The sequence below is a fragment of the Phragmites australis genome, chromosome 2, assembly GCF_958298935.1.
Source record: "Phragmites australis chromosome 2, lpPhrAust1.1, whole genome shotgun sequence".
In the NCBI taxonomy this organism is placed as follows: domain Eukaryota; kingdom Viridiplantae; phylum Streptophyta; class Magnoliopsida; order Poales; family Poaceae; genus Phragmites; species Phragmites australis.
Genome location: NC_084922.1, coordinates 35,054,022 through 35,196,462, shown reverse-complemented (window position 1 = coordinate 35,196,462; position 142,441 = coordinate 35,054,022). Strand labels below are relative to the sequence as shown.

Sequence of the window (142,441 nt, the reverse complement as noted above, 5' to 3'; positions counted from 1 at the left end):
CGACCTTGAGAAGACCCTACGGTGACGCAAACCATGAAACCCTAACCCAGGAGAAGACTTGAAGATGGGAGTTCCTAGAAAAGGCCAAGCATACCAATCTGAGCTGAGCCCTCTCTGACAGGGAGAGGTCGCACAATGGAAAAGCATTTCATGGTGGGCCATCCTTCTTTGGGGCTGTCACCATGAGGAATTTGACTCGTGACTCGACAGTCTCGTCAATGATCTATATAAGAGGGATACTTAAGACACCGCACGAATAAACAAAGAGCGCTATGAAAACAGTTGCGACATTACCTAAAGAGCTCTCCCTGGTGATGTCATCACTTTCGGTGTACTTGTATGCTGGATGTGCTCTTTTCTACAAAGGGCACAATCGACGCTTGATGAAGTCACGGACAACATCTGATCCGACCAGTCCGGTGTTCTCTAGAGTGGTCGTGGGGGAGTTCCCCTGCTCTCAGAGACTTGAGCTAGTCTATTCGGCACGTAGATGTTGTCTAAGGGAACCTCCGTCTTGAGATAGAACCATTCTTTCACCCATCCCGACTACGATGACTAAGGCCCATCTCAAGGTAGGTGCATGTGATGCCATCGCGAAGGCGGAATCCATAGCTCCCCGTGGCTAGCCCAATCTGTAACCTGGCCATATAAAAGTACCTGAAGAGTTAGAGGCATGACTCGACCTAATGAAGTTCTCGCACATGTGAGAAAAGATGCTCAGTATAATGATGGAATTAGGATTGTGGTGGAGGTGGTAGATATTGTAAAAGCAGATGACAATGGTGAAGAATTCAGAAAAGGACAGCACAAGACCAGCCAAAAAGAAAGAGGCAAACAACACGATCTCCTCCTTGCGGGGAGCGGGCACGTCCTCCCCAGGCGGTACCCCAAAGAAAGGTGGTGAGGGGGTAGATGATTGTCATACATCTGCTTCAGTTTCGCCGCAGTGCACTTGGACTTGGGAATTTTTGGCTCTTTAATGGTGCGCGGTGCCATTGGGACCGATAGGGTGGCTATGGAAACGCGAGTGGAGACGAAGATGGTGAGCTCTGAGCGCAAAGGCTTGAAGGCTGTGAGCGATGGCGAAGGATTCATAGGAAAGATTTGGCTTTTCAATTTATAGGACCAGCGCGATATCCCAACCGTTGTGCGGGGCTCGACCGTCTCTAAACTTGAAAGGGCGTGTTTTGGGGGCCGAAATTTCCTCAGGTCCGATGGAAATCAATGTCTCTCTCCCATGATGTTTCTCTCTCTCCCTAGAAGTTTGAAGCCTCCCCTCGGGATGTGGTTTTGTGGATCCACCCACGAAAGTGGGCTGCATTGATGATCACTCTCAGGATGAACCTGTGTTGACTTGGGCCCCATGTGGCACTACTAGTTCCATCCACAACCACGAGATGAACCACTTAGATCACCACAACCGCGAAGGAGCTTGGGAGGTACTATCAATATATAGAATAGGGGTCCCCAATTCTGAGGGCTTACACCAACCAATATCTAGTTGGCAAACAATTTTTTCCAGACCAGGGTCTCATCGCGCAACTTAGTCTTCGCATATTCGCGATCAAGATTCTTACCACATAAGGGATTCTCGCGACCAGCCTTCGCTGGTCGCAGGATAGGTACTCAACAAACCAGTCTATTCTCATTAAATACATTCCACTCAAGTATTTTTCTTCCCTAGACACTCATTTACAACGGATATGTCGTGATCGGCGCAGTGGTGCCATACCTCATCTTGTAGCATTAAACGTTACAGAACGGGCTCACAGGCATGTCAGACTACTTCACAAGCGCGCGTGCGAGATCGGTGATGGGACGGGACGGGACGTATCAGCTGACCGAGGTGGCGTGTGCGTGAAGGTATCTAGCGGATGAGATGGACATGGCTACTCCATCAGAAAAAAAAGGCACGTGCACCACCCATTTTAAATAGTCAGGGGTGAGAGGTTAAGTTAAGATATGAGTGAGTAGAAAATGGTCTAATTATAAGTTCTCCTTCTCTCTAGTATATAAAGAGAGGATGATCCAGTTTGTAAGGTGTGGAAAACTCATAAATAACTAGTTCACAAACTCTGATAATAAAATACACAGGACGTAGTGTTGTTATCCTAAGGGAGACCTAAACCTGGACAATCCCTGTGTTGTTAAGTTCAGTATAAACATACGTACACCGTAATCATTATTCACGTGTACATTGACCGATACATCTAAAATCATTTTCAGGAACTAATCCCTCGCGTTCCCCAACAATCGCTTCTATCATTGGCGAATGCGAAATCGTCGCCCATGGCTGCGAAGTGGTGCAACTCATGCTAAGGGGCATCAACTTCATCTGGTGACGCCAGCGATGAAGGCTACTTGTACGTGTAAGCCTTCATCTCCTCCCCTGCTCCGTCTTCGATTTCAATCCCCATTCCCATCTTCTATAACTAGTTCAATCCAATCCCCAATTGAGTGATGACCAGCCGCCACTGCCCCACCTCACTGGCCACCCCACTAGAAGAGAGTAGGATCTCCTTGTTGAGATCCTCCTCCACTTCCCACTGCGGTCATCCTCTCTCCCGTGCACCATCGTTGTCTGCAAGCGCTGGTGCAGCCTCTTCACCGACCCCCAGTTCGCCCGCTGCTTCCGCAATCTTGGTTTCTTCCTCCGAGACGGGAACTTAGTCTCCCACACTGGAGGCTTCGGACTGTGGCCCCGCCACGTGCTTCTCTCTGGATCGGAGAAATGCAAGTGTCTGACAGCATGTCATGACCAAAATGCCCACCAAGTCCATCCTCAACCGCCGCCATGCCGAACAATACCATTGTCAAACCCATTTACCAACCAACTCGAACTGTTTGTGTCAAATATTGTTGTCATCACCGCCCACCAAGTATTCAGCAGATTGTCTTTGAGGATCAATGCATTCTCCAAGAACTAGTGTTGTGTTCGACAGCGGCTACTCCACCAACATCAACACCACCCCGTCGATGTCGTGGACAATGATGAGGACAGGTCTGGGAGCATGCTCCAAAATTCCGTCGTTAACGCGAGCAGGGTCTGTGACAGTGTGCCCTGTGTTCGCGACAACAAGCATGGGTGAGGAAGCATGTAACCAAAGCATCCATGCGCCCCGTGTAATTTCTTGGCCATCATTGGGGTAAATGCAAATGGCCATTTCTGGTTTGCATTGTTGATGCATCACCATTTTTCGTTCTTGACCTGTCTATTTGGTTTATTTCATTTTGCTCCATGAGCCGATTAGTAGGCATGATATTGGTTTCTTGTCTGGTTGATCAGCAGATGTTCATATCATGCTGTTCTAGGATGCGTCAACGGTTCAGATCAGCAGATGCACCAGTAACATTTACTCCACTCTGCTCCTGTTTTTCAGAGTAGATGGTTGCTTAGAATTTGGAAACCAATGCATATCGGTGAGAAAGATTTTATCAAAATGGTTGAACATCCTGAACTCTGTTCCTGTCCTCCCAACCAGAGTTACTGGGTGGTGCTGGGTACAGCTTGAAAACAAGCAGCATTAGACCATCTCAAGAGAGTTCTTTTGTAAAAGTATTTTCGTTTCTTTCAATATTCTAGCGTTTTCTCTTCATAGTCCTCGTCATAAAGGCATTCTCAAGATTATTTCTTTTAAGATAAAATTCTCTCTCATTTTCTTTTACGAATCCTTTCGAAAAGAAGCTGTTGGAGATGAGAAAATAAAAGGAACGAGAACGAAGAGAAGAATCAAGAAGGAACGAAATGAAGGGAATATGATTAGGGATAGTCTTAGTATTAATCTGCTCACTGCTAGCTACCTGCGTACTACTCCATCCATTTCAAAATAAATGATATTTTATCTTTTTTTACAATATTCAAAACATATAATATTCTACAATTTTGATATAACTTTAACCTAAGTTTTTCAGTTTTACTCCTATATTATTAGCTTCCTTTCTAATACAAGTCTCATTTCATATGTAATTAATGGTATTAAAAGATGGTACAATAGTCATTTTATTTTTCACATTTTTTACTTATGCTTAACTTCAAAAAATTATCTATTTTAAGAAGTAGGAAATAGTACTAATTGGGCAATAGTTGTCATTGAGTTTGCAGTGTATTAATTAGGGGCATAAGAGGTATTTTTTCTGCACGATTTTGTCTCAACGACGTGTATTTTTGTACTCCACCCAAAAAGGTAAAACCTAAAAACTACATATACATGCTTTAGTCTCCTAGTATGTATATCTATTTTGCTTCTAAAAATATACAAAATTACTTGCGAGTTTGAACCAAAATCCTTTTCTGAAATTTGCTTGCAGCAAAATTGTTCATAAATTGTTCTCTTTTTATTGGAAAATATGTAGTAGCTAGATCTAATATTGTCTTTAAATGATTATATTTTGTTCACTAAATTCTTTGAACACCCGATCTGAATTTTCTTAACATGTTTCTTAAATTGCTCACGGATTAATTCTAATTTGTTTATATTTTTTTTCACTAATTGTAAGTCCATATATAAAGAAGTCCAAAATGAAATAAAATGTTCATATTCAGATATATTTTTACTAAAAATAAATGTGTATAATATAAGTCTGAAGTATGTATATATAGTTTTTAGATGCGTCCTATCTTAAAACTGGCTTAGCCATATGCAGCGGAAGAACCGTCAAAAAGAAAGAAACGACAAGCCCGAGCGCCCGAGGCAGAGCAGTAAGTCTAACTGCCGGGGCACCTTCCTCTTCATGAAGTGAAGCATCTCGCCCTCTGATCCTTTGGGGAGCAGTAATGGCGCAGCAGATAGAGCACTCCCACCTCCCATCCGCGGGCTCAACCTCCACGTAGTTCAAGCACGCAAAGGTGAGAGTATTCCTTTTGCACAAACGTAAAGCTGCACGCTCTGAATCCGTGATCGATCCCGACGAGGCGAGCAGAGTCGGAGTCTATTGATCACGCGTGCGGTGTGTTCTTGGTTTGTTTGCCGCAGGTGAGCTGGGGACGGTGGTGTTCCTGCACGGCTTCCCCAGAGATATGGTACTCGTGGCGCCACCAGATGCTGGCCGTGGCCGCCGCCGGGTACCGCGCCATCGCGCCCGACAGCCGCGGGTACGGCCTCTCGGACCAGCCGCCGGTGGACGAGGAGGCCTCCTGGGACGACCTCGTCGCCGACGTGCTCGCGATCCTCGACGCCCTCTCCGTCCAAAAGGTAGCATTACAGCGAACCCAGGGAACATCCAACCCAAGAACCGGATGAGAGACTTTGCCACGACCTGTGTGTTACGTGCAGGCGTTCCTGGTGGGCAAGGACTTGGGCGTCATGCCGGCGTACGACTTCGCGCTCCGGCACCCGGAACGCACGTGCGGCGTGATGTGCCTGGGCATCCCCTTCACCCCGTGCCCATCTCCTTCGCGACCATGCCCGAAGGCTTCTACATCCTACGGCGGCGTGTACGTACTACGTGCCTGTCAAAATTTCACGCATCCAAAATTTCAGGCCTAAGGTCTGTTCAGCGACGAAAAACGCCGACGGGTTAGGGGAGAGATTGATATGGGGGCTCATTGATCCTAGGACTTAGAAGAGGTCCTCAGAGGGAGGCCGGCTCAGTGGAGGAGACGAGCGCGGGGCAAAACGGTGAGGCGACGGGTGCCACCGGTTGCAGGCAGTGGAGGACGGACAGTGGATTAGTGCTAGGATGGGAGAAGCAAGAACACCAGGTTAGCACGATGACATGCAATGCCGCTAGATCCCGTTGTCGGAGATAGGTGGAGGAGGATGGGAGACGAGAGTGAGCACATAAACTCAATTGAGGGGCAGGGAGCACGGGATGAGGAGAGGAACCATGGTTCGCCTAAAAAGAAGAGAAAAAAAACAAGCGGTTAATAAATAGCATTGACCTGTTTTTTTTCTCTTTTATCGAAGTAGCAGCTGGCTGCGCAGCGCAACTGATGTGGACGTGTGTTCTGCAGGAGCAGTGCAGGGCAGAGGCTGCCTTCGGCCGGTACGACGTGAAGCGAGTGGTGCGCACCATCTACCGGCAGCGAGATCCCGACGACGAAGGAGGGGCAGGAGATCTTGGACCTAGCCGACCTGTCCACGCCCCTGCCAATGTGGTTCACCGAGGACGACCTCAACATGTACGCTGCGCTCTACGAGAGGTCCGGCTTCCGGTTCCCACTCCCGATGCCGTACAGGTAAACACTAAACACACGGCAATGCTCTGTTCGCAACAGGCGCTTTTGTCTTCTCTGCCATGTCTGACACTCCGCCGTTCATTGCTTTCACGGGCAAGGTCTATGAAGAGGAGGCCGAACCTGATGGACGCCAGGTTCCAGGTCCCGGTGTTCATGGTGATGGGGGAGAAGGACTACGCCTTCAAGTTCCAGGGGTTCGAGACGGAGCGGGGCCATGGAGAAGTTCGCGCCGGGCCTGAGGATCGCCTACATCCCGGAGGGGAGCCACTTCGTGCAGGAGCAGCTCCCCGAGCAGGTGAACGAGCTCCTCCTCGGTTTCCTCAAGGACCACGCGGATACGGCCGCCGCATGAGATGTTCTTCCGATCCGGGGCATGAACACATTACACATTTCTCCTATGAAAACTACTCCTACTCAACTGTTGATTGCAGTTGCTTTGCTCGACCCTGTAACTCTGGATTCGCTCGGTAACAAAATGTGCATCCGCATGCTTGTTCGTGTTATCGTACTTGTATGCTTGCTGCTTGTGGTGCATGTGCATCTGGTAGTTGATCTGTTCGTGCAAGAAGATTTTTTTTGGACGATGCATTGCCGATGCTGTGTTCGAACAGGTTAAGAACGCGGTGAGAGTTTCAAATCTCAGAAGGGCAAATTGAACTTCACCAAAAAAAAAATTTGAGGGGATTGAACTTCACCTGTGTAATGGAAGTCCAGAGTCCAACTGCTGCAGGCCAGAGTCCAGGTATAGCTGGGCTCTTCTTTCTCGCCATGTCTCCGAGAACCGCACGCGAGCCGCGACTTGGTCGAGTCATGTCTGTTCGTTGGGCTGAAACCCTATTGCAATGTTGGTTTCAATTTCCGGCTGAGTATCTCCCTAATTTTTTTGGGGCCGCCTCCATCAGGATCTTTTTTTTGGGGCTGCCTCCATCAGGATCTTTTTTTTGGGGCTGCCTCCATCAGGATCTTTTTTTTTTTTTGGGACCGCTTCCATCAGGATCTCATCTAGCGGCAACGTGCTTTTTTTTTTTTGCACTTTCACATATTGGCACTTAATGTTGTTCCAGCATGTTCAGAAGTTATCAAGAAGAAACGAAGAGAGCATCAGGGCCGCGGATCTTTTTTTAATAAAAAAGCTTTATTTTAATATTAAAATAAGTTCTCGGCCTCTGCACTAAGCAGTATTGGATGAACCTGCCCAAAAAATATCTGAACTTGAAGCACCGCATGCACCACTAGCTAAGCTTTGACATTGACGGCAGCTTAAACCTCTGAACCCTCTACCCGGCAACAATGCCAAGCAAGTGGTCCACCAACGACTAGACGGAGGTACGCAAGTAATAGATCGCCGCAACTTCGCTTTCGCGCATGCTGTGACTGATGCCTCCATGCATGCATGCTTTCTCACCAGGAATCCCATCTGCTTTGCCACTAAGCAACGGACTGGACTGTATGTGTGGTGTATCGATACTGACAGTTCGTGGTGTTGGAACATGATTTTCTATAGGCAACGTTACTACAGTTCCTCGGAAAATCCCCTGACTTTTCTCCTAGTCCTTGCTTGCATTGCATTGACACCGCTAAGCAGGGTTCGCCAATTCATTTGACATTTGAATACCGGACTCTAGTGAATTTCGAAATTCATGAATATCACGAAAACTACTTAAAATTTGGTAAGAATTCGCTCAAAATTCACTCAGTCAAATTTGTAAATCGGAAATTTTTTTGACCGAATCAACATTTGGTAACTGTTCGATTTGGACCAAAAACCGACTGCATTACACTAAAAACCGAGAGTATTTTCTGCATTGAACGCATTTCGAATGAATTCATCAAAAACCATTCGGTTTTCCGATTTACCGAGTGAATTTCCTAAATTGTAGAGTTCAACAAAAAAAACCCTCTAAAATGGCTCAATCTTGTAAAATCAATAACTAATTCATCTGAGCTTCAAATCAAGTGAAACAAATTTTGTTGGTTTCCTTATAATATTATATACATGATAAAAGTAATTATACTCATAAAAAGTTGAATATTTTCTGTGAGAATATGTATTTTCTAAACCTAGTTAAATGCATAGTTAATTTTTTGCTAATCCAAAAATCATGAAACCAATTTTGTTAGTCTTCTTACATGATCATATGTCTTTTAAAAATACATGAACTCATGAAATAGCTATTGTAACATGCATGATTGTGTAAATATCTTGCAACTAGATTAATTCATAACTAACCCATAACACCTACAAAATTAGTGAAACCACTTTTATTTGTTTACTAATATTATTATTTATGTAGGGAAAATAATGGTAGACATGAAAAGGTTAATTACAATATTGTTTCTTAATATGTTCACTTTATGCTTGTGAACTTTGTAAAAATTATGGAGAAATTAATAAAACTCTAAATAAAGTGAAACTAATTTTAAAGATCCTATTAAGATACGCCTTACATAAAAAAATATTTGCATGTTAATATTTTTCTTAACGTGATGGGCCAAATCATCATGTTTGTACAATCATTTCAGCATTTTTCTTTTTTTTTTTACTTCCACTTCATGAAATATGATGCAAATGATATTATTTTTAATTTTTTTTACATAAGGTCTTAGAATTATCTCTAGTATTTTTTAGATTTTTTATGATTCTATATTTTTTGAATTTAAATTCAAAAATCGGTCAATTTCTAGATACTATGTGGACCGAATTAGACGATATTCGTGATATTTGAGTGGTTTTCGATGAATTTTTAATCCTGCTGCACTGCCCCTTGCCCGTCCATCAACTCCTAATTTCACGCAGCCCCTCCCAATCCCATGGCAGCGACAATTATAATATGCGTTGTGCTATGACTAGGGCGAAGCTAGGTGTAATCTGGGTGGTGCACTGGTACTAGGATCAAGAAAAAAATTATTAGTAATTTGCTCATATCAATTATATAAATTTATGTATCTTATCAGATATAATAAAGTAGCACTAGATCATTTCGGCTTAAGGTTCGCCCCTAGCTGTGCCTGTGCATGCGAGCCAAGTCAAATAGCCAATACGTTGCAGCTTTAAAAAATTTCTCCGCTGCCGCGCAAAGGCGGAGCTTCACTGGGGCCAAGGTGGGCTATGACCCCCTCCTAAATTTGAATTACATGGTAAACGTGATAGTATTTAGGTAATTTTACTGATTAAGTTTTAAAGTGGCTCCCTCTACCTTGCTTATTCATCCATAATTTAGTGTTGGCCCCTGCTAATTTTATGTCTAATCTCCTCCACTGCTGCTGCGCCACTTGCTTCTCCACTTATGGTTGCACCGGGGGGATCGATGGAACATGAAGGTGCCGCCGTCCACGGTGACCGCTGACTTGTTAAAATTGAGTGAGTCCTGCTGCTTCACGTGGTTACAGGCATGTTCATGCAAAGCCCGGTAAAATTACGCCATGTAGTGTGGTGTACAGTGACGAAACACAACTTGCATTCTCCTTGATCTATTTATTTTTATTAGTAAAATGGATTTGAAATTTGTAACCGATAATGAGATATGAAGGCTATAGGATAAAAATAAATAGTAAAAGTAAATAAATTATTTAAATTTTAGAGATTTTATTAGATGAAAGAAAAGTAAGAAAAATAATAATATGAAAAACGACTCGCGTTTTATATAATAAAGACTAGTCTCTAATATGTCCAGGGTGAGGACTTTGTTTCTTTTCCGTCGTCAATTTGGTCAGTGCTATTCTTTTCCACTGATCAATGAATGCAAAATGCCAAAATCGACCTATGGATCGGGGAGGGGCTCAGCCCCTATCGGTTCACAGCCAATACGAAGGAAAGAAGAAACGAGGGACAAAGAGGAGGAATGAAAAGAAGATAGGGTTGGATAAACCCCTCTAGCTCGCTCCTCTGCATGTGTCACTGTATGTGTTGCTTAATTCGGACTTGTCTGGCAAAATGCTGGCTGCAGGAGCCACAATAGTGGCTATCAGAGGAGTTCAGGACAACCAGTGATCAATCACGGAACCACACCCGAGTAGAGACGACACTACGACACAGTGTGCAGCTTGCTGGAAGTTGTAATAATCAAGCACAGTGCAACTTGCCAGGCATTCTACCGCTATTGCTTGTGCCATACAATCTCTACCTCTGTTTGCGTATCGTGCAGTTTGTAGCCATTAAAATGGCCCGACGGATTTAGAGCTCTTGTTGCCAAAATTAAGGTCTCGTTTGGTAGAGTTTTGGGAGCTGATTTCGCGTCGGAATCGCTCCCAGCGCTGTTAAACGGGCTGATCGGAGAGTGATTTCGCGCGGGAATCACTTCCCGTTTTGTATAACGAGGTAGAAGCTGAAAAAACTAGTTTTCACCTGATTCTCGACAGATTCTCCTCGATTTCAACATAATATTCTCTCAGAAATCACTTTTACCACTAGCATACTAAACGATTTTACAAACAGAATCACTCTCACTCTATTTCCACCATAGAATCACTCTCACCACAGAATCAGAGCTCTACCAAACAGACCCTAATAAATACAGTATACAACTCCTTGGCTGGCAGATGGACCACCCCAAGTAAGACACTGAGTCATAAGGAGTACAATTTTAAATTTTTACACGGCCATGGGAAAAATGTATATGTTGCTTAGGATGCTCTCGACTGGTGACATGGGCAATCGGCTTTTCGTCGTCGATCTTCTCCCACCGGCCGTCACATCACCGGCGAATAAAAACACTACACTTTAATCAGTTACACGTATGCCTAGCTTGCTAAAGCTAATATAACCACCGCTAGGTCAGTCGGACAAACCCCAGGATCTCTTAGCCAACGATCAAGCAGGATTGCATCTAGTGATGGAAATGGGTGTAGTTTATCCGCGTGTCTGCGGATAAAAATCACAATGGGCGCAAGTTTGCGAAGTATCATGCGCCTATGGATCTGAGTGTGAGTTTGATATTAAATGAGTAAATTTAAAAAATCTATAACTATTTTAACATATGTTGTAAAAATTAATATTTATTTTAAATACCTATAACTATTTTAACATAGGTTGTAAAAAAACTATAACTTTCTCACAGCGAGTCTACTTGTTATCCTCTATGACATGTAATAGGAGGATTAACCGTGAGTTTAACTGTTAGCAAAGATGATAGATGGGCACATGATGAGAAACTTATAGTTTTTTATAACATGTGTAAAAATAGTTATGGATTTTTGCAACATATGTCAAAATAGTTGTAAGTTTTTAAAATTTATTCGTATTAAATCTAACAGGCAGGGAAACACGGTCATGAAATAGTCTTACCCGTGCCCGTTTCACTATGTACCCGCTCTAAGCATCTAATATGGGAGCCTAAATCATTTGATAGTATATAATAATATAAACTAGCAATTCTTAAGATTTCTCTCCTCTCATTCATATCCCAACCCCCACTCACGAACCAGCCGCCACACACATCACCCCAAGTTGACAGGTGTGGTGCGACTCGCAAGAGACAGGGGAGGCCAGGGACACCAGCTCGTCGCCCTCCGTCGGACCTAGTTTGCCCTCGGGGCTCCACCCCATCTCGCTCTCAGCCCCAGCCCCATTTCGCCGGACGCTCAAGCCGCACCACCGTCCATTAGATATGCCACGCCCCCACGTCACACCACCACCTGAGCAAGCCATAGAATCTGCCACGCCACCGGAGCCTGTCACCGCCTGTTCCACTTTGCGCCATAGCCACCGCCAGATCTATGAGGTATGCCTTCTAGTTCTCTGTGCTTCACCTCCTAGTTAGGGTTTAGGGTTAGACATATTAGTTAGTTACTAGTTAATCAGCTCAGATGTGCAGCATGTAGTCTAATCCAGTTTAATTGGCTTGCATATGCAGTTAGTAGCTAGTTAATTACTCCTTGTGCAGCATGGAGTAGCTAGTACTCCTCTCTTTTTTTCAGTTGTGCTCCATGTATTCCTGAATGTTTTCAGTTGTGCTTTGTCTACTCCACCCTTCTGATTGTGAGCAGCTAATTGCTCGTGACATTTTGACTATTTTAATAACTACAGTAGCTTCTGAATTAGCTTTTAGCACTAGTGAGAGGGTTCTAAGTGAGCATCACAGTCGTCTTACTCCGAAAATATTGGAAGCTTTGCTGTGCAACCAAACTTGGCTTTATCACACTCTTAAAGGTAAAAAAAATGTGCATTTGCAATTTATGTTATTTCCATGTGATCTGTAGGTTACAGCTACTAATGTACATGATAATTTAATTGTAAGTCAAGATGATAGAAATGCCAATAGCTTCTGATCATTCCTTGAAGAGATTGAAGAAATGAGAAAGAATTTTGCATCACTTCTGTTGACTTCAATTAATAAACTACCTAATTATTTAGTGATGATTTATTGATATTTGTTTGCATGGTTAGACTTGTGTTGTCTTTTTTAATAATGTTCATTTATATTGCACTAAGTATTATTGAATTATAGAATAATATGTTATATGTGTGAACTATGTGATAATATACTAATGTGATATACATGCTATGTATGAGATACTTGTTCACTATCTGAGTTGAGATGCATGTTTGAATTGATGATATTATTGTTGCATATTTGTTGTTATATTCAATGCATGTTTATTATACCGGCAAGCATACAAGCGTGCCCGCGGGTATGTGCGCGGGTGGTATTTCTTACCCATGGTAAGTAATGGGTGCGGGTGTAGGTTTGGTAATAGATTTGCTTTTCTATACAGATTACTTGTATATATAAACTGCACTTTTGGGTGATAAAAAATATGGGCGCATTGTGCAACATATTTTTTTTATAAAGAAAGCTTTATTGATTCTTATCGTTACATCAAGATGATACAGACAAATAAGAGTTTATTTTCGGCTTTTACATAGCTGGATACACATAGCCTAAAAGGAAAAGAGAAAGAAGACTAAAACCAAAAAATAACGAACAAAACAGCCGGCTCACGATCTATAGATGCATCAATCCGAAATTTAGACTGCCATCTAGACGAGGTAAAAATCTTCTTGATAGCTTGCTCCAAAAGAGTACATACTGCCTCCGCTATATGTTGGTGCTCCTGCCGCTACAACATAGCCTATGTGCGAAACAACCAAGTACATATATAAATAACCTGTAAACGAGAATAAATTTTCTTCTTATTAAAAATTATTTTATTTCTGCATAGGCATAACAACTAACAAAAAGCAGCCATCATTACCATTATTTTGGCTTTCATTGACTACTAATCACACGTAGCTAGTTGCCAAATATATTTGAAACACTTCTTGGTAGGTAAAGATTAGAAACTACTTGAATTATGAACCATGCAAATCTTGTAAAATGATCGTCAAAGAAGATGTGCTTAATTATCTTGTTTTTTGACAAAAGCAATATTTCTGACTTCCTTTTTATTGTCTTTTGATTAGGTTATCCTTTGTTAGTTACCAACGGAAAAATATTTTTAATAGAATTTTTAGTTTTCAAAGTTTTTTGTTTATTCTTGGTTCGTCATTATTTATGAGTGCCATGTAAAAAAGAAATATTTGTAAACTTTCTAGTATTGTTTAAATTTCACTGAAATTCATCTTTCTTCTAGATGAGATTTATGTTGATAAGCCGAGAGAGCAATCTGTTCCATGCTATCAACTTTGGTCCGATCAATTCCCGTCGAATAGAAAGGGGTGTGTGGGATTGAAGAACATTGACAATTGTGTCATGTTTGTTTCGGGCTATGTTTTATAAGCAAAGATATTAATTACTCAAAAGCGAATTTTCGAACTATATATCTTTCTAAAATCTAATTTGTGAGCGATCTTCAATGTTAAAGATATCAAAGTGAAGAAAATATCACTTCACCTTCATCGATCCCATCCAAAAATGAGAATCACCAGCCTTCCAACTTACTTGTGATAAGAGGTTTGATCCTAAATATTTATTTCTAATAAGATTCTACGAACCTTCTTCTTCGGTTGGCATAGAGTTATTTTGCACATCGAGATCTTGTATCTCTAAACAACCCTGATCTTTAGGTTGACATAGAACACTTCATTTCGTTAGGTGATACTTTTTTTACTTTCATTTTGCTAGTAGACTCTGGAATAAAAATAGTCTAGTCTTTTAAGTACTTCTGATGGAATAAAAAAACACATCATGGGAATATACTACTAAAAACTGAATTGAGAAGAATAAGCCTACCTCCCAATAAATAATTGTTCATCCTGCAAACATTTCCTGTACACCTTTCCAACCCGAATTTCGAAGCTTCGCTGTGCAGCAGATGAGCTATAACATTTTGACTCCTGCATCTATCTGATTTGTGCTGTCTATCTACGCGTGATCGTCGCATTTGGAACTATCAGGCCAGGCCAGTTATTTCTAATAAGATTCTACCCAGGCCCGGCCCTGGGGGGGGGGGGGGGCGAGCGGGGCAGCTGCCCAGGGCCCCCAAATCCCAGGGGCCCACCGGCCACCGTGCGTCCGTGCGAGTTGGGACTTCAACACGTGCCCACGCGAAACGCCTAGAGCCCGAGTGACCGAGTCCCGAGTCCCGACGCGAGATGCCCACGCCGCCCACACCGCCACGCGACGCGCACGCGCACGCGCGCCCAGCCGCCCACGCCCCCACACCGTCACGCAGTGACGCAGTCGCCCACGCCCACGCCGCCACGCGCCGCGTCCAGCGTGATTACATCGCGTGGTGTGCTTCAGTTTGAGTTTCTTCCTCGTATAGAGATACAAGCGGAGGACGTTACCAAAAAGGACTAAGCTGAAAGTACAACTCTTCGGAGGCTGCTTCAGTTAACAATTGGCATGCGACGCGACGACCAATTAAGGCCCTGTTTGGGGGAGCTGGAGCTTATGGGCTTTTTCTGAAAAGCTGTTTTTCTGAAAAGCTGCTTATGGCTTCTGAGATAAGCGGTTTGGCTTATAGATTTAATTTTTAGCTTCTCAGCATACCAGCTTTTCAGAAAAGCCACCCTCAGCCAGCTTTTCAGCTTTTAGTTCATTTCACCAAAAACCAGTTTTTGCTTCTCAGAAAAACTCCTCAGCAATCAGCCTGTTTGGGGGAGCTTCTCAGCTTCTCAGCTTTTCTGAGAAGCAGAAGCTGCCAGAAGCTCCCCCAAACAGGGCCTAAGCTTGGAAGTAGCAATCAGAAAGCGAACAACATCTATCATCTCTCCCGGAAGAAATACGAGAGAGTAAAAAATAGCGATAGGTCAAACCTAGGGCATAAAACTTTTCTGGAAACAGAGTACTGGGAGCAGAATGATTTCTTTTGGACTAAACGAGAGAACAAACAGGAGATAAAACGTCGGTTACTACTATTTTATCAACATCGAGATGAGTCCATCCTGGTTCTTGAAACTCCACATACTACTTTGCTATAGTGGGGACAAGAGTTCCGTATAGGTTTAATACAGTAATTTATTTTTGATAAGAGCTTTAATATAATTTCTAGTTTGGACTGAAGAACTCACAGTACCGGCATTGCAGGACTTTTATATATATATATATATATATATATATATATATATATATATATATATATATATATATATATATATATATATATATATATATATATATATATATATTACTACTATTTTATCAACATCTATATGATTTGATTTTATCAAGATACTACTATTGTTTTGAGCCACTGTACTGTATAAATATTTCAAAATTTATATTTAATAGGGTCTCATTTTTTAACTCGCCTCGGACCACCGAAATATCAGGACCGGCCCTGATTCTACCAAGCTTCTTCTTCGGTTGGCATAGAGTTATTTTGCACATCGAGATCTTGTATCTCTAAACAACTCTAATTTTTAGTTGATATAGAACACTTCATTTTGTTTGGTGATATTTTTTTACTTTTATTTTGCTAGTAGAATCTAGAATGAAAATAATCTAATCTTTTAAGTACTTCTCATAGAATAAAAAAACACATCATGTAAATCGATATACTACTTAAAACTGAATCGAGAAGAATAAACCTACCTCCCAATAAATAATTGCTCATCCTTCAAACATTTCCTGTACACCTTTCCAAAGCTTCGCTGTGCAGCAGATGAGCTATAACATTTCGACTCCTGCATCTATCTAATCTGTTCTGTCTATCTACGCGTGATCGTCGCATTTGGAACTATCAGGCCAGGCCAGCGCGCGGTAGTATATAATATTGCGGCGTGTCCGGCGATCGAGCTGGAGGAATCACGCGATCGAGATGACGACAGAGAACAGAGCGAACCGTTTAAGCAGCAGGAGAATCGCATGGAGATATGAGATATGGCATGGGCACGAATGCATGCCGCCAGATAAGGGATAAATTAAGTGGAGGAACGTATTAATATGTAAGGGATGAGATATTGATAACAGTTGATATATTTTAAAATTAGTTAGCAGGTGATTGTGGATGCTGGTTCTTATTTATGTCTAACTTGAGTTGGTGGTGTTTGGAGTCGACGAATTCTTCTCTGTATATAAAAAAATTACACACACTGAAAGTTCTTGTGTGAACATCGAAAATTTCAGTGTTCATCGGAAATATCGGTATAGACAATATGTACTTGTCGGATTATTTCTTGCAGAGAGCAATTTTTCAAGCGAAATTGGAGATCAATGCACCGGAAGGTCCGGTGAGTGTGGTGGCTACATCGAAGGTTATCACCGGAGTATTTTCAGTACTAAAGCAGAAATAAAAGTAAACATCGGATGGTCCGGTGATGGACTTTAATAGCGCCGAAGTATTTTCTGCAAAGAGAAGATTTTTGTACCAAGTTTGATTATGTATGACAGATTGTCCGGTGCTGAGATTATGAATACTAGAGAATGCACCATATTTTTTGTTGCAGAGAGGTTGCAGAAGGGTGGTTTAGTGAATTGGCACACATCGGATTATTCGGTGATAGGCATGAGATCACCGGAATCTTTCACCGGACCTTTTCTTGTAGAGAACAAAGTTTTCCTGAAACACATAGTGTTACACTCACCGGATGGTCCGGTGTTCAGGACCAGAACACATCGGAACATCTGGTGTTCACATTTTCTGCATGATGCACCCTGAGTTGAAGTTTTTGATTTTGTGCTAACCTGGGGTTATTTTGGAATGTGGAGAAATTTGTTTATTTGTTTTAAGATGTGCAAGTGACGGATACAACTTGACGCTTGACGGCGGATAATCAGGGCTAAGTGGGTGCTTGGTGCAAGACGATCAAGGAGGACCAGGCAAAGTTAAGGATGATTCTAACTATACACATAAAGGTCAAGCAAAGTATGAAACGGATGATGAAGATGGCATGCTGATAAAATCAAGCAAAGAGGATGCTAGTGCAAGTGACAAGACGGTCTAAGGGATCGGGAGCAAGAGAGACTTGCGGACTGTCAAAATCATAAGACGGAGGACACATATCATCGGAGCGCTAGCTTCAGGAGAAAGCAAGTGACGGCTAGTCACACTTTGAGAAGGATGCTAGGGTTTCACGGTTTAGTCTCAAAACCATAGAAAGACTAGAGGAATACGTGACACTATCGCGAAGCTTGCGTCGAGGCAAAGCTAAGTTGTAAAGGCGTTGTGGCCGTCCGATCAATGAAGAAGAAAATAGACCAAAATGCTCTCGGTGGTAGGTAGAATTGTACTACAAGATAGTGGTATTTTGGAAAAAAATTAGGAAACTTTGGGATTAAATTTTCTATGCCTATAAATAGAGGGGTAGAGCTACAAGAGAGGGTGAACCAGCCATTGAACCTCTTATGCAACCCATATGAGAGCATTGTGCTAGGGTTTCAGTGGAGAGAAGGATGAGTGCTTAGTTTATGTAATAGGTGAGAGTTTTGAGAAGAAAATCTTTATAATCTATCTAAAATTGGGCTGTCCTATTTGAGTAATAAAGCTTATTTTATTTCATATGCTTGAATTCCTCTCCTTCTCGTTTCGCTCTTTTGGTTCACTTACCTCTGTGTAAGTTTTTCATTTCTGGTTTTGATTTTTGTTTTTGTTTTTGATTGAAATTTCAGCACCTTGTGAGGTTATTCTTCTTATTCCTAGAGATATAAAATTCACATACACACGTTGATGTGATGGAGTATTGAATTCACTTGCCTCTAGACAATCAACTTAGAGAGTTTTGTTGCTCGATGTTCATATTCTCGTTTTTATGCTAGTTGTGATCTTTCAAGTGCTAAGACACATAAATTGATCTTAAATGAAATATATGGTTCATATATCATCCGTGGAGTCATATTGCCTCGATTTTCTCTTGTTAAAACTTCTTTTGATTTTTTCACTTTAGTTTTAAGATGAGTTGAATGATAAATAGAAGAAAGTCATTAATTTTACAATATTAAGATATTTATTCACCTTCTCTGGTTATTAATCTCGTTGCTACTTAAGAATCGATGGGTGGTGTGGTGTACGTAACTACTCCGGTCTTTAATGGTTGATGATCCATTGGTCTAAGCTGAGGTAGGAGCAGAAACTGAAGGTGGCAAATGGTGGCTAGTGAGGCGGAGATAAGATGACATGCTACTTTACTGGTCTAGTCTGCAACTCTGCATTGCAACAAGCGCCAAGTTGGAACACTGGTCCGGGTGCAAGGCTATCCTTTTTATTTTATTTTTCTATCAGCTTTAACCTTTCGATCAAATATCTGTTCTCTCCGTCTGTACTTTGCTATTCTTTTCTCTTGCTTTTCCTTTTGGACTCAACCGTCTTTTCATGTCAAAGATATTTTTTTGCGATTATTCATGTCAAAGAATTTGGCTGGTGAAGTCAGGGAACTAACGGTGTGACCCAAATGGGATCCCAATCCAATCAGCTTCCTGTCTCGCGGACTACAACGGCGCAGGAGGCAAGGAAGAGATAGTGAATGGTTAGGTTGAGTAGCAAGCACTCGTACGAACCGCGTCAACCGTGACGCGGCAAATTCCACTCGATCCGTCTGATAAATCTGCTTTCAGTCTTCTGGAAAAGGGTGCAGACTCCTGCTGCACGCCCCAATTCAACGTCTTAACCTCGTTCCGGTAAGAAAATGTTGGGCAACAAGTGCTTTGTTTGGTTCAGATCAAAATTCGACAAAAAAAAAAAAGCATTGTGGTTCAAGATCACTGTGGTTTATGGTTAGCTTCTTTTCACCTGTAACCTGCGATATCGTCATGAATCTCCCATCACAGATAATGGCAACATTGCTGGAAAAAAATATCAATATGATGTTATCGATGATTTGTAAATCGTCAATCTTAAGACTTGTGAAGGAAGTAGAGAATACTTCCTATAATTCAATTATACGTCACGTACAAAGATTTATATAGATTTTGACCTCGTTTAGGATAATGACCTTAAAATTATAATTTTTTATTGACAATCAAAGTTAAAAAAAATTAACTTAAAATAAATCTTAAATATATTTATATTTGGGATGGGATGCGAGGCAGCAGACTACAGCCAATTGAAGGCCGTTTAGCACTTGTATTGTCGTAGCTTGGCACCGTCGCTTTCCACGAAAGGAATGAATCCGCCGGCGGCGGCATGGGGAAGAAACTGAGGCGCTGTGGCCAGATCCCTTTCGCTCCCGTCCAAATCTATCAACTGGACTGCCCCAAGTTTCATGCACCTCCGCCGTACTCCACCTCTCTCTCATAAGCTGCGTCCAATTACGATAGGCACAAATTCTCAACACAAATGTTTTCACGTGAACTTTTAGATAAGATTTTTACGATACACCTAGATAAGTGCATGTCGTCCATTTCTTTTATCCGTTGGTTTAGATTGATCCAATGATACTCTATCGCCCATCAGTATCATTGGTATCATTAAAAAGTATCATAGGTATTATAAGGGTAGGATTGGAAACAAAAAAACATGATAAACTTGTAAATTATATGTTTAATTAGGGAATGTTAAAATGTTAGTTTATTCCTCGGATAAGCTTTCACTTGTTCTGTTCATTTCATTTATTAGGGTTTCCACCCTCCGTCGGCTGGTATGGGTGATGAAGGTCTGAAGTCCGGTCAGTCAATGATGTAATTACCTCTAAGGGTACTAAGATAATTACAATAATACCTACTAAAATGAACGGTTGGATCACAACAATGATACCCTCCACCATTTAGTATCATAGTGTACTATAAAGGTTCTCTTTAGATAAGGGGCGAAAGAGATGCACACACTATCTTTTCTGTTCGGATAAGTCTACATGCTTTTCGCATAAAAAGCGAATTTTTTATAGTCAAATTAGTTATACTGCACATATATGATGTCATCAACACACAAAGTTTAAGCATGCAAGTGGAAGTACTACTTTAGTAGTGGTACTCCAAGCATGCGAACAAGAGAAACCAAAGAACAAGTAACCACCACTTGGGAAAGACGTCATCTCCTTAGATCATCTCAATCATTTTTTGTTAGGGTTTAGAATTTTTTTCATAAAAAGATTTTTATTTTTTTAGCAATTTAATAATTTTCATTTACAGTTCTCATCGTAAAATGATTTTTAAGATCATTCTCTTTAGGATATAATTTTTTCTCCTTTCTTTTCACGATTCTCTTAAAAATCTGTTGTAGATAAGAGAAAATAAAGAAAATAGGAATAGAGAGAAAAATCGAGAAGGAAATAAAATAAAAAGAATATAGTTAGTGGCCGTGGAACGAACTAGCGGCCGAGATAAGTAAATGGATGGATGGATAAATGTAGTGAGATTGAAACAGTAGTAAGAGAGAGAGAGATAGCGGCCAATAGCAACAATGGCAATGACAGCGGTCAGCACCCGTCCGACAGCTGCAAATTGTTTCGGGGGGAGCGCATTTGGGCACGGGTCCACACTTCATGTGACGATGTGAATGCCACGCTCCTCTCTCATCCACATCCAGCTGCCCACTCCGCTGGGCCCACCCTCAACCTCAAGCCCCGTACCGGAGGCTGGCCCCCAAGCTCCAATGCTCCATCCTCTGCCTGGGCCTTCTCCCCATCCTTCTCACTGTTCACAGTACCGTGGCGCTGATTGCTGACCAGGTGCGTGCAACGAGTAACCACATGGAAGTTGCCTGCAAATTCTCTCAAAAATAGCTCCCTTATTTCTCATCCATCAAATTAAAATGGCGGTAGGGTATTTCATGCGTGTGATGTGTTTCATTGTATTTTACTAGAAGTAGCTGGTAGCATTTCTGGAAAGTACTCTTTCCGATTGAAAATATAGGTGATTTAGTCTTCTCAATTATTTTATAAATATAAGTTATTATATAGTCTCTATACATTTTTCTCTTTTCTTTCTCTATCGTCTTAACTTATAAATACTATAGCGAGGCTAACCACGCTATTAGAGTGGACCATCTTGCTAGTATAGTATAGATGAAGGGCAACAAAATTATTTAAACTACTTTCTAAATCTTTATACACAAGTCTCCTAATAAAAATATCTTGAAGCAATATCTATCTCCTTCCACCTCATATAGACACTAGTGATGAAATTATCTCTCCAATTCAAAGTTTTTTCCTCATCTTAAAATATGTGCCTGCATCCAAATTTTAATTGGCCCACATTTATTTGCTTGGTTCATGCAACACATGAACATTCACATTGATCACTCTAATGTATTTTTTAGCTTGTTTCTTGTGTTGGATATTAAGCCTAGATTAGACCTACTTCTAGTGGAGATTGTACGGTACCGTATTGGGTGTAGCTACTTTTTTGGTTCATGTTTTGAGTTCATTATCATAGACACAATACGTGCAAAAATTAATTATCTCAGAAGCTCCTAAGAAACAATAATTGAATGCTCTTTCGGTGATGTTAGATCCGACCAAATTACACATGGCTTAATCAAACATTTAGTCGATTAAAATGAAAGTAATTTTGGCAGCCCCAATATATGCTCAATAAAATCCAAAATCACTACATATATCATTTACAATATAGTTTTATCACAAGATATATGAGTGCTCTGCCAAGTGAGAGAATGAGAAGAGAGCACGAGAGAGAGTTGATACAGAGAAAGACGTGCAGGAACATAGGACACAGTCGATCTCTCGTGAAGCAGCTCGTGGCCGGTGATATGGCGCTGGCCACGAAAGTCAAGAAAACCGGTGGCCGCCGAGGATGTGGCTTGGTAGAGACAGAGGCATAGAGGGAGGGGATGACCAGGGGTCCATGTGAACAGTACCATCATGTGAAAATATCTCCTCTCAACTCCACTGATCCAAAAATCGGTCTTTCTGTGGTCCAAAAATTGTGAGACAATTTTTATGTGAAACTATAATTCATGTGAAAACCATTTTAACTGGTTTAGCCTGAAAAGCCTAAGCCAAAATTAAATGAAAATTTATCAAATTTGCAACCTTTTCAAAATTGCTTCAATTTTTAAGGCCTCAAATTAAATCCCCAAGATTTGAAAAAAAAAGTCACTAATATTCTTTACATGCTATGGAATAATTTCTAAAATTATTTCAAACCCTATGTTGCATAGCATATTTGTGAGTTTCTTACAACGCATCACTTTCCATTAAATTTATCATTTTTTCAACTTTAACTTACTTAAAACTTCAATGATGATGCTAATGATGCTCATAAATATTTAATAATAAGATTAGGAATTTTGGGATGTCACTGGTGACATGCCAATCTTGTATATAACACTATAGTACTATATATTTAGAGTAGTCTTATATCTTATAAAAAAACATTAGCTCACTTTCTCATAATCATTTAATGTCTAAGAAATAAGACTAGCCAGAACCCTAAGAGTAAAACAATCTATCTTTGCAATATGGGGAAGTAATTTATTGTTGGCTACATGTGGAATGGAGTGGAGAGAAGACTTGTAGCAGATGTCATGGAAAGATCAGATGAATGGCTCGGAATCTACGACAGGAAGGAATAGGAGCACCTGGCTAAGCAACATGCAAGGACATGGGTCCTCTGTCAGTAACTTGACACTGTTTTGTATTTTTGTTACAACTATCTTATCGGTCTCTTCAAAAAGAAAAATGTGTAGTATTAGCGAAAGGAGTGCATATATGCTGTATAATGCCGCATTGCTATGTGGGTTTAGGGTGTCTCTAATAGAAACTCTAAAAATATATTTTCTAGAATATTATTACAGTATTCCTTAACATTATTATAGTATCCTCTATTTTTTATCTTCAACAGCTATCATATTTTCTGCCTTTCATTACTCTTCTCCTCCTCTTAGACCCACGTGCATACGCTAACTACAGTGATACGAGAGCCATATCCGATCACAAATTTGCCGGCTCCTATCCCCAACCCGCTTCATTGTAGCCTGAAAAAAGCAGCTATACGGTAGCTGTTGGAGAGAGAAGCGAGAGCTAGAATCGACAAATCACGCTCTACAGACATCCGATGTTTTTCGATACTGTATTATGTGGAAACATCTATACGTGTCCAGGTCATGAGATATCCGCGTGTCAATAAACCTAAGAAAATTCACTCAATCTTACTCCATCCTATTTTTCTTCGAGACAATGGCATTCAAGTTGAACTCAACCTGGCATCCAATCAGAAAAGCCGTTCTTTCAAGTTTCTGGTTTACCACTCGTAGTCAGTTGGACTTCTTCCATTCAATTTCCGGTTCCGGGAGGGCATCTCTCCCTCTCTCTCAGGTTGGCGCCACACCAAAGCAAGCAGTACAAAAAAGTATCCGGTTTAGACCGCCAAGCAAGTCTCCCCATCGATCGCACAGTCCTCACATTTTGTGGGAAAAAATTATCAGCACGTCGCAGTTTTCAAATTTGTCCAATTCCGCGAGCCGTGACTGCGTGAGGTGTCAAGTTGCAGCCAGGTCGCCGTTGTACTGTTTCGTTGCGGAAGCTACTTAACGTTTGATCGGATCATCTCCGGTAAATATTTTAAATATTTATTCTTTATAATATTATTATAATATTTTTTATTTTTTATTTTCAACAGATACTTTATTTTTCATTATTCTTTTCTTTTTAACTCTACCGAACAGTATTATGGATGCTACAGTAGCCTACAAATTTAGAATGTACTCCCTCCGGTCGTATCAGTGTAGCAGGGGATATCTAATAGGTTGGCTGACTATCCGTATCTAGTGCTACAGTAGACTTTGATGAAACTGCTGTAGTATCCGCATCTAATGCTACAGTACAGCTGCCCTCATAAGCTCTAGCAGCAAGTGGCAACAAATCTGACCATTTTTCTCGCGCTCTTTTTGTCGCCCGTGTACGTGTAGACCAGCGACGTCCAGCCAGAGCCACAGCACGGCGCGCACCCATGGAAATTCTAAACGCAAGTTGCCGGTTGGGATTGGCATGCATGCGCCGATTATCAACAACAACTACTACTACTCAGGGAAATATTATCCTTGGAACAGCTTTGTTTAGGCTGAAATCAACAAAGTGCAAAGGGTATCTGCAAATGTTTAGCCCTTTGCCATCGTTTCAAGTAGAGTAGGGCAAACGGCCAAGCTGAACTTGGCATGTGTTTTTTCTTCATGCATGTTGAGCTCATTCCAAACAAGTAAGTTGGATACTTCACTTGGATTATTCCAACACGGATGGAGGCAACAAAAAACAATCACAAAATGGGGAGCATATACCGTTACGAAATTGACATGGTGATTAATGTACAATGAGTAAAAGTTTTACATAATGCAATTTCTACACTTATAAGATGCATCTCTGCCCCCAGCCGCTGTGGCTTGCCTCCAGAGCTATTGCCCGGTTGCCCCTGGTTTCTATATTATAAAAGGGGTGAATTTTCATTCCTTGCACATTCTCCCCCGTATTGCATCCTCCTCCACTGATCGCACTGTTTTGTGTATGAATGGTTAGATTCACAACTACATGAGAAGGCATTTTCAAGTATATGTATCTTGAAAATTATGGCATACATGGCGGCTTTTATGGACCAATAGTTTGAACCTTACAAATATACTTCAAAATCCTTTGGGAGTGTCTCGGAAAGGGAAATGGTATAGGAATTTTGAGATTTAAAGAAGTTTTGAATTAGATTCCACGAATAGTCTTAACTGGGAAATGTTTAAGATAAGAAAACCATAAGCCTGAAGTGTCACCATCCAGGCTAAAATTCAATAGCAAGAAGACACAGTGATGTTCCTGTGCAGGAAGCCTCCTATAGCTATGTGTTGTTGGACTATTTCTGTTAGGCTGGTCATGTATCCACGTACCTGTCACTTGTGAACAATTACCAAGGTGTCTCTTGTTTCTAATTCTACACCATTCCTATCATCAAAGAAATTTCGTTTCGACGTTACATCCCTATTCCTGTCTTATCCCTCTCTCTACAAGCTTCTAGAGAAAATCCACCAGGCCATGACACCAGAAGCAACACACAATCCATCTGAAACACATAAACTAAATTAAAACCAAAACGTTAAGAAAGTACTACAAAGATGCCACATCTTGATCGCAAAAAGGCCAAGAGCCAAAATAGAAAAATGATCCAAGGGTGACGTGGCGATCTACACCTATGGGCTGCTGCCAGCCTTGCTCACATCATCCGCAGCAGCAAGAACAAGAACGATCTTCCCGTACAGGCTATATCTAGGCTGAGGCTCCCAAGAGTTTTTTTTAACCGAGGCTCCCATTAGATCCTCTTCAACTATATTACTTTCATTTCGTTTTTTTCTTCTATATTCTTATTTTCTTTATTTTCTTTCATCTTCAACAACTTACATTTAAAGAGAATTGTAAAGAGAAAATTTCGTCCTGAAGAAAATGATATGAGAATCTCTTTATGACAGAAACTGTAAAAAAAACCTTTTAAAATGCTGAAAGAAACGAAAATTCCTCCACGACGAAAATTTTGCCCGCGAGAGAATCCCTTTGGCGTGATCTGAGTTGACTGACCCACACCACACCAAGTCAAGTCACCACTCGCCGAAACTACTAGCCCAGTGGTGACGTCGTCGTACTCGTACTGTATAATACGTTAATACTTGTGCTCGCGTCCATGATCCCTCCAGCACAGAAGCGTCTCCAAGCACCGGAAATATCACAAAAGAACAACCCGAAACCAAACCATTTGCCTCTTTGCCCACGCGGACATGGTCTGGTATGGTATGGAATGGCATGGCGTCCCCAGAAACTACGGCGCGAGCCAGTAGCCACGCACCGCCCGCCGATCCTATATATCCCCCGTGCCTTCCTCTAAGCCCCGGCCTATCCTACACTACCAACATCTCCCGCAACAGAAGCATAACACGGGCACAGTTCCGCGCGAAGCTAGTGGCGGTGTAACTGAAATGGACAGCACGAGCTGCCTCGTGGACGACACCAGCAGCGGCGGCGCGTCCACGGACAAGCTCAGGGCGTTGGCCGCCGCGGGACCGCCGCTGGAGCGCATGGGCAGCGGCGCCACCAGCGCGGTCGTGGACGCGGCCGAGCCGGGCGCCGAGGCCGACTCGGGTTCCGGCGGCGCCGCGGTGGGCGTGGGCGTGGGCGTGGGCGGGAAGCTGCCATCGTCCAGGTACAAGGGCGTGGTGCCGCAGCCCAACGGGCGGTGGGGCGCGCAGATCTACGAGCGGCACCAGCGCGTGTGGCTCGGCACGTTCGCCGGGGAGGCCGACGCCGCGCGCGCCTACGACGTGGCCGCGCAGCGGTTCCGCGGGCGCGACGCGGTCACCAACTTCCGCCCGCTCGCGGATGCCGACCCGGACGCCGCCGCTGAGCTCCTGTTCCTCGCGTCCCGCTCCAAGGCTGAGATCGTCGACATGCTCCGCAAGCACACCTACTTCAACGAGCTCGCCCAGAACAAGCACGCCTTCGCCGCCGCCTCGTCCGTGCCCACGACTTCATCGCTCGCCAAGAACCACTCCCCCTCGCCTCCTTCCCCCGCCGCCCCCGCCGCCGCGCGGGAGCACCTCTTCGATAAGACGGTCACCCCCAGCGACGTGGGCAAGCTCAACCGGCTGGTGATACCGAAGCAGAACGCCGAGAAGCACTTCCCACTCCAGCTCCCGTCAGCCGGCGGAGAAAGCAAGGGCGTGCTCCTCAACTTCGAGGACGCCGCCGGCAAAGTGTGGCGGTTCCGGTACTCGTACTGGAACAGCAGCCAGAGCTACGTGCTCACCAAGGGCTGGAGCCGCTTCGTCAAGGAGAAGGGCCTCCACGCCGGCGACGTGGTCGGGTTCTACCGCTCCGCCGCGGACGCCGGCGCCGACAGCAAGCTCTTCATCGACTGCAAGCTGCGGCCAAACAGCGCCGCCGCTTTCACGAACCCCGTGGTGCCATCATCGGCCCCGGCGGCGAAGGCCGTGAGGCTCTTCGGCGTCGACCTGCTCATGGCGCCAGCGCCCGCGGCGGCGCCGGAGCAGAAGCTTGCCTGGTGCAAGAGAGCTAGGGACTTTGCGACGCCTCCGCAGGCGGCGTTCAAGAAGCAACTCGTAAAGCTGGCACTAGTGTAGTAGACTAATGCTACTGATAGTTCGATCGATCTTTCTCTAGCAAGTGGTTTTTGCTCGCCAAATTTCAGATGGCAGCACCTTCGGCATCTTAGTTTCTTTGTTCGTTAATTTCCATTCTGAAAGCTCTTTTCTCTTGCTCCGATGTAATCTTCTCCTCAAGGTGTATACTAAATGAAAGCCCTAGAAGGCTAGATTCTCAACTGACACACAAGCCGCAGGAACATTCCAAGCAGCCTAGCTAGTGTGTACTTAGTTTCTTGCCAAATTGAAGATACACTTCAATTAGTCCCTACAAATTTTAGCATTTTTGACACATGCTTTTTCCGAGATGTGATGAGTTGTGCAGCAGGGCAGCAGCTACAACTACACCCTAGATGTATGCATGTACCCTAGGTTGCAAAAGGCCCTGACCCTACAGGTGCCATCTGAATCTGATGACAGGGGAGGCGGCCATGGGAGCATGCATGCACGCTGACATCATCTTCTGCAGATGAGATATGCTAAACTTATCAGCAACAGGGAAGGAGGAGCAGTGCCTTTCGCAGGGATATGCTCGCCGATGGGGAAAGGATAAAACAGATCTGGAAACGAAACAATGTACTGCCGTCTGTTGGACGCAGCCGCGCAACATGTCTCTCTTCTATCTCAGCGCCGCATTAGCAGCACGAGTTACACAACACAGACTGGCTGGTTGCGAGCTACATACATGTATACATATATATACATATACATACATATATACACAGATGTCTGTCTTTGTTTAATCGTCGGCATGCGAGGCTGGGCGCTTCGACATGTGCAACCATCGTGGTGTCACGGGACTTCAAAATCCAACGGAAGGTTGCTCGCACGTTGGTCCCTTGGGTTTTGACCCGGCCGGCCGGCCAAAGAGAGACAAACGGCAACTCGCCGGTGGGATCTGCCAAGTCCGCCGGTTTCTGCAGGTTGACAAATCGTTAGGAGGCAATGATATCTGAACAAGGTAGTGATTCGCTGGTTTGTGGAGTAATCATCAGCCGGTTTAACAAGAGTTGTTTCGTTCCGGCGCCCCTCGTTTCCCCTATGCTACAGTAAACAAGGGCGAAACAGTGGCGATTTTGGTTCCGGCACCAATCTTATTGGCTCGCTCTTGCCTGTGGCGTCCACTCTGATGTCGGAGATTGGGAGTCGAGATTGGTGTCTGATGTATATATTCCTACTTTCTAGCGTAGGTTTAGATAGGTTAGGGTTAGGAATCTAGACGATGACGATATCGGTTGGGGTTGTTTGCTCCTCCTCTGCTTCTCCGACGATGGCAGCGGTGACGGCGTTTTCTTCGGTGATGAGTGACTGATGTTGATTCTACTCTATCTTGTTGTGGACGGGACAGGGCTTTTGTTTGTCTCTGTTTGTGGGTGGTGCTTCCAGACCGTTGGTTTCATCGGCGGCGACGGGATCGATTTCTGGACGTTGTGGCTGGAGTTACAACGAGCCGTCGCAGTTCCTTTTCTAGGCCACTTCTCCTGCTTGAAGGTGGTGGCACCGGTTTCCTTTCCCTGCGCCATCCGGTGAGGTGATGGTCGACGGTCTTTCAGGGGTTTAGATGTGCCCTCGAGCTTGGGCGTTGGATGATGTGGCAGCTTCCAAGATTCGGAACCCCTTGTCGAAGTGGCAGTGGAGCTATCTCCGACGCTGGCAATCGTCTATGGCGACAGCGATCAGAGATGCAGATATCATGGCTGCAAATGACTCGTCGATGTGGCGAGAGGAGCTATCTCCGACGCCGGTGGTCATCTACTGCGGTGGCAATCAGAGACGTAAATATCGTGGTTGCAAATGACTCTCATGGACTCCAATGTAATTTTTCTTGTTAGGGTCTTTGGTGCAAACTGGGATGTACTGTGATGCTTTGTTAATATAATTCCATCCCTTCGAACAAAAAATCATCAGCCGGTTTGCTACTCTTTTTGTATTCAGTAATACATGCAACTTTGTATGCCGCAGCTGCTTACGTCCAAATTGATGAGCACAGGCGGCACGACAAGGTCCAAAATAGATGAGCAATTCGGCATGCACGAAACAAGTGTGGCGGGTGATCACATCCGTGCCTCGATTCACGGGCCATGCCTCGTCACCAACAGATGGACTCCATGGATCGACACGTACGGATAGAGACGCTGAGGGGTCACGGCTCTTGAGGGGATCAGGGGGAGGCCTCAATAATCTGCACGCGGCAACGTGGGGACAAGTTGCACAGAGCGGCTATCTAGCCTCGTGTTTGGCTCTGGCTTGCCTGCCTAAAATATTGCTGGCGCTTGTAGCAGCAGAGTGATCCAATGGGAGCGAGGCTGGACGAATGAGCGAGACATCGACCGATGGACACTTGATAGTGTTAGTTAGTTGAAACAAGTTAGAATGGAAGAGATTGTTTTGGTTGGGATGAGATTGAACGGGATAGTTTTGAATGAGGTGGTACAAATATGTTGTTTAATTGACTATATAGTATAGTATGGTAATATATGTTAATTGGTATGTGGAATGAGACAACTAGTTATAAGATTTTGCTTGGTTGATTGAATAGTGTGATACTAGGTATGATGTATAAGATGATAAAGATGTATATAAATAAAACATGATAAAGAAATTTACTTTTTTACGCTATAACTTATGGCTGAAAATAATTTTAAAAATTAGATCACATAAGAAGAATATATTAGTAAAAAAAATTAGATTTTTGAAAATTTATTTAAGCACTAGCAATTATTAAAAGTTATAAAAGTAGATTTTTAAGAATTTTTAGTTTCAATTCTATACAAGTTCTTTGAGTGAATTCAGTTAAAACAGGTTGCATACGGTGAAATATTAAAAAAAAGTTGTAAAAATTTTAGAGCGACAAGGGACGGTGTGGTGGTGTAGATTTTGGCGAGTACAGGACGACGATTACTATTCATGCGGGACTAGTCTCTGGGCGGCGTGTGGTTCTGCGGAATTTGGAGTACTGATGGGTCAGTATTTAAAAATAATATATTGAGAATCTATATCAGATTTTATTCTGCACTATGCATGATTTAGACACTAAAGGATTATTTGTTAGAGATTCAGATCTTAGATTTTTTGAGAAATCTATATCTGTAACTATGAATGGATCGAAGATATTTAGTTAAGTAATTTGATTAAGAAATGAAAAAAAAATTTAAATTTTATTTTATTATACAAACTCGATCTAATATAGATCTCAAATCTAAAACTATACCAAACAAACCCTAAACACTCAAACTAGAGCAGTCGTAGACGGTCCGGCTCGGTCTCCTAAAGCAACCAAACAGGCGGTTGCAAAATGGTAGTGCATGCCATACACGGGTGGGGCCGTGTGGCTAGAGTAGCTCGCATTGCACTGCACCGCACTGCACCGAGCTTGTAAGGCGCCTACACCTTTGACCTGGGTGAAAATCTCACAGAATAGCTCTAGAACATCAAGGCACACAAGATGTGTGCGCTACCACGGTCATGTCCCTCATGAATGGTTTGTCTGGTCACCTTGCAACAACCGTGCGAGGCAGGTCACGTCCTAACATGTGCTGCAGATTATTTCTGTGCGGGAAATGAAATGGAGGACACAGTAGCAGTACGTTCCTACACCAGCACGTACGACGGCTATACAAAGGCAAGTACAGGTGTAATAGCTACAGTACACCATACCAATTAAGTTGTACTAATAGTAATTACTACTACATCCCCTCTTAAATTCTTGACGTTTTAATAAAGATTTAATTAAATTCTTAAAATTTTAACCGTCGATAGATTTTAAAATATTTAGTTTAGAAATATAAAAATTACATGTGTAGATTTATTTTTTTAACAAAATATTTTTATAACATTATATTTTTAGTAAACATTGTAACTATGTTCTAATAGAAATTATGATTAAAAAATAAAAATGACAAATATTTATGATAAAAGAAATTACTACTCAGAGCTAATGAGTACTCCCAGCAGAGCCCCAGAGGACAATAACGCAGGCCTATAGCTACTTGTGCAGCTCTTGTTGCATGCCACGCCATGGAAAACCTGAATCAGGCTGCCTTTTGAGAAGCCCAGCCCCAGCGGCTGTCTCGCACCGCAAAGTCAAGTCCCCCCACCCCACCACGCTCTTCCTGGAAGTTTCCCACTGCGGCGAAGCACGCATGGGAACCACGGGAGAGGAGGCCCCGCCGGTTTATTGCCATGGCAGTGTGGCACACACCCTGCACACCGGCAGAGGTCGGGGGGCTGGACCAGGTTGGGGAGGGGGGGGGGGGCACGCGACGCGGAACGGGACACGACACGCAGTAACAAAACAGCCAGAGTAGCAGCGCGACTTTTGGAGACCCGGGGATAGAGTCGGCGGCGGCAGAATCGCTGGCGCGGAGATAAGAGGGCCTGCCGTGCCGCCCTGCCTGTGGAGACGCCTTGCTTTTACTGTCCTCTTCAGCCAAGTTGCAAAGCTGCAGCCGTGTTTTTCTTTTGCCGCGGCAGCGATGCCGGTGTGGCCACATGCAGGGCTGCCGCGTCGTCAGTTTCCGCGTGTTGGTAGGGAAATGAGGACGCAAGAAACATGCACCAAGTGATCTCTGCTAATTCGGGGTTGATTATTCAGGTGCGAGAGTACCAAATTGGGGTTACATATACTAATCCCTGCTGCATGTGCAGTAGGCCTCGCATTGCATGGTGGGGCTTTTGTAGCAAGTCAACGCCGCGCTTTATGCGTATGTTTTTGTAGCAAGTAAACGAAGGAACGGCAGTTTGGATTTGGGACCGGTCAATCAACGCATGTTTGCCGAACTCTTTTGGATCGATGTTTAAAATTTGGCAGCGTACAGTTGTTCACGAAAAGACCTGATTTTCACTTTTTCAGCACACCTTGAACCACACTACCACAGCACTTGCCTGGAACCTGGTACATAAACCGAAAGGGGACTGTACACGCGATAACGTTGGATCTCCAGGGTTAAACCGCATGATTCGTGAGACCACCTCCAGCTGGATCGTTCGCTAGCTACCTTACCACCGAAGCAGCCCTATTGTTGTGAAATCGACAGGTTGGCCTGTTGTAATCTGGTGTAATAGCTTTCCGGATCAAGAAGCAACTCGGAGAAGATATTCAGCAGCCCGTCCCCCATCAGATTAGTTAATCCGCTGCTTGCGTGGATGGACTTCACCGCAAAGGCGCCACAGATCACAAACAGCCAGCATGCCACGCCACATGCGCCTAATGTAAGCCCACTTGAGCTGCGAGGTGTGGACGGATAAGCCTAAGCACGTACTAGTAGTACGCCCACATGGGCATCGGCGACGCCATTGGCGGCCGCTGGACACTGGTCAATCCTCTCACATGCAATCAAGCTGCCGACGCCTGATCAAGCATGCACTCAGGAGCATATCAAAAGCAAGCTAGCTCTTGGTCAAGTGGTTAGGCTCCATCACTTGCATAGACTATATTTTATCTGTTTAAAAATAATAGATGTATTTTTTGATTTGGTTTTTAAAGTTAGATTTTAATCGAGATTTTCTAATAATATATATTATTTATAGCTACAAAACCTATATAGTATAAAATTATTTTAAATTATAAATCTAGTAGTATAATTGTTATACCTAGATATTTTTACAATTTGATTAAATGTTTATCAAAGTATATAAAGTTTGATTTAAAAAAAATATCTATTATTTTTGAATGGATGGAGTAGTTTATGTATAGTTTACTATTAATCTGGGGTGGTTGCACTATCACTACTTCAGTACCGTTTGAAACATGCATGGTTTCTGAAAAACGCAGATGCATGCATGGATCTCCCTCTGCACGACCGATTTCTATGACTATCTATGGAAGAAGAAAAACGAACCAAATCGAACTTGGCCGGTAGTGTCTTTATTTCTTCACGTACGAGCTGTAGCGCGCTATTCCACTTTGTTCTTTTTTTTTAACGTTGGAGTACTAGTTGTGTTATTTATTACCGGCATACATGCACGCATAGTATAATAGCTGGACACGTACAGCGATGGCGACATTATTGCGGGCCACTCAGATCGCTGCAATGTTTAACTGCCCGTAATTAATACTATAATGCGTCAAAAGCATGCAGTCAGAACTCAGAATGGTGTGAAGGTTTGGTACGTGTAATGCATCAAAAGCAGTCAGAATACGGCAAAGGTAGGTACGTATGCATACATAGTTTCTACACAGGTTTTTGACAATTTTATTTAGAAACAAATATAACACGTAGACGTATGTACAGTCACATTATGATACACACATACTCAAACAACACCTATTAAAGATAAAAATTGACGAAGTATCGTAACCGTCTCATTGTCCATGGTATACCACCTACCACTAAAAAAAAATTCTACCTTACCACCTATCATTAAAAGAAAATTCTACCTTAACGAGAAAAACCAGGATTCTTGACAACTTAATTTAGTTTAATGTGTAATTCTGTGCGCCAGTTGACAAACCCATGCATTCGCATACATATCCTCATCATCGTATCTTATACATATGCTTTTGCTCCAATCCATCAATATATATGTACGGGCGCTTTCTTTGACCAATGACAATCATGGATCAGAGGAAACAACATTAGCAAACTATCACAGCACGTCGTCAACGATCCTCCTCAATTTGTCTTCCACAAAGCGACAGAAATGGCACCGAACCTACAGCCTCAACGTCAGCTAATCGTGCATGTGCTGCTGATGAAAAATTAAGCTCTCGGAAAGACGTCTCCTAGCTGGTTAGTTTGACACCAGCACTACTGCACCAATGAGTAAAGTAAACCGAATCATCCGCAAGCTAGCTTCAGAGTTTACGCACCGATAGATGCGTCCAATTTGCATCATATGCAAATGTAAGACTCGTCTACTTAATAACATAATCGGTGGCTTCATCTCGAGGTCTCCGCGCCACGATTCGGTCAGTCGTCGAATACAGCTACTTTGCCTTTCTCTGGACTCCGTGCCTTGACAAAACTTGCATCGATCTAACAGCTGCTGGACAAGAAATCAAAGGGTCGTAATCCATCATCAACTAACTGGCAGATTCCTTTGTTCGCTCTGCATCTTTCCTGAACCCATTTCGTTTCTCTCATGTGTTTTAGCTGTTGATCCTGCTGCCTGTCCATGGCTTCTTGCAAGTCGGCAGTGCTAGTTGTACAGCAGAGAGAATAAACCGAGGAATCCAATGCAAGCATATGGATGATGGATCTTGTTGCCCCCAATGATCCAGTGCACCAGCTAATCAGAATATTTATAAACTTCTTCCAGGTTTTCAGAAAAGGAGACGACCCAGGAAATCTGAGAGGTGTGACAGTCACAGAGCCTTTGTGTTTCTTGGATGGCGTTGTAAGGGGTGGTGTTCCTATCCGTATGGACTTTACTATTTTTTTTAATATAATAGATGGCTCTCTTGTCCGTTGGTTTAAAAAAAGAAAATCTCAGAATTAACAGTACATCTCAACGGCCCTGAATTATTTGTTCGTCAATAATATTGGGTCGTTGAGACATTAATCCAGGTCTGTCTAATTTGGTCAGACCTCACAGGGACACATCATAGAAACCTTTGTGCTTTCCGTGGCCAGATACAATTCAAATGTGCTGAAAAATCTGAGTGACAAATAAGTCGCCCATCATTTAATCTGAACAAATTGAAGCCCTTCACACTGGACCATCTTCTGCTCTGCCATCATGATTAATCCCTGCATCCTTCGCTGCAAAGTTTGGGCCGCTGCAGCAAGGTTTTATCAGTAGTCAAAGACAAATATGATGCTACCAGAAAGTAACGTTTATACGGCTATACAGTATAAGAAAAGCAATAACGGTATCATTTGGTCTAAGAAAACTGAAAGTCACATGTCGGTGCAGGTTGCAGGTTTTTGGCAGGACCAATTTGGTCATGTTGTGCAGGTGCCTGAATGGATCCATTCTGATCTGACTACTGTAGAGCAACGTGATACTGTGAGAACTAGGTTCAAGTTCCAACAAACATCATTGCCTTGAATTTCACGTTCAGTGTTCATCACCTGAATCACGTGGCAGATGCATCAAAACAATAGAGTAATCATACAGATAATATCAAGCACAAAGTAATCGTACAGAGAGACAGAAGCCAGCAGCATCCAACAACCACTTCTGGCTGATGCTAAATACTTTTTTTCTTTTGGGAGTAATGATGCTAAAGTTAATAGATCCTCATTTTAAGGTACAAGCAAGACATGTTAAGTTCATGCTTCTTTGCTACAGATGAAACATCGGCATCCAAGTACAAATGTGTTCCAAAAGGCAAGTGACGTGACTGTACTGATCGGAAAGAAAGCATATACCGTCTCGAATTCTCACATGAGACGTGCTTTATATATACTCTGTGGTATGGAACTTGCATGACGAATATAGAATAAAATCATGCTATACTAATTCTTTAATCAAGCACTACTATTATTATAAACAAAGGTTGCAGCTAATGTTAGCATTCCGTCATTTCCACTCCATCAGGACCTTGAAATGGCTGGCATGCCTTTTCACACTGAAAATAGGAAGCTTCCTGTGCACGGTGCGAGGCTGCTAGCTTAACATTCTGAGATCATTTTCTTTTTTTAATCACTTTCCTAACCTTTCTTCTCTGCTTGGCATGCACAAGCGAACTCATCAGTGTACCATGTGCAGTCGTGGAAAGGACTAGCGATGGCAGGGTTTACACCACGACAACTGTCAAAGACGAAGGTTGCAGCCCTCATCGAGAGAGGATAGATGGCGGCTACAGCAGGGCCACATCCGCACGACACTGAACAATGTCCTATTTCCTTGGCGTGAAACATGATGGCCACACATGGCACTGCACCATGTCCTATTTCCATGCAGGACGGCTGCCAATATATCTAGGCCTCTCTTTCGTAATACTGTACTTGGTATTTTTGACTAACTATAGAGATTTAGACCATCATTGATAAAATATTTTATGACCAAAATGCCTCTTGTATGATTAGTATTGAGTTATACAGATAGAGGTGATTGACAGGGGTAAAATAGGAAAGAGTGGTAAAAAATATATTAGGATACGTGAAGTGCCTAGTATTTTGAAAGACCCTTTTGATAAAAAATACCAAGTGTTATGAAATGGAGTGAGTATGTGTTGGTACTGGTCCTCTTCGTGCACAGCTTGCCGCACCCACCAGTCCTCTTAACTAACAGCAGTACTGCAGTAGCACCTTTGCCAGTCCTCTATACTCATGACACTGCCAAAGTAGGTCCTGACATGCTCTGTAGACTAATTATACGAAAGAAAAAAACTGCAAGTTTTTGGTTTGCAAATCGCAAATTTCCGAGCCAGAGCTTTTTGACACAGCTATCAGAATACCCTTCAACGTTGTTAGGTCATCTCCAACGGAGTCTCCAAATTTGAGGATTCTAGTGCTACAGTAATTTACGGTCTACTGTAGTACTGGAAATTCATCTCCAACAGATCCTCTATCCAGTGATACAGTACTGCTACAGTGTTAGTGATAGGGGATGCTGTAATAGTATTTTGAGGATGAAAATTTGAGGTAGCTATTGGAGATGGTCTTATTACCCTCGGAATATACCCAGCAACCCTAAGCATTAACAGACAAAATTCTCTAGGGATGTCAGGCCTGTTGTAATACGTTTATCTAAAAGGGGATTATATCATTTTGATAAAAATGAAACTCTTTCATAAACGCTGAGTGATGAACTCAGCAAAGAAGATAATTTCTACATGAAACCTCGGAAATCGCACATAAACCCTATGTTGGAATCCTAACCTCACACACGCGAACACCAATGGAACACAGATCGCACAAGAGCACGAACGCGAGAGTTTTGCGCTGCTCTGAACCTCAGCAGCTTTTCGGTTTCTTCCCCTTATTTATAGAACAAAAAACAGAACGTGACCGTTGAGGCCTCCAACGTGTGCGCCACGACCAGAGCTACAACTGTGTACAACCAGGGAATGTAACCGCATGAACTCACATGCATTAGAGCTACAACTGTGCACAGCCAGGGAACGTGCTGAGCAAACTGAAACTACTAAGCAAACAAGACTTATTCAACATTCACCCCCTAATTCTTGCTTTGCTCTACTGAAGATCAACGACACCAATCATCTTGCGTAGCTCCAGGAACCTGACGTGTCCGAGTGACTTCGTGAACATATCTGCAAGCTGATCACTCGAGCTTGCAAACTTGACTTGAATTTGGCCGACCTCCACACATTCCCGGATGTAGTGATAACGCGTGTCTATGTGCTTGCTCCGGTCATGGTGAACTGGATTCTTACTCAGAGAAATTGCAGGTTGGTTATCCAACTTGAGCTCTAGCGCACTGGGTGTCTTGCCAAGGATACCTCCCAGTAGCCGAGCTAACCATACACCCTGACATGCACCTACGGCTGCAGCAATGTATTCGGCCTCGCACATGGACAATGCGATTGCCTTCTGCTTTTGTGACTGCCAGGTTATGGGATTACCTTCGTAGAAGAAGATTACCCTTGTCGTGCCTTTTCGATCATCCACATCACCAACCATGTCACTGTCACTATATCCCACCAGGCTTGGCTCCACTCTGTTCCTCCTTGAGTATTGAATCCTGTAGTGGCTTATGCCGGTGATGTAGCGTAGAATATGCTTGACTGCAGTGAGATGTTCATCCCTGGGAGCCTCCAGGAATCGGCTGACATAGTCCACGACGAAAGTAATGTCTAGCTAAGCGTGGACGAGATACCGCAAACTCCTAACAATGTTGTGGTAATGAGTTGCATCCACCAGTGTGCCAGTACTGACCTTGCTCAGTCTGAGACGCGTCTCCATCGGAACATGGCATGAATTGCATCCTTTCATGCCATCCTTCTCCAATATCTTCTCAGCATAGGCCGTCTGGCTCAGCGTGATCCCGCCATTGTCCTGGCGAACCTCGATGCCGAGGTAGTAGCTAAGTAACCCGAGGTCACTCATGCAGAACAGATCCTTCATCTTGCATTTGAACTTGCTGAGCTCAGAGACGCTTGAGCCAGTGATGATGAGGTTGTCCACGTACACCCCAACGATCAGACATGCCTTGCCACCGTCGCAGGTGTATAGACCATGCTCGACGCTGCTCCTATGGAAACCAAGTGACATGAGGCTGTTGTCGAGCTTGGCATTCCACGCACGCGGTGCTTGACGAAGCCCGTAGAGCGCCTTCCGTAGGCGCAACACCAGGCTCGACGACGATGAATCCTGGAGACTGCTCGACGTACACCACCTCCTCAAGGTCGTTGTTGAGGACCTAGCCGTTCTGTGCCGCAACAGCGATGAGCAGCCGCACGAACACGAGACGCGCCACCGGCACAAACACCTCCTCAAAGTCAATGACCTGTCGCTGGACGTATCCCTTCGTCACGAGCCTTGCTTTGTATCTGACGACATTTCCATGTTCATCCTTCTTCACCTTGTATACCCACTTCAAGCCAATTGGACGATGGCCAGCGGGTAAGTCGACGAGGTCCCATGTCTTGTTCTCCTCGATCGACTTCATCTCCTCTAGCATCGCTTGGCGCCAGTACTGGTGCTACTCAGCCTCTGCAAGGGATGAGGGCTCCTCAACGCTCACTATGTGAAGCTCGACAACAGGGAGATCTTTCGTCGTGTAACCCGACGGTGGAACAGGCCCAATGATGTTGTCGTAGGAGCGGAAGAGCATTGGACAGTCGCCATGGTCGTCGTCGAGTTGCGCTGAGATGTTTGAAGGAGGCGACTTGAATTGGACGCCAACCGAGAACACCGCTGGCGATGACTGCACGCTCTCTAGTGTTGCAGCTGGGTTCCGTGGCGGCACAGGATACATGCCCACAAGCACCACATCTACTGGCATTGGGTGTCGGCTTGATGTCGACCCTGTTGTGCTCCCGCCCGACCGTGTGGTGAAGTAGAGACCGGAACAGAGAGACTAGCAGCTGATGTAGGCGTACCAGGCTTGGTGGTGTCGTGTCGCAGCGGTGCGTCCGCCAGTACAAGCAGTGTACTAACTTGGATGGTGAACAACTCTCCATTGTGATTCGTCGTCATGCCCTGCTTGCCCACGGCCACTGTGCCGCCTCGTCAAAGACCACATCCCTGGTCACATGCACACACTTGACTGCAAGGTCAGACACAGTACGCCTTGGTTCCCTCCTCATAACTGATGAACACTATCGGCTTGCTCCGGTCCTCCAATTTCTTCAAATGGGGCTTGACGATCTTCACATGTGCGACACACCCAAAAGTGTGCAAGAAGTGCACAGCTGGGCATCTTCCGTGCCAGCCTTCAAATGGCGTCTTCCTGTCAAGGCTCCTGGTGGGAGCACAATTGAGCACGAACATCGTCGTGGTCACCGCCTCACCCTAGAACATGTCCGACATCCCCTTTGCCTTCATCATACAGTGTGCCATCACCACCATCGACTGATTTCGCCGCTTGACCACTCCGTTTTGTTGCGGCAAAAAGGGGTCGATGAACTCCCGTGTCGGCGCAGTGCTCTGTGAAGTCTACCGACGTGAACTCACGTCCACGAACAGTCATGAGCACCCTGATCTTGCAGCCAGCTTCCACCTCCATCAAGCTCTGGAACCGCTTGATCGTCGCCGCTGCTTGATCCTTGGTGCCCAGCAGCACCACCTACATGTATCTGTTGGTATCGTCCACTAGAAGGAGGAAGTAATTCTTACCTCTTGGTGTCCTAGGCGTGATGGGGTTGCATATGTCGCTGTGAATGAGCTCCAGTGCCTCCTTTGTTCGATACTTAGTTTCATCAAGGAACGGTGACCGTTGCTGCTTTCCAACCAAACAGCTGTCACAAATCTGATCTACCTGATCAATCCGTGGCAGCTCGTGCACCATGTCCTCGCGAGCAAGCTTCCCCAGCTCCTGAAAACTCAAATGGTCGTACCTTGCGTGCCATCACCACGCATCCTCCGTGCTCCTCGCCGTCAAACACACCAGCTGAGTGATGTCGAACCTCCTATATTGCCCCCCTAAGGGCTACTATTGACTAAAGTTGTTGTTCCTAACAATGGCCACCACCCACTAAGTACTTGCTACTATAGTCTAAGATCAGCAAAGATGAAACTGCATGCAGCAAATGGAACCACAATTTACTCGGGACAAGCATACCATTTTCATAAGATGGCAGTGGAAAAAACTGCATGCAGCAAATGGAAGCAACTGCCAGTCCTGCACAGTTCTAACAGTAAGTTAATCTTTCAAGAATCATATGTACATAACATTTCCAATTTTTAGTGGTGGAGTGGAGATTGGGTGGGGGTACTAAAAACCTACCAAGCAATCCACCAGTACATACATCTTGCCAATGATGCCAGTAGTCATCAACATGAGAAACTGCCACTAAGGCAGCAAGAAGCAGAGGGGAAAGGACAATGCAGAGTTTGCAACATGCCCTCTTCGATCAAAAACTTTGACTTTACCAGCCAGATACTATGAAACGAAGCCAAGGCCAGCAAAAGACCCTAAGAGAAACATAAACCTGTGAGGACAACACCAACAATAACAGTTGGAATGAAAAAACTCATATATCCTAGAATGAGCAATAGTTTGTGCTCGGACATGCTAACTGAACCTCCACAAGATTGTGTAACAGTTAGCAGTTAATATGAACTGAGAAACAGACCAAGGCTGTATGGCTCGAGGGAACCAAATGGAATAGCATTACTGCAACCAATGGAAACTAACACGCCATATTATTTTCAGAAGGTGGAGCAGAATGTAGTTAAGTACATTATGATTAGACAGAACAGTCATGTAGTAACAAATAAACTGCGAATTGTTAAAGTATACAGAATATACTCATACAACAAATGGGCAGCACTATCCTCTTTACTTAATCAAGATAATTCACACTTCCATCAGCAGTAGCAATTTTTTGTGTCACGCAGCAGAAGCAATCATAAATGAATGCAACGTATAATTCACACTTCCATCAGCAGTAGCAATTTTTTGTGTCATGCAGCAAAGGCAATCATAAATGAATGCAACGTAGAATTCACAACCTCAATGACCAACAGTAGCAAAAGAAGCATGGAATATTTGGCCGAAAGAGCTAAAAGGATCATGTAGACAAATAAAAGTGGAAAGAATGGCAATACATTTGTATCTAGACAGCTTCACCAAAATAATAAAAGAACTTATGAAACGTCTTGTCCCATGCTAGTAGCTGATTAAGAAATATCCAACAGTAGCTAAAACAAAAACTGGATCTTAGAAAGAGGCAAGAAATGCATTTGTAATACTACCCAGAAGGGAGTTTGGTGCCATAAAATGGAGGATATGTTCCACGCCTTTACTTCTTAGAACATGGGATTGATCCCTCTGTATGTAAAGAATAATGTCACTTACATGAAGTATGACCACTTGGAAAGCTCTTATGACCTTCTTTGATAACACTAGCCTCGCCATGGCATATGGCGCCTGTAGTGATGTTGTCATACGCCTAAATGACAAGTAAAGCTGTAAGCTTTCATAGACAATTCAGATGCAAATATGCAATGTAATTGCACAAGGGCTGCAAGTGAGTTATTCTTAAGGTTTGCCTAAAAGTTAGAGCTTTACTGGCACTCCATCAGGGAAGCAGCGCCAGAAGAAATCTGGACATGGTCGGCCAACACCATCCTTAATCGCATCAGTTAAAACGGCAGTGATAAGTACCGAAAATAGGAGACCTGATAGGACACGCTAGATTTCAGAACAAATTATAAATGTATAAACTAGCACAAAAAATCAGGCAAGAAAACGGAAGTACCTAGTATGGCATGATGCAGATCATATACATTCCTCTCTTAAAATATATCCCAGTTATGATAATCATAGGTCCAATGATACCAATTATCTGCGTAAACATGATTTCAAGAAAAGGTACTTAAAAGGAAAGCTGAAATCAACAGGGCAGAGCTAAAAGAGAACAGTATATACCGGTACAGCCCAAAATGGCACTGTGTTGTCCTTCATGGGGTATCTGAGATCTGTCATCATATCTGATCTGACAAATCGATGGAATGGTTCTATTATATTTAGAACTCCATCTAATACAGCTAGAAGAAATAGCACAATCGAGTCATACATGTGTAGCCGTGCAACTTTGGATCCATGAGAAGTAATATAGGGAGTTGGAACTCCCAGATGAATGGGTGCGGGTGGCGCTGGCACCTCCTCCTGAGCCCTGAATTGTGAATAAGCCAAATAAATTTAAGAAATCCACTAAATAAATTAGAGGAAAAATATGCCTATTCGTCAAACCAACTATATAATTGATATTGTCAATTAAGAACCTTGATTTTCCACTACCTAAGAGGTAATAAGGACTACCATTGCACTTGTCTAATTGTCGCTTTGTCGTAGAACCTAGCAATTTGACTCCATAATTGTTAGCTGAGGTAAGTATCGATAATTATCATTGCTAATCTCGCAATTTTTAGGGGGAAGTACAGCAGGCACTAGGCTGACCTGGAATCAATTATTTCACCCAAAACTTCATAAGTTCATAACTGACATCAGAGCTTGTCAAATTCTGCCCGATGCATGTTCAGCAGCATCATAGCCAATTATGATGGTGGGGTGGAAAGGAGAACAATCTATCATAATCAGTACGCACTCCACGTTACTAATTGAAATGGGGACCTCGACCATTAAACTCAAGGGTACGCATGAGAGCTGTGTATCAATATATTAAGAAGAAAAAGAACTAAGTTCATACAACCCTCAGCGCTATGGTTTCCCAACCAAGGACGAGGACCACGATCTAACCGATGTAAATATCACGTATAACCAATATGAGAATTGATCGACCATGCAATTGCGGTAACGCAACATTCAATTAGTGACACATTACCACGAACAGTAATCCCCTTAACCTGTTGTCCACTCTAAAATTCGAGAGTGATGGAAAATGAAACCTTGGGCTAACTAAAGAAAAAAGTGAGCTAGGGGAGAAGGGGAATCATCATTGGCCAATTCCTCTGTTCACAATCATACACTCAAGTATGCTCACAAGCGACCGTTTAAGGAATCAAGGAGGAGCAACAAGCAACTGGTTCTAGCAACCCCTCCCACCACGGTCAGAACATGAGCCATTTATCTGTGGCACAGAGACGGACGCCAGGCGCTCGACGTTTTGCCGCCCCTAGTTCCGGACAATCCGCGCGGAAGTTAATCACGACAACTCCACAGGAGAAGCCGAAGAGGAGAGAAATAAATTCCAAACCTTCAACCAAGGTATTCGCAAAAGGAACCACCGCTTTGGCTCCACCCTGCTCCCCTCGTCTCCTTCCGCGGCACGGCTGCAGAGTGAGAACAACACAACCATGAGCAATCGCCTGCAAGCGCGTACAGAAACAGCCACATTACATACGAGTACAGAATGTACCAGCGTATGGCGTTCTTGTCCTCCTCCTACCCTCTTCCCTCACCTTCCTTTTTTCTTTTCTACTGTCCTCTGTCCTGTGATACCATGCGTCTCGCAGGGGTTCCCTTCGCCGTCTGCACGCCGGCTCCCGTTTTCTAATGAAAAATTCAACGGAGGGGAAGGCGGACAAGGCTAATGGCGGAGGACTGGAGAAGTCCCCGCCCGCCGCCGCCATTCAAGAAGACTGGCCAACACGGGGAGGCACGGCGGGTGAATTTGACCGATCTGATCGTCACAGGCGGGAATACTGCTCTGTCTGGCATGCATCATCTGACCTGGCTTGATTCGGGTTGGCAGGCAGGTTAAGGCTCAAAACACTGGTTGGGCCGATTCAGGTGGGCCGTGTGGATCTGATTACTTTTGCTGGATGGGCTATGGTCTAGACCAATTGCTAACGGCCCATAAGTCTGAGGATCAACGCGTTGTTGTCATCGTCTTCCGCCACCGTCGGCGGCGGTACGGGCGCCGGCGCTCCGCCTCCCTCCTTCCATCCTTTTATTTCCATACGCCTGGGCCTGGCTCCCGGCGCCAGACCTCACTTTCCACCGCCACCTCCCACTAACCGGGCTCTCCCGCTGCCGTGGTCGCTTGGTCCGAGAGTCGCCACTAGCTCCTTCATGCCTTTCTCTGCGGAGCCAGGGGCTGGAAGCAGGGCAAGGTGAGCCCCTACTGTTCACAATACTAGGGCACCTGAACAGCAGAGGCTGACACGCCGAGGACAAAGATAAATTAATCTTGTGATGCTTATGTTTCCTAATCCGGAAGTGTTAGACTAATCATGATCGATCTCGGTCTTCTCTTTGCCAGTGGCGGAGGCCGAGGAAGCTAAGTAGGGGTTGATCTTCTCTTCCTCCCCCATCATCTCATCTCTCTCTTCTTTCTCTCCTTCTCTTGAAGTAATAAGTTCAAATCCCGCTGCAATTCAACGCTCCAAACTTGGCCTGCCTAGAGAATGTCCTAGGAAAAAGCATTTTGGTGTTATTGCCTTACGTTGTACTAGTATTTAATATTATGCATGTTGTAGTAGTTTTTTTAATTATAAGGTTGGATGTACACACGCACTTGAACACGTTTTGATCACTAAATGCACTTATGTGTGCATGTATTATTCTGTCTACAAATTAATCTATCTATCACTGGTGTTGGGATTTTAAGTGTAGAGAATGAGAGAGATGCAATCTGAACTGTATTGATTGGTACATCGGGTATATATGCATGTACAGAGAGATTGTTAGGCCATAACAAACAATGACAGAGTCACTATGAGCTAGGAGACTATCCTAAAGACTAGGACGTATACAACAGAAAATATAATGGACAACGTCATGCTAACACCCCGTCGCAGTGTGATCGTCGTTGTGTTTGATGACTGGATCGAATTGTCTTGAATTGCTCTGTTGATAATCCTTTTTTCATAGGGAAAATTGGATGTATGCCATCATAAAGGTCACGATTTATATATGTCATTATAATTCAGGATTTTAGAGTCGTGCCATTACAAAAACGATGGAATTGGAAAAATGACATTTCATACGTTTCCTGATGTACCTGCCACATACGTACTTCCGTGTGGACAAAATTGCCCCTACTCGCCCCGTGTATGTTGGCTCTGGAGACTGGCTCTGGTCGCAGTCTCTAGACCGAGTCCCTATTCCCCACCCTCTTCTATAACTAAACCTAGCTCGTCTCCAACGGTGACTGCTCGGTGACTCTGGCAGTGAAGGTGACTTGCTCGTTACTGGCGATGGAGTAGACGGCGAGGACTCTGGCAACGTGTCACCAACTCTGTCTCCAGCTAAGGGCAAGGTGAGCCCTCACCGGCGATGGAGGTGAAGCTCATCTAAGTTCCGTGGAGGCGAGATCCTTGGTGGCCTCTAGCACAGTCTGGAGCGCAACCATGTCCCATTCTGGGGTTTGGGGGTAGTCCGATGAAGGCGACGTCAAGGCCTAGTGCAACCGGTAGCAACGGGAAGGAGCTTCCCCTTGTTGATTGCCCTGAGTGTGGGTTTCGTGTGATTAAGCTAAAGACTAAGCAAACTGTGAGTTATGGGTGAGTGTTCTACAAGTGTGAGAACAATGTGCAGGTTAGTTGTATCGATTCGATGCAATTTGCTGACTTTGGCATTATATTCGAATGGTGTTCATGTTTGATTTTATTTTGTTTCCCATGGCAGGATGATCCAGCGACTTGCGGTTTTTACAAGTGGGAGAACGAGTACAAGTCCTTTGTGCGCTACAAGGGGTTATTAGAAGAAGGTAGTGTGCCATGCTATGTTAACAACAGTCGCGCTGGTGAAATTGGAGATGGGAATCAGCAATTTGTGGAGTTGAAGCATCAGATTGGCTAACTGACGAATGAAATAATGAAAATGAAGCAGCATATATGTCGCTGAGCACAATGGTGTGCATGGGGGAAGAAAGGACTTGAAGCAGATAGTGCGTGCGTTGTTACTACTTGTTTGAGATGTATGCTGGGAGTGCCTATTGCAGTGTTGTACAAGTGATGTGTAGTGTATGTCATGTTGGCTTTTGAATTGTCATGTTAGTTGTATGATAGGAGTCATGTTGACAGTACTTTGCAAGTGACTTGTATGAGAAAAAATGGAAATTTTCATAACTGAGTCATGCATGCTTGTATGGCTGTATGGAAATATTGAGTACTTTGCAATATGTGTGCTTGTATGCTATTTGAACTCAATTGCTATTCTTCCTGGTTTCAACTCATATGTGCTTGTATGCCATTTCCTTTTTTATGATGTTGTCTTCTAAGTGAAACTATTGTAGCAAAGATTATCACAATGAGAGAAAATAACTCCTGCAAAAGCATGTTGTGCTTTGGTGAGGGTGGTGAATGTGTCAGCTGCACCTTTAGGTATAACAGAATATATTGAATAACTTTGTCAAACAGGCTAGCTTGCAACTCTCTTCATTGGTCTGTATTGACACACTTGGATAAGCATAGCTAAAATAAGCAAAGTTTGCAACATCTATGAGTTGATGCATCTATAAAGATGGCAGAAAATTGGGTTTAGTGGTGTGCAACCAAGATCTAGTCTCTAACTGATATTCTGGTTGAAGTAAGATGTACATGTTTTTCTTGCAACCAGGTAGAAGCACTAGCCAGTTGAACATTCATTCATACAACTTGAGATGTCTGTCAAACTCAAACATTCATTCATTCATACAACATACTTATTATATGACTGCATAATAGCACATGTAACAGATTGTTCAAAACTGATATAAACTGACTTGTCCACATATACGGTCTCGAGCCCAGATTACAAGTTCACATGACCACCAAATAAAACCAAGACATAACACTAGTTCTCATGCCCAGATTACAAGTTCACATGACCACAAAATAAAACCAGAACATAACACAAGTTCTCATGCCTAGATCCAAACAGCCATAACACAAATTCACATGCCTATATAATATGATAGACTCCTAACAACCCTAGCAGGTGGTGCACTAGTGGCAGCTTGTTCCTTCCTCTTCTTGGGTGTCTTCTTCTTCTTTGGAGTTTTCTTTTTCTTAGGTGTCTTTTTCTTCTTGGGGGTCTTATGCTTCTTCCTGGAGGAAGTTCCTTCTCCTGCTCTCTTCCTAAAAAAAGCAGTACATATGCACAAATGTTAGGTGTCAAGTACAAATGGAAGGTGTTGATTGATAGTAAACAAAGGAAGTGGCAGTACCTCTTATTAGGTGTTTCTTGAACACCATCTTCATCAGCTTCAGTTGCTGCTGCAAGGATATCTTCAGTTTCAGCTTCAGTTGCTTGTTCAGGTGCCTCTTCAGTAGCTTCTTCTGTTGATTCTACTTCAGCCAACTTGCATGTCTTCTCAAAATGCCCAAAAGCCTTTCATCTTCTGCACCTCACCCTTCTCCTCCCTGGTTCAAGTACACCTCTTGTCCTTTGCACTCTAGACCTTCTTTGCTTGGGTGGCTTCGTAGTGAAGCCAAGATCCACCTGAGCCCACTGAGATCTATCTGGCACTGGCTCAATTCTTGTTGCATATACTGCCCTGGACTTCGTGACAGAGTAGTATTCATGAACAAACTCAGGGATTTCAATACCTCTGTTAGAGCATATCCACCCCAAGGCATGGTTGCAAGATTTTCCTGTGACTTGTCATACTCTACATGAGCAACTGTGATTCTTCAAGTCAACTATATGTCTTTTGGTCACATTATCTGCATAAACAAGTTTGATTTTAGCAAAATCTTTATCGCTTCTTGCAACCTTGACAGCTCTCAAGTATTAGGTTGCTTTATTCAGCTCCTTAATTACACTTGGAAGTATCTCATCTTCCCACATATTTCCAGTCTTCCTCCTGAGCCACATTTTCTCCACAATCATCTCCCTTATGTTATCCACCAACTCATGCAGATAGAGGCCCCTGTAAGGCTTGATTTGGTTGTTGAAACTCTCAGCACAATTATTAGTCAAGTAGTCACACTTGCTGGTTTCTGAGAATCCACACATGTACCAGATCATGTTGTGATGTTTCTCTAGATATTGTACAACATCTAGAGTAGTAGCAAAAATTTGTTCCATATGCAACCTAAACTTATCTTCTGTGTAACTCCTTGCAGAAGGATACAAGTGTTGAGTGAAGATAGGTCCATGGTAATGTTTCATAAAGTTTACATACAAATGTCTCATGCATTCCCTATGCTTAGCTTGAGGGAACACAACACCCACAACCTTCTCTAGTCCTTTGCAGTCATTAATGGATATAACTAAACCTATAGGAGCCCCTATAGCTCTATGCAAATGCTTCATAAACCAAAGTCAGTTTTCATCTGTCTCTGAGTCAAACACAGCATATGCAACATAATAAAGCCAATTGTGACCATCTACAGATGTGGTTGATGCTAACTGTCGAGTGTATCTACCATGCAAGCTAGTTGAATCTACAACTAAGTAAGGTCTATAGCCAATCAAGTATCCATCTACACATGGCTTAAGAGCAACAAAAATTCTCTGGAAATACATCTTCTTACCAACCTTCTTCAAATCAATCTCTACAATTGAACCTGGGGACCTCTTCTCAATTCCAACTGAACATCAACTGGAAGCTTTCCTCGTAGGTACCATGAATCTGTTTGAGTGCCAGCTTCATACTTGACCAAGCCTTGGAGTACTTCAACTTAATCTTATACTCCTCTTCTAGCTTCTCTTTTGCATCTTCTGGACCCTTTTCAGGGTTCTTCTTTAGCCAATCCCCTAGTTTATCAGCTACCCACCCTTGAGTGGTCATCTTCCCTTCCCTCAACTTGGTAGTGGGACAATTGTGCTCAAATGGAAGAACTTTTATCTACAAGGAAGAGGTCAATTAGGAAAATTAGTACAAAAACATCAAACTAACATGCAAAATGCCATAATTTAACTTTAATCACCTTTATAGTGCGGCCATCTTGGATCCTGGAAGCATGGATGTGCCACAGACACCCTTCATGGGAACAACTAGCAATAAGCCTTGTGGTATCTGTCTTCAAATTATAAAACTCAAAACCTCTCTTAATTACATAGTGTCTAATTGCTTTTCTGAAGGTTATGATGCCAGGAAATAAAGCATTCTTTGCTGTTAGTATGTTCTCGGGATTATGTAGCACATTTAGCAGCTCATTTGACTCTGCATTAGTTACTCTGCCTCAAGAGGATCAACCCCTTTAGCAGCAGAGGCTTCTGTAGGCTCAGAAGGTTCTACAGTTGCCCCATTTGGTTCAGGATTCTCAGGTGGCTGTGAGGGTAGAACTGGAATATACATGTGCCCATCATTCACTCCAACATACTCCTCCTCATTGTCAAATAAATCAAGCTCTGAATCATATGCCTCTTTGGTTGCAGGTTCTCCATAATCTGCCACTTTAGATGCATATGGTTCCTTGCCCGTCTATGGGTGTGTTTGTGGCTGTGAGCTAACATTCTGAGTTAAAGGCTCAATATTTGGTACGACAGGACTATGCTGCCTAGGTGTAGGAGGGCCTGTTTGTTCTGGTTCTTCAGTTAGTAGTGGTACTCCAAGTGGTAATACACACATAGGTTGCACCAGGTTGCGCTCAAATTCAACACATTTGATACTATAAATACTCCCATAAGAAGCTACACACGCATCTCGGCCTTGTACATGTCAAATACTCTTACCATCTGTGTTTCATCTACCAGTTTGACATCCTCACTCATCACCTTAACAAAGAACCACACTATGGTAGCCTGGCTCATCCCACATTTCAACTCAATGAACAAACTTTCCATTAGTGCATCTAACGAAAATAATTCTATGTCGATAACCCATTTGATAGCCTTTCCCTTCATATAAGTTTTCCTACCATCTGCATCTCTCCTGACAAATCCTTCTACCTTAATGTCTAGAGTGAAAAAAATCCTACCCACTAAGATTATTAAACAAGTCAATCCTAACGGAATTCGGAAGATGCTACTAATTCATACTTAGATCGGCACACATCCGAAAGGGGACATGTGGGGAGGGCGGGTACCTCAAACCGGAGTCATCCACCTCCTCCATGCGTGCGTGCGTGCGCAACTAGTTGGAGACAGAACTGGTGACGCGTTGCTGGAGTCTTCGCCGTGTAATCCATCACCGGTGATGAGCGGGTCGCCTTCGCCGCCAGAGTCGTCGATCTGTCGCTGCCGGAGACGAGCTAGGCTTAGTTGTCGAACAAGGTTGGGAATGGGGACTCGATCTGGAGACTGTGACTAGAGCCAACATACACGACACGATCAGGGGTAATTTTTTCCATACAGAAGTATGTATGTGCTAGGTACGCTAGGAAACGTATGAAATATCATTTTTCCAATTCCATCGTTTTTGTAATGGCACGACTCTAAAATCACGAATTATATTGGCATATCTATGAAATGTGACATTTATAATAGCAGATATTCAATTTTCCCTTTGTCGTAATATCAACAAACTGACTGCCAGTTGGTACATGCAGAACCTTGAAATCTACTAAAGCAACATGTTCCTGGATGAAATGGATGCCCAGCTCTATATGCTTGGTACACTTATGATGAACCAAGTATTTTGTCATATAGGCCATAGATATATTGTCACAATAGATGAATGACGCTTTGTTCGTAGGACAACCCAGCTCAGTCAACAATTGTCGTAGCCAATAACACTCTGTTACAACGTTTGCGACAACTCGATATTCAGCTTCTGCACTTAAACAATATATCGTAGGTTGCCTTTTGGATGGCCAAGAGATTAGAGAATCACCTAGGTAGACACAGTACCCGCATGTCGATCTTCGAGTGTCTGGGCACCCAACCCAATCGGCGTCAAAGTAGGCACAAATCTCTGTTGATAGAAATTTTATCTTTACCCATCGTACACGAGACTTTGGTTGAATGTAACAATTTAACTGGATTCCACAATGTAATTTCACTATTTCCCTACATTTCCTTATGTGATTTCCTAAATTTTAAGGGACGCTCTTCATGTCATTCGAGAGTCAGTTTGCTAATGTTCCTTGGGTGCACATCTAATGCCTAATTTTGTTTCTTATCCAAGGGACTCCAAATAACGTCCAATTCTGATTCTATCTTACTTACTTCAATACCTGAGTGACCTCCCACGCCGTCGGATATGTTGACCCCTGCTAGCCAAACCTGTCCCCTAGCTCCCTCTAAAGGGCTTGTTTGGCAAATCGGAGAAGCTATCCACGTGGAACCCGACCCCCCCCCCCTTCCCGGATTGGGTTGATCCATACCCGACCACCCAATCCACGTTGGGTTTGAAAACCAACCAATCATTGACCTGAGGGCTCATATGTGATGTAGGAGTATTAGTGAAATGTTCTGTAAAATGGGAAAGGTTTTCTCAAAAAAATATTGAGAAACGGAAAAACTAAATAAGAGACAAAACACAAAATCCAAGAGAAATGAGTACAAACAGTGCAAAATTAAACAAAAGAAGCGATGCAAAAAAATCAAGAGAAAAATTGATGAAACAACTTCTGGCTGTAGAAGCCTTTCATGGATCAGGTGGCGTCCTTGCCATTCTTTCCTTGCAGACCACCATGACAAGCCTTGGGGGCTCCGCCTCGCAGTCGCCCTTGGCCGTACAACTAGAACGCTCATGAGGCCCGCCGCCTTCCGCTCATCTGCATCTCATTTCCTCGCTCCATGCTCGCTCCCACCATGTGACACCACGTGATCACCATGCTCCATGCCATGGCCATGTATCCCTTGCCGTCATGGCTAGAGTTCACGTCCGATCACACAAAACATGGTGCCACTAGTGAGTCTGTGACGATGGCAATGTGGTGAAGGGAGGGCTCCACTTTTAGCTGCGCCTACTTGAAATGGTGGATCCGCAAGAAACATGTCAAATCAATGGGATGCAAGGAAGAGGAAGGGGGAGGAAAGGGACAGAAGAGCCAACAACAGCCGCCGGCGGTGGAGTGAATCGCGAGAGAATGGCAATGTTGGACACCATCATCATCTATGGACAGGTAGCCAACACCATCATCATCTATGAGAGGGCAAGGCCTTAGCGACACGTGAACGCGTGAGATGCCCTTCCTACCTAGGTTGGGGATGTTGTTTTCCCTCATGGATCAAAGGCGATTGGAGCTGGTTTGTTCCGACCCCCGTCAAAAACAAATGCGATTTTTGCCCAAGCTAAGGTCGTATCCCACACGTGGATCTTGTTCCCTGGATGGCCAGGATTGGGGCATGATCCCGGCCAATCCTGTGGATGTCAAACGAGCCCTAAATTTGGGAGGCACCAATAATCTCATACCCTAACTTCCCTGACACTAAACTCAGTGGTGGTGACCAGGTTCTTCACACCACATCTTTTGTCGTCCAAAAAGTCTAAAACTTTGCACGATTTCAGATGAACAGATATATACTAGAGCTTTAAATAAACTATGGGGGTTATGAAATTCTATGAGACTAAATAAATATGTAACATCCAAGAGAAATAGAGGAATAGGGACATGCCGGTAGGTAATATTGGTGACATAAATATTCAGACACAGTACATGCTCACCACGAGAACATGAAATTAATCCTTAGGTAAAACCAACGAATAATAAACGACAATCATCTAAATTTAACGAAGCAACCACTATTTCCTGATTCGCAGTATCTATCTTTTTTTTTTTCAATCGAAACTACCGGATCAACAAAATAACAGACACCCACAAAATCAATCTGGCGTTCACTGATAGATCGATCTAGACCTGCAGGAAAACTGGTTACCGTTCCTGCACCGTTCCATCGAACGGCTCGAGCTGACTGCACAGAGCAATGTACGCGTAGTAGAGCACCCTGTTCTTGGCGCCGGTTCGGTGCCTGCCGGTGTTCATGCAGAAGTACTTGAGCTGCTCCAGCGTGCAGCAGCCGAGCATCTGGCCCAGGAGCAGGAACAGCCAGTTGATCTCACGTTTCTCGGCGGCGATCTCCGGCCACACGACGCCCTTGTGCCCGCACGCTTCGCAGTCCGGCAGGGCCGGGAACATCCACGCGTCCGGCGCGCGGTCGTCCATGGCGTGCCGGTTCGCCGAGATGAAGTCGCGCACCTCCCGGAACGTGGATGCCAGGTCGTACGCGATGGTTTTCCTGTCGCCGCAGCGCTTGCACCGCGCCTCGCCGTGCACGGACGTGACGCCCCGGCGCAGCAGGCTCTCCAGCGTGTCGTGCTGCGCCGGCCGCTCCGTCGCCCACGGGAACGGCGCGGGGCGTCCGTCGGTGTCGTCTTCGTCGTCGAGTTTCTTGCTGCAGGGGCGGACGGCGCGGCCGGGGGCCGAGGCGTCGAGGCGGCGGCGGCGGCGGCGAGTGGACCGTGGCGGAGGGGGAGGCGGCGGCGAGGTAGGAGCGGCGGAGGCGGCGTAGATGGATCCGAGGGTCAGGGCGAGGTGGTCGTGCTCCTCGGCATCGCGGCTCCTGGTTGCTTTCCCGTCCATTTCCCACACACCGGCGGCCGGACCAGGAGCGCTTGCTTACTCTGGCTGTCGTTGCTGCTGCTGCCGTCGAGGACGTCTGGCTTAAGGTTTTAAGGAGCGAATGTCAGAGCGGGTTGTTGCCGTGATGATCCTGAGATTATCCTGGGCGTTGGCTTTCGCTGGACTAATCAAGCTGGAGCGTTCGATCTGTTCTCTAACAACCAAGCAGGCGAGTCTCCGAGAAAGAAGACCAGGCGGAATCTTTTCTCTCGACATGATTTGTTTTTCCGACCATGCATGTCTATCTCTTGCCGTTAATGCCATCTCTCTGTTTTTTCTACTAAGTTTTTAAAGATAGAAATGCCATCTCTCTGTTTTTTATTACTAAGTATTAAAAGATAGAAATGCCATCTCTCTGTTATTTACTAAGTTTTTGAAAATAGAAATACCAACTCTGATACCATGGCGATCTGCGAGATATGGCCCCTCGCGTCAGTATGCCAAGGCGTGCGGATCAGAGATCATCGCCGTGTGCCCGTGTCGGCTATGGCTTCTTTTCCTGTGCCTTAATGTCTGATACTATGCTGAATTGATCGCCTGTATGCCTGTGATCGTGAACCGGTTGATCCGCCTTTTCTGCTGCGAGCTTTGCGGCTATGGATTCGAAATTTCAAGTTTCCTTCAAGAAAAGATTTCACGGGCATACCATACCATGCCCCATCTCTCCCCGCTCGCACGCACTGGCCGCTAATGGACTCGTTGCCTTGCGGCCCGCGCGCACGTTGGATCACACCATATATGTTGCATCAGTCAGCCTTGAAAATGCTCTCTAAACAGGCCCGGCCTTCGAAGCCGAACTCGCCGCTCGAATATTGGGCTGAATTCCATCTACGCTCGAATACCGGTGGGCCGGTGGCACGCCCTTAGCAAGGCTAGCGGTGGGGGAAGCATATATTATAAAAATATATTTAGAAAGGTCTTTACAAAATTTATCTATATTATTTATCTAATAATTTAATGATTAAATTAAAATATATATAAATATGTGTCGTTACAGAGAAGAGTATAAACACATGTCATTACATAGAAGAGAATTTTTTTAATCCTGAATCCTATAAAATTTGCTTGCAGCGAGTGCAGCAAAACTCGTCGGCCGGCCAGGCGGACGCGCGCAACCCAACCGCACGAAGACGAAGCGAGGGAGCAAGAGAGCGGCGGCACAGGGGCGGCAGCACGGGTCATCGAGCCGTGCGCCCGTTGTGGCTGCCTTCCGATTCACGGCTGGCGCGCACCGTTTGGCAGGACGTGGCCACGCGGATGCTGACAAGAGACCGCGCCGGCTTTTTCAGATCGCCAACAGTGGCAAGTTTTAGTGGAGTAGGTACTTTTGGTTCATCTTGGTGCCCGATTTCATGGATGCTCGGTCTCCATCTGACCAGATGGGTAAAAGAACAGACACGCTTACTGCCAGACCTGCTCGCTCGCTCCGGTCTAACTGCGGTTCCAGAGTTGATTTCATTCTTGTACAAATAGATGCTGAGTCTTATGGCAGATTAGGAGAGGAGACGATCAGCACAAGTTCGTGCCACCAGAAAACAGAGCTCATGTAGCCGTGTACTCTTGTGTCGTGCATGCAAAAGTGTATGCTACTTTTTTTTTTCTGAGGGCATCGAAATATTCCATCCCTGCCAATCCTTCAACCATGTGAGCATTTGGAGGCTCTCAAAATGTCTTGAGATAAAAGGAGCGGGGACATGCATGTAAACGCATAATTATGCAGCATCATTTTGTCAAGGGCACTATGCATGATGAACTTAAGTCATTGCTGCACAGGCCCCCTCAACCGTCTTTAATCATTCTGTATTTCGCCCCTGCTTTTCTTCCGTGTTTTTGTACGCTTTGCTTGCCTTGCCTCTTCTTTGGAAGTCATGTAGGCAAACACTGCACCTTTATGTTCAGCAGTAAGCATCGCCAGGTATCTGCGGACTGCCTAAGACCAACTCCAGCAAAGGTAGTATCCAGTGCTACAGTACTCCGCAAAAGTACTGTAGCACTGGAAAATTAACTCCAGTGGATACCGCATCCATTGCTACAGTGCCAAACAGTGATGCTGCAGTGTTGCGGAGAGAGAGCGGAGGTCTGTACTTTGCGGACTACTGTAGCACCGCGCATCACTGTAGCAGTACTGTAGCAACACTGCTCCCAGAGACTGCCAGTGGGCCCGGATGCAGGAAAACGCGTCGGGTACTGTAGCAAGTACTGTATCACACTGTATCAGCACTGTTTACAGAGGCTGACAGACGGGTTCAGAGAGAGAAAAAGAGGAGTAGAAGATAGGAAATGGGGGTAGCTGCTGGAGATGAAAAAATAAGGGACGCTGTAATAGTGATAGAGGATGCTGTAATAGTATTTTTGAGGATGAAAATTTGAAGTAGCTGCTGAAGATGGTCTAACATGTAGTGTTGGACAGGCATTTTCAGCTTTTGGCCTAGACCCTGACACCACTTCTCTGAACCATTATTATTCCAATAAAAAAGTTTTCTATATGAAAACACATAGGCCTGCAAAAGATCCGTCGACCATCTATGGCGTCGTGTTTTAATAATCTGCACGTATTTGAACGTGCGTGATCACAACATTTTTGTCGTCGAAGCAAAAGTTTCTCTGGTCCGCGTGATGATTTGAGTTCTCGAATTGTAGATAGCAATAGAGCTTCATGTTCATGCATGCCATACATAGGGTCCACGAAAGACAACATTGCTTTCCCCCGGTCACATGCACGAACGATGAGATTCCCATCGGCGACGGCAGCCGCTGATGATCGAGCCAGCCACCATTTCAATGGGGGTTCTTGGCCGACTTCTTGCCTTCTCGCAACGTCCAAGGTCTCGTGCTCTTCGGTTGGTCGCCCGTCGAAAACTGAGAGATGCGAGAACGGAAAGCTCAACAGCATCGCCCGGTCTCTCTTTCTAATCCTCATCCTCCTTATCTCGGAGAAAAAAGCTTCCGGATGCACCTGTGATCAGTGTCTTGTTGCATTCGTCCTTCAGTTTCACTATTTATGTATCTATGCACGATTTGCTTCAGACGCTGGGCTAGGAAGAGGCGATTATAACATCCTTCTATGGAATGATATGTGATGTATGACCTCCCAACCATCGGCGTCTACGAATGCAGTTCAGCAGTTGCACCTAATGATGTGAGTGCTGAAAAGAGCCCTGCCCTTAAATGGTAAGTAGTAGCAGTAGGGCGTGTTCGCTAAGCTGTGTCATGCTGTTTGCTTGCCAATTCATGGTTGGTCGATTCATCGGCGCTCCAGTGTTCCAGATTGGACATGGAAGTTAACTGGAACACCGTCATGTTTTCTTCGATAAAGTCATGAGAAAGCAGTACCAAGATAAGAGGAACACCAGCCTCAGCAGGAAGGGCGAAAGCTCGATCTGTCCATTCTAAAGCACATGGTAAAGCGAGAGAAGGTGTTCTGGGTTATCTCTGCTGCTCACCGTCCATCCGTGGACGGTTCAAATCAGTGGCTTTATTTAGGTATGAAGACACGGCACAGAAGCAGCAGGACTATGGGTAATTTACTACACCACGGACGTTGATAAGCATCCAAAGACGGGGAATAAAGAAAGGGTGAGACGAGCAGGAATGATGCTTTGCCCCTCCGTCGCTCTCTCAGTCCACAGGACCACAGTGCTGGGCTCGGCATCTCTCTCTCTCTCTCTCTCTCTCTCTCTCTCTCTCTCTCTCTCTCTCTCTCTCTCTCTCTCTCTCTCTCTCTCTCTATCTATCTATCTATCTATCTCTCTCTCTCTGCATGGCTGCCTGCCAAAAGCGTCTGCGGACTCCTCTCGTTTGTATGTGCGTGCCGATGCGCGTCCACCGGAGCAAAAGCAAAGAACATTTCACCTGGAGAGGAGCGCTCCGCTGGGCTTTCGATTGAGTGATGCTCGTACCACCGCCGAATAGATTAACGTGACGCCTGCTGACTTTCTGCTTCGCCCGACAAGGCGAAAACCAAAAGAACGGGAACAAGCTGGCAAACCGGTATGCGCTCCCCTGCTCCCGTAAGAGAGGAGACCAACGGATGCATAGTACAAAACTGTTTGGACTGTCGTTTCAAAAAGAAAACGTTTGAATTGGTGAACTCACGCCCGTTGAACTGCCAGAGCTCGTGAACGATTCCAAAGTTCGGAGAAGATCTCGAACGCGTAGGCACATCCTGAGATTTCAGGCCTCCACTTGCGACGTCAGGAAATTCGGATGGATGGATTTTGTATGAGTCATCGTACGTGGGGTGGGGACTGGAGATTTGTTTCGATTGTGAAACTATAAATTCTCCAATTAAGGGGGCCCTCGTGTCGTCTTTATATGCATAAGAAAACAGGAGATGGCAACGAAAAAGAAGGAGCAACTTGAGTTCTTGCCAGCAGAGCATTTGTCCCCTTTGACGAGTTTACTGGAAGGAGTGTAGTAGTATAATGCTGCACGCATCTCCTGTGTATGGCACTCCGATCATGTACCCGCGCCGGTGTAACACCAAAAGAGGATAAGCCAGTGATTGCACTGTTGCACAAGAGTTTATCGCGACTTTTGAAGGTGAGATTTTGTACCACATGTTGTACTGGTTTTGACCTTCTTTTGGGATGAGTTGATGCACCGTTGCCTCGTTCAGATTCACAAACCAAAAACGAAACGTTGCATGACATGATGACACACATGGTCCTTCAAATATCCGGTTGGAGCAGTGGCAAGAGAACCTGGTGCAACAGTGGTTTGTTTATTAAAGCTTCAGTTTTACTAATTGTTAAAGTTAGGTATCTTTTGCTCTATAAATTTGTGAGCTGGAGTTAAGGATACATCAAAAGTATTTAAATGAGTTATATTTTTATTATTTTAAACTAAATTGTAACTTTAAACCATTTTAGTTTAATCTAAAACTCCAAATTTAAGATAAAGCTGAGATATAGAGACATCTAAATCATAAATGTCCAATCCTACCTGCACATCTTTATAATGAAGTTTTAGTACTAGTACGTTCTCTGAAAAAAAAAAGTTTTGTTACTATGGTAAAAATAATTGCTACCTCTGTTCAGAAATAGTAAATGTATTTTTTTAGCTTGGCTTCAAAGTTAGATTTTAACTAAGATTTTTTCATAAAATATATCATTTATAGCTACAAAATCTATATAGTGTGAATTTATTTTAAATTATGAACCTAGTTATATAATTTTTATACACTAAATATTCTTATAATTTAATTAAATGTTAATTAAAATACGTAAAATTTGACTTTTCTACAAAAATAGGTTTACTATTTCTAAATGAAGAGGGTATCATACTACTCTGTGATAAAAGAAAAATACTCCATGTCTACACTAGTAGTGCTAGTATCGGGTAATTTTTTTATAAGAGACTCTACACCGTGCCATATTTAAGCATTTTACTTGGGCCATTTTTGAGGTTTGGAAGTTGGAAGTTTGGAACTCACCAAAGTGCCAATAATGTCAAGAGCATCCATCCACCCCCCTCAAATCCAGTGCCGCACCAAATCCAGGACAAGAATTTACCACCTCTCAACCGATCTGGTTGCCTCGTGATCCCTCCCACTCCACCCTGGGATAATTCATTCCTGTCATTGCTAAAGAGTGAAATCTAGAGAAGATCATAAATAAAGAGAGCATCTATAGAATGTCACTTATGTAGTTAAAAGTAGTCACACTATGTTATTATCCCTTCCTCCTCTCCATTTCTATTTCTTTTTAGCCTGAAGTGATTTGTGCATTGATCATTTTGCCTTTCTCTCTATCCAACACAGCAACAGGTGCATTTCAGCCTTGGCTCAACCAAACTAGTGTGAATAAACTGCTCTCGAGCATAAAAGTTTACAGTTTGACATATTGTCTCAAACTCCTTTTTGATTACATATTGCCTCAAAGCTATCCAAAAATCCTTCACGGTCAGAAAAGTCTCACCCACCTTGATCTTTAGATTTTTCTTGTCAATTGCAAATCTTGGCTCAACATATGCATTGTCATCAAATGGAATTTGTGCATCATGGTCAATCTTCCTCACACCATATTTCTCGATTATGTGCAATCTTACTGCCTCATCAAGGACCCTCAACCCTAGAGACATAAACACCTCATCATCCTCCATAAATATATCAACATCATTCATCAAAGCAGAGTCCACATTCTCAATATCAGACCCACTTTCATCATCTGATTCTGATACACTACTTGCTTCCTACAACTGATTAGGCTTCCTCTTTAATGGCAATTTCTTCATTTTTTGTTCCATTGTGATGCTACTTTGATAACTAGGTTTAATTGCAAACTCAACAACCAAAGTGATTATCTTGCGGGACAAAAAAAAAATCAGAAATGCAGATTCCAAATCCATGTCGGTGATAATACTCTGTAATCCCCTCTTTTCAGTGTTCCAAAACCAAAAAGCAAGCTCCTGACAGCACCTCCAAATGGTTTTGTTTGCTAGATCATTCAACAGATTGCACATCAAGTACCCACCAGCTATATCTACATCTAGAACATGATCTTTAGCCTCCAATTCAGTCACACTGCCGTCATCGAGAAACATTGTGTAACCCAGCATTCTCTGACTTAACGTAAATTGTGTCTTTGACTCATTCATGTACATGAAAGGTGTAACAAAAATTTAGAAATTGCTCCTATCCATCAGTCCTAAACGGATAATTTCAAATTGCGCACTAGTCCAGTAAGAGGTCAAATTGAATTCACCTTTCATAAGCTCTGGTCATTGCCGCCTTCAACCATGATGGTCGCGTAACTCCTTTACAACGCCATCCTCCACGCTCGAGCCCAAGCCATCACCACCACCCTCCGCACGCACGCCGAAGCCTATGCTGCCCCCTGTGCTGTGCGCATGCCCAAGCCGCAGCCCCACGCGCGCCCAAGCCACACCCCCAGTGCGCCCCAAGATGTGGTGCGCCTGAGTCACGTGCCCGCCGGCCCCGACACTCGGGCCCAAGACTCCGCGCGCATCGGCGCATGCCTTAGCCTTCACCGCCACTGAGTGTTAGCGTTTGGTTGTGCATGCGTTTCTTCGTTCTGTTCGTTTGTTTTTGTTCAATTTGTGACTGTTGCTGTGTTGGATAGGGAGAAGGGTAAAAGGGTCGAAGCACAAATTACTTTCTGCTAAAAAGAAATAGAAATAGAGAGGAGAAATGAATAATGATATAGCGTGACTATTTTCAGTTACAAAAGTGGCATTTTATAGATATAATCTCTTCATTGATAGTGTTTTTTAGATTTCACTCCTTAGCCATGCAAGTGGAATAATTGGATCCCGCCATCCTCGCCTCTACCTCTCCCTCTGGTCTTCCATCCCACGTAGGAGTACAACACAACAAGAGCGGACGCGCTGAGCCCTGTGGCCTGCGGGGGTCGCTTCCGCACTGCCAGCCATTACTGCCCACTCGCCCCCACCTGCCTCACCGGGCCCGAGGAGCACGCCAAGGGAGGCAGCGCCCCATGGACCGCAGCGGCGGCTCGCCCACGGCGGAGCGCCGCCGGGGGATCCGGCGCCTACTGCTGGCGCGAGGTGAGGCTTCTTCCTCCTACTCGCCGCCACCGCCGCCGTCGCCGGCGGTGGCGGAGGAGGGTCGGGTGAAGGGGTTCGCCTCGGCGGCGCTGCGCGGGCTGGGGTGCACGTCGGCGGTGGCCTCGCAGGCGTACGCGCCCGGGGCGGCGGCGGCGGCGGCGGTGCGGTCGTCGGCGGACTGGCACGGGCAGCGGCGGAGGAGGGGGAAGGAGAGGAGGAAGGAGAGGGGCAGTGGGGGACGAGGAGGCGGGGGACTTGTGAGCGGGGGGATCGGCGCCGACGTGTGGTGCGCTCCCGGGATACCCTTCGCCGCGGAGGCGTCGTCGGTGGACTGCGTGGTGGCGCGGCACCAGATGGGGAGGGGACGCGGCGGCGAGGGGGAGAGGTCCCACAGAGAGGTGCGTGGATGGCTTCTTCGCTTCGATCCTTGATGTGTCCTGTGATTCGGTTTATGTTTCGATCTGTTCGTACTCAAATTTCGTTCGTTTTGAAAGGATCACTCCTCGGTGGCTGGAGGGTGGTTAATTTTGATTTTTTTCTTTTTTTTTCTTGGTGGCTGGAAAACAGAGGGTGTATATATGTGCTCATCTTTTACTCCTTTTCATCTGCTGGTGAAGAAATATTAATTTTTGTATTTGATTTTTCTGGTCCTCTGGTTGCTGTTAGCTCTCAAGAATGGCTATGCTTTGTTTCAGGTTCACATCATTTCTTGTTCCCTTTCAAAATTGCCATTATTTCCCATTTAACCTTGACAACTATGATTACGGACGACGTCAATATTGTTTAAGGTCAATGTGATTTGTTATTTGTTCTCTAGTCATTTTGCATCTATCCTTATCGCATTGAATTCTTTTACTCCCTTTATGCAAATGGAATCTTTGCCGTGTTCTGCTGTATTGATGAGCTCACACAACTCTTCTCACCTGAACAGAGGCCGTGCTTGTCCCGGAGGGTGACTGTGCAGGAGCAGATGTCCTCGTCCTTCATGGACTCGCCGCCGCCGCCGCCGCCGCCGCACCACTTCGATGCCCCTTTCTTCGGCGCCGACCTCATCCCCTCCGGCCTCCTCCGCCGGATGCGCGGGTACCGTCACTCCCCCGGAGGCCTCGAGGAAGAGGTACACAGCAGTACAACACAATGCCTAGTAGTACTAGTACTAGTACACTGCAACAAACGCTCGTTCTTTGCCTGCACAAATAAACTGCATCCATAGCTTTCATAGGGTAGGGTCGTTAAGCGCGTGATTTTGACATGTTCGTGCGGTGATGCATGCGTGGTTACGTTGTTCGGTAACGCCCCTGTTGGGCGTTGGAAGTGGTTGAACTTGCTCCTTCCGTGCACTAAACGTGACGCGAGATCGTGGCCTTCGTGGAGTATTATTAACAACAAACCAGTAACTTAAACAATCACAATGATTACCAGAGGTTGGAGCCGTGGAGTAGCGGTGCATATGTTATCTTCCATTACCTTCGAAGCAGTTATGTAACGATCAATAGAATATTTGCAAGTCCCATGCATAGAGGCACGTAGCAATTAGCAAAATTCGACCATGTACAATGGGCGTGCGTAGCAATGTTTGACACCTAGGATAGCTTAGGTGCTTATTTTGCTTAGCTATGGATCGATGCCTAACAGATGCCTATGCGAAAAATATTTATACAATACAACATTACAACCATTGAAGCACCTACAAAGAAATGCTTTCATTACGAGAAATAAGTTTCAGGTTGGTGCTTATGATGTGTCTATATTATCTCTATTTAAGCACCTTCTAAATAGATGTTGAACTGTGCATGCCCTTATGAACCAGTTGGTGATGATGTAGGGGTCCTGCTAAGTTAAAGTTTAGGATGATTGCGGTGGAGGAAGAACTGAAACCGAGAGCAATGTGGTCATGGAAAGAGACCTCGCAACCATGGCCGTGCTCTTGCCTCCTCCGTCTTGTGTATTCCAACATCCAGTGCAAGTATGAATGCTGGATACTGGCGTTGAGCTGGGCAGACATGGTGCTGAAACGGTTACCTGTTCTTAACTGTGCTCTTCCAGAATGGGGTCAGGAGTCGTGGAGCACCTGGTACTGATGAACAATAATATGGATCGCTCTCTTTTGGCATGCTGTTCTATTGGATCGTACAGTGGGCAATAGGTAGGAATGGCCATGATGGTGGGTGCTAGAAGCTAACCATTTACGGTTTGGTGCCAACCTGCTCTGCTGGACTGAAATATTCTTTAGTGCTTAGGGGACCAATGCTGCTTATGATTTGCTTGTTGCTTCAGTAATAATCAGATCTGGAGTTGTAGCCATTCCTTCAACACGTCATGTGGGCACCTGGCTAGTGATGGCCCCTACTTAATCATTGAACTTTTTTAAGATCCACGAGCATTGTTAGTCCGGTCTATACAGGCGCCGGCGCCTATTGACAGATAAATAGGAGCAAATTGTGTTCATGTTCTTGGCTGGCATTTTCTAACCCGGTTAGCGATTGCAAAAAAAAATGCTAAAAATAAGATGGTATGGCCTACATATTCATCTAGCAGTTTCAAAAACTTGACTCAAACTGTTTTTAATGTTGCAGATCATGATGTTTCAAACACGAGTATTGCTGGGAGGAATGAGTATGTATGATCGGTACCAGGATTGGCGCCTTGATGTTGACAACATGACATACGAGGTATGGCTCTCTCCCTCTGTATCCTGCACTTTTGTAAATTGTCACTGCCATCATGATCATCACCAACCATGTTGCTTTACAGGAGTTGCTCGAGCTTGAAGACAGAATTGGATATGTCAACACAGGGTTGCGTGAGGATGAGATCACTCGCAGCCTTAGGAAGGTCAAAAACCCAGCCTTCGGTTCTTTCCGGTTAACAGAAATGGAAAGGAAATGCAGTATTTGTCAGGTACGCCCAAACCTCCGTTCTCCTTGCTCCATGATTCCATGGCTTTTCATTATATGAGCACCCTATGGCCGAAGCTTAAAAGTCAAATGCACATTATGTTGCAGGAAGAATTTGAAGCAAATGAAGAAATGGGAAGGCTTGGTTGTGGCCATAGCTATCATGTTTACTGCATCAAGCAGTGGCTCTCTCAGAAGAACGCTTGTCCAGTTTGCAAGACTGCGGTCAACAAGACTTGAAATCCATAACTCCAAGCGCGTTATCTGTATCACTGGGGAAACTGAAAGTCCTGTTGTGTCTTGTACAGTTCGTTACATATGCTATTGTATAAACACAACATCCATTCGTATGCATTTGCAGATAGAAATGCCATATTGTGGCCATCTCTCATCAAATCTATTGGTTCCGACTCCTTAGGGTAAATTCGAAAAGGTTCCGGTAGCAATTAGAATGAACCATTTGTTTCCTGTATGTGTTTCGTCATCTCCAACAAATACTCTAAAAATTCATCCCCTATAATACTATTGTAATATCCACTAATACTATTACAGTATCCTTTATTTTTTTTATCTCCAACAGCTACCCTATTTTCTACCTTTTATTACTCTTCTCTTCCCCTGATACAGCAGCTCAACATCTCCCGCAAAAATGCAGTCTCCATCCGGCAAAAGTGCAACCTCCGCATCACTGTAGGGGCAGAAACGGCGTTCGTTGGAGATGGATACAGCAATAGCGCTAGAAAAGGTGCGGATGCAGAGTTTGGAGAAGGTCTAACACACTGACGCTGTATCACGTCAGTTTCTTTGGGCAATTATACATTTCATCTGTCCCACGTTCCCCCATCCAATCATGCCCGCTCTTCATATTCAAGCGTTCATTTTGCAACTGCTAAAGCACGGAACACCACATTTGAAAGATTACCACTCAAGTCTTATCAAATAATAATGGTGTACTTTAAATTATATTTACATTTAGAACCAAGAAATTTGGGGCAACAAGATCCAGAGAGCTAAAAAAATATATACATCGGTTCCAATGGTTACAGTGTTTCACCAATCTGACCCAAGATGCCAGAAACCTAATGTCCGTCTCCCCAGTGCTACTGCTCTACAGTACCATTTTTACACATCCGTTTCAAAAAGGAAGGGGCCTGTTTACAAGCTATCTGGTTAAAGATCCAATAACAGACCATAACGGCACAACCAATCAGTGTTCAATTTATCGATGATAACTAGTCAAAATTCATGGTTACCGAGCTTATCGCTGCGGTCCCGTTTTAGAAACCGAATGATAACCGAATTTTAATTAAAAAAATTGAAAAATAAAAAAAATAAAAAAAACATCCTTAAAAAACTATAGACAATTTTAAGACCTTATGTGAAATTTTTTTCCAAAAATAATATCGTTTGCATTATATTCTATAGGGAGGAAGTTTGAAAAAAAATAAAAAAGTTGAAAAGTACAGCTCAGTTATTAACTTATGTTAAGGAAAAACTTAACATGCAAACACATATTTTTCTTGTGTAGGACGTATCTTAAGAGGATCTTTAAAACTGATTTCACTTCATTTAGATTAATTTCTCCATAATTTTTACAAAGTTCACAAGCATAAAGTAAATATGTTAATAAAAAATATTGTAATTAATTTTTTAATATCTACCATTATTTTTTCTACATAAAGAATAGTACAAATAAACTAATAAAAATAGTTTCACTAATTTTAAAGGTGTGATGGGTCAGTTATGAATTAATCTAGTCACAACACATTTACACAATACTGTATATTACAATAACTAATTCATGAGTTCATATATTTTTAAAAGACATAGAATCATGTAAGAAGACTAACAAAATTAGTCTCATAATTTTTTATTAGCAAAGAGTAAATATGCATTTAACTTGGTTTAACAAATATATTTTCTCACAGAATTTTTTTAACTTTTTTATGAGTATAAATATTTTTATCATGTAGATCATATTACAAGTAAACCAACAAAATTTGTTTCACTTGATTTAAAACTCAGATGAATTAGTTGTTGATTTTACAAGATTGAGCCAATTTTTGAGGTTTTTTCGAACTTTACTGAAAATCGAGAAAACTGCTCGATAAATCGAGAAAACCGAGCGGTTAACTACAAATCGAGCGGTTACCGACAATACGAAAAATTCAAAAAACCACTCGATAAATCGGGAAAATCACTCGGTAACCGGTCCGATTCGACCGGTTACCGAACGACCGAACGGAGAATCTAGCATTTTGCATCCAAATTTTAAATTTTAGCAAATAAATTTTGTGCGAATTTCAACCGAATTTCGAACGGTTATCACGATAACCGCGCATTTTCGGTTACCACTAGGGACCGGTTACCGACACCCCAATGGTAACTAAAACCTTGCAACCGATTCCAGTGTAGACAATTCCTGTTGTTAATGCACACACGGTTTTGCACAGATAAACTACAAACCTGGTTTGTAGAATGGGAAACAAAACGAGAATCATTTTTTTACCTCACTTTTCCATCCCATTTTGATGATTTCACCGTGTCTCAATGAGGGGTTGACCATTTACAACCACTTGTCTGATTAATAGAACTTAAGAAAACACTTTGTCATGCTGAGAGAGGAACTTAAGAAAACACTTTGTCATACACGGGTACACTTCATGGACAGCCTGCACATGACACATCACGGAACGTGAAGATTAGTACATGGAATCAAAGACTGACTCATAGACCGCAAGTACCACTTATTGTAAACGTACTTTCCGCCCTCCATCTAAGTCATAATGTGCATAATGAGGGCCTTCAGGATTTCCGAAAACCTTGTACGTGATCAAATGCTGAGGAATTGGTTTCACGGTTTCTGCAAAAACAAAGAAAAGTCAACAGTGCATAAACAATAATTCTCCTAAAGAAACTCAGAAAGATGATAGTCAAACAAGGATAAAAATAGAATCTATGTTTTATCTATATAGGCTCAAACAAGATGATAGTCGAACAAGGATGAAAGTCAACAATTTATAAACAATAGTTTTATCTATATTAATTCAGAAAGAGGAAAATCAAACAAGGATAGAATCTATGTGCATTAGCTAACACCACCGTCCATTGCAGTTACAGATAGCCAAGCCAGGAAAGAAATATTAATTTTTGTATTTGATTTTTCTGGTCCTCTGGTTGCTGTTAGCTCTCAAGAATGGCTATGCTTTGTTTCAGGTTCACATCATTTCTTGTTCCCTTTCAAAATTGCCATTATTTCCCATTTAACCTTGACAACTATGATTACGGACGATGGTCGTCAATATTGTTTAAGGTCAATGTGATTTGTTATTTGTTCTCTAGTCATTTTGCATCTATCCTTATCGCATTGAATTCTTTTACTCCCTTTATGCAAATGGAATATTTGCCGTCTTCTGCTGTATTGATGAGCTCACACCACTCTTCTCACCTGAACAGAGGCCGTGCTTGTCCCGGAGGGTGACTGTGCAGGAGCAGATGTCCTCGTCCTTCATGGACTCGCCGCCGCCGCCGCCGCCGCCGCACCACTTCGACGCCCCTTTCTTCGGCGCCGATCTCATCCCCTCCGGCCTCCTCCGCCGGATGCGCGGGTACCGCCACTCCCCCGGAGGCCTCGAGGAAGAGGTACACCGTAGTACAACACAATTCCTAGTAGTACTAGTACTACTACACTGCAACAAACTCGTTCTTCGCTTGCAAAAATCAACTGCATCCATAGCTTTCCGACTCGAGCGGTTGGTGCGCGATCGCGCCGCATGAAGGTTCCCATGACGTGCATAGGGTAGGGTCGTTAAGCGCGTGATTTTGACATGTTCGTGCGGTGATGCATGCGTGGTTACGTTGTTCGGTAACGCCCCTGTTGGGCGTTGGAAGTGGTTGAACTTGCTTCTTCCGTGCACTAAACGTGACGCGAGATCGTGGCCTTCGTGGAGCATTATTAACAACAAACCAGTAACTTAAACAATCACAATGATTACCAGAGGTTGGAGCCGTGGAGTAGCGGCGCATATATGAGCGCCTATATTAGGGCATGCACAATAGAGGCGCGTAGCAAAATTCGACCATGTACAATGGGCGTGCGTAGCAATATTTGATACCTAGGATAGCTTAGGTGCTTATTTTGCTTAGCTATGGATCGATGCCTAACAGATGCCTATGCGAAAAATATTTATACAATATACAACATTACAACCATTGAAGCACCTACAAAGAAATGCTTTCATTACAAGAAATAAGTTTCAGGTAGGTGCTTATGATGTGTCTATATTATCTCTATTTAAGCACCTTTTAAATAGATGTTGAACTGTGCATGCCCTTATGAACCAGTTGGTGATGATGTAGGGGTCCTGCTAAGTTAAGGGTTAGGATGATTGCGGTGGAGGAAGAACTGAAACCGAGAGCAATGTGGTCATGGAAAGAGACCTCGCAACCATGGCCGTGCTCTTGCCTCCTCCGTCTTGTGTATTCCAACATCCAGTGCAAGTATGAATGCTGGATACTGGCGTTGAGCTGGGCAGACATGGTGCTGAAACGGTTACCAGTTCTTAACTGTGCTCTTCCAGAATGGGGTCAGGAGTCGTGGAGCACCTGGTATTGATGAACAATAATATGGATCGCTCTCTTTTGGCATGCTGTTCTAGTGGATCGTACAGTGGACAATAGGTAGGAATGGCCATGATGGTGGGTGCTAGAAGCTAACCATTTACGGTTTGGTGTCAACCTGCTCTGCTGGACTGAACTATTCTTTAGTGCTTAGGGGACCAATGCTGCTTATGATTTGCTTGTTGCTTCAGTAATAATCAGATCTGGAGTTGTAGGCATTCCTTCAACACTTCATGTGGGCACCTGGTTAGTGATGGCCCCTACTTAATCATTGAACTTTTTCAAGATCCACGAGCATTGTTAGTCCGGTCCATACAGGCGCCGGCGCCTATTGACAGATAAATAGGAGCAAATTGTGTTCATGTTCTTGGCTGGCATTTTCTAACCCGGTTAAAAATAAGATGGTATGGCCTACATATTCATCTAGCAGTTTCAAAAACTTGACTCAAACTGTTTTTAATGTTGCAGATCATGATGTTTCAAACACGAGTATTGCTGGGAGGAATGAGTATGTATGATCGGTACCAGGATTGGCGCCTTGATGTTGACAACATGACATACGAGGTATGGCTCTCTCCCTCTGTATCCTGCACTTTTGTAAATTGTCACTGCCATCATGATCATCACCAACCATGTTGCTTTACAGGAGTTGCTCGAGCTTGAAGACAGAATTGGATATGTCAACACAGGGTTGCGTGAGGATGAGATCACTCGCAGCCTTAGGAAGGTCAAAAACCCAGCCTTCGGTTCTTTCCGGTTAACAGAAATGGAAAGGAAATGCAGTATTTGTCAGGTACGCCCAAACCTCCGTTCTCCTTGCTCCATGATTCCATGGCTTTTCATTATATGAGCACCCTATGGCCGAAGCTTAAAAGTCAAATGCACATTATGTTGCAGGAAGAATTTGAAGCAAATGAAGAAATGGGAAGGCTTGGTTGTGGCCATAGCTATCATGTTTACTGCATCAAGCAGTGGCTCTCTCAGAAGAACGCTTGTCCAGTTTGCAAGACTGCGGTCAACAAGACTTGAAATCCATAACTCCAAGCGCGTTATCTGTATCACTGGGGAAACTGAAAGTCCTGTTGTGTCTTGTACAGTTCGTTACATATGCTATTGTATAAACACAACATCCATTCGTATGCATTTGCAGATAGAAATGCCATATTGTGGCCATCTCTCATCAAATTTATTGGTTCCGACACCTTAGGGTAAATTCGAAAAGGCTCCAGTAGCAATTAGAATGAACCATTTGTTTCCTGTATGTGTTTACAGCTTACCAACATAAGGGTAACACACTGACGCTGTATCACGTCAGTGTCTTTGGGCAATTATACATTTCATCTGTCCCACGTTCCTCCATCCAGTCATGCCCGCTCTTCATATTCAAGCGTTCATTTTGCAACTGCTAAAGCACGGAACACCACATTTGAAAGATTACCACTCACGTCTTATCAAATAATAATGGTGTACTTTAAATTATATTTACATTTAGAACCAAGAAATTAGGGGCAACAAGATCCAGAGAGCTAAAAAAATATATACATCGGTTCTAAAGGTTTGTTTCACCAATCTGACCCAAGATGCCAGAAACCTAATGTCCGTCTCCCCAGTGCTACTGCCCTACAGTACCGTTTTTACACATCCGTTTCAAAAAGGAGGGGGGCTGTTTACAAGCCATCCGGTTAAGATCCAATAACAGACCATCTAACGGCACAACCAATCAGGGTTCAATTTATCAATGGTTATTAGTCGAAATTCACGGTTACCGAGCTTACCGCTCCGATCCAATTTTAAAAACCGAACGGTAACCGAATTTTAATTGAAAAAATTGAAAAAAAAAAATTCAAAAAAATCCTTAAAAAACTATAGACAACTCTAAGATCTTTTGTGCTTTTTTTTCAAAAATAATATCGTTTGCATCATATTCTATAGGGAGGAAGTTTGAAAAAAATAAAAAAAAGTTGAAACATGCGGCTCAGTTATTAACTCATGTTAAGGAAAAATTTAACATGCAAAAACATATTTTTCTTGTGTAGGACGTATCTTTAAGAGTATTTTTAAAACTGATTTCACTTCATTTAGAGTTTTATTAATTTCTCTATAATTTTTACAAAGTTCACAAACATAAAGTGAATACGTTAAGAAATATCATTGTAATTAACTTTTTTCTGTCTGTCATTATTTTTTTACATAAAGCATAGTATAAATAAACTAATAAAAGTTGTTTCACTAATTTTAGAGGCGTGATGGGTCAATTATGAAATAATCTAATCGCAACACATTTACATAATCCTGCATATTACAATAACTAATTAATGAGTTCATATATTTTTAAAAGACATAGGATCATGTAAGAAGACTAACCAAATTAGTTTCATAATTTTTGGATTAGCAAAGAGTAAACTATGTATTTAACTTGATTTAACAAATACATTTTCTCACACAAACTTTTCAACTTTTTTATGAGTATAAATACTTTTATCATGTAGATCATGTTACAAGGAAACTAACAAAATTTGTTTTACTTGATTTGAAGTTCAGATGAATTAGTTATTGGTTTTACAAGATTGAGCCAAATTTTAGATTTTTTTTTTCACTGAAAATCGAGAAAACCGTTCGATAAATCGAGAAAACCGAACGGTTACCGACAATACGAAAAATTCAAGAAAATCGCTCGATAAATCGAGAAAATCGCTCGGTAACCAGTCAAATGGTCCGATTCGACCGATTACCGAACAGAGAATCTAGCATTTTTTTTTGTCCAAATTTCAAATTTTAGCAAATAAATTATGTGCAAATTTCAACCGAATTTCGAACGGTTATCACGATAGCCACACATTTTTAGTTACCGCTGACGACTGGTTACCAACACCCCAACGGTAACTAAAACCTTGCACCCAATTCCAGTGTAGGCAATTCCTGTTGTTAATGCACACACGGTTTTGCACAGATAAACTACAAACCTGGTTTGTAGAATGGGAAACAAAACGAGAATCATTTTTTTACCTCACTTTTCCATTCCATTTTGATGATTTCACCGTGTCTCAATGAGGGGTTGACCATTTACAACCACTTGTCTGATCATGAGCTCCTTTACCCGGACATCCTGTCCAAAATTTTTTGCCGAGTGTCGGACACTCGCGTATCCGTGTCGGATTCCGACATCCGTGTCGGATTCCAAGTGGTATTTGGTGTGTCCCAAATTTTTTTGCCGAATCAAACACCCCGACACGAGTCGAATTCCGACACCCGCACCTGTGTCCATATAACACAGATTATGAGAACTTAAGAAAACACTTTGTCATGCTGAGAGAGGAACTTAAGAAAACACTTTGTCATACACGGGTACACTTCATGGACAGCCTGCACATAACACATCACGGAACGTGAAGATTAGTACATGGAATCAAAGACTGACTCATAGACCGCAAGTACCACTTATTGTAAACGTACTTTCCGCCCTCCATCTAAGTCATAATGTGCATAATGAGGGCCTTCAGGATTTCCGAAAACCTTGTACGTGATCAAATGCTGAGGAATTGGTTTCACGGTTTCTGCAAAAACAAAGAAAAGTCAACAGTGCATAAACAATAGTTCTCCTAAAGAAACTCAGAAAGATGATAGTCAAACAAGGATAAAAATAGAATCTATGTTTTATCTATATAGGCTCAAACAAGATGATAGTCGAACAAGGATGAAAGTCAACAATTTATAAACAATAGTTTTATCTATATTAATTCAGAAAGAGGAAAATCAAACAAGGATAAAATCTATGTGCATTAGCTAACACCACCGTCCATTGCAGTTACAGATAGCCAAGCCAGGAAAGAAGGAAAATATAACTTTGTGGTATATGCTAGCACTGTGGAGCCTCAGTCCTAAGCTGCTAGCTTGTTGACAACTAGTTCAGGAACTAGTTCAAACTCGAATATTCATTTTATAGAAAACTGTTCATGCTTTGATATGTTCAGTACTACAAAAAGGATTCATAGTTGCAAAATAATAAAGGAAAAATGGACTTGTTGCCAAACCGTAAACAGCTTCTGGGAGGTGAATCAGATCCTCATCTCCAGCAAGAGTAAGCACCGGAACTTTGATTTTGTGAAGATGCTCCTTGAAAAAGAAGGTACCGGTCTTATTGTGCAGCCCGCCATCACGGAATGCAGTGGTCAGCTGTAATAGAACCTTTGCTGGTACTGTGCCTGAATGCCATGTCACGAAGCACAAAAAATGTTAAGAAATAAAGATGACAAAACTCACCATAACTAATCAAATTGTCTGTTTTGAAAAATAGCATTTAGATGACAACAGTGTAACTGATCAAATTGTATTGAAAATAAACTGGATCCAGGAGTTAAGAGCCCTTGAGTATTCAAGCGAAACGGGGATTGCTCCATATGGTCTGTCGGAAGCTATTTGAACAAGGATGGTTCCTGACAAACTTTGGGATGGCAACATGCCAACATCCAACAAATTACCAGTAATGTCTCAGCTACTTTCAAGGAATGTACCAACAAATACTTCGTCTCTGCTATGTGGTTTTGGAGAAGAAAAACACCAAAAGCAGTGCTCCTTCTGTTTATGGCATTGATCTAGGAGGAAGCAGGTTCTGTACACTAGGAGGGGGAGGAAGTTCTAAGAATTGCTTAAGAGTCAACATTAAGTAACTGACTTAGCTAATCCCATGGATGTTGGGGAGCAAAGATAAACGATCAAATGGAAAAACCAAACAAGAAAAAAAATGCATGATGACAATCCATCCAGGAACTTTAACTTACAAGGAAAAAGTACCAGGGACAAAGGTTAGCACAAATGATACTTTTGTTGCATCCACAGTGGGTTGCAGAAGCCTTGATGAATAGGCGAGGGGCAAATAAATGGTACCACTTAAATATTCAGTATGTCATACAGTAAATGCAATTGTAGTAGAAGCATTGATATACCATGAGGAATAAATATAGGCAGGATATCATAATACTGAAGTGTGATTGCATGACCTTGAATTTGGACTTATTGCTTATATGCTAATATGCATTACTCAATGGATATGATACCAGGAACAGTTTGTCAAAGGTTCCAGATCTTGATATCAAGTAGATAAATAAAACTTGCAGTCATTTACATATGTTTGGGCAAATATTTGTGGTTCCAATGGTAAGATAATGTTGGTTTGTTACACTACAGCCTTCCAAGCCTTACTACTGGTTGAAAGTAAGACAAACCTTTTTTTAAAATAAAAAATGTTGCCAGCATTGCTACATAGAAACGATATGTAGGAGAAAAGGATACAGGTTGACAAGACATACCGCACTTTGAAACCATTGCGTACAACAAGATTCCTCCCATGGAATGACCAATGGCAAGCAATTTCACATCCTTTGTTACACTCTGCTTTCTTATATAATCCATCTGAACAATAAAAAAAGATTGCACACTTCTTACAGAGGTTTCCAATGTATCATCTGGCTGGTATATAAGAAAGGGTATATCTACAAACCACGGCAGGTGCATCCTCCTCAAGATAATGGTCAAAGTCCCAATCGTAGATAATAATAAACTCCAATTGTTTCTGGAGGTCTTCTATGGTTGCGGAGAGGCGTTCTTGCCAGCCAAATAGTCGAGGTAAAACATTTTGTTGGCCTTCCCCAAGAATCTTCACAAGGCGCTGGCTTAAATTGCTAATTTGATCAGATATCATTGATGTCTGTGGCAACTCCAACATACCTAAAATCTTTTCTGAAACTCCTCAAGACTAGTTAATGAGGCATTGGGAGCAAGTTCTGACACTCGATCAAAAAACTGTCAGCGATGTTTTTTAGCCGGCTATCTTTTACATAACCTGAGAATGTTTCACCCAATTGTGCCAAAGCATTTGATAACTTAGTCACCAGCTGTGGTTCTTCCGATGTACTTTAAACAACCATATTCTTATCTTCTATTACTGGAACTTCAGAAATCTTAGGTTGATGAGTGGACATGTCCTTGGCAGGAACAACAACATTTGCTTTCCCTGTAGAACTTTAATCTGAACCAGAATTAGGGGACATTTCCAACCTGGCGTCGGCTGCAGCTAGTTCTGATCCATGCATGCTCAGGCCTGCACCACGCACTTCAACAACCCATGTATCAAAACCTTGCATAGACATATGACGAGCAAATGAAGCCTGTCAGCATTTCATATGTATCAATTACAGTCAAGGATCAAAAGGAAGTCATAAAGAAAAGCATGTAATCATGATCAATTACAATAAAAAAAAAGTAAGGTAGTCAATTCATAATTTTTGTTCTCAAGAATTAAGCCTAGCTCAGTTGGTTGAGGGTGTGGATGTACGCCTAGACCACCCAGGTTTGAGTCCTCTTTGATGTGAATTTGGGTGCCTATATCTTCTTATTAACAATGCCAGCTAGTTCTTCCTAGGTTGGTTGAGTTTATATATATAACGGGTGTACATACTCCCTTGTACTCCTAGGTGTACATACCCCCCCTCTAACGGGTGTTCAGAAATGAGTATATACATCTTAGAAAATATTATATACTTCACTTGTAAAGAAGTATATATATCTCATAAGGTAGTATATACTTCAGTTATAACGAGATCAATTGTGGATCAAGCCGGGAGTATGTACTCCCAGGAATACAAACTAGTTTTCCTTCTCGAGTCTTGAGTGTTACATGTAACCAGACAGCAAAGAAAGCCTGAACCACAAAAGAATTGTAAAAGGAATACCACTAATGTTTTTAAATAGGAACATAAGAATCTTAGAAATAATTTATCTCCTGCTATAGAAGAGCAACAACAGGATAGGCCGGCAGCTACTAGGACAGTAAGATAATAGAAAACTGAGAACTAATCAATCATTTTTTCACTAAACATTCATGCTTATCAAGGCAATGCACTTCGCTGCCATACAGCACACAAGTTGATACTTCACTCGAAATTTTGTCCAGCAGCATCCCAACTTTGATAACAAGTACTATCAGTATGCAAGGAAATACTCATTTTTTCCCTCATAAAATTTTAGTACTTCATAACTATCACCAATACAATTAAATAAGCATATGCTTGTTCTCATTAAATTTCATAGTAGCTACATATGATTTTTCATTCTGATATTCACTTACTCTGTAGTTAGATGATCTACTCTGTGCCCATAACATGTGCTACCATGCACATTGCTGAAACAAATATTTATATTTTGTAGAATAATTATTACAGCATCCTAGAAACAGCAAACTGTGTAAAAAATGCTGATAAAGAAAACATAATTTCTTGAAGAAGCAAATGTGCAAACTGCTCCAATATGTTTTCATTAGCTTTTTCGTTTGTTCAGAACTAAGATAATTCTGCATCCAGAACTAAAACGTTCAACAACAACATGGAGCCCTTTCTGTATTTAATTTTCCCTATTCCTTCAGGAAATAATACCAAATTGAATCGGCAATGCCATTAGCCCATTATACAAATCTAATTGCCAAACTATACAATGCATTTTTCTGTTTGAGCAATGAGCACAACGAGCAATGCACAATCTGCAGCAATTAATGAGACATAACGCGAATTTTGTTCACAGAACAAAAGGTGTACTGTTTGCAGGGTACTTTATCCACATCAATGGCGTCATTAAATTATAGATAAGCAGCTCACCCCCGGGGACAGGTCGAACCCAACGGCGTTCGTGGCCACTCCGGACAGCAGCATCAGCGGGTGGTTCCTCTTCGGCGGCTGCGATGAACCAAGCGAGCACCAAATCAACAACGGAGCAACCCTAACGAAGCACCCCAGCCGCAGCCTCAGGCGGCGGGCGGTACCGCCATAGCGCGAGCCGCCACTCGGTGCCTGGCACCGGCGCGTAGTGCAGCTCGTCCGCGGTGCATATCGTGGGCTTCGCCGCCCCTTGCTCACAGGGCGGCGGCGAGTCGCGGGAGGAGGCGAACGCGCGGAGCCCCAGTGGCGTGGGAGGAGGGGCGCACGGGGAGGCGCGGGGGGAGGAGAGGTGCGCGACGGCGGCCGCGGCCAGGAAGGCGCGGAGGTCGGACGCGTGGGGGGGCTCGCATGGCGCCGGTCTCGTTCCCTTCGGCGATTGGGATCCTCGGTTCTGGTGTGTTCTCTGGCTTTCGACTTTCCTCTCGTCTCCGGTTTTGTTACGGCGGCATTACCACGTTTGGTTTCGTGAGCCGAGGTGCCGCCATGCGGGAAACCAGCTGGGGTGGTGCGGCTGACTGGTGGGACAGCTTCTACAGCAGTCGCCGTCTAACCGGAACGACAGATCTTGTGACCTGAGCGGAAGTTGCAAAAGATGGGAGACGGACCAGCTGAATTCGTAGCGTTGATGCTGTCGTGCTTCACGCGGTCACGCAGGCGTCATGTTCTTCCCATTCCAAAAAGGGAATATTCAGATGAATTACTTCCGAAGCTAAGAGGTTGTAAGAGCCAACTCTAACTGACTGGGCAAACGACTCGCTATGGTTAAATTTAACGATTCAGATTTTAAAAAAACGGCTCTAACCGATTCACCAACACACTTTTCATTTTTGGGCTCGCCATCTCCAATTCGGCAGGAATGAAGGAGATGATGATACGGGTACCTACTGTGAACAGTACTCACCGGCTCTTAGTTCTTTTTCTATCTTCGATATTCAAAACAGTAATATTCTGTTTTAAAAAAAATTCTAAAACTTTTTACGTGTTTTATAATCCATATACAACATATTTTAATTAGATTCATCTAAAAACATGTGTAGAATATAAACTAAAATTCTCTAAAAAGACTAATTTTATAAATTCTAACAATTGTTAGGTCCCCAAATAAATTCCAAAAATCTAAAAATATCACTATTATTCTTCTTATGTGATGGATTGATTTTGAAAATTATTTCTAGTCCTAGGTTATATGGTGAATAATTGAGTTCCTTTGTAATGCTCTCTATATATATTTTTATCATTTCATGTGATATTTTTTTTAATTCAATTTGAATTCAAACAAAAATCAAAAGCATATAAAATTTAGCTATTAGCCATCGCAAATATTTTTTATTTATAGAATACTAATAAAATATAAGTGAGTGGAACTTAGTGAGTGGGATTTAAGGAGTGTGTTGAAGCGTGTAGAAAAATAAAAAGAAATTTTTTGGAGATTATCTCTATATAAAGATATAGGGAGCAAGATTTAAAAAACCGGTTGCAAATGCTCTAAAATTGTTTGGTTGAACAACTCAATAAGCCTAATCAAATATTAGTCGTGGGCAAAGGTAGGATAATGCCAAAAACAGGTCAACAGTTATTTGTTCGTGAGCAAGCTAAAGTTAGGATAGTGTCAAAGGTGTTGTATTATGGCCATATCAAATTTTTTAAAAGGTGTGAGCATGACATGTATGATCCATATGTAACTAATTTTTTAACATTAAAATATAATCAACATGTCTCTTGATTTATATATATTTAATTACCAAGAACACAACTATTTAGCGAATATTGTGATTTGAATCTTGATAATATAAAAAGGAACCCATTTAATGTAGCCAATCACAAGTTACCACCTCAGCATTTGCTGATGGTGCAACTAAGCTGAAACACGGGCGGCCAAATCGGCCGCCCAGAACTCACCCAGGCTGCCAGATTATTGTAGACGGGTACGGCCAAAAAAAATTCAGGCGAAGCCAAATTTTGACTTTGAATCTAACCCTAACCAAATCATCTAGTATGATCAAAATCTGGCTTAGCACTCTAGAGTCGTGAACCAAACCGGCCCTAAAGCACACAGATGAACTAGTTCTGCTGACTGCCAAGGGTATCTATCGACTCCCCGTACATGAATCATTCTTTGAATAGGAGTATAGGACTATGATCTACATACATGGTACAAAACTACAAACGAGCGATTGAAATGCTGTATAGCCTTTTATGTCTCTGGTCCAAGCTCGAACGCACTTACAAATGACTGTAAGCTTACAAACACAGCAAGTCACACAAGAACAGAACTATGCTGTACATGCAGAAGATCATATAGGAGGTCCATACTGCACTAGTTCTTGCACAATTGCGTTGCAGCAACATGTATAAGAAGCGAACAGATGCAAGCCATCAACCGGCAGGCAGCAGCGGCCAAAGCGGCATGCTGATGATGCACAGTTCTGTGCGGCTCACGGCTCACCTCAGTTTGTGCCCTTGGCGTCTCTCTTCGCCCTGATGAGCTTCAGGAGATTGGGCATCACCTTCCTCTTCCGCTTGATGGTGAACGACGGCGACCGCGGGTTCCGGATCCCCGCTGATGACGACACCGACGACCGTCGTGCCCTCGCACGCCTCATCGTCGCCGACACACGGCTCGACCGCCGCCGCGGGTACGCGCACTGCAGTCCGTCCCGCTCCGCCGCTGCGTTCAGGTCGTACAGCTCCTGCTCCAGCGCCTTCTGCTCGGCCGCCGCCCTCTCCAGCTCTGCCGCAACCTGCGCCTCTCTGGAGGCCATCTCCCTGGTCTGCCGCTCGATGGCCTCCACGCGCTCCGCCACCTCATTCTCGCCGGCCTTCAGCGCCTGCACCCACGCCTGCGCCGCGGCCACCTTCTTGTCGGCCACCACCCGAACCAGCGCCGCGCGCCCGCTCAAGTACTCGTACTCGAACCGCGAGATAGTTATTGTCCCCGATCCCTGCGAAGCCCTCACCTGTATTGTGCTCTCCACGGCGGCCTTCAGCTTATTCATCGCGGCGGCCTCCGACGCCTTCGCCGCCTCGAGCTCCTTCACCGACTTCCGAGTACGTGCGTCGGTCGCGGCGATCTCGGCATTGACGTTCTCGGTCTCTGCTCTCAGGCAGCGTTGCTCAAGCTCGGTCAGCTCCTCCTCCTTCCTAGCTGCCTCGGTCTCTGCTTGCAGCTGCTGCAGTGCCGACGTCAGATTGGATACGATCGCCTTGGACCGCTCGCCGGCCGCCTTGACGGCCTCCATCCGGGCCCTCGCCTTCAGCAGCTTGGCGTTCAGTTGCTGCACCTGCGCGTCCTCCTTCTTCTCCTGCGCCTTGAGCCGGTTGACCTCCTCGGCGACTCGCATAATCTCGGTGCGCGTGCTGTCCATTGACGTCATGAACTGGAAGCCCCCCGCCTTGATGCTCTCCAGCTCTTTCTTGGCCGCGTCCAGCTCGGCCTCCGCAGCCTGAAGCAACGCCTTGTCTTGCGCCTCTTCTTTCTTCCGCCTCGCCACAGCCTCCGTTGTTTCGTCGTTCTTGGTACTGTTCCTCTCCATGGCGCGCACCAGCTCCATCTCGGCCTGCAGGACCTCCACGTCGGCGTTCGTCACGGCGAGCTTCGCCTCCATCTCCCTCGTGCGACCCACGTCCTTCTGCAGCGCCTCGATCTTGGCCCTCGTGGCCTCCATGTCCCTGGCGTACCGCTCGGCCTCGGCGCGTCGCTGGGCGTCGATCTCGCGGCGCTCCCGCTCGGCCTCAATGCGCGCGAGCTCCACCAGGACGTGCTCCTCGTTCGCCTCGTCGACCCGCCGCTTCATCTCGTCGGTGGCGCGCAGGTTCGACTGGATCTTGATCGCTGACGCCACGATGTCGCTCTCGGCCTTGGCCTTGGCCTCCGCCGCGGACTTCACCTCCAGCCGCAGCTTGCGCAGCTCCTGCTTGGCACGGTCCAGCTCCTGCACCACCTCCGCGTACTCAGCAGCGTCGCCCTCCTCTTGCAAGTTCGACGCATCCGTGCCCTCCTTGCTTGCCCTGGTTGCCCACATTGTGTGGAGCTCTGATCTCTTGGACGTTGCTCTGGCCTTGGTCTGTTCGATTTCGCGCTCCAACTCCTTCGCCATGGCGCGCGCCCTTGACAGCTCGGACTCGGCGCCGGCTCTCTCCTTATCCACAGCCGCCTTGCGCTCGTTCAGCCTATCCATGCCGGATTTTGCTAGTTGCTTGATTTCCGATGAAAAATTCTGCGCACACCGAAGTGCGAGGTGATACTCAATTATGATTTTTTTTTTTGCAATTTCGGAATATGAATTATGAAACATAATGTTGTGTTGGAAAGATTGAAATAAAATTCAATAGAACAGTGCTTAATTAACTACTATTCACAAGAATCAACTGAAATGCCGAAATCTCTTTTGGATATGAAATACTACGGTCGACCAGTGCTTAGCAACTATTCACATGAATCAGCAAAGTTCAGAAATAAATCACCTCTTGTGCTAGAACATTCCTTGCTCTGTTCTTCTCCGGCTTCCTCCCACCGATGCTTTCGCCAAATATGCTCCTTGTAGCCCTCACCGAGCCACTTCTTCCTGGGACCTCATCCATGGCGGCCGGCCTCCAATCAGCGCCAGAGGATGCAACCTAATAAGAAGAAGAGTCCAAGAAACAAAAATGAAGTCCAAGATTAGAAGCCCCTGCAAATTTTAGTTTGTTTGGAAGAAGAGGAGGCAAAACGGAGCGGAGTTTTTTTCTTTTTTGTGTGTGTGTCGGTGAACAAGGACAAGTGCTGCTTGCTTGGCAGGGCAGAGCTAGAGGACCTCGCTACCACACAGCGTGCCTGATCCCATTCTATCCACGCTGTTCGTGTCACTGCCCTCCTGCTCGGGCAGTTTGTACTAGTTCCCTGAAGCCGATGGAAAATTTATCGCTTTCGTTTAAATTTAGTACTTGACGGCTGCCCATTGGGTAGTTCGATGCAAGCTTTGGTGGAAGTACTACAAATAGGGGCCTTCATGATCCTTTTTGAGCCACAGAATGTGCGAATGGTTGGTGTCGCATTTCGTCGATGAGGCAGCTGGAGTCTCGATTTGGACACGTGCGTCTTCAGTCCAGATAATTCGTAACAGTAGCTAGGGAAAGGTGGAGCATCATTTCACAATTTTTACCTACGACATATGACCAGGGAGTTGTTTTTTTCCCCTTCTTTTTTCCCGGCTAACATCGGACATGGTTTTGCTATTAGGAATTGTCATATCGGTAGGGTGACACTTTACAACAGTAGGTTGTTCATTTGCTGTGCTGAATCAGTTGTTGACATGTTCGTCCAACCAGTCCAAAAATACGTTGGTTCGTACTATTATTAAAATTGGTGCACACCAGCGCCGAGTATATACGCACATATTACATATGTACACCAAGTCATCTGGCCAAAAGACAGCTTTGAACACAAAAAAATCTGGACTTAAAACACTGGTGCTGCCTAGCTATTGGATCAGTACGGGATTCGTACACAGGCCTCAAATCTGGTGCGGTAATACTCGGGCCCGTGGCTGGATAGATGTGGGCTGTGTGGCTCGAACGCAACCGGGCAGCATGGTTCGGCCTACCCTAGCACGCAAAGCCCATTGTATTTCACCATGTGCTGCTATCTAGGCAGTCACTTTAACACGAAACTAGACTAGCCACCTGGCAGCTGAATCCCCATCATCTGCCTCCGTTTCCTCGGCACACGACAGCGCTGACGAAATCGCAGTACCTCCGTCGCTCCAACAAGCAGTGGCGTGAATGACAAGGAGCCAAGGAGAAATCACCACTCACAAATTCCAAGTTGGCCACTCAACCTATTACTATATACTAGCCAAACTAAGCAGTAGGCACGACTCGATCTAGGTTACGTTCTAGAGAACGTTACACGACGCTAGCTAGCTAGCATCTGCCATACCTCCAAGGCTCCAATGGCGGCGGCAGCAGAACAGCAAGGAGGAGGGGGCGAGCTTCAGCTGCTGGGCACGTGGTCGAGCCCATGGGTCATCCGGGTGAGAGTTTCGCTGGGGCTGAAGGGGCTCAGCTACGAGTACATCGAGCAGGACCTCGCCAGCAAGAGCGACCTCCTGCTCAGGTCCAACCCGGTGCACAAGAAGGTGCCCGTCCTCATCCACGACGGCCGGCCGGTGCTTGAGTCGATCGTCATCCTGCAGTACGTCGACGAGGTCTGGGCCGGGGCTCCGCTCCTCCCCTCCGACCCCTACGACCGCGCCACTGCACGGTTCTGGGCAGCATACATCAACGACACGGTATGATATTATTGCTGCACGAAATCCATTTTTTTTAGGGCACGCACGAAATCAATCTTCTTTGGGGTTTGCAACCTTGCGTTAGAATTAGTGTTTCCGTGCATAAAGTAACATGTGCCTGCAGTTTTTCCCGTCGTGGATGGCGCTGTTTAGGTCGACGACGGACGAGCAGAGAGCAGAAGCGTTCAAGAACGCCGTCCCTGTGGTGGAGACGTTGGAGCGAGCGTTCAGGGAGTGCTCAAAGGGGAAGGCCTTCTTCGGCGGCGACTCCGTCGGGCTCGTGGACGTCGCGCTCGGGAGCCACCTAGTGTGGATCAGGGTGGTGGACGACGTGGCAGGCACCAACCTTCTGGACGAGGCCAGGTTCCCGGGCTTGGCGGCGTGGGCGGAGCGGTTCTTGGCCGTGGACGCCGTCAAGGAGGTGATGCCGAACGCCGGGAAGGTTATGGAGCAGTACAAGGGGTTTCTGGCTAAATGGATTGCTTCTAGCTGAACACGCTGTTTGCCCACTCATCTGGGGTCTGTTTGGCAATTGGATATGTTGAGTTGGATCCGAATCCCCAGGGTATGGCTCTTAAACTATTTAGTACTTGTACTTTGAGATGTATTTGCTGCCAGCTGAGTTGTGATTTTGCCCAATAAGGACTGCGGGATGGTGAGATGTTGTTCGATGTGCCACCGTGATTTCCCCCAGAGGATTGTGCACCGTGAGTTGCAATGGAGAAAGTGAAATGCGATGTGGGCCTTGTACTATTGTTTTTTGCGTTTTCTTTGATTGCATGGAATATGTACACGCTCACACACCGCTATGTACGCATGGCACTCACAAGTCACAACCGCGAGTCCGCGAGTGCATATCATATCACACGCATATGAAATGTGGACATCAAAATATGAACTTTAGTGGGCGGAACCAATGTGCCAATGCACCGGTGTTTGTTTATGCATTGGAATAGGGGCAGTGTATCTTGGCCAGAGCACTTTTTCGTGGAGTCGGAGAAAATTCCAGTTTTATTCATTGGTAAAACGGTTACCAAAGCCTGACCCGTAAAGTTTATGGTGCCTGTTTTTTTTCTTCTGGACAGGTAGACTGCCTCTGTAAATTTTAATTCTACAACTACCGCACACAAGTTTTAGCCAAGGCTCGAGTGGACTTGGTTCATTGTCGGCTGCTACCTAGTACAGGCCCAAAACAGCTATCCGGACCGTCAGGCCCGCTCGAGTTGGTCGAGTCTAATTGTATCCGTGATAACTTCATAGGACCTGTTTGTTTGCTCGTATGTCCTCGTATAAGTTATACAGGTTGAGTTGAGATAGACTAGAGAAATATAGTAGGATCTGTTTGGTTAGCTGTATTTGCTCAGTCTGATTGAGAAGAGATTGTGTTCGATTGTCTGCATGAGTATATATTATATTACAAAGGAATTCATTTTTTTTATCAAATAACACAGGGTTAAAAATATTTTTATAAATTAGTATATCACTGGATAAAAATATTAGTGATTTTTTTTTTATGATTTTTGGAGAATTTTAATTAAATATTGACTTAGGTTTTTTTGGATCAACCTAATTAAAATGGGTTGTTAGTGAGCTCTAATTTGCTCACGAAAATATTTAGAATTTTTAGACCTCTAAATAAAATCGAAAGTTAAATAAAAAAAATTCGTATGCACAGTGTTTTTACATCTCCTCAGCCAGGCCCGACGGAAACGGCCGATTCCGGTGTTTCCCCGAGCCTGGCTGGGCGGATGCAACTGCATGAGCGGGTGCAGTCACGAGCGCCAACCAAACACGCACACACCTCTCCGCTCTGCATCCGTCAGTGCATACACACGCTCAGCAGAGCATCCAAACACACCCTTAGCTTCCATCCAACCAATGACTCCCCAGCGGCAGGGGGTATTCCTTCCCAGCGGCCCACCAAAAGAAATATTGTGGCCCACGCATGTTCCCGATGGTCCAACTCGGGACAACCACTCCCTACCACCATCCCAACTCCCCCTTCCTTAGGGTTAGAATTGACATGCTTGCTTATATTTCTCTAAGAATTAAATTCATAGTAGAAATAGTATATACACATACCAGTATGTTTAGTGATTAATGTGTATACTCGTTGTTGGGGGAATGGTATCACGTTAACCCTCTTGTTGACTCCGGCCACGTCAACCAACCCCAAAACTAGGTAGCAATGTTAACATCACAATAGAGATGTTTTCATTGTGCTATGCAGGAATAAGGCCAAGTACACATGGCGAAGGACAGGGATCTTGAAGGTGCAAGCGATGGTCCTAAAAGGTGAAGGCGATAGCTAAGCCTGGAAGGTGGCCGGATGTGAAGCGAGGCCGAAGCTCGGACGCCAGGTGAAAACCGAAGCCGAAGGGATGCGACAAAGAGACCATTGGCAAGAGAATGAAGGGCGGCTCCGAGAGGAGCATATGAGTCAAAGAGGATTTGGCGAAAAGACGACTAGAAGAAATACATTGTTAGGGCCAAAGGGAGGCCTGATGCGTGTTCCTTAAGACTTGTGTCAGTCACAACTAGGTTAGAGTTTTACAGATCTACATAGACTGTAATACCTAGGATTATTCTGGGGATACTTCTAGAATTAAAAGGAATATAGCCAACTGATGTGACATAAATGAACAATCAAGAACCACTAACTACTGGTCCGTTGTGTGAATATTGTTCTTTGTGTTATGATTAAGATTCCAACAATGGTGCTATGTAAGGTTAGACCTCCAATCTATCAGGTCACTTCTAATGCTAGTGTCTTAATCTATTAGGTCACTTCTAATGCTAGTGTCTTAGATATTAAATAGTTCTCCTCGAATGATAAAAGATGATGTGACAAGTGATTAAAGTAAGAGAAAAGAAGATAGTGTCTTCTATAAGACACTATCTAGACACCAAATCCAACATGAAGAAATAGCTAAGAAATATATTGGAGCTTGAGCACACAATCCAAGAGGTAAGACATAGGCAAAATAATGTATTTGGTGAATATAGTTTCTATAAATAATGTTTATATTTATTGATGGACCTTATTAATAGATACCAAGTATTACGAGAGTTTATATTTACACTAGTATCCGGATAATCCGGATAATATGGAAGACTACGATATTGTTTGTATTAGGAGTGACCTTAGGGCACAGTGTGCGTGCGCGTTAGGGGGCACGGTGTGTCCGCGTCCGACTTAAAAAATTAGCAACTAATTTCAACTCATCTAAAAAAACGCATGCCAATTTTAATGATTCATTCACCGGCCCACTCCATGATTTGCCTCCTTCCCTCAGCACACGACAGTGCTGACGAAAATAGTCACCTACTCTCCAATAAGCAACTCCCTCAGCAGACGACAGTGCTGACGAAAATAGTCACATACTCTCCATTAAGCAACGACGTGGAGCATCACCGGCTCACCGATCAACAATTCAAAGTTGTCTATTCAGCTCATTTGCTAGCTAGTCAAGAGTTAACCGTGTATATAAAATACACGCTCGTCCTCCCTTCAGTACAAATCGATCGGGACAACTCGCACAAGCTGACAAGTGACAAGCCTCGGGTAACACTGCAATGGCGACCGGAGGCGAGCTGCAGCTGCTGGGCTCGTGGTACAGCCCGTACGTGATCCGCGTCAAGGTGGCGTTGGCGATGAAGGGGCTTATCTACGAGTACATCGAGCAGGACCTGTTCAACAAGAGCGACCTCCTGCTGAGGTCCAGCCCGGTGCAGAAGAAGGTGCCCGTCCTCATCCACGGAGGCAGGGCGGTGTGCGAGTCGCTCGTCGTCGTGCAGTACGTCGACGAGGCCTGGGCGGGGACCGAACCTCCTCTCCTCCCGGCCGACGCCCACGACCGCGCCACGGCTCGCTTCTGGGCAGCCTACATCGACGACAAGGCATGAACGCGTTGGTGGTGTTGATACTAATCCTGCTTCTCTTGCACTTGATTGAATGATTCCGTCTAATGTGCCTTCAGTTTTTCCTGGCTTGGAGGGGATTGTTCTGGTCGACGACGGAGGAGAAGAAACCAGAGGCGTTCAAGAACGTCGTCCCTGTGGTGGAGACGTTGGAACAAGCGTTCAGGGAGTGTTCCAAGGGGAAGGCCTTCTTCGGCGGCGATGCCGTCGGGCTCGTGGACGTCGCGCTCGGGAGCTTCCTGGTGTGGATCAAGGTGGTGGACGAGGTGGGCAGCACCAACCTCCTGGACGAGGACAAGTTCCCCGGCCTGGCCGCGTGGGCGGAGCGGTTCTTGGCGGTGGACGCCGTCAAGGAGGCGATGCCGGACGCCGGGAAGCTCTTGGAGCACTACAAAGGGTTCCTGGCTAAATGGGCTGCACGGCCTGCACCTGCTCCTGGTGGTGGTTATGACTAATTATTGCTTTGTCCATGAGATTCTACTACGAGAGTCTCTGTTGAGACTTGAGAGGAGGTTCGTGTTGAATGACAGAGAGGTTTTTCTGAGATCTAACTGGTAGGTATTTACCATGTGTTAGCAGATAATTTTATTCAATAAGAATGAATATATGGTTGATTCTGTCAAGTGGAATAGCGAATATTTATTGGGGATTTCCTGCGAAAAGATTGAGCGTGTTATATGGATGTGTAAATCTATAGGAGTTTTCGAGATTGCATGGATAACAGGATCTTTGTAATAAGTACTTGCTCCGTTCATAAATAATAGATCTTTTAGGTTCGATTTTTAAAGTTAGATTTTAATTAAGATTTTTTTCAAAATATATCATTTATAGCACAAAATATATATAATGTAAAATAATTTTAAATTATGAATATAGTTATATAATTTTTTACACTAGTCATTCTTATAATTTGATCAAATATTAGTCAAAATATGTAAATTTTGATTTTTTTTTCAAAAGAAAATACACTTACTATTTCTAAACGGAGGGAGTAGTACAACTTGCATGCAAATTCTAAATTTTTTCATGTGTCAGCGCTGTCCTTAAGGGAATTTTGCAATAAACAGTTTGATAAAAATCCTATAAAATAAATTTGAGAATTTTATCAGATAAATGATAATATTTGTTATAAATATAGAGTTACTCTATCTGGTTATTGCAAAATAGTACTTATCCTATTATCACTTATCCTAGCTGGGACTAGGATAAGTGTTAATAGTACTATAGAGGTACTCTATCCGGTTATAAATATTTATTGCTTTGTTAAAGATCTGGTTAAATTTTTAAAATTTTGATTATTAATAGCTTCCAAAATATTTAGTTTAAAAATATAAAAACCACATGTGTAGATTTATCTTAAAAAATACTTTCATAATATTATATTTTATTAACTTTATAATAATAAAAAATAATGATTAAAATTGTACGTCGAATATCGTAAAATATTTATAACTGGAGAGAGTAATATATTTTATTAATTTATTGTAGTTGCTATTGGATAGTAAGACAATATTTATTCCTTACTATCCGGTTTTTTATCCCTATTATAATGAAAAGAAATTCTACAAGATCTTTAATCGAAATGTCCTTATGAGATTCTGATTCATACCATCCTTTCCTAATTTAAAGATCGATATATATAATTGAGAGGAAGAAAAATGACACGTAACATATAGAAGAGGAGATCATTTTATGAGACTAAGTTTTATATAATTTCTGCAAAGAAATGGTGGGTTCCTTCCTTAAGCTTAAGGTACCCTTGGTCCCTTTGACACTGACTAAAGCAAAGCGCCGGCCGGCCTAGTGCAACAACGTCGCCACCAGTGGCCGAGCAGCCTCGCAGGGGCCACACCCTATTTGATGCGCCCGTGAATTGAATACGTTGCACACTTGTGATCATCATCATCATCATCATCTTAAAAGTGACCACGTTTTGACCGGGTAATATCTTACAGCTGAGTCGCAGGAACCAGTGCCAACCAAATTATTCGGCACAACAACAAAGTACCCAGCCAAACTATTAAAATACTTCGACCAGTAATTTTTTTCCCGGAATATATCACTGCTATCATACGCGAGGAATGAGATTCTTCAAAGCGCGACTGCTTTGGGTATCTATCCAGTCGTCCAGTCTCACCTAACGAACTTTCGGCTCGTGAACAATAAGGACGAGACAGAACAGATTGCAGTACACATCAGCGTTGCGATCTGCGAAGTGGCTAATATTCCAATCAAATTTATTCTTTTTTCAGAGATAAAATAGGAAACCCACAGCAATAGACAGCAGAGCAGAGGGTTCCTCCCTCCCACGCCTCCAGTTCGGATCACCCGCACCGAAAGCGAAGCAACCCACGGGAAAGCAGCAGAGCATAGGGCAAGTTCATGGACGCCGCCACGGCAGCGGCGGGGCACAGGAAGAAGGAGGACGCGAAGAAGCGGCCGGGACGAGGAGGAGGAGGAGGGGACCCGCGCGGGCGCGGGCCCGGCGTGTCCTCGGCGGCGGAGTGTGCGGCGGAGTGCTGCGTGCTCTGCGCGTGCCTCCCCGTGGCCGTGCTCTGCTGCGTGGCGCGCGCGCCGCTCCGGGCCGCGAGGGGGTGCTGCTGCCGGTGGAGGAGGCGGCCGCGGCGGCGGCTCGCGCCGGGGGGCTCGTCGTCGTTCTCCGACGCGGAGGTCGGGGAGTTCTTGCAGGGCGGACGCAGGCGGGCAACGGGGCAGGAGGAGAATCAGCCCCCGGCGCGGTCGCGGTCGCCGCGGGGCGGGCGGACAGCCTTGCCGCCGGCGCCGGCGCGTCAACCGTCGCATCGGGATCGGAGGAGATAGCGCCAAAGCAGGATATGCTGTTTCGATCTGTTCGGCCTCTCCCCTCATCCTAATTCGCTCAATCTCCTCTCTGTTGAGCTCATCGATTATTAGAACGTGATTTTTGGCGAAGCAGCCGCAACCCAATGATTGTATCACATCGATCTTACAAGGCCAGGTGCCCAAGTGCAGATTCCTTTGCCCTATTTTTTTTCTCTGTACATGTTCCCGATCCTTCGAAGAGCTGCTGCATTATCACCTGCGCCTCCCGTCATTCTCCAAAAAGAAAAAACGCAGGATTTTTTTCTCTCTCCCTTTGACGGGCTAAATAACTGTTCACAAGTGGAGCAGTGAACTATCTCCGTGACCGGTCAAACATACTCCTCGGGCCATAAATATATGTGTTTTGAAAAAAGTTTTAAAATTTTGACCAACAATAGCTTTAAAAATATTTAATTTAAAAACATTAAAATTATGTGATTTATCTTTATTTTTTTATAATATTAAAAATTCAATAGATTTTATAAATACATTCTAATAAAAAATAGTGACCAAACTATAATTAGAGACTATGTTTTATCAAGATCACATGTATTTATAATTGGAGTGAGCAAGTACGTGCATTCGTTATAAATTCGGTGAACTGCGGATATTAAATGAAGGGAAGTCAGGCAGGACGACGAAGAGTAACTTAATTTTCTATCGCGGCCCTCACCTGAACGATCATGAGAATTGGGAAAAGGGTCAACAGCCTGCCGAAAGATGCCCCCAGCATCCACTGATTGTTGTTTCACTTGCCGTGAGAAGAGGCTCGCATGACACAACCTGACAGCGGAGACATGCACGTCGAAGCTTTTTCTAAACGAGGGGAGCTCAGCTCGGCTGCTCGTGTTCACATGAGGTGTGAGAGGAGGCCGCGGCACGGCACGGCACGCGCGCGCCGTCCTAATCGAAAGGCGATCGCTGCCGGCTCGGGTTACGTATCGTGCGTGGCCCGATGACGCGGCCCGGTGGGCAGCCGTCCGCGTGCCATCCATGCAAGATTCGTTCGGGCAGGCGAGGAGCCGAGGAAGACCGGCCGCGGAGGGCATGCCTTCTCCACACCGTCGGATAAGTGGCAAAGGGCGGGCTACGCCTCTGCCGCTACATGACTGTTGCGCGCAGGCGCGGCCGGGGAGGGCATCTACTCGTCTAGCAGCCACTGATTGTGGCGATCGGTATCACAGCTGCTTCTGTGTCGTTGAAGTGTCTCATGAGAAATCATGAACTGGTTCGGTTGGAGAAAATGGAGCTTATCCATCAGAAGGATAACAAATTCGGTGGGCCATCCACGGTAAACGTTTTTTTAATAAGAGTGGTCCATCATACATCATACAGAATCAAGCTGCTTTACAGAACATACACCTGGAATTGCGTACGTAAGATGTTTACAACAAAATATCTTACTGTGTCAGCGAAAACTGAAGAACATCTCACAAGGTGAATAAAACTGAACCCAACTTTTCTGAGCTGCAAGACGCACGTATGGTTCATGATAAATAGCACGTGAAATAAATCAGAAACAAAACTTGACAGTGTCATAAGGAATACAGGAGCATATGACACCTCCCAATGGTCTATAGTACATGTGGTTAAAAGAACTGAGAAATCAAACGCATCAGATTGCACTATGATCTGAACACCTACAGCAATAAACAACTCTGGCTGACCTTTAGACCTTACAGATTAAAACATTGATTTCTAAAATTGTACAATTGAAGTCACAGGAAATATGGGACAGAAGTCCTTGGGCCCCGCATCTGGTTGTTCTCCTCTGTCTCTGTGAAGAATTTAACATCTCTTTCCTGGCAATAGAGCAAAGTATAGCATAGATCAGCATCAGCTATAGCTCATAAAACACTATATGGTGCAACTTAAGAAGCACAGTGGAATAAAACATATCAGCCCCTTCACAGCCCTGAAATAAGATACAGGCACATATGATGATGCAAAGTTCGGATGTGATCAGATACGACTGCACAAAAAGAATCAGAGGTCTTCCGATACTTATTGATAAACTGAAGTGACTTTGCTTTTACATGGCAAATTCTACCCCCTTCCTCAGGCAAAGACACAACAGACACATGCTGAGTAGTTGCTGATGAACTACTAAACCCCAAAGGGTTTACTCGACTCCTCAAAAAGTACGGTCGATGCGGTTAGACAAATATTCGTTTATTTCCTTTGAAGGTCTAACTCAAGCCCTCTCCCGATTAGTATTTAGTACACATTAGCTTCATTCCTTGTTACAGGTCCAACCAATGTCACTAGCAAGTATAGAAAAAGTCGAATGCACTCTAGGTGTTTTAAGGAGTGAAGGGTAGCTAATGGCGAACACGTCTAGTCATACCATAACATTAAATTTTATCACTACTCCACTAAAGTAAAGGTCTAAGAATATTGGCCAGAAACACTGGTCGCGTAGTATAGCTTTCCATTGCTTATCGCATAAGCTATTCATGCCCTTTAAACAACAATTATCTCTGTTCACGTACTTCTTGCATATATGAACAATAAAACCTACAGTCACCAGATTAGTATGAATGACTCAAAAAAGTATCATGTATGCCAAAGACTTCAAGTAAAGAACTAACATACCATCTTCTCATCGAAGCTTAATATAGAAGCAACATTGCCACATCTGTAGCAATAATTAGGTGCAGACCACACCTGGAAAAAAAAGAAGAAACTAACATGAGCATCATCATTAACATGGTCAAACTGAAAATGAAAACGACTAAAATAACAAAACGCTATGAGTATCTGTAGTGATCAGTCTATATGTGAAACTCACAGTTACAAGGCCCTTCTCCTGGAACATGTACTTTAGACCTTCCTGGACCAACTGATGAGCCCGGCAAACTAGCTCAATACCGTTAATATGGTTGAACTGCATAGAACAAAATAGCATTCATTAAGCAATGAAAAGGCCATCCAGAATTGAATAAAAGATATTGTATGCACCTCTGCTGTCACTCGTGATCCGAAAAGCCAACCTGCTCCACGGGGACTAACAGCCCATGTCTCTATCTCTTCAGGATCACTCCACATCAGATCACAGAAAGGACCTTCATGGGGGATTTCACAATTGCGATCAATTGTTCGTATCTAGCGACAAAAAAAGATAATCATATACTTAATTCCATTGAAACATCTATTCCTATGAGAAATCGATCACAGAATCATGCTTCCTACTATTCCTAAAATTATGGGCCAGCAGTGCTAAGCACCTATTACTCCATTAGTACATTGATATCAACCAATATGTTACTCAAGAAAATCATATCGCAAACATAGTTATTATGGTAGTGTGGTGAGGTGTGGCGACCTGCCACCTTCACACCTTTATATCGCTTATGGCGCGCAGCGTGGCGACGCCATATAGGCTAAAGAAACACCAAAAGAGCAGCAAGGAAGAGGAAAGAAAAAGGAAAAGGAAAAAAGAGAAGGGAGAGGGGTTGGCCCAGCCCACCAGCCCACTCCACTTACCCTAGAATAGGATTCTCATCCTCTCCACGAGAGGACCTCCACCAGCCGCCTTTCTCTCTCTCCCTCCCCCCCCCCCCTCCCTCAGGCCACCTCCACGGCTCCACCAGCCGTGCCTCTCTCCTTTCCTCCCTCCCTTAGGACACCTCCACCAGCCGCCTCTCCTTCCTTCCCTTGCCCCCACTTCTCCCTCTCATTCCCCATCTCTCTGTCGCACAGCTTCAGCGACGGCGGCGCGGAAGGGGATCAATGGGAATGAAGTCGGAGGGCGACGGGGCAGCTTCGGCGATGGCAGATCCAGGTTACCCAACTCTAGATCTGCCTGATTTGCTCCCTGGTGGCCCTCCACTGGGCGGCGGATGGGGAGCCGTGGCGTCGGCGTGGCGAACCTTGAGTTTCCGCCAGACGGATATAGCGAGGCTATGGCGACGCCTTAACTACGATCGTAGATATGTACAAACTAGCATGGTGCCTGCGGGATGCTTTAATGATGTTCACTCGCCTATCAACACTAGTAAACTACTTATAGTTTATACAGAGTGCCATAGAAAGGTTGCTTTCAGTGAACGGATATCTTTTAAAAACATAATACAGTTTTACAGATCTCTACCATTTCACTAAAAGATGTCTAATCAAAGTGCCCGTAAAGTATTTAGGATAGTGGGTTAATATTCTAAGTGGCAATCGCATTGGTGGCAGTAGAATAATCGGCTAGAAGGCCAGTCGCCTGGTGGTGTAATAAGCAGTTGCAATAGTCATCCTGCTCAGAGGAAGAAAAAAACAAAAAGGTGTGTTCCGCACTCATGAGGGACTGCCAGTGCGATACTGGAAAAAGGGTGGGGATGAAATCAAGTCGGCATGACCCTTATGGGCTAGGCCAACACGTGCTAGAGACATGGGAAGCAAGGCTGTAAGGAAGTCTGAATGAATATACACTGGTACGAATTTAAGATATATCCATAGCTAACAGCAGAATGTTCTGTCAACGTAATTTTCTAACAGTTGTGAATCTTAAGAGTCCGCATCAGATCATTTCATTGTTTTCTAGACCAGGTGCGATATGTATATTTTTTTTTCTGTATTCACTACGTATAGCAAACCTACAAGACGAATCCCGTACAAGGGGAAGGATCACATTTAAGCAAGTATTCATGAACATATATGTTGACTGATGGTTAAAAAGGAAGTTATGGAAAAAAGTTCAACTAACCTGGTCAACAGTGCGTACATCAGGAGAAAGACCACCATGAACACAGAGGACCTGAATTTACAGCATGTGATTTAACATTTAAGTATGATTTGGCACAAATAACATGAACTGACAACCTGCAAATTCTAAATACAGGAACTTACTTGGCCATTAATGATAGCTGAAAGTGTAAGGTAATCAAAAACATCAGTGCAGTACCGCCATGCATTTGCATTTCCATACTTCCTCTGACACTCATCATAGAAACCATACACCTAAAGATAAGTCACAGAATATTAGTATGCCTGCCTGACAAGCACTAAGTCAGCATGCCATGTGTACTCATCTATTTGTGGTAGACTCGAATACAAGTATATAATGTAGATAAAAAATATGGCCAATGTCATATAGTTCAACATGGAAATGACTAAACAAAACCTAAGCATGAGAACACAGTTTACTATCAGATATTGTTATTCGTGAACCATAAGACTTTAAAATTCATGTATGTGTGACTTGTATTCGTACATTTGCATTTTTGATGTGCACTCACTAAAAGAGGAGCAGGCAGGAGAGATAAAGAGAGACGGGTCAATAGTCGAAAGTGGAACATTCAAATCATGAGAACATAGATTGGAGTACAAGACACTTAGTTGCAGCATACGATTCTTGAATCACAAAATATCAACTCTATAACACTATCAACTTTCTCAGTTTCTCCAAACCAGGACATACCTGTGTTAACTGCCTACTTTCATGATTTCCACGCAGAAGAGTTATGTGGGCAGGATACCTAATGCCAGTCAAAAAATTCAGTGACAAGAATTAGCCATACATTGTGACGCTTCAGGGAAATCGAAACAACAAAGACGATGAGAGTTAAAACTACTTCATAAGAGTGCTAGTTTATTGTAAAAAAATGGTGACATGGGACCCTTTTTTTACATTAGAAGTTCAAGTTACTTGTAAATATGAAGGAACTTTGGTTTCAAATTTCAGCCAGCAAAACACACTCATCACTCAGAAACCACGTTTTTTTAGACCAAAGCTACCATGTATGTTGGCACACAATATACAAAACATGGTTAATATGTGCGGTGCCTTATCATCCTGAACTATTCAACTCAACTCCAGGATATTATTTCTATTTCTCAGAACTATACACATACTATTTAACTGCATGATTGACTAGAAGCTAGAGCAGCCCCATAGACTGCTCAAGAATCCAAGAAAGATAATGCAAGAAGGCAGTTCCGAAAGAGCAACAGGAACAGACATATAATCAAGGAGCAGTCAATCACTACATCTTTATCATTCAATAGCTTATTCTGTCTAAGTAAGGACTAATGCTACTCTGGTCATTAACGAAACATCATAGTGTATCTTTCCTAAAACAATGAGGTTCTATTATACAAACAAAACTAATCATGTATCTTTCCTAAAATAACGAGGTTCTGTTATACCAACAAAGCCAAGTAGTGAAGCAGGTACAGCAGAAGCTAGGCACCAGAAAGTTTGAACTTTGCACCTATCGAGCAAACAATCCACTATCCCAAGCAGAAAGCTAACTAAATACCTCGCTTTTAGTAGCAGAAGAATGGTGAAAACCTCCAGGCTGTTGAAGCCACGGTCCACAAAATCACCCTGCAAGTCAACCACAGCTCGATTGAGCAAAACATCATCATCCAAAACCATCTCAACAACCACATCTCACAGGAAAAAAAAAGAAAAGGCTCCACAATCCGCACCATGAAAATATAATTCGTCTCGGGGACGTGCCCCCCGGTGGCAAAGAGCTTCATCAGGTCATGAAACTGCCCATGGATGTCTCCGCACACCGTCACGGGACTGTTCACCGGCTGCACGTTGGACTCCTCGATGAGGATCTCCTTAACCTGGACGACCATTGAAACCAACCGCAGTTACACACAGACATACATCCTGACATCCACCACCAATACACGCTTCACACCAATCCCACAGCAAAGGCCGCCATTTTGCCCCCATCTACCACCAACCACCACGAACCCTAACACCCTGGCGTGCACGCGCGCGCGTGCCGCCGCTCGGGAAAGCAACGAGGCGAGCAAAACCCTAGCGGCGGAACGAGCGAGTCAGGGGGCAGGAAGCTCACGTATTCGCAGAGGGACTGGAGCTCGTGCTCGGCGAGGTGCTGGCCCTCCTTGACCTTGGAGATCCACAGATCCAAATCCATCGAGAGCGCGCGGGATGGCGGGGCGAATCGGGGTTGGAGGCGCCGGGGGACTCGGTCGCTCGGGTGACGGAGGGAGGAGACCCTCTCTCGGTTTCTGGCGCCTCCTCGATCGCGGCGGCGAGAGGGCGGGGGGGGGGGGGAGGATTGAGGAGAGAGGGGAAAATCGAGAACGCCTTGGCTGGCTCGCTCACAGCCTCGTGCTTGCGACGGCACGAGACGACGGGATGCAATTGGATGGGACAGGCTTGGAGCCTCGGATTGGTGCAGCCGTTGCTTCTTTGGAATTTCGATAGTAAAAGGGAAAGTTAATCCTTATTTATTTACGTTTATAACGAGTGGGCAAAACTCATAACGGATAGATACGAGTTTATATTCGATTGTGAAACTTTTCTAACACTTTTTCTTAGATATTTTTTGTGAAATTTATGTCTCATTAAAATTTCAAAAATTTAGTGGGAAAAATTGAAAAAAAAAAGTACATATCTCGTGTCACATAAATTACCTCATTAAAAATCTTGACATGAGAAATTTCAGAAAAACTTATTTAAAGGAAAAAGAGTACAATTTACCTAAAATATTTTATATAATCTTTATGATTAACTTTAGACACTTAATCTTCTTGACTAAGATTTAATTCTTCATATCAGTACTATGTGACAATTCTCCCACTAAAATATGTAACTCTCTAAGCCTTATTATCCTAATGCTATGAACACATCTGACAAGACTAAATGTGGAAAGAGATATAGTGAATAAATCTTGAAAATTTTTACATGACTTGGTATGCATTACCTTTATTTCGTTCATCTTATACAACTTATGAGTATAAAAAAACTTGAGGTTGATATGCTTCATTAAGTTGCCTTTCACATATCCCAATTACACATGCAACATTATATTCATAGATAATAGTTGAGGTGTTAGTAGTGGTCAAATCACATGACTGCTGGATATAATTGATCACTCTTCTAAACTATACGTATTCCCGTGCGGCTTCGTATAAAGCTATTATTTCTGAGTGGTTCGTCAAATTAGATACAAGACTTTGCTTTGATGATTTTCAAAAAAAACTGCAGTTTCATTTGCTTTGATGATTTGCAGAAAACTGCAGTTTCACCACATAGGATGTCACGTCTCGAAACCGTAATCATGTAATTAAGTCTAATTATACGTCATTAGGGTCAAGATTAATTTTGGGGTAATTTACATTAGAACGCTAGTGCAATTTGTTTAAAGTTAATCGGATGAGAGAAGGTAATTCGGAAGAGAAAAGAATAGAAATCACATTGAAAATATCTTTTTTTTAACACGTGGACCCCACCGGAGTGGGCCAACCACCCCTATCTCTCCCTCATGGGTAGCAGCTACCCCACCCACTCTCTCTCACACTCTCATGCTCCCAACTAGCACAAGGAGCTGAGAGCTCCCTCCCTCCCACCCTCTCTCAAGCACTTTCTCCCTCCCAAAAAAGGGAGAGGGATCTGCTATGCTAGCTACAATCTATAGAAGATAGTGTGTTGTAACTCAGCGGTCAAGAAGGGATCTATTACAGGTTACTTACACTTCTTACAGCTATTGAGCTGGGAGTACCTCCTAGTTTATCGGTCTTGGGTGCTCAAGAGCTACTATCTAGTCTCCATCTCCGATGGCATTGTAGGTGACATGAGGCTTACGATGAGGTATCGGTGGATTAATGCCAGGCTAAGAAGGAGCCAGCAGCAAGACCATGGTAGCTACTCCCGGGTGATCAGTGATCTGGACGTCCTTAGCGTCGATTTCATGGAGTGAGATCCATGGCGTATGACACGAGTGATCGAAATTATGACTGGAGGGCTCATCGTATCCTCTTGTTGGCATGACTCAGACTTATGGATAACCAGATGCTTCTTGTTGTATATGAACAATGTTAAAGTATATTATCTTAAGCGTGTATAGAGGAAGTTCGGGTATCAACAGGTGATGCCACTACCTCCTCCACGAGACTCCGAATGGGCACACGAGTAAGTGTATTATTGTAGGTAGCATTAGTACCTTAGATGATCCATGTTAACAAATTATAATTGTCTATATTACATACAGAAGGAGCGCACAGGCAACGGAGCACATACAGAGGTGGACGGAGTCAGCTGCGATGGATGTCGTCATTCCTGCTAGTCAATATGATGACGCCATGTACCAGGAGTACCTTTCGTGGTACCATCCGTGCACGCATGACACCTCACTCAGTGGACTTGTAGAACCGACTCCCAGACCCTTCCCCGAGGATTATGCGCACATTCTTTATATTGTGGTAAGTGATGTGGTACTTATAATAATTTTTATTGGTTAAACCTATGTATTACTGACATGACTCTCATATTATATAGACCAGAAAGACGTACAACATACATACGCGGGCGGAGCAAGCTTGTGGGGAAGCAAGCGGGTCATCAACGCGGAGGCATCGAAACCCTCTCCGGGACTATATGAGGACGAGAGGGTCCCACTTCCTGTAAATATGATCTAGGTGGTTGTGCCCCCACGTTGGAGAGGGTATAATCTACCTGCCATGGACCCAACACGTGCCTCCTATAGCATACACTCGTCCAGTGCCCATGACGAACTCGTTCGGACACACTCGCGAGAGACACCTTTAATTTTGGAGCATCATGTGTCATGTTCCGGTGTTGAGGACGAGGAGTGCACACAGGCTCCTGAGCACAAGCAGCATACATTGGGTTCACAGGGCTCGCAGTGGACACAACCTCCTCAGATTATGATGACACCTCCGCATGTAGCATTGACTCATTACGAGAACGTCGTTAACTGCACGCAGTAGACGTCTGACTAGAGTGGCATGCATGATTTTGATGGGCTGCTGAAATGCAAACCGCAAGCTTCACCGATCTCTTTAGCGGACAGTACCCCCAATATCCTAATGCACCTTGGGGTTCACAGTGGTACCAGCAGGGTGAGCTTTTGGCACACCGGACTCCATCGAAGCACGCTCTAGGGGCATCCACATTTCCGCATGAGGATCTTTCATCATGGTACATGCATGGCCGAGTTAGCGGATCTAGATACACGTTCAGTGGAGTCCCACATGGTAGGATGATGATGATGACGGACAAGGGCACACGAGGTACGGGTCTGCGCAGGCTGTTGAAATGAGGACCACACACCCGCCATACGCTTACACTCTTGGGGATTGCGTGCGGCGTCGTCATCATTGAGTAGCCAGTGCAGTTGTTCGATGCACTTGTACATGTTCATGACATATATGCTATTCACTTTAATGTAGTAGTCATCCCTATTATGTCTTGTTCACTATATTGTTAATATAATTATTATTAATTTATTTAATATTTATCAAATAATTATGGCACATAACTTTATTTATTAAGCATTGTTACATATTAATTATGATATTTAATACTAGTTTAATGTTGGTTAAATAATTAGAGATTCATGCTTTTATGTAGAGCTAAAATATTGTAGTCAATGATTAATAAATCTATGACCGAATCTTCTAGTTCAGTCTTTCTATGGATACCTACAACGATCGATATAGCATTTAATACCTCATTGCAAGTTGTGCGTGAAGAGAAGGATGATCCCTTAAAGGAGAACAACCTAATCAAAGCCGTGCCCAAATTGTATGCAAAATTCTTCTATTCTGCGTTGACCGCTCCGCTCCAACATGTAACCACCAATGACCTTAGGGCTCTATTACACGAGCGGCGTCAAAGGTACCTTAGAATGTACAAAGTAGTTTATGATCCTTCTGTGTGAGGTTTCTTAGGAGTCTAAGAACGATAGTGATGTTGCCCGACCGATATGCATCTCACGTTCAGGTTCATTATTTTCTATTTAATCACCCTACTTATCTTTTTTCCACTAATTCGAACGCTCCTCTTTTGCGTTAGGTGTTCCTAAAAGACGCAGAGTTGATCAATAAAGAAATTCCAAACTTCTTGGTGATGTATATGCTCTTCGGTGGGGGTGTGATGTCTGGTTCACGTAAAAGACGATGAAGATCAGCGAACCTAAGGGGTACATGCACGCCCTCTACTATTAAGAAAAAATAATGAGGACGATGAGGATGATGATTTCATACCACCAATGCCTCGATGTTGCAGCAGCAATACAGGAGAATGTTTACGAAACACTACATGAGGACGTTCACGCACCACATCGATATGATGTACTAACAACAACGAAATAGGATGTGCTCATACCATGATCACTCAAGATGACAACGACGACGATGATTTCATGCGACAACGACCCCTCCCTTCGAGGCCTCAATCTCTGGAGGACACTTATGATCCTAAAGATGATGATGGATTTTCTATTACCTATCCTTACAACTTTCCATCATCACCTCGGAAACGGCAACCATCTTACCCTATCAGCATTGACTGGCACAATGAGCATTCTTCCACCATTTTGCATCGGCTCTTTCCACCATCATCTTGAGATGATCTAGGTATTCTTCATATTCTTTGAGTTAGTACACATTATATGGCAATACTAACTTGTTTGTACACGCTATGATGTAGGTATTTTTCGTATTGAGACTACCACATAGGTTTGCCATGATGACCATCCTCAGGTGGAGGAGGAGGCAGTTGTCCAAGCATCGGCACGCAAGCCAAAGCGTGCCAGAGGCAGGGTTTTGGATAAGGGTCTGGGTATGAGCTAGGGTAGGGGTCAGATGTAGTCTCCTTTACTTATATGCTTAGTCAATGTATTTTGTTCAGATTATTGCATGACTATTTATTTTGTGTACCTTTCCATTACATTAGTTCAGTTCGATATGTATATAGTTAGTGTCTTATATTACTGCACTATGTTATGAACCATTTGTGACATTAATGTCTAATGCATGTGATAGTTAGTGTATTATATTAACGTACTATCCAAGCATACTTCTTTCCAACATGTGAAAAGCATCACTTAGCCGCTTTCGAATGTATCTACATGCCGTCCTATCAGGCAGTAAATCGTTAGCTTGCAACTTTCCACATCAAAACCATTTGCACATTAATATAGTGTTACATGACAGGGTTCAATTTATTTAATTACGAACAACACGGTACAATGAAATATTACATTAGGCTAAAGCAGTACATCGGGATACATTGCTTCTAGTCCTACAGAATTGACAACACACGTAGCATACGACACATGAATGCCTTTCGTGAAATACATTGGCGGTAACAGACTCAATGGTGTGCACTTGTTAAACCACCCTTCCCGTGAGATGGCTTTTCTTTCTCCGCCTCCCACCTCACAAAGTTCTCGCCTATTTTCTTCAACCGCTCCTTCATCTCCTCTGCTTGTCGCTTCATCTTGAGGTCTTCCATGTCCCATTTCTTCAATAGGTTCACCCCTTCCTTGTCCTCAGCTTCGATGTCGAAGTCGACCCACATTATGAAATCACAAAGCCTAATGGACGACTGTATGCACGATTTAGTTACTATCCGGATCAAAAGTTGATGAATCATGCAAAATATGTCATAAATTAAATACCCCATGACACACAGACGAAGGATCAAAGTTTGAACATCGGAAGAATCTCCTCCCATATGTTTCAAGCTCATGGGATACCTTCATTTCGCGTACAGTACCACACTTGCACAACGATGGTGGTCTAGCAAACGTATGTCCAATAGCTTTGATAGTGATGGCTGGATCTACTAATACCCCATCCATTGAGTATAACAGAGCAAACAATGGTATAGCAATGATTCATTCGAATTTCCCAACCAAAAATTCTGCATACCTGAGTTCGCCATCTCTTTTACTTCGTCTTGTGTTTGGGGCAGAGATAACATGCGTAGTTTAATGTTGCCTTTTATAGTCGTTCACAACATCACTTGCAAACACACACTGTTACAACCACACCCTACTGCAAAAATAGTACCTTTGTCATGAGTCAGACTTTAGACATGAAGTGACCAAACGACTCAGCTTTAAGTATGAAATGACAACACCTTTCTGTCAGCACATTATTTCTGTCATGACTCACACTTTAGACACGAAGTAACCACACGACAGAGCTTTAAGTATGACATGACAACACCTCTATCGTGAATCAGACTTTAGATACGAAGTGATCACACGATAGAGCTTTCAGCATGAAATATAACACCTCTATCTTAACTCAGGCTTTAGACACTAAGTGACCACACGACAGAGCCTTAATCATAAATTAAATGACAACACCTCTCTCCTGACTCAGCCGTTATATAAGAAGTGATCACACGACTGAGCTTCAAACATGACATGACAATACTTATGTCATGAATCAAGTTTTAGACACAAAGTGACCACACGACTCAGCTTTAACCATGAAATGACAAAACCTTTATACAGGCTTAGGCTTTAGACACCAAGTAACCACAAGACAGAGCTTTAATTATAAATTAAATAATAACACCTCTATTTTAACTCAGCCTTCCATGCAGAGGCAACAATAAATCCTTACTGAACTTTTGCAGAAAGAAATGATCACACTAAGCAACAGCTTTCATGTGGAATCTATGTCAAACATCAATGCTATAACTTTTTTAGCTTTTACAAGAAATTTCGTGCTCCAGCCCCCACCTATTCCATGCACTCAGTCCATGAACCATCCTGCAACCACTATAAATAACCCCACCCTCAACTATAGATATACCATTCCTTCCCCAGCTCCACCAAGACCATCGAAGAAACATTGGGAGATTTTCATCCCCCAAGGGGTTGAACCAGCGATATGCTTTTGTGGCGACCCATATATGTTTCGCAAGTCCTAAGACATCTCATACACTTATGGCATATGTTTCTTCATGTGTGCCAACTACCAGTACGACATGCCTCGACATGGACTGTATGAATACTCATCAGTATAGAGACATAGATCACTCATGTGGTACTTTTTACACGATTTCAAACACGGTCATACTAATCTCTCATCTTGTTTTATTTGTCCAGTCTCCTCCACCTATCTGTGATTTCATGGAATGACTGGATATGAAGAAAAATGAGCACTAGAAGCGGTGAAACGGTGGGTCAATATCAGCATGGGATGGAGAAGGGAAGCGTAAGAACACCAGAAGTACGAACAACAACAGGAGAAACTATAGCTCAAGCGTCACGAGGATGAGCACATGAGGAAGGCAACGGAGGAGCACGCCGTAGCTGAAGCTCGCAAAGAAGAGAGGAAAAGGAAGCGGGAGAGGGTCTATCACGCTAAGGCGGAGGGCCCCGATGCTCTGAAGAAGGGCAAATATCCTAGATGCACTTAGTAGAGAGTATCTATTGTAACTTATTTTATTTTTAATCCTAAGGCACATTATTAAGTTAGTTTTTAGACGTACCATACATGTCAATATTTGTTTTCATCATCTCTTTATTGTTAGGGTCTATTCGCGTAGCGTTGAAAAATTCTATATCACATGTAATGTTTATCAACATATGTAACATCTGTGCCGGGTTATATGATTTATAATTTACAACTATTATTGTTTACTAAAAAATTACTCACATAAATTTACATTAAAAGAATAAAAAATATCAACCAAATTACGTCGAAACAAATTTACAACAACAGCATGTCGCTGTCAACATAAAAACAGATGTGTTGCACAAGAACACAAGAATAGCAGCAGCACACCGCACGCCAGTGCTACTATATGACCTAATGAGCAAGACGCGGATAGCAGCATCACGCAGGAGCGGTGACAAGACCACTGATCTGTATTCGGCACCTCAGGTGTTGAAAATGGTCAGGCCCACCCTTTTTCGATGCCTCGCATACCGAAACCAAGTTTTCGGTGAGCGAAATACCAAATACAAATGGTAACTTTACAAATACACCAATATATTATCTGTTTTGCTAAATATAATATTGTATGTTATCTATTTTGATTTTTTGCCCTATGTATTGTGCACGTGCATTGAGTTGTTGTATGGAGTATGAGTGAGAGTGTGAGACTAAGGTCCTGTTTGTTTCAGCTGTAGATTATGAAAAGCAGCTTATAGATTGTGGATTGTAAGAAGCTGGATTGTAAAATCTGAATTGTAAAAAGCTGGATTGTGTATTGTTAGAATCTGGTGGAAAGCAGATTGCTGGATTGTTACAATCTGTGTGTTGGATTGTAACAATCCAGCTTTTCCAACCAGCTGTTTGTTTCAGCTTTTGGATTGTGATCAAAATCCAGCTTTTACAATCCAGCTGTTTGTTTCAGTTTTTGGATTTTGATCACAATCCAGCTTTTATAATCCGAAACAAACAGGGCCTAATACTATAGCCGTTTTTACAGTTGAAGATTCCATAAAAAAGTTCCATTTAAGTAATCTACTAGTAACTCTGCACTTTAGCATCCAAATTCCAACATGCCTTCAAGTCAGGCCTGTTAGACTATCGCAGCGCGGCCGGACTACGCCTGACTCTATCCACTGCTACAGTTGTGCCTACGCGGCCGGACTCTAGGCCGAAAAAAAAAGGATCATCCTAAATCTGACTCAGTTTTCCAGGCCCATTATTACCTCTAGTGGGCGAGCTTTCATCGTGATAAAAGGGCCATTATCGTTTCTTTCACTTAAAATCGAAGAGTTTTTTTTATTTATTTATTTATTTTTTTAGGTTAAAATTTAAATAAATAGATTCCCGGCAAAAATATTTGTAAAACTAGACGCCCGCAGCCCTCTGAGAGGGCGGTTACGGGGCCTAACCGCCCCCTGAGAGGGCGGTAGGCCTAACCGCACCCTCAGAGGACGGCAAGGGCCTTCCCGCCCCCTGAGGGGGCGCGTAGAGCTCCTTACCGCCCTCTCAGGAGGTGGTAAGGGCTCCTCCCGCCCGTCGCGCCGCGCCGGCCCCCGCCCCTGGAGTCTATAAAAAGTCCGAAAAATGAGGAAAAAACCATAAAATTCGGAAAAAATGAAAAGTTGAGAAGAGAGAGGAGAAGAGAGGAGAGGAGAGGGGAGGAAGAGAGGTCGGCGAAGCCCTGCTGTATTTGGGCCGCGGATTTGAAGAAATTTTTTGGGTAAATCTTTTTATCCTTTTTATTGTTGTTAATTAGTGCAGTAGTAGTATATGACATAGATTTTAGATATTTATGACCTAGGGTTTAGAAAATTGTCAAATTTAGTTAGAAAATGGTACGATAGCAGTTCAATATAGAATATTATTTTTAGTATATTATTTTCAGTTTGTTATCTATAGTATATTATTTTTAGTATATTATTTTCAGTATGTTATTTGTAGTATATAGTTTATAGTATATTATTTGTACATACGGACGTATGAGGCAACAGTAGATGATAATTTACGAACCTAGGGTAGCATTTAAAAACTATTTTATCCGATAATCAGAAATATAGTTTGTTGTATTAACATGGGTTATGTTTGCGGGAGTTTCCAGGAATGACAGATAAATTAATTTTCCAGATATTTTATGGTGAGGGTGAAATTAGGTACGGTCCCAACGGTGTAGATCTCTCTGAATTTCGTCATATCATGAAGGGGCTTAGTAAGGCTAATGAGAGGACTATTGTGGGTGTGTGCAAATGGCTCATGCGGTTTTTCCAACTGGATCCGCAGCAATATGAGCTGAAGTTGAAAGCTGTTCTGAGCGGTGCTAGTCATGGATATTTTGGTGAGCTTGTTCCCATCGAAGCCACATCAACTTGGAGGCAGTATGTAGATATATGCTGTGAACGTGGCATGCCGCTTGTTTTGTTAGCTGAGGCGTACCTGAAAGATCAAAATGAGGTGAACTCTGTAGAAGCAGTAGTAGGACCAAGTGAAGCAGTGGAAGATGAGTCAGAGGCGGCTAATGTAGGGTCCAGGGAGGAGGTTGGTGATGTCCCAGAGCTGCAGCCCATGGGTGTAGCTGATGAAGGGGAGCACATCCCTAGCATCATTGAAGATATGGATTTGGAGGATAAAGAGTTGGAGGAAGGCCTTGCCGATGGGGATTCTTCTGATGAGGAGGGTAATGCTCCAGTTCCTGCAGAGTGGCGGGATCAAGAATTTTTGAAGTTGGTGGTTAGCGAGGCTGACCAGACACCGTGGCAGTACCATGAGAATGAGGTGTCACAGCGTGCTATGTACCCTACAAAAGAGGCAGTTATTGATGCAGTGAAATTCTAGTCGTTGTCTCTTCGTAGGCAATTCAAGGTTGTTAAATCAAGTAAAAGAGAGTATGATATGAAGTGCTTGGTTCCTCAGTGCCCTTGGCGGGTGCACGCATTCAGAGGAAAATGGGCAGACTACTGGCAATGCTCAATAGTTAAGGAACATAATTGTCATATTGAGGAAATAGAGTTCGCCCACCGGAACCTGTCTTCTGCTTTCATTGCAAATGTTATGTACGGAGAGATTGTGGACAACCTAAGGTATGAGCCACGATCAATAATCTGTGCTATTGAGCAAAGGTTCCAGTACACAATAAACTATACGAAGGCATGGAGGGCGAAACAAAAGGCTATTGAGATGAGGTTCGATACATATGAAGATTCGTATCACAATCTACCTCGTCAATTAGCCACAATTTGTGCAAGAAATCCAGGCAGCTACTATGATATCAAGCATTACCCCTCTACTGATGTGGAGTACAGCGGAAAAAGAGTGTTGCAGCGTGCTTTCTTTGCATTCGGTGCAACTATCAAAGCATTTAGATATTGCCGATCCATCATATGCCTAGATGGAACATTCATGACTGGAAAGTACAAAGGGCAAATTTGTCTGCAATAGGGGTCGATGGTAACAACCAAGTCCTGCCACTAGGGTTTGCGTTCGTGGAGAGTGAGAACGGGGACAGCTGGTATTGGTTCCTAGAGCGGGTGAAGCATGCAATTGTTCTTGACCGACCAGATGTGTGTCTCATTCATGATAGACATGCAGGATTGTTGCAGGCTTTGCTGGATATGCAACATGGTAGCGTGCGATGGGGTGTACCAGTACAGTGGCCAGATCTCAAAAGCAGGTGGTGCATGCGCCATATGGGTGCGAACTTCTACAGACAGTTTAAAAACAAAGAATTAATGAAGCTCTTCAAGAAGTTGTGCAGTCAGAACCAGCAACGTAAGTTCAATGCATTATGGGCAAGACTTGATGAACTGACTCTTAAACAAATTACGGAGGCTGCACCTAACGGTGAGGAACCAATAGCTCTCGGTCCTCTCCCAACCGATACTCCGCAGATTGTAAGGAGATCGGGCTCATCTATTAGGAGCTTTTCACAGTGGATACGCAATGAGCCGAATGAAAAATGGGCTCTGCTGTACGACAGTGGTGGTGCACCTGTTGTTTAGGTGAGCTTCATGTGTGTTCAGCTAGTTTTGTACCATTTTAATATGTGTTCATTTCGCATATAGTTAATTTGCATTCAAAGTATATTGTTGTTGTATTTATTTATAAATGTATTAATGTACATGTCTTTCAAATGCAGATATGGCTCACCCTTCGACCCCGGAGCTTTTGGACCATGCTGTGGACAAGAAGCATCGCAGCTTCTTATCCGCCAAGCACTAGACGGAGCTAGGAGTGTTTCGCCCACGAGGCCCGGAGAGCTGCTGACGGTAGACGAGCGATGGACCCACAGGTACTTAGAAAATTTGATACGAAATTGTCATATCACTGCTGTTGTTACATATTATTGATGTACTGCAATACTTATAGGTTGGCAGCGGTCGGACTCCTACCGCTTTGCCGGTTGGTCGAGACCCGATCGACGGAGAACCCCGAGGTTGCAGCCCGTCGTTTCTACTTCGATCGGTCGCTGATAGCAGCACTGGTCGACCGTTGGAGGCCGGAGACACATACGTTCCACCTACCGTGCGGAGAGATGACCCCGACCCTGCAGGACGTCTCCTACCTCTTAGGCCTTCCTTGCGCGGGAGCTACGGTTGGGGTGATCGATATGCAGGCCGACTGGATGAACGACATGCATCAGCGATTTGGGCCGGTGGAGCGAAAGGCGGATGCACCCCCCTACGTGGCTGAGTTCTTATCCGATGCACGAGGGCCAACGAAGAAGTGGATCCTACAGTTCCAGGTACGGTAACATGCAACCTATCGAATACTAACAAAGTATGTCGTAATGATTTTTTCTGACACCAGTCATATATGCAGCCGGCGTACATCCACCCACACGCGAACGCATACGCGGTCTCGAGACATTTGGAGGCCTACCTCCTTTGGTTGTTTGGGTGGGTGATGTTCACTAGTGGCCAAGGTCACCTGGTTACGAGGACCCTTGTGCCGTACGCCCGGTCGATAGCGGACGCTGATGTGGAGGACGTACCGTAGTTCAGCTGGGCATCAGCTGTTCTTGCTGCGACGTATCGGGCGCTCTGCGACGCATGCACGAAGAAGGAGGCACTAGCCACTTTTGCCGGGTGTCCACTTCTTCTTCAGCTATGGTCGTACGAGCATTTCGCCATAAGCAGGCCGGTGGTGGATCGCTCCCCGTACCCAGAGGAATGGTACGGCGAGAGGGACGAGGACGCGCCTACAATGGCCTCGCTGTGGTGTCATCGATGGGTACGTATTTTACATTAACAGTTTCCATCGTACTATGTTAGTCTCTGAATATCTGTATTGATGTTTGTCACTCAGCCACACTGGGCCCACGAGCAGCCTCGCAGCGCGTACGAGTATTTTCGTACCCAGTTTGACAGGCTACGTCCTAACGATGTGGTATGGGAGCCATACAGCGTTCGGTCCGTGCATACACGTGCAGGGTTGGGTTTGTCACCCTTGTGCACCCGCGACGAGGAGTACTGGCTCACCAAGGTGCCCCTTGTCTTCGACATCTACGTCGAAGAGTACTCACCGCACCGCGTCATGTGGCAGTTTGGCCGTCACCAGGCATTCCCGCTCGTCCCCATCCGCACTGTCCCCTTGCAAGTCCACAGGTACATTTGCAAAATTATAGTTTGAGCAACCTTCATTTCAGTTTGACTTACATTTACCGTGGTTTCAATGCAGGTACACGCGAAAAGGCTAGCCAGCTGGCAACCTCTAGACGGACCGCTTGGCCCCTTACGTGGCAACATAGGCCGAAGCGCTACAGGACATCATTGATGAGACGCGTCCTCACACCGAGGGAAACTTCAGGGAGTACCTACGGTGGTATGTACCACGTACGCGGACCCGTGTCACCTACACCCCTGAGGATGTCCGGGCCCACGTCGCATCGACAACGGAGACATACCCGGTGCATTGGGACGAGGACGCCGCTTTAGCAGTAAGTAACTTTTGAAGTCCGTACTCCATATTGAATGAACATAACCGTATACTTTAATTATTCACTTTTGTTCGTATCCGCAGGCAGATATCATTTATGACGTAAATAGGGATGCAGCTGCTGCCATGGACCGTGTCCGGCAAGGACATCACCTAAGTGCGTCGGATGTTGCGAGCTTCATTAGACGGGTTTTCGACAAGACGACGCGCGCCTTGAAGTTCACCTCCTGCTGATCTACCACAGATGTAGCAGGGCCGCCTCCCAGGATGAGTGGTGTACACGCCGAGTCGTCTCGGCCGTCAGACGTGCACCGACGTTCTTCAGTGTCGGCACCCACACGACCCCTTCTATCACGTCTTGGAGGGTCCGAGCAACATGGTACGAATTATACTTTTGAATAATATTGACCAATATCCTTTACTTATTGTTATTAAACATTCATTAGGTCCGAGCAACATGGTACGAATTAAACTTTTGAATAATTTTGACCAATATCCTTTACTTATTGTTATTAAACATTCATTAGGTCCGTCTGCACAAGTCTCGAAGCAGCCTCGCAGATCGAGCCCTGTGCGTCCACAGTCAAGTACTACGGGAACCCTTCTTCCTAATTTCTAATACTTTCAGCAAAATAAGTTAGTACTGTGCTCAGGTTACTTCGGTGACGAGGCCGGTCCGTCTTCGGCGGCCCCACGCCCTACCCCCCCCCCCGCAACGTACTACGGCACTTCAGCGTGGCCTTCTTCTGCTGCACCGTCGTACCACGCAGGTACAATTATACATTTTTTACTACTACTTCCAATACCATATTGTTCGTATCTAACGTGATTATTTGTTCACAGGCCCCTCTAGCCAGTACACATGGACGCCTGCCGAGCCTTTACAGTCCTCCTACCCTAGTCAGGAGGATGAGGCTGACCCCGACACCGCATACGACATCGTCTGTGACTTCTTCGGGGGCACACCTGACTACGACATCCTTCAGCGGTCCCAGGTTTCCAGTGCACCGCTTCGGACACAGCCCACGCACGACGAGCCCTCGACACCGGTGGTTCCTACTAAGCCTACCAGGCATGTCGGCCCACCCGACCCCCTCACCTACTCCAGGGGTCACGTGAGGGGTAACCAGCGGCATCGGGACCATGATGGGGCGCACGGGCGACGGCAACGAGGGAGACATGAGTAGCATTTTACATTTTATGTAACTAACATATGCATATTCGCTTCATGATGTACTCCTATGTATTAAGACACGTTCACTTTGTATGGTTGACTTAGCATTTCGTAAATGCATTTCATATTCAAATACGTTCAATGAAGAAGTGACCACAACACTAAACTTTAACCATGACTTGACAACACATGCCTCCTGCCGCATGCTTTAAACAAGATGTGACAACACTATCCAGCTTTTTCAAATCAGTAAATGACAACACGGGTACCAATAAACGTGGAATCTCTGACCATGGGCAATGACAAAACTTTCCCATTCTTCAAGATGGAATCCGATGCTCCTCCCACCAGCTACGCCCATGCCCTCACTCCTTTCTTTAAGAGCAAATCCAATGCTCCTGCCTCCCCCAACTATAAATAACCGAACCTCCTTACGGTGAAGCATCGCTCATTTCTCATATCTCTCAAGTGCAATGTCTTCCTCAGCTCCATCGAGCCCACCAAAGAAACATTAGGGGACTACCATACCTGAAGGTCTCGAACGACCAATGTGCTTCTGTGGTGATCTTTGTAAGCTCCGCAAGTCGTAGGACATCTCATACACCTATGGACTACGCTTCTTCATGTGTGCCAACTACGAGTATGACAAGCCTCGCCATGCAACAACTGGTTATCGACCGGTACGGTAACAGATATCTGCCTCATCTCTTCCGATTACGCACCCTCTTTTACTAACCGCTCTTCTTGTTCTATTTGTTCAGTCCCCTCCACCGCTCTATGATATTATTCAGTGGCTCGATAATGAGCAAAATGACTCACAGAAGCTGTGGGTAGACATGAACATGAGGTGGAGAAGGGAAGCCTACGCATGTCGGGAGTACGAACAACAGCAAGAGGAACTTCGCCTCAAGCGGGAGGAAGAAGAGCGTATGAGGAAGGCGGCGCACGACCGTACCGTGGTTCAGGCTCGAGACGCTGAGAGGGAAAGGAAGCGGGAGAGAGCCCGCCGTGCTAAGGCGGCAGGTCCCGATGCCCTCCGAAAGGGAAAGTATCCTAGATGCACGCAGTAGAGAGTATCTAATGTAACCCGACATACTTTCCCTCTCTAAGGCATGTTATGATTAGGATCGGCGCACTAATAAGTAGGTCTTAGTGCGAATCGTACATGCCACCTTTGTTTCCTCATCGTATCGTCGCGGTTACAGTGTATTGTAATATTTTCACCACGTGTTTAATACTATGTTTGTCCTCGTTCGCACTCCATACCCACGTAAAATGCTGCAACTACTAATTACTGATTTTTTTCTCCCGTTATTACATAACCTACTCCAAATTTAATTTCTTAATTTCCTTACACCCCTTTCTTTTTTATTTCTTTAATTACATAAATAATACATTTTTAGAGGATAAAATAAAATAAAAATTAATTTTACAAGAAAAAATACCCTTAAGTTAGGCCCTATCAGGGCCTAGCCGCCCTCTGAGAGAGCGGTTAGCCCATCTTGCCGCCCTCTGAGGGGGCGGTTAGGCCTACCGTCCTCTCAGGGGGCGGTTAGCACCCGTAGCCGCCCCTCTGAGAGGGCTGCGGACGCCTAGTTTTGCAAATTTTTTCATCAAAAATTTATTTATTTAAATTTTAACTAAAAAATTATAAAAATAAAAAAACTCAAAATCGATTGGACTCTGGGACTCTAGAGTCCAGATACATCAAAATCAGAAAACCTGTATCAGTACACGGTGTGACTACTCACCGGCGAGCAACCCGCTCAATCGCCATCCCGCGTGAAGATCGGGGAGATGAAAGGACGAGAGGCCCTGCCGAGGTGCAGTATAGTGCACTTGTCGGCTGCCGCTAGTGATCGGTCGTGGGCTCGTGGGTCGTGGCGCGAAATTTCCACAGCCGGTCGCTCTCAGCCTAACCCCCTCACTTGACTCTCACGCACAACCTCGCCGAGTAAACCGGCACTCCCCCATGGTCTCTCCCTCCTCTTCCCATTCACACACGCGATGGCTCCCCTGCTCCTCCACATCCTCCGTGTTCTGCTCCTCCTCGCCGCAGCTGACGCCTTCCCTGCTACCCGCAGCAACACCACCTGCGGCGACCAGACGATCGCCTACCCGTTCTGGCTCAACTCTTCAGTAGCGTTCGACTGCGGCTACCCCGGGCTCGGCCTTGTCTGCAAGAACAACGCCACTCTGTTCCTCCCCGTCCAGTCCCACTGGTACAGAGTCGTCGCGGCGTCGCCATCGACTACACCACGCACACCATCTCGGTCTCCGACCTCGACGTCGGTGGCGGCGAGTACGCCCCCGGCTGCCCGCGCCTCCACGTGAACCTCAGCATCGACTACACGAGCTCCTGACTGCAGCTCACGCCCTCCGACAAGTGGGTTATCCGATGATCGTATCTCGCGTGCACCAAACAAGGATCGGAATGAACAATGAAGTAGCAGGCAGCCGACGATCACTGATTCATCAGTCTCCAAACGTCTCAATCCGGGTGATCATGTGGCCCGCCTCCGGCCCACCAACAACCAAACCCGGTCAAGTCCACGCGACTTATAAACCGCGGCGCGCGCAAGAAACCAAGCTCGTACACGATTAGTGGTAACTGCCTAACAAAAGAGCCAAATGCGTTCGCCTCGTCTTCTCGCCACCATGGCTCACCTACCACGCTTCCCCGTCCTCGTCTTCCTCTTCCTCTTCGTCCATGCTCATGTCCCCGCCTCCCATGGCGCCTCTCTCCCGCCCACTTACGACCGTTCAATGTGCTCGGAATCGTTCTGGTGCGGGGGCGTCGATATCCACTACCCGTTCTACCTCTCCAACGCAACCGAAGACACCGCCGATTACAGTACATCCTTCTCCTGCGGCTACACCGATCTGAAGATCTTCTGCCGGGAGGAGGGGGCAACCAAGACCCCCATCATCCATCTCGGCGGCGACAACTACACGGTACAGAACATCTTCTACAACACCAGCACCATCATCCTCGCGGACAGCGACGCGCTCAGCGGCGGCAGCTGCCCCAGGGTTCGCCACAACGTCAGCTTCGGCCAGGAGTGGCTGCACAACACCAGCTCCTACGACAACCTCACCTTCTTCTTCGGCTGCTACGCCACATCAAGCGATCCCGCGCCGCCTCGTTTTGACAAATACAAAATCGATTGCGCGGAGTTCAATAATTCGGCGGACGGTGGAGTCTCCTTCGTGTTCACGTCTGAAGAGGTGGACAAACCTCTGGAGCACGAGTTGTCCGTGTACTGCAAGGCGATTGTCACCGTGCCAGTGAGAAGCGAGGTTCTGACGGCAAACGATACTCCGTCCGTGCTGACAAGTAGCGGATACGGTTACGTGCTTCGGCAGGGGTTCGAGCTGGCCTGGAACCAGAAGACGACAGGCCTGTGTTACCGATGTGAGCAGTCCGGCGGACGGTGCGCCTACGGTCGGAACGGCGACTTTCTGGGTTGCTTGTGCAAGGACGGGAAGGCGGGCAACCAGAACCAGGATTGCAAAAACAGTGGAGCCAGCACAGGAGAGTCGCCATCGAGTAAGTCCTTCAGAAACTGATCCTTCGAATTTACCCTTCATTCTTACTTGGCCATTTGCATCTCGTAGCCCCCTTGATTGTTTCCGGTGTGTGTGTCCCGCGTTGCTGCAGCTGCAGCTGCAGAGCTGCTTTCCCCTTTCTAATGGTGCGCGTTGACTTGACCTAGTCCGGGATTAGTTTGGTTTGCCTGAAAATTAAGTGCGCGGGTAGGTAGATATTAAACTTGAAATTCTGGTTCATGTTTTCCTCATTCGACAAGGATTGTTTATGACCTCGCACTCCTTGTTCTAATTTCGCACTGCTGCTCCGCAAGTTTTCATGCCCAGGCGCCCTGCTGTGCTCCACAGCATTTTGTAGAGCAGAGAACCGTACTGTGCGTCTGTGCCTGCTTCAATGTGAAACAATAGGGAAATGCACGGCAGCACACATGCTTGCGTCGGCGAGTTGAGAAGTTAGTTAGCATTTTGCTCTGGCCGGCAAGTGACCAGATTTCTTTTTTACACGCCTAGAACACGTGATCGTTTCGTTGATGCAGGCTCTTTGCTGGAGAAACTGGCCGTGCGAGTAGAGAACGTTGTATGATTGCTATGCCTTGGTCCGAGGACGTGTTTTCGGGGTCGGAGAAAGCACACTTTGTGTTCAAATCGATTTCACATTTCAGTGGTTTCCAAAACAGAGCGGACTGGGTCCCTGATCCTGTGTACGCGTACAACTGTAGTTTTTTACTAGTTGCTGACCACTTAGGAACACTCGAAGCTTCTAGCTAAAACGCGGAAATATGACCAGGAGCCTTTCTTCCATCGATGTCAACCAATTAGAGACACACAAGCCTCGACGGAACAACGACGGGACTAATCGACATGTTGCGAGTCCCAGTTGGTCCTGGTCAAGCACGGCTTCTTCCTATCATGTGCCGCCATGTCCCTCTCGTCGGCCACGCAATCGGCCACGCAACCTTCCGAGAGAGTTCGCCAGGCCCTCGCGACCTTATAAACGGAGGCCGGCGGCCACCAAACTAAGGGGCAAAAATAACTTAGCTTGACTCTGCTTAGCCATGGTTCTCTTGCTACGCCACCGGCTGTCGTTGCTGCTTCTCCTTGTCATCTTGGTTGCCGCTTCGCATGGCTCTCCTTCCAGCGCAGACAGCTATGACTCCTCCCTGTGCCGGCAAAGTCACACCTGCGGCAACGTCAACATCAGTTACCCGTTCTATCTTCGTAACGAGACGGCAATTCTCCTGCGTTACGACAGTTCGTACTGCGGCTACCCTGGCTTGGGGATCCTGTGCAAGGACGGCAAGCAGGCCATCCTGCAACTCATCAGCGGCAACTACACGGTCTCGGCCATCGACTACCGGGACCTCACCGTCACCGTGGTCGATCAGGAGGTCCTGGAGGAGACGGGGACCTGTCCCAGAGTCGATAACAATTTCTTGTTCGTTTCTTTTGCGAGGAACTTCTTTTTGCTTTATGCCGCGACCAACTAATTAAATTGCATCGGAGACCAAGTGCATTACTTCCCCGGGCGAACCGTCAACCAATGAAAGACTCAGCAGTCTCGACGGAACAGCGACGGGGTGTACTTCGAGGAGAAAAATTTCGTGAGACCCGCACGTATAAGGCCTCGGTGAGACCCTCATCTGCACCGTAGATGCGCGATCGAACGGCACGCACGTGTGCATGCCTGCACACGCGAGAACACGTGTCAACACACTGTATGGATCTCACCGTGAGACCTGGTCTCATAAAATTTTTCTCCGTACTCCGAACTCCTAACCCACGTGCGCGGCACCTATTGCCGTGTCGCAAGACCCAGCGGGTCACGGTCAACCACGGGCTTGTCCTAATGTCCTATCATGTGCCGCCACGTCCCTCTACTGGGCCACCCAACCTTCTCGGAAACTGCCAACGCCCTGGCGACCTATAAACGGGCGCGCGCGCGCGGCAAGCAAGAAATCACTTGGACCACCAGCTTCGCCTGACTTGTTTAGCCATGGCTCTCTTGCTACGCCACCGGCTGCCGCTGCTGCTTCTCCTTGTCATCTTGGTTGCCGCTTCGCATGGCGCTCCTTCCAGCGCAGACAACTATGACTCCTCCCTGTGCCGGCAACACCTGCGGCAACGTCAACATTAGTTACCCGTTCTATCTTCGTAACGAGACGGCAGTTCTCCTGGGTTACAACAGTTCGTACTGCGGCTACCCTGGCTTGGGGATCCTGTGCAAGGACGGCAATCAGGCAATCCTGCAACTTGGCAGCGGCAACTACACGGTCTCGACCATCGACTACCGGGACCTCACCGTCACCGTGGTCGATCAGGAGGTCCTTGAGGAGACAGGGACCTGTCCCAGAGTCGAGAACAACGTGACGTTCCCGCAGGCCTCGTGGCTGTCTGTCGGTGAATCAGGAACTAGGGGTCTCCGAATTCCGAGGCCAGGCCAGCAATCCGCCACGTGGCGTCCTCCCGCGGGGGTCATCTCTGCGAGGTAAAAAAGACTAAGTCCCGGGAGAGTGCGCTCGGGGCCACAAACAGTGGTCTCCGAGTACCCAGGTTCCCCGATGATCTGCGAAGACCAAGTAACCAGGAAGGAAGTGCTCGGGGAGGTGAACAGTGACCCCTGAGCACCTGAGCCCCCCGACGACCAGGAAAGTCGAGTACCGAGAAGAGAGTGCTCGGGGAGGTAAACAGTGGCCCCCGAGCACTTGGTTCCTCGAGGACCCGAACAGTCAAATCCGGGAGAGAGTGCTCGGGGAGGTGAACAGTGACCCCCGAGCATTCGGTTCCCCGAGGACCAAGAGAGGGCATTTTCGGGAGTGAGTTCCCGGGGAGGTGAACAGTGACCCCCCGAGTACTCGGTTCCTCGACGGCCCAGGAAGCCTCCCGTCAGTGGCCCCCACAGGGGTCCAGCGATGAGGTGTCAGCCAGTGAAAGGCCCGATGCCGCATTTAAGGGCGCGCGTGGCCTGTGACCTCCAACTGCTCCTGCCACGCTCGATGTCAGTCCCTGCCATACTCTGGCAGAAGGGCGTGGGGACATTTAATGCACGGGTCCCATCCCGCGCTATCCGGCGCGCCTCGGGATAGCATCGCGAGGCCCGAGGCGTTCTGTCTGCCGCGCTGCTGTGGCAGGCGAACAAGACCGGGCGGGCACGCCGGGCCGCTCTGCGGCTGCCCGGTGGGCCCTTTCCACGGCGCCCGTTGCCAGCGCCATCATGACGACTGAAGACCGGGCGCGGGGCGCGTTTTCAACCCCCATCACTTCGCGCAGAGGCCATGATGACTGCCTTTTCCATTTATGGCACCTTGAAACTCGTGCCCTCCCATTCGGGGCACGCCACCGCCGGCAGATATTTAAGAAGTCGGCGGGCGCGGATAGAAGAGGGGAGGAAGCGGAGATCGAGATTGAGTCTGAGTTGGTACAGAGGAGCGCTCGAACTCTCTGGCGCTTGCTTAGAGATCGAAGAATACCTTCGTACAAGCATAGAAGCTGAGACCACCGAAGAACAAGGAGCCCGAGGCTCTAGGATAGACAAACATTCATGTAACCAGCACATTCCTGAGAGACATTCTCAGGGCATTTATAGAATCCACACAGGAGTAGGGTGTTACGCGCAGCACAGCCCGAACCTGTCTAAAAATCCCTCCAGTGCATTTACTCCTTTCTGCATTAGATCGCTCCATCCCACCTGCCATCGCATTTACATCCATTTATTTCTCCAGCAAATATATTCAGAATCATCCCCTCGGCCGAATCTCTAAAAAGGGGTCCCTCAGGATCCCTATGACAGGAGCTAATCCTCTGACACTGTCCTATCCTAACAGCACGGTTGATTACCTCCTCTTCTTTCTCGACTGTTCCTTCGACACCGGGTTCGTCAAGCCGGCTAACATCAAACAAATCACCTGCCAAATCTTCGACGGGTCTGGGTTGTCTTTCGTGTTGCCGCGGCGTGCCGTGCCGGCCGGAGATTGGTGGCGGGCGTGCCAGAGAGTGATTGAAGCGCTTGTACTCAAATTAGGCCTCCCAGCCGATCCACGAAATGATCCATTGTGGACGGACGGTGGATATCGCAGCTATCTTCGTAGCGGTTTCCAGATGGCGTGGGACCGAAAGCCCCCGGCGTGTAGCCAGTGCGAGGGATCAAATGGACAGTGCAGCTACAATCAGGCGGGGGACTTCTTCGTAGGCTGCATTTGCTCCGGTGGGCGAGTCGACGCTCACAATTGCAGCGCTAATTATTCTGGTAAGCCTTTCAAAGCTTTGTATACTGGTTTTCGAAATTGCACTATTGCGGTGGGTATTATTGGTCGCTTTGCTTCACTTCATCCTATTGTATGAGATTTTGGTGGGGCAGCACGAAACTAAAAAGGACCATTAAATTAAAATTTCAAAAAATAATTATTATATAAATTGTAAAGATAATATTTGTTGTATTAAAAAATTATTTTCGATAAACACTAAAAGTATATTAAAAGCAATGCTCACTTGAAATATTTTCTAAAGATCATCTTAAACAATTTATTCTAATATTTTTATATTCGAAGTCATAGATGATTGTATCAACATCAATCTCATTCAACAATTTCTTCTTAATGCATAAAGTTGCCAACTATTTAATCTTTTTTGAGACATTGTGAACCTCAAATAGTTCTTCAATAATTTCAACTTGGAAAAGTTTCTTTCAGTTGATGCCATAGTCACCAACATAGTAAATAAAATTCAATAAGCAATAAAAATATTAAGATAACAATATGTTTCTCTGATATACTCAAAAATCTCCATAAAAGATATTGGCTTATCTGGCAAAGTCAATTACATAACCCTTATCTCGGACATTAGATCATTTAACTCAACATCATATGAACCATGTAGAGCGAAAGTATTTGCAAATTTAGCGTAGCAATCTTTCAGTTCAATATCATCCGATAACTTCAAGGTTGTCAAGCTCAGTAATAAACCAAATATACTTTTGAATGCTTTGAGTTCTTAAAAAATTCCTTAAACTGCCCGTATTACTCTTAAATTTTTTATCAATGACTCCCTTATGTGATTATATCAACTCATATACTTGTTTCTTTTTTTTCTCTACCATATGCATGCTTTCTAGAAGATATGATATCAAGAACATGCTGAAAATTGGAAAAAAAATACATTAGCAGTTGAAAACTAGTGCAAAGCTATAAAAACACTGAATGAACTTAAAGAAATCTTATCAATTATCATGTGCAACTCGCAAGAATTTGTATTCTAACCCGTCAATTGATGACTGCAAATCTGTAATGATGGGTATTACTTGTTCCAGTTTCTTCCTAGGGCTTTGAAATAAACTAATTACTTCTCCTAAGGTTAGCCTGAATAGATTTGTTCAACTATGATGGATGGGTATGAGTAAGATACGATGAGCTTGCAATATCAAATCCCTCAATACGATGAAAAATCAACCTACCCCAACAATTCCAGACTGCCAATTAGTTCGGCCTTTCTTACTCTCTTTGGTTTTCCATACTATGTTCTCTGTCTGTCTGTCACACACATGCCATACACTCGCTTTATCTCCCCATGCCAGTTGCCACACGTGCATAAGATTTTTTTAGGAAAAACAGTAGGAGAGGCCCCTACTGTGGTAGGTATTATTAAAATAAAAACACGAGATCACACTGTACAAAGCTTTGCAAAGAACAAAAGAAGAAAAGCAGAAAAGGAATCTACACAAGAAGACTAAGCCAGTTGGAAACTGAACAATGAAGTTGAAACTTGAATGTATGAAGTTGCACAGAGACTTCTTCCTTAAAATCTATCAACCAAGTCTGAAAGGAGGGTTGAATTTGTCTGAAAATAAAGTCATATCTTTGTTTCCAGATCGTCCAAACTGCAATAATTAAGATTCCATGAAAAAAGAAGCTTGAAAGTCATATCGTGCATAGGTTAATTACTTGTAGCAATAGAATTGTATTTAATCTACTACGCGGAAACGACAATGAGAACTGTGATATCTATCTAGTCCACTATATACCTTTGTAATCCGACTCCACCAAAATAAGAGGTGTACGTCATTTCCTCTCCCATTTACAGGTTAGCATGGGAATCTCTAGCCCTCGTGGAGAAGTAAGGTACCTTGAATTACAGTTATACAGATCAACAAAGCCAGCCAATAGTCCTTTAAGAACTCTTTTGTTACTAATGTTGTGTTGATTGTATTTCGAAAGCTCCTACAGTCAAGCGTCAGCGTAAATCATTCTTTTTTTTTTTTGCCAAGTAAAGCATAATCCCAAATGCGCATGCACTACCTTGGAGGAAAAGTTGCAACCCATCTTCCCTATCTATCGTTGACCTAACACGATCCGTTCTTATCCATTACCTAATCGCAATCTCTTTATATTTTGCTAGAATGCTTTAGGGCGTCTCCAACAATCCATATTAGCTAGCTATAAGAGATGTCACATCAAATTTTTGCCTATATAGAGGTGAGAATGAATGAAGAGAGAGAAAAGCTAGTTACTGATCAGTAGATAGTCTACTCATTAAAGACAATGATATGTAGTCTATTTCATGTGGGCCTGTATTAATTTTATAGATAATGCTATAATTATGCTATTAGAGAAGTTGACTATTGTACTACTTATTGATGACATGTGCAACTCTTATAGATAGCAGGTATCTATATTGTTGGAGATGCTCTTAAGTTTTGCGATCTGTTTATTTATAAAATTTCTATGCACTTACAAGTTTCTTATCTTCAATGGTTGCAGGGCATCACAACATAATTAGAATGGGTAAGGAACCTCAATCTTTGACTCACTTTCAGTGTTTTGTGTTTCCTATGCTTATTTGCATGTTCATCTTTTACCAAACCTGATTCAATCATATGCTTATATAGTCAGTACTCAGTACCTTTCTTCATCTAATTTGAAATACATGCAAACAACTGACATGCCATGTTTTGAAATCCATTATTTTTTGAAACCTTACTTCTAGACATAAGAAGAAAAAATATCCACTGACACACAGTTGAGAAAATATCCTTCCTTTTGAGGAAAAAAAAATATGAATGTTCCCAAACATTATTTGCAAATTTGATTTCAAGAGCACTTTGCAGATTGGATTCACTCTTGATGCCTTGTTGCTGATGCAGATGCTATTGTCAGCACCTCGGCCCTACTGCTGCTGTGTCTACTTATCCTAGCATTCTTCTTGGCTCACAAACATGGTTTGTTGTCCATTAAATCGAAGGACGCACCAAGCATTGAGTCATTTCTACAAAAGAATAGAAATTTACATCCAAAAAGATACACTTATGCAGAAGTGAAAAGAATGACAAAGTCTTTTTCTGTAAAGCTAGGCCAAGGTGGATTTGGTGATGTATACAGAGGCAACCTCTCCGATGGCCGCCAGGTAGCAGTTAAGATGCTAAAAGACACCAAGGGTGATGGGGAGGAATTTATGAATGAGGTTGCTAGCATTAGCAGAACTTCTCATGTCAATGTTGTTACCCTATTAGGATTTTGCTTGCAAGGATCCAAAAGGGCACTCATTTACGAGTACATGCCTAATGGTTCACTTGAAAGGTATGCCTTCAATAACAACACAAAAAGTGAAAATACACTAACTTGGGAGAAATTATTTGACATAGCAATTGGCATTGCTCGAGGACTTGAATATCTCCACAGAGGATGCAATACTCGCATCGTGCATTTTGACATTAAACCCCACAACATTCTAATAGATCAAGATTTCTGTCCTAAGATATCTGATTTTGGATTGGCCAAGCTATGCCTGAACAAAGAGAGTGCTATCTCAATTGTTGGTGCAAGAGGAACAATAGGCTATATTGCCCCAGAGGTCTACTCAAAGCAATTTGGAACAGTAAGTAGCAAATCTGATGTCTACAGTTACGGAATGATGGTCCTTGAGATGGTTGGGGCAAGGGACAAGAATATCAATGCAAATAGTGAGTCTAGTAGCCAATATTTTCCTCAGTGGATTTATGAGCATTTGGATGACTACTGTAGCAGTGCTTCCGAGATTAATGGTGAGACCACAGAACTCGTGAGAAAGATGATAGTGGTAGGTTTGTGGTGTATACAAGTGATTCCAACTGATCGGCCAACAATGACTAGAGTTGTCGAGATGCTAGAAGGTAGCACAGGTAATCTGGAATTGCCACCAAGGGTGCTCCTGAGTTGATAAGCATCCATATGTTCCTATTAAAAGGTAACTCATTCCACTGCAAACATTTATGTAATTCACAAAAATTAAAGGCACGCATCAAATGATGATGTTGGTATGTAAATGCTAAATGGCGACGAAACTAAGGATTGTTTAGTGGGTTTGCTAATATAAAGTTGTATGATTGTATCATTTGGATCAGACTCGCTACATGTACTGAGTCTCTTTTGTGCACTTGCACTCAAATTATTTGACAACTGCATCGTAAATTCAGTAGTTGAGTCGGGATTTAAATAACAATCAATCCCTTGGAAGTAGAATACAAACTATGAATGGCAAGTAAAATATTTCATGTAACACTCAGATGTGAACTACGATGCCCAATTTTGAATTCATGAACTGATAATTGGGCATGATGGATTTAGGGTCAGAACTTACCTAAGTTGGAGTGCCCAAATAGGAGCAATGCAGTTCAGATTTCAGATGTCAAAGGTCGCCGTCTGTCGTAGCGGTGCCACCTGCCGCCTACGTCGCTGTTGCCTCCGCCCGAGTCGAGGCCTAGAGATCTCTCACCGGAATCCCCAGTCACCGCATCCCCGCGGGAGGGCACGGCCTGGTGCCCAGGAGGCTGGGACTGCACTAGCAGAGGATCTTTTGCGGTGGCAGGCTGGATGAGGGGCGTTGTATCTCAACTGTAGATTTACCTGTCTTAATACAATGCAACAATACAACATCTCATTTTTTTATCTCCAAAAAAATCTCATTTTATTAAAAAAAGTACAGCATCTCCATCATATTCTCAAACAAGACTTTTATATGTTATGTGTTAATGATTGTAAATGTTGCATAGAGGACACAAACATTTCTTCATGATATATCTTTCTTCTTTGAAAGGGAGCTTTGTTTCTAGAACTAGACCACGCTCGTTATGTGCCCAGATTAAATGCAGCAATCAGCAGACCTGACCCTAGTCGCCTACACCGCCGGAGCCGCACTCGTCCACACATAAACACAAAAAAGGAAATAAAAATGGTTATCGGTACACGAGACTTGTGTGTAAGAAATGAGCCGGAGTTTGGGTATCATGTATACCGGACGCACGCCTGTGAACGTATATATCTCGTTCCTAGGCTTGGGCAAAAATCCCCTAGAACCGAAAAATCGAACCGAACCAAAATCGAACCACCAATATTGACCGTTTTTCTGATGTTCGGTAGCCGATTCGGTTCGTATTTTTGTACTGATCGACTCCACTGGCCAGCTGACCTCATCCACCGATCCACATGGCTTGACCCACCCCAGCAGCCCCCACCTGTTCCCCATTTTCCTGAATCCTCAGCCTCCAAAACCCTAGCCATTGCTTGGATACTCAAAACAATCTGATATAAAGTTCGGTGAAAACCGAAAACTAAAATCAAATTAGACATTTTCCAATATTTTCTATCATATTCAGCTTGCATATTCTGAAAACCGAATTGTTCATACACCGAAAAAACAAACTAAAAATCCAGAAAAAACGAATGCTCGTGCCTACTCGTTCCCAGCCCAGGGCTCGAAATCGAAACAAAATGTGCTCGGTTTCAACAAGTTTGAGGAATAGTTGTCCCCCTAGCTCGCGTCAAAGCTAAAGCACGTGGCGCGACTTTGCACAAAGTCATAAGGCCAACCCGGAGGTCTCGGACCGGACATGCGTTCGCGATCAGCACTCCCATGCACGTATACACGCACTTTTTTTTTTATGAAAAACGTATACACAATTACTCGAGGTAGTGATAGGAGGATTTGGGGACCCAGCGTTCATGCCTGAGAACGAGCTCGAGAGATGGGGATCCGTTTGATGGGGGTCGCTCGGATGATGGGCGTGCGAGCTCTCGAGGATAGAGATAGGGCATGGGCAACATTATCTTTTCATGTCACTGTAATTTTTCTTTTTAATTTCGTTAATTATTTTTTGGCCCCCAAAATATGGATTCTTGACGGCAGGGGGTTCGATGGCAAATTGCAATTCGTGTTTTATAGTAGCAAATTTCAGATTGGAGGTCAAAAGAGTGGCAAATATGCAATTCTCCAATTTTAATAATGAATACATATGATAAATAAACTGTTTTGTTTTAAAAACATATATATGGATTATAAGAATGAATGCACGTAAGAAATAAATTATATTGTTTTATTACTACATTCTGAAATAGCACAGCGGTATCGTTTAATACTAAAACACCCAAACCAGGAAGAAATTAGAATGACCCCTGGATCGGAATTGACAAGTACGCTTCTGGTCCTTCCAATTAGCGGGCTTTCAATTCAACGCCCTCTCAACAAATAAATACACAACTGGACCATGGTTCACGTTACCGATCGAAGTTCGGTAATCGAGCTCCAGCGGTAATCCAAAAACTATGGTAACTGTGATAACTGTTTGAATTTTTAAAAAATTTCGGACAAAATTCTTTAAAAAAAATAAATTTTGGAAAAAAATCGCGAATTTAACCGCTCGGTAACCGATCAAATTGGACCGGTTACCGAGTGGTTTTTGCGGTAAATCAATAGGTTTACACGGTAACCGAGAGTCCAAACACCTACCGATTTGCAGCGAAAACCGAACGATTTTGAGCGATTACCGAGTGGTATGTGCGCGTTATCAACAATTATGTAGGAAAATCATAAAAGACATAAAAAATCACCAATAAATCAAGGAAAAAATAGTATAATATCATGGTATGTTTTGTTACATTAGAAAAAAATTTGACATGACCTTTGCTATATTTTGGAAGTTTCCAAGATAACAAACAGATAATAATAGCAATGCGAGCACGAACATATAATTGTTTCATCGAATATATACGTACATTACATATGCAGCGCCTGAAATTAATAAATATATATCGAATTGTCCGTAGTAAAGCTAAAAACGCAATTACATCCCATCCATCAGCACTTACCATGGTATCCACGCCATGTGCAACCTACGAAATGGAAAAAAAATAGTATAATACCATGGTATGGAAATAAAGTAGTTGCAAAAAGTAAATTTTTATCACCTTTAGAACCATCAGCTTGGGGGACGATGAAATTCAGCCATATTGTACTCCTCGGTGGATATTAGCATTATCCATCATGTCGATAGCAACTCTGCCTTAAACGCAGCCCATATTTGCCTTATCCATGTAGAAGTGGTTGACTATTGTCCTTGCAAAATGGCATAAAACTCAGGGTCTTGCCACTCATAGACCCACTGAATAGGAGGCTCTGACTGAGCATCATGGACAGGATAGTGGTACGAATACGATCCAGAACTACTCTCCATGCCATAGCTGCTGGAATAGCTCACACTATCTTGTGGTCCATCGTGGCCACCCTGTATTATATGCCTCTGTGAGGATGGGGCACTATGGTCCTGATCCTATGTGGCATGCAAAACTGACTCTCACCAGTGAATTGCACGGGAGGAACGACAGAGGATTGGCATGGACGAACATCGCCGCCTTAACCATCATCATCACCGATGTCTATCTTTGAGCTGCTGTCATTCGATTCTTGGTAAGTTGGGCTCTTTGGGTCACTATCCATGCTCTCATCGCTTTGCACTTGTCTTTTGCCCTTACCCTTAGTCTTCTTGCTTTTTTTTGTATGCGTAATTTGCTTCTTCCTCTTTCTCGTGTGTGTCACCAACCACTGTACCAGCCCACTGCTGTAAGTCCTATGTGTTCGTTGTGTCTATCACTAGGTGAGTAGGCAGGGGTATGTCACTATCTGTGTCCTCCTCATCAAGCTCAGGGGTTGCATTTGATCTGCCGGTCTCCATCCAGTCTCGGAGCGGATTGTTCTCCTCGTTCAATGTGAGCTCCATAAGGCGTTGAAATGGATCATCATCAACAATCGACCTGATACCTGCATCCAAATTGTTTTGTATTCTCAAGTTGCAGTTGACATATACCAACTTATGGAGCTTCGTGTAGCTTAAACGGTTGCGAACTTTCGTGTGGACAAATGCAAATGTACTCTAGTTCCTCTCACACCCACTAGATGAAGCGCACTGAGACACTAGGCGTCTGGTAAGCATTGATAATGTAGGTGTAGATGAACCAAACATAGACCACCATTACGCTGCAAGTAGGTAAAGTGATATGAGGCTCAGAAAAGTAGATAAATGATGCAACAGATAGATATGTAAAGGTTTTCATACCAGGATGAGTCCTGCCGTCACAAGCCATCCGTGCAGCGAGCGGACCTGCGAACGAGAGAGACTTTGTCCGATATGTTTCAGCCTCAATAAGTGCTTCCACAGCAGTACTAACATCGATCATCCTCTCGAATACCGCACGGAGATCTTTGAACAAGTTTGGATCTGTGCCATACGCGTAATGCGTGCGGGGGTTCAGAGCGGCCGCTGCAAGTTGATGATCGAAGCATTAGTACCATAAGCATTAGAAACACAAGCATCAGTATAAATAAGACAGCAAGTGGTAGGAGTGTATTACCGGCATTCATGTAGGTCCCATTGGCTAGATCATGCATTCTGCAATCGATAATTGCCATGTACTTTTTAAAAGAATCCCTATCACTGCGATACAACACCTCATACTCCTTCTTCACAATGGTGTATCTCAGGAGCACCTCACTTAATGTTGGCGCCTTGTCCTGATCAGAAAAGCGGAGAAATGCATACAATGGTTGGACAGAATCGACAACCATTTTAAGATTGTCCCACCATGGTAAGCTGGATAGGCAACTGTGTGCATATCTCCTAATATCAGAACTAATGTATCAAGATTGTTGGAGCTCACTAGATGCCATCCATTGCATTAACCTATCCTTTCGACGTAGAATGCTATCAAGAAATAGGTAGTTTGTGCCAAATCTTGTGGCATTCCACCTCACCAACTCTCCACCAATCGTGACCTTCATCATTTCATGTAGTTTTGAATGATTGTACAACCATCGCGATATGGACCTTGCACTTTGGATGACCATGTCGTGTTCTCTAAAATCACCAACTGATCTCAACATTAAATTTATCGTGTGCGCCACATAAGGCTGCCACGCGATAGCTGGATATTCCCTTCTGAGAACCTGACAGGCCTTCTTGTAGTTGGACCCGTTATCAGTCACAATCTGCACAATATTTTGTGGCCCCAAATCATTGACCACTGCTCTTATCTCTGCATAAAAGAATGAACCAAATAAATATGCAACAATTGAAATACTATGTTACCAACTTAGCAAAATAATATACCTTATTCAAATACTTTGCATCTTGACTGTAGCCAGTCGCATCTATAGACTTGTGAAAAAACATTCGACCATTGCAATATAAAAGAAAATTAATAATACTCATGTGCGTCGGTCCCATCCACGAATCGCACATTATGGTCACACCATACTCTGGCCATTCTAGCTTCCACTTTTCTAATATTTTCATCAATGCACTTTCGTTCTCATCTAGATACTTACCATCTATATCCCGACTAGTTGGAGATGGTACCCCCTCGCCTGTTACGGAACAAATGGTCAGAAGTCAAAAAGAAAGAAATATGACAACAATAATTTCATTACAAACTTAATCAGTCACCCCATTTCTGTGTTTCTTTCACTGCAGCGACAAAGAATACATCGTCTGCCCTTCTACCAAGAATGCCTGAAGTGTGCAAAAATTTGGACCATGCCAAATCAATAGCTTTCTTCACTTTCTTTCCCTTCGCACTCCATGACCCGGTGTCAATCCTCGGCTGCACAGGGGATTTTGCTAAAGCAACATTGTAATCTCTGACACTTGGTGGTGGCTCTCTTGTTGAAGATGCTCTCCTTAGCATCCTCGTTAACACAGAGCCCCCTATGTCAGTACCACTACCACCTCCATGCTCGTAGGACTCGCTTGTCCTCTTCCTCGTCCCTCGACTGAGCCACGGCACGCTGCACATGTTCCTCTTCTGTGTCATCATTGTCGCTTGTCAAATCTACCTGAACTCTTGCTGATTATTGCCTCTGAACCCTCTCCTCATCCTTTCACTTCCTCTTATATCTTGCCCTATCCAGCTCATATCTGAAATAATCACGCACATCTGGAGGCACCTGTCGGTGTATCAGGAACCGGGGGTCCCTGAGTCCCGAGGCCAGGCCAGTCGTCCACCATGTGTCACCATCCCGCGAGGTCCCTCCTGCGGGATGAGGAAAGTCCAAGTTCCGGGAGAAAGGTGTTCGGGGCCACAGTCTCTGGTCCCCGAGCACCCCAGTTCCCCGATGACCCGTAGAGTCTAAGTACCGGGAAGAAAGTACTCGGGGAGGTGCCCGGTCACCCCCGAGCACCCTAGTCCCCCGATGATCAGAAGGGCTAAGTTCCGGGAGAGAGCGCTCGGGGACTGCGCGTAGCAGTCCCCGAGCGCACGGTTCCCCGAAGGCCAGTGCGAAAGTGCTCGGGAGAGAGTGCTCGGTGCTGCACGTGGCAGCCCCCCGGGCTCTCGGTTCCCCGAAAGACCAGTGCGAAAGTGCTCGGGAGAGAGTGCTCGGGGCTGCACGTGGCAGCCCCCCGGGCTCTCGGTTCCCCGAAAGACCTGTGCGAAAAGTGCTCGGGAGAGAGTGCTCGGGGTTGCTCGTGGCAGCCCCCCGGGCTCTCGGTTCCCCGAAGGTTCATACAGGGATAAGCATTCCCGGGAGAGAGTGCTCGGGGAGGTAAACAGTACCCCCGAGCACTTGGTTCCCCGACGACCCAGAGAGGCCCCCAAGGGGCCCACCGATGAGGTGTTCGCCCGTCAGAGGTCCAAGGCCGCATTAAATGAGCGCGCGTGGCCTGACATATCCAACTGCTCCCGCCGCAGCGTCAGTTCCTGCCATGCTTTGGCAGAGGGGTGTGGGGCTATTAATTGCACGGGTCCCGTCCCGTATCATCCGGTGTGTCTCAGGATAACATTGCCAGGATCAAGGCGTTCCGCCTGCCGCCCTGCTGTGGCAGAGGAACAAGACAGGGCGGGCACGTCGGGTGGCTCTGTGGCTGCCCGGTGGGTCCTCTCAACGGCGCCCGTTGCCAGGGCGTCCACAGTGACAAGTGACCGGACGCGCGCCGCATTTTTCCACCGCCCCAGTCACTTCGCCCAGAGGAAATGATGACGCCTTTCTCAGCCGCGGCGTCTTAGAACTTGTGCCCCCTCCTTCCCGTTCGAAGCATGTCGCTGCCGACGAGTGCATAAAAGGGTCGGCACACAGAAGAGAAAAGAGAGAGAGAAAAAGAAAGGATCAATAAAGCAAGAGACCGCAGGCATCGAGCAATCAACAGAAGCACCAAGAACCAAACCGCAGTCCTTGCCCAAGAACAGGGAGTCTCAAGCTCTTAGTTAGACACTATATTCTTGTAACCAGATACATCCTCGAGGGATCTCCCTCAGGACCGTTATTGCATCCATACAGGAGTAGGGTATTACGCCCCCGTGCGGCCCGAACCTGTCTAAACTCCGGTGCATTTATTTCTCTTTGCACTAGGTCGATCATCCCCCATCACCGGCCGTTGCATTTACATCCACTTCCATTTATTTCTCTGACGAACTTATTCAGGATCATCCCCTCGGCCGAATCTCTAAAAAGGGGTCTCTCGGGATCCCTGCGACAGGAGCTAATCTTCCGACAGCTGGCGCGCCAGGTAGGGGGGAACATCCCTGAATCTGTTCGTTTGTTTTCTTCCGCAGGAAAAAATGGCCGGTGGACACCGTCTCCAGCGTTCCGGCTCCACTTCTAGTGAGGAAATGCTGCCCGACGTCCAGGAGGCCCCAGTCGTTGCTGCGTTCCAGCAGCAGCCACTATCTGCACGCGCGGCTTCCCCCTCCCAAGGGGACCAGGGCGCTGGGCCCAGCAGGGCTGCCGCCGCCGCCGCCGGTGCGCCATCCGATCCCCAGCAGGTGGTCGAAACCCCGGCCGCCAGGTCCGCTTCTGGACAGCGCCGTGTGCCTCTGCGGCGTAGGCTCGCCTTCGGCGAGGCCGGCCCCGGAAGTGCGCTACTTGCGGCGCACGCTCTCCTCAGGCATCCGCCTGTCCAGGCGACGCCGAACACTCCGGAAGGCCGCTGGATCCAAGACGTCGCCGCCCTGGTCGGCACTGCTCGCCGCCAGGTGCTGGCCGGGAGTTCCCGCACCACCACCCAGCGTGGCACTGCCAGAACCGGCTCATCAATGGGCAACGTTCGCAGGCGGAGCGCCACCCCCCTGGCCACGTCCGAAGCCCAGGACCTCCGCTTGCGTCTCAACGAGCGGAGGGGCCACGAAGATGCGCGTGTCACCCTCGAGCGCCAGCGAGAAACCCGGCAGGAGGCCGAGGTAGAAGATCAGGCTTCCTCTTTCCCGGCCCACAATCGCCAGGAATCCCCGGCTCGCCGGCATTCGCCGCCAAAGAATGCCACCCGCGCCACGGGGTACGGCACCGGTTGCCGTGCCTTCACCACTGAGCTCCGTTGGGTCAAATGGCCCTCCAAGTTCCGCCCTGAGCTGCTGGAGAAGTACGACGGGTCCATCGACCCCGTCGAGTTCCTCCAGATCTACACTACGGCCGTCCAAGCGGCCGGGGGCAGCGAAAAGGTGATGACAAATTATTTCCATGTTGCCTTGAGGGGCTCTGCCCGTTCTTGGCTCATGAACTTACCCACAGGATCTATTAGCTCCTGGGATGACCTATGCCACCAGTTTGTGGCTAATTTTCAAGGCACATTCACCCGCCCCGGTTTGGAGTGCGACCTCCACGCCGTCAAGCAACAAGAGGGCGAGACACTGCGACGCTTCATCCAGCGTTTCAGCCAGGTCCACAACACCATCCCGCGGGTAGCCCCCCACGTTGTCATCGTCGCCTTCCAGCAGGGCGTCCGCGACGAGCGGATTTTTGAAAAGCTAGGTACGCACGAAATCGAAACCACTGCGAAGCTCTTCGCGCTGGCCGACAAGTGCGCCAAGGCGGCGGAGGCCCGGACGTGGCATGCTCCGCACCCCACCGCCGACCAGCCAAGTTTTTCCCGTTCCGACAGGCGGGAAAAGAAGAAGAGAAGAAGGTGCGACGCCGCTCCTGTCGAACCGGCCCAGGGCCCCGCCCGTAGGCCGACCCAAGAGCCCGACCGCCGGCAAGAACGTCGGGCGGCCGCCGACAGACAGCCCACGCCCGCAAGGCCCCCAGCCAGGGCCCCTCCTCGGGCCCCGGCCCCCGTGAGGGCCCCGGCACCAGCTAGGGCACCGGCTCCCGCAAGAGCCCCGGCACCCGGCCGGGCTCCTGCTCCAGCGAGGGCCCTCGCTCCAGCGGGGCCCGAGCCAGGCAAATGGTGCCCCATACACCAGACCAGATGGCACGATCTCACTTAGTGTCGTACGGTCAAAGGTCTCGTCGAGCGACGCCAGAGGGAGCGTGACAAGTCCCGCGGGGAAGGCGATGCCGAGGCCGCCCCCGGCAACGCCGAGCTTGGCTTCTAGGAGCCCGAGCATACCGTCGTCTTCATCGACGGAGGCGCCTACACGCCTTCCTCGCGGCGTGGCATCAAGACCATGCGGCGCGAGGTGTGCTCAGCAACCCCGAGCGAAGAGGCCGCCAGGCCCCTGAGGTGGTCGGACGCCCCGATCACGTTCAGCATGGCCGATCACCTCGCGAGTACTGGAGCCGTGGGGCAGCTACCCCTGGTAGTGTCCCCCACCATCTGCAATGTCAAGGTCGGTAGAGTGCTGATCGATGGGGGTGCAGGCCTCAACCTCCTATCCAAGGAGGCCTTCGAGAAGTTGCAGGTGCCCTCCCGGCGCCTAAAACCGTCGCTTCCATTCTGCGGAGTGACGCCCGGGCGCTCCCTGCCTCTCGGGCAGGTCGAGCTACCCGTGACCTTCGGGAGTCGGGACAACTTCCGCACGGAGAACGCCCTCTTCGACGTCGCGGAGCTCCCCCTCCCCTACAACGCCATCCTCGGGCGCCCGGCGCTCGCCAAATTCATGATGGCCGCCCATTATGCATATCTCACGGCTAAGATGCTGGGCCCAGCAGGCCCCATCTCCGTGACTGCTGATTCCGGTGGCGCTGTTTCCTGCGCCGAGCAGTCGTACATGGCTTTGGTCTCAGCTCAGGCCGAGATCGAAGGCTGGCCAGGGGGCCTGGGACCCTCTTCATCCAAACCCCGACTCGCTGCCGATTCCTCTGTTTCCACGAAGGAGGTCGTGGTGGGCGAAGACGCTACCCAGGTTGTCCGGATCGGCGGTGACCTGGGCAGCAAATAGGAAAGCGCGCTCGTCACCTTCCTCCGGGCTAACGTCGACGTGTTTGCATGGCAACCGTCCGACATGCCCGGGATCCCTAGGGAGGTGATCGAGCATCACTTGGCGGTGCGCCCGGACACCCACCCGGTGAAGCAGAAGGTCCGGCGGCAGGCGCCTGAGCGCCAGGAGTTCATCCGGGAGCAGATCAGCAAGCTCATCGACGTCGGGTTTATCCGAGAGGTCCTCCACCCCGACTGGCTGGCAAATTCAGTCATCGTCCCCAAGGCCAACGGCAAGCTCCGCATGTGTGTGGACTACATAGACCTAAATAAGGCTTGCCCTAAAGATCCTTTTCCCTTGCCCCGCATTAATCAAATTGTAGATGCAACCGCGGGATGCGATCTTTTATATTTTTTAGATGCAAACTCTGGGTATCACCAGATCCGCATGGCCGTAGAGGATGAAGAAAAAACTGCCTTTACCACCTCGGTGGGGACTTATTGTTATATTTCAATGCCTTTCGGTTTGCGCAATGCTGGGTCTTCTTTCCAGCGCGCCATTTGCATTACCCTTGATTCACAGGTTGGCCGCAACGTCGAAGCCTACATCGACGATCTCGTGGTCAAGTCCCGAGACCGCGCTACCCTGCTCGAGGACCTTGCCGAGACTTTCAACAGCCTCCGCACCACCCGCCTCAAGCTCAACCCCGAGAAGTGTGTCTTCGGGGTGCCGGCGGGCAAGCTCCTCAGTTTCTTGGTTTCCGGCCGAGGAATCGAGGCCAATCCAGAGAAGATCCGGGCCATCGAGCAGATGCGACCCCCGGCTCGACTCAAAGAGGTCCAGCGTCTCGCCGGCTGCATGGCGGCCCTCGGGCGCTTCATCTCCAAGCTCGGGGAGCGAGGGCTCCCCCTCTTCAAGCTTCTGAAGAAGACCGGTCGTTTCGACTGGACGCCGGAGGCCGAGCAGGCCTTCCGCGATCTGAATAAGTACCTCACCTCACCACCCGTGCTGGTGGCTCCCTCCGAAGGTGAGCCCCTACTGCTCTACGTATCGGCCACTCCTCAGGTCGTAAGCACGGTGTTGGTGGTGGAGCGCGACGAGTGCGCGGGGCCAGGTGCTGGGTCCCAGCTCCCGGCCGCCCCCGGGCACTCCCCAGTCCTCGCGGCTCCCCCCCGAGCAGGGGGTCGAGCCCGAGCACTTGGCTCCCCCTGAGCAAGGGGTCGAGCCCGAGCACTTGGCTCCCCCTGAGCAAGGGGTCGAGTCCGAGCACTCTGCTCCTCCCGACCAGGGAGTCGAGCCTGGGCACCCAGCCAGCCCCGACCACGCCGCCGAGCCTGGGGGCTGTAACAGCCCCTCGGGTGAAGCCACCGCCCGGGCTCGCCGGGTACAGCGACCGGTGTACTTCGTCAGTGAAGTCCTCCGGGAGGCCAAAGCAAGGTATCCCCAGGCTCAGAAGCTGCTCTACGCCGTGCTCATCGCTTCCCGGAAGCTGCGCCATTACTTTCAAGCACACAAGGTCTCGGTGGTTACCACGTATCCGCTGGGACCCATCCTCCGGAATCGAGAAGGCACCGGGCGAGTTGTCAAGTGGGCGATGGAGCTGGCGGAGTTCGACCTGCACTTTGTCAGTCGCCAAGCGATCAAAAGCCAGGCGCTCTCCGACTTCATGGCAGAGTGGACACCTGTCCCCGAGGTCGTCCCAGAAGAGATTTCTGCGTATCCCGGGCACGACGCGCCCGGATACTGGGTCATGCACTTCGACGGTTCCCTCACGCTGAAAGGCACGGGGGCCGGAGTGGTTCTCACCTCCCCAACGGGTGAAGAACTCCAGTACGTTGTGCAGCTGCAGTTCCGCGCATCCAACAACATGGCGGGATATGAAGGTCTCATCGCCGGCCTCCGAGCTGCGGTGGGGCTCGGGATTCGTCGCCTCCTGGTCAAGGGAGATTCCCAGCTGGTGATCAACCAGGTGTCCAAAGAGTACCAGTGCACGGATCCTCAAATGGTGGCGTACGTGGCAGCAGTCAGGAAGCTAGAGAGGCGCTTCGATGGCCTTGAGTTGTGGTACATCCCTCGCCGCGACAACGCTCTGGCCGACGAGCTCTCCCGCCTGGCCTCCTCCTGTGTGCGCGTCCCTGCCGGAGTCATTGAAGAAAGACTCACACGGCCTTCCGTCCTGCCTGCCGAACAGGACGAAGGGGAAACCTCGAACTCAATTCAGGGGACCCCGGCGGTGCCCTCAGTGGGAAGCCCCGTCAGGGTGCCACCGTCCGGCGAGTGTGCTGCACTTGCTGAATGTTCTCAAGATACCTCGTGGATGTCCGACATCCGAGGGTACTTGAAGGAAAAGTCCCTTCCCGGGGATGAGGCGTTTGCCGAAAGAGTTGCTCGGCAGTCCAAACGCTATGCCATAGTAGATGGGGATCTCTACCGGCGTAGCGCAGGAGGCGTCCTCCTGAAATCCATCTCCCGGGCAGAAGGCGGCGAGCTTCTCGCTGAGATCCATGAGGGCGAGTGCGGTGGCCATTCATCGTTCCGCACGCTGGTCGGGAAGGCCTTCCGGCAATGTTTCTACTGGCCTACAGCTCTCCAGGATGCTTCCGAGCTGGTTCGGCGCTGCAGGGCGTGCCAGTTCCACGCAAAGCAGATTCACCAGCCAGCTCAGGCTCTTCACACCATCCCCCTGTCATGGCCTTTCGCGGTCTGGGGGTTGGACATTCTGGGTCCATTCCCCCGAGCAATCGGGGGCTATGGGTACCTCTACGTCGCCATCGACAAGTTCACCAAGTGGCCGGAGGCGGTCCCAGTCATCAAGTTGACAAAGAGCACAGCACTCCAGTTTATCCGCGGCATCACCCGTCGCTTTGGCGTCCCGAACCGGATCATCACCGACAACGGCACCCAGTTCACGAGTGCCCTGTTCGGGGACTACTGCGAAGACCTCGACATCAAGCTCTGCTTCGCCTCTGTCACTCATCCTCGGAGTAACGGGCAAGTCGAGCACGCCAACGCGGAGATACTGAAGGGCCTCAAAACCCGGACCTATGACGTGCTCGCAAAGCACGGGAAGGGATGGGTGGACGAGCTGCCTGCCGTGCTATGGGCTAATCGGACCACGCCAAGCCGCGCCACCGGGGAGACCCCATTCTTCCTCGTCTACGGCGCTGTGGCGATCCTCCCCTCCGAGCTCACTCTAGGCTCCCCTCAGGTGCATGCATACTCTGAGGGTGAGCAAGAGCAGCTGAGGCGCGACGACGTCGACTACCTGGAGGAGCACCGACGGCGTGCAGCCGTCCGGGCGGCTCGGTACCAGCAAAGTTTGCGGCGCTACCACCAGCGCCATGTCCGGGCACGGTCCTTTGAGGTGGGGGACCTAATTCTCCGACGCATCCAGTCGCGCGAAGGAAAGAATAAGCTGTCCCCTATGTGGGAGGAGGGTCCCTTCACCGTGATCACGGTCCCGCGAGAAGGTTCTTTCAGGTTGGCAGCAGAAGATGGGCAGCCGCTTCCCAACCCGTGGAACATCGAGCACCTGCGCAGGTTCTACCCGTAGACGACCATGCTCGCGGCTCAGGTCAACCAGGCCGGGGGCTTCACCCCCGCCCAAGTTGACCGGGGGCTATCACTAGCTGGGTAAGTCACCCAACCTTGTAAAAATTGTCAATTCAGTGAAAATGTTAATATGCAATCGTATGTCAATTTCTTTTTTCTGGATTCCATAGTTTAATCTGTCTGGTGAGGTGCTCGATTGTGCGAGAAAAGTTCGCTCTCTCATTTTCCCCGCTGATAAAAGAATCCCGATCGGTATGCGCGCGAGCAGCTGCCGCTGACTTACGTCCGATGTGGTAGGCTGTGGTGTTCGGTGTCGTGGCTGATCTCCGGGCACTACCGAGTCCCTGGGTGCTCTGGGTAATCCTATCGCTCGAGCCGCTCGAGTAGTCCGGAGCTCAGGCCCCAGGGGCGGGCTGTCGGTGCTCGGTCTGGTCTGTCATACCCGGGCGCCACCGAACCATAGGATCTCTGGGTTATGCCTCTGCCCGCTCTTATCCGCCGGTCCGGGTATTCGAGAGGTCTCGGGTCGAAAACGAGAGCAGTCTATAACAAGTACCGCACTAACAGAGCGCACCAAGCAAAGAAATTCCCTATTCTCTCTCAAGTCACAGGTCGACAATCAAACCAAAAGCAGCTCGACCGCGAGGGCCTCGATGCCCAGGTCACTGATCGGCCCCAGGGGTCCTCGGGTGGTCCTACCGCTTAGGCATGAGTGGTCGAGATCACCCAACCCCGGGCTCCTCGCGTGCTCCTTGACGCTCGGGTGCCCCGGCTGAAGGAACCAAGCCCCCGGGCACCCCGAGCTCGGAGCGCACGCTCCTCCTGGATCGGCCTGCCGAAGGGCCGATAGCTGTCCGGTGAGTGATTAAATTCAGATGAATTTGTGTTCAATAGTATTTTGTTCCCGAGTCATCCTCGGGGGCCCTCGTATTCTAATCTGCCCGGTGAGATGATCTCCTCGCGCACAAAACCCTACCGTGTGTCTACCTTTTTCCTAGAACGACAGAACGGTCCGTAGAAAGGTGTACCGTACGTGCGGCAATGTCCGACCGAAGTCCTTCGTGGTGGTCATGGTGTTCGGTCAGCTTTTAAGGGCCCCGAGCACTACCGAGTCCCTGGGTGTCCTGGGTAATCCTATCGCTCAAGCCACTCGAGTAGTCCGGAGCCTATGCCTCAGGGGCGGGCTGTCGGTGCTCGGTTCAGTCCGTCTTAAGCCCGGGCACCACCGAACCATGGGGACTCTTGGTCGCATTCCCGCCCATGCGTGTCTCCGGTCTGCTGACTGAGTGGTCGCAAGGTGAAAAAGTGCTCACCGGTCATGGCGTGTTCCGTGCTGGATCGATCCACCTCCCGAGCAAGGAAGTTCGTGTCTTTGTCTCTTGACTTAGCCAATATGGACTCGCGAGGGCTCGAGGGCTGAACACGCCGAGAAAGATGATCGGGACGACTTCGTTCTCGGGGACGGAAAGGTCGGGAACGGTTCGACTGAGTACTTCCCGGGGCTTCAAGGCAAAACCTCAGAAGAAACGCTAAGTACTCAAGAGCACCGGAGTTGCAAGCCCAAAGAAAAGCTTCCATTATATTCACAAGGGGAATACAAGCATTTCTAAGGGTTCACTCCCATATTTACATCCAGCTAAGACAAAAATAAAAGAAGCTACTACAAAAGCCTAATCAGAGGCAGAGTCGGCGTCGGAGTCATCTTGGCCATCCCCGGGGGCTGGCGGCGGCGGCACTTCCCGCTTGAAGCCGGCCGCCACCTCGGCAGCGGTGCTCCGAACTGCTTCCCGGGCGGCCTCTCCCTCGGCTTCGACCACTCCTTCCCGCGCTGGCTCCAGCGGGAAGTTCGAGTCTCTGCTCCGGTAGCAGGCCAGGACGTGCTCGGCCACCGCTTGGGCCAAGCCGCGTCCTTCCCAGGCGTCAAGCTCCTGGACGGCCCAGGGCAGCGCCTCGAGGCGCTCACAGACTTGTTGAAGCCCAAGGACTTGCCGTCCGGGGCCATCGCTCTTCTCGTCCGCGACGAGTCGGCCAAGGCTGGCCCCCTCCACGGCCCGCCGCATCCGCCGGAGTACGTCCTCCAACATCTGCTGCAAGTTGACCCGCGAAACAAAGGCAGCCTCAAGCTTCTCCTTCGCGACCCGAAGCTGCTCCTCGAGACCCTGGCCCCTGGCCGCACCTGAAGCGCCGGCGCCGGATACGAGGCCGGTGGCCTGCTTCGTCTGTGCCACCAGTTCGGACAAAGCCCGCTCGTGGGCGGTCAGCTCTGCCTCGTGTTTGGCGTTCTCCTCCTCCCTGGTGGCAACGGCCGCCGCCGCCGCGGCATTCTCCCCCTCCCGGCGGGTCAGCGAGTCTTCCCGAGCGCCCAGCTCCGCCGCCGTGATCTCGTTGTCGACCTCCCGGATGGAGACGTCCTCCTCCCACCGTCGGACATCTCCTTCAATTTCCTGGAGCTCATCTTTCCAACGTTGGAGGCTGGCGCGCGTCCGATCGGCCTCGCCCTCTCGATGGGTTAGCTCAGCCCGGAGGTCCTCAGCCGCCTTCTCGCGGCCCGCGACCGCCTCCTCCCGTTCCTGCGCCTGCGCCTTCATGGCAAGGGCCTCGGCAGCCTTCTGCCGCGACGCCTCAACCAGGCGGGCAGCGCCTTCTCGCTCTCGCGCGGCTTCGGCGCGGGCGGTCTTCAAAATCTCCCGCTCCCGCGCGACCTCCGCGCGGGTATCCTCCAAAAGCTTCTGCTCTCGCGCAGCCGCCGCGCGGGCCTCTTCCCGGGAGTTCGCAAGCTGCGCCCTCTCCAAGTCCAGCCGGGCACGCTCCGCTTCAAGCTGCCCCTCCTTCGCGTCCACCGCCGCGCCCAGCCGCTCGACCGCCACCTGGACGCCCTCGATCGCGGCCAGGAAGGGGTCGGCAGGCCGGCCGGGCGCCGGTGGAGCGCTGGTTTCCCCGCGATCCGCCTCCGGGGGGTTCGGGGTCCCCGAGGGTCGCCACACGGTCATTCGCCCCGGGCTCGGCACGCCCGGGGTAGGTTCGACCGGCGCCGGGCGCTCGGGCGACGGCTGCGTTCCCGCCTCGGCCGCCGCATCCGCCGGCCCCCGGCAAGGCCACTGCTTCCGCCATCATCCGCCCCGGGCTCTGCACGCCCGGGGTACGTTCCACCGGCACCGAGGGTTCGGGCGACGGCTGCGTCCCCGCCTCAGCTGCCGCTTCCACCGTCCTCCCCTCGGCCGCCGCGTCCGCTGGCCCCCCCGCCATCGCCGCGTCCGCCTGCCTCGGCTCCGCCGGCTGGCTTGGCTCGGGCACTGGCGCCAGCGCCGGCGTTCCTTCGCCCTCGGCGGCGCCCGTGGGTGGCCTGCAGGAGGCAGACGAAGGTCAAAACCGAAGTTTAGTTCGAGCGGAGAGCGCCCAAGAAAGAGCGAAAAATGAAACTTACGCGGTCATAGTTCCCCGGTACTGCCATTTGGCCGCGGGGAGCCTGAACTCCGGGCCCGGCGGTGCCGGCCCGGAATCCTCCCGTCTCCTCTTCCGCCGGGGGCTCGGCGGGGCCACCGCGTGGTCTCCAGGCGCCGAGTCAGGCCCCATCCTCACGAGGCGCGGCTCCAAGGCCGGGAACGCCGCCGTCGCCACGCCGCTGCCGATGGCGACGGCGGGGACTCCGGCACGGGGATGTAGATTCGGGGGCGCTTCCCCCGGTCTCCCTGCGCCGCCGCCGCTGCGCTGTCGGCGGTGCCCTCTTCTCCGGTGCGGCGGCTGCTTCCCGCAGCGGCTCTACCGCTGGCCTGCGGCTCGCTGCACGCGGCGCCCGGGCCACCGGCCCGCACCGGGCTGCTCGCAGCCTCCTCGCTGGCCACCTCGTCCAACCCAGGGAGTTCGGGCGCCTCGGGGCTCCGACTCCTCGGCCGGTCCACGAGTCCCTAGGCGTCGAACTCCGGCAGCTTCGCCAAGATCACCACGGGCTCGGGGTTAGCGCAGAGCGCCATCTCCGGCCACGGGAGCACCGCCCGGCTCGTGTCCTCCACACCGGTCACCACTCGGGTCATGCCCCTCAGCTCCGCTGGGCCCAGATCCCAGCTTGTGCCGATTTGGATCCGGGTGATATCTTCGGGCCTGGTGTAGAGCCAGCACAGCTGGGCCCGCTCCCGCAGGGGCGCCAGGCGGCGGCGCAAGAAGTCCGCCACCACCATTACCGAGGTCAGCCCGGAGTCGCGCAGGAATTTGATGCGCTTGAACACCGGCTTCAACCTCGCGTCCTCCGGCGGCGGCACCTCCCACGTCGACTTCTGGGGCTCCGCCGCCACTTCCGATAGAGCGAGACGGTCATCGGGGTCGACGTCGACGAAGAACCAGTCCCGCCGCCACTCCTCCCATTTGCTGCGCAGCACCTGGGGGATGTACTGCTCCCCCAAGCCATCTCGCAGTCGAAGATTGCAGCACCCCGTGACGTCTGTCGTGGAGTACCCCCTCTTCTTCCCAGCCGACCGTAGGATGAAAAAGTGTCGGAGAAGCGTCACCGAAGGCGCCACTCCCACGAACATCTCGCACAGGTGCGCGAACACCGCCAGCACTACGACGGAGATGGGGCTCAAGTGCACCAACTGGATGCCATAGGTGTCGAGGACTTGGAGGAAGAACGTTGAGAACGGCGGCACCAGTCCCGCCGCCACGAAAGACGTGAACAAGATGATGCGCCCGGGAATGGTCGTCGCCGGCGGAAAGTTCGCTGGCGTCGCCACCGAGGCTCCCTGCTGGCCCTCGGGGACCAGCAGCTTCCTGATCTTATCCGCCGCCTCTTCATTCTTCAAGCGAGATTCCGACATCACGCTGTCCGGAGTCCTGTCATGGCGGTTTCCTCCGGCTCTCGGCATCTTGACGAGAGGGGAGGTTGTCGGGCGGTGGAGAGGAAGGAGGAGAAGCGCTCTGACCGCCTAAAGGAGTTCTAAGGGCTCCAGAGCACGAAGAAAACGAGAACAAGATCGCAAGATAGCGTAAAGAGGGGGGCGGATCGATCCCCTCCCCCTTTTATATCTCAGAGGATTCAAATGTTTCCTGCCAACGGTGCACTCGGCGGGACGGTTTCCTCGGTCGACGCAACTGCCAGGCGAATCTCCCGCTGGTCGTGCGGCGTCAGCGGCTGCCAGGCGTATTTTCCTCGATCTGCGCGGGGGCTACTGTCGGTGTATCAGGAACCGGGGGCTACTGTCGGTGTATCAGGAACCGGGGGTCCCTGAGTCCCGAGGCCAGGCCAGCCGTCTACCACGTGTCACCATCCCGCGAGGTCCCTCCTGCGGGATGAGGAAAGTCCAAGTTCCGGGAGAAAGGTGTTCGGGGCCACAGTCTCTAGTCCCCGAGCACCCCAGTTCCCCGATGACCCGTAGAGTCTAAGTACCGGGAAGAAAGTACTCGGGGAGGTGCCCGGTCTCCCCCGAGCACCCTAGTCCCCCGATGATCAGAAGGGCTAAGTTTCGGGAGAGAGCGCTCGGGGACTGCGCGCAGTAGTCCCCGAGCGCACGGTTCCCCGAAGGCTAGTGCGAAAGTGCTCGGGAGAGAGTGCTCGGGGCTGCACGTGGCAGCCCCCCGGGCTCTCGGTTCCCCGAAAGACCAGTGCGAAAGTGCTCGGGAGAGAGTGCCCGGGGCTGCACGTGGCAGCCCCCCGGGCTCTCGGTTCCCCGAAAGACCTGTGCGAAAAGTGCTCGGGAGAGAGTGCTCGGGGTTGCTCGTGGCAGCCCCCCGGGCTCTCGGTTCCCCGAAGGTTCATACAGGGATAAGCATTCCCGGGAGAGAGTGCTCGGGGAGGTAAACAGTACCCCCGAGCACTAGGTTCCCCGATGACCCAGAGAGGCCCCCAAGGGGCCCACCGATGAGGTGTCCGCCCGTCAGAGGTCCAAGGCCGCATTAAATGAGCGCGCATGGCCTGACATAT

At 46.1% G+C, this 142,441-nt stretch overlaps 10 protein-coding genes, 1 long non-coding RNA gene and 3 pseudogenes across 13 annotated transcripts; 8 read left to right on the top strand and 6 right to left on the bottom strand.

Moving 5' to 3' along the window:
* Positions 1-2,907: 2,907 nt before the first annotated feature.
* LOC133906122 (uncharacterized) lies at positions 2,908-6,638 on the top strand (annotated as a pseudogene).
* Positions 6,639-26,124: 19,486 nt separating this feature from the next.
* LOC133908533 (AP2/ERF and B3 domain-containing protein Os01g0693400-like) lies at positions 26,125-27,759 on the top strand. Its single transcript, XM_062350600.1, has one exon. The coding sequence runs from the start codon at positions 26,399-26,401 to the stop codon at positions 27,557-27,559; it is 1,161 nt and encodes a 386-aa protein (XP_062206584.1). The 5' UTR covers positions 26,125-26,398; the 3' UTR covers positions 27,560-27,759.
* Positions 27,760-34,235: 6,476 nt separating this feature from the next.
* Positions 34,236-44,266, bottom strand: LOC133908532 (lipid phosphate phosphatase 2-like; annotated as a pseudogene).
* Positions 44,267-53,253: 8,987 nt separating this feature from the next.
* Positions 53,254-53,961, bottom strand: LOC133906096 (uncharacterized). The gene has a single exon (XM_062347882.1). The coding sequence runs from the start codon at positions 53,959-53,961 to the stop codon at positions 53,254-53,256; it is 708 nt and encodes a 235-aa protein (XP_062203866.1).
* A 7,296-nt stretch (positions 53,962-61,257) lies between these two features.
* Positions 61,258-64,820, top strand: LOC133908530 (uncharacterized). The gene is made up of 5 exons (XM_062350599.1): positions 61,258-61,925; positions 62,459-62,644; positions 64,104-64,199; positions 64,282-64,428; positions 64,533-64,820. Exons 1-5 carry the CDS (start codon positions 61,458-61,460, stop codon positions 64,662-64,664), a joined length of 1,029 nt encoding a protein of 342 aa, XP_062206583.1. The 5' UTR covers positions 61,258-61,457; the 3' UTR covers positions 64,665-64,820.
* A 2-nt stretch (positions 64,821-64,822) lies between these two features.
* LOC133908531 (uncharacterized) lies at positions 64,823-67,532 on the bottom strand. 3 transcript variants are annotated; one of them, XR_009908218.1, is made up of 3 exons: positions 67,187-67,532; positions 66,934-67,096; positions 64,823-65,313 (listed from the first exon to the last, which is right to left on the bottom strand). It is a non-coding gene; the product is annotated as an uncharacterized LOC133908531 (long non-coding RNA). The 3 variants fall into 3 exon arrangements; XR_009908217.1 differs by having other exon boundaries at positions 64,823-65,310; XR_009908216.1 differs by lacking the exon at positions 64,823-65,313 and having other exon boundaries at positions 66,868-67,096.
* A 108-nt stretch (positions 67,533-67,640) lies between these two features.
* On the top strand, positions 67,641-70,229 carry LOC133908529 (probable E3 ubiquitin-protein ligase HIP1). Its single transcript, XM_062350598.1, has 5 exons — positions 67,641-67,737; positions 67,881-68,066; positions 69,513-69,608; positions 69,691-69,837; positions 69,942-70,229. The coding sequence occupies exons 2-5, from the start codon at positions 67,920-67,922 to the stop codon at positions 70,071-70,073; spliced, it is 522 nt and encodes a 173-aa protein (XP_062206582.1). The 5' UTR covers positions 67,641-67,737; positions 67,881-67,919; the 3' UTR covers positions 70,074-70,229.
* Positions 70,230-70,855: 626 nt separating this feature from the next.
* On the bottom strand, positions 70,856-77,353 carry LOC133908528 (uncharacterized; annotated as a pseudogene).
* A 1,558-nt stretch (positions 77,354-78,911) lies between these two features.
* On the bottom strand, positions 78,912-81,690 carry LOC133908527 (protein PLASTID MOVEMENT IMPAIRED 2-like). The gene is made up of 2 exons (XM_062350595.1): positions 81,215-81,690; positions 78,912-80,967 (listed from the first exon to the last, which is right to left on the bottom strand). Exons 1-2 carry the CDS (start codon positions 81,329-81,331, stop codon positions 79,198-79,200), a joined length of 1,887 nt encoding a protein of 628 aa, XP_062206579.1. The 5' UTR covers positions 81,332-81,690; the 3' UTR covers positions 78,912-79,197.
* Positions 81,691-82,561: 871 nt separating this feature from the next.
* Positions 82,562-87,552, top strand: LOC133906065 (uncharacterized). Its single transcript, XM_062347851.1, has 4 exons — positions 82,562-83,019; positions 83,144-83,507; positions 86,573-86,919; positions 87,000-87,552. The coding sequence occupies exons 1-4, from the start codon at positions 82,681-82,683 to the stop codon at positions 87,393-87,395; spliced, it is 1,446 nt and encodes a 481-aa protein (XP_062203835.1). The 5' UTR covers positions 82,562-82,680; the 3' UTR covers positions 87,396-87,552.
* Positions 87,553-89,004: 1,452 nt separating this feature from the next.
* On the top strand, positions 89,005-89,999 carry LOC133908526 (uncharacterized). Its single transcript, XM_062350594.1, has one exon. It carries the CDS (start codon positions 89,323-89,325, stop codon positions 89,758-89,760), a length of 438 nt encoding a protein of 145 aa, XP_062206578.1. The 5' UTR covers positions 89,005-89,322; the 3' UTR covers positions 89,761-89,999.
* A 1,268-nt stretch (positions 90,000-91,267) lies between these two features.
* On the bottom strand, positions 91,268-96,951 carry LOC133908525 (phytochrome-associated serine/threonine-protein phosphatase). Its single transcript, XM_062350593.1, has 10 exons — positions 96,588-96,951; positions 96,202-96,348; positions 96,030-96,097; positions 95,189-95,246; positions 94,618-94,728; positions 94,475-94,525; positions 92,743-92,886; positions 92,573-92,668; positions 92,377-92,448; positions 91,268-91,583 (listed from the first exon to the last, which is right to left on the bottom strand). Exons 1-10 carry the CDS (start codon positions 96,666-96,668, stop codon positions 91,500-91,502), a joined length of 912 nt encoding a protein of 303 aa, XP_062206577.1. The 5' UTR covers positions 96,669-96,951; the 3' UTR covers positions 91,268-91,499.
* Positions 96,952-113,606: 16,655 nt separating this feature from the next.
* LOC133908519 (LEAF RUST 10 DISEASE-RESISTANCE LOCUS RECEPTOR-LIKE PROTEIN KINASE-like 2.4) lies at positions 113,607-122,980 on the top strand. Its single transcript, XM_062350587.1, has 3 exons — positions 113,607-114,614; positions 121,363-121,386; positions 121,746-122,980. Exons 1-3 carry the CDS (start codon positions 113,696-113,698, stop codon positions 122,795-122,797), a joined length of 1,995 nt encoding a protein of 664 aa, XP_062206571.1. The 5' UTR covers positions 113,607-113,695; the 3' UTR covers positions 122,798-122,980.
* LOC133908523 (uncharacterized) lies at positions 116,377-117,262 on the top strand. Its single transcript, XM_062350592.1, has one exon. The coding sequence runs from the start codon at positions 116,674-116,676 to the stop codon at positions 117,100-117,102; it is 429 nt and encodes a 142-aa protein (XP_062206576.1). The 5' UTR covers positions 116,377-116,673; the 3' UTR covers positions 117,103-117,262.
* Positions 122,981-142,441: the final 19,461 nt, after the last annotated feature.

What these genes read in the sequence shown, in the direction of transcription:
- LOC133908533 (XM_062350600.1), top strand. Translation starts at nt 26,399, where the DNA reads ATGGACAGCACGAGCTGCCTCGTGGACGACACCAGCAGCGGCGGCGCG.
- LOC133906096 (XM_062347882.1), bottom strand. Translation starts at nt 53,961, where the DNA reads ATGGACGGGAAAGCAACCAGGAGCCGCGATGCCGAGGAGCACGACCAC.
- LOC133908530 (XM_062350599.1), top strand. Translation starts at nt 61,458, where the DNA reads ATGGACCGCAGCGGCGGCTCGCCCACGGCGGAGCGCCGCCGGGGGATC. An exon ending in CCGGAGGCCTCGAGGAAGAG is followed by an intron (nt 62,645 to 64,103) that starts GTACACAGCAGT and finishes TTAATGTTGCAG; the next exon opens with ATCATGATGTTTCAAACACG. An exon ending in TTGACAACATGACATACGAG is followed by an intron (nt 64,200 to 64,281) that starts GTATGGCTCTCT and finishes GTTGCTTTACAG; the next exon opens with GAGTTGCTCGAGCTTGAAGA.
- LOC133908529 (XM_062350598.1), top strand. Translation starts at nt 67,920, where the DNA reads ATGTCCTCGTCCTTCATGGACTCGCCGCCGCCGCCGCCGCCGCCGCAC. An exon ending in CCGGAGGCCTCGAGGAAGAG is followed by an intron (nt 68,067 to 69,512) that starts GTACACCGTAGT and finishes TTAATGTTGCAG; the next exon opens with ATCATGATGTTTCAAACACG. An exon ending in GGAAATGCAGTATTTGTCAG is followed by an intron (nt 69,838 to 69,941) that starts GTACGCCCAAAC and finishes ATTATGTTGCAG; the next exon opens with GAAGAATTTGAAGCAAATGA.
- LOC133908527 (XM_062350595.1), bottom strand. Translation starts at nt 81,331, where the DNA reads ATGGATGAGGTCCCAGGAAGAAGTGGCTCGGTGAGGGCTACAAGGAGC. An exon ending in GGAATGTTCTAGCACAAGAG is followed by an intron (nt 80,968 to 81,214) that starts GTGATTTATTTC and finishes CGGTGTGCGCAG; the next exon opens with AATTTTTCATCGGAAATCAA.
- LOC133906065 (XM_062347851.1), top strand. Translation starts at nt 82,681, where the DNA reads ATGGCGGCGGCAGCAGAACAGCAAGGAGGAGGGGGCGAGCTTCAGCTG. An exon ending in GGCTAAATGGATTGCTTCTA is followed by an intron (nt 83,508 to 86,572) that starts GCTGAACACGCT and finishes AAGCTGACAAGT; the next exon opens with GACAAGCCTCGGGTAACACT. An exon ending in CAGCCTACATCGACGACAAG is followed by an intron (nt 86,920 to 86,999) that starts GCATGAACGCGT and finishes ATGTGCCTTCAG; the next exon opens with TTTTTCCTGGCTTGGAGGGG.
- LOC133908526 (XM_062350594.1), top strand. Translation starts at nt 89,323, where the DNA reads ATGGACGCCGCCACGGCAGCGGCGGGGCACAGGAAGAAGGAGGACGCG.
- LOC133908525 (XM_062350593.1), bottom strand. Translation starts at nt 96,668, where the DNA reads ATGGATTTGGATCTGTGGATCTCCAAGGTCAAGGAGGGCCAGCACCTC. An exon ending in CTTCTGCTACTAAAAGCGAG is followed by an intron (nt 95,247 to 96,029) that starts GTATTTAGTTAG and finishes GACTGGCATTAG; the next exon opens with GTATCCTGCCCACATAACTC. An exon ending in AGGAGAAGGGCCTTGTAACT is followed by an intron (nt 92,449 to 92,572) that starts GTGAGTTTCACA and finishes TTTTTTTTCCAG; the next exon opens with GTGTGGTCTGCACCTAATTA.
- LOC133908519 (XM_062350587.1), top strand. Translation starts at nt 113,696, where the DNA reads ATGCGTTCGCCTCGTCTTCTCGCCACCATGGCTCACCTACCACGCTTC. An exon ending in CACAGGAGAGTCGCCATCGA is followed by an intron (nt 114,615 to 121,362) that starts GTAAGTCCTTCA and finishes CAATGGTTGCAG; the next exon opens with GGCATCACAACATAATTAGA. An exon ending in TCACAACATAATTAGAATGG is followed by an intron (nt 121,387 to 121,745) that starts GTAAGGAACCTC and finishes TTGCTGATGCAG; the next exon opens with ATGCTATTGTCAGCACCTCG.
- LOC133908523 (XM_062350592.1), top strand. Translation starts at nt 116,674, where the DNA reads ATGGCGCTCCTTCCAGCGCAGACAACTATGACTCCTCCCTGTGCCGGC.